Below are 143,824 nucleotides of genomic sequence, written 5' to 3' on the forward strand. Positions count from 1 at the left end.
TGAAAGATCCCGTTCTTGTATTCTCATCAACACTGAATATCATCCTTTGAAAAAAAAACGCCCATTTGACAAAGAGAAAGGGAAACATTATTTTAATGTTCATTTCTTCTATTATTAGTGAGATTTTATGGGTCTTCATAGTTTTGGCCTCTTCTACTTTGGGTCACACACTATCCCTCATTCTGTTTTAGAATGTATTTTTTACTGATTTGTAAAATTGTATTTAAAAAATTAACTTTCAGGCTGGGTGTTGTGGCTCATGCCTCTAATCCCATCACTTTGGGAGGCCAAGGTGGGTGGATCACCTGAGGTCAGGAGTTCGAGACCAGTCTGGCCAACATGGTAGAACCCCCATCTCTACTAAAAATAGAAAAATTAGCTGGGCATGGTGGCAGGCGCCTATACTTGCAGCTACTTGGGAGACTGAGGCAGGAGAATCACTTGAACCCGGGAGGTGGAGGTTGCAGTGAACCGAGATCACGTCATTGCACTCCAGCCTAAGCAACAGAGTGAAACTCCATCTCAAATAAATAAATAAATAACTTCCTCTATTACACATAATAAGTATGTTTCCTAGTTTATCTTGTTTTATTTAATAGTACATTTCAACATAAATAATCTGTTTATTCTTGGTGTGTAAATTCACACACACACACCAGAATTTGTTGTTAAATTTCCTCTAATATTTATCCTCCCTATTCTGTTGATGTGTTGACATCGGTAGGACTTGGAGTCAGAAGATCAGCACTAGCTACATGATTTAGGGCAAGCCACTTCTCTGAGCCTCCATTCTCCCCCATCTGCATCCCAGCTTTTGTCAGGATGAAACTTAGTCAGCACTATAATGGCAAGGACTTTGCTCTCTTCTTCACTGATAGATCCCGAGAGCCTAGAACAGAGCCTTGCATCCAGTAAGTACTCAATAAGTATTTGTTGAATGAATAAGCATCTGGATCGGCCCCCAGACCAGAGCTAGGGCTGTAAATGCTGGTTGAACCTCACTGTCATCCACAGCAAGCCCAGCAACCACTGCCCGTGAGCAGCCTTAAACAAGTCAACACTTTGGGAGGCCGAGGTGGGAGGATCGCTGGAGACTGGTAGTTCAACACTAGCCTGACTGACATGGAGAAACTCCTGTCTCTACTAAAAATACAAAACTAGCTGTCACAGTGTAGAGGATAGCTTTGCAGCAAACACACACACACACACACACACAAACTAGCCGGGCATGGTAGTGCATGCCTGTAATCCCAGCTACTCGGGAGCCTGAGGTAGGAGAATTGCTTGAACCCAGGATGCGGAAGTTACAGTGAGCCGAGATCATGCCATTGCACTCCAGCCTGGGCAGCAAGAGCAAAACTCCATCTCACAAAAAAATAATCAGAAGTTGTGTCTCCCAGTCATGTTGTTTACATTTTCCCCGTTCTTCCCCGGCACGGTGAAGTCTGTACTGAGTATGTACACCTAGTGGGCACCCCTAGTGGATATAAAAGAAGGCTGGTGAATGCACAGACTCTACCCTTCAGCCTAGTGACAGCCCTTGCAGAATTTCATTAAACACAAAGAATAATTGAAAAAGGAATGAGATAGGCCAAAATGTGGTCCAGGAATCTTCTAAATGTTGGGGCTCAGAATACAATATGCTAAAGTGTGGTGCCTTGACATGCTGAATACTTTGAACTAAAGGAAAGGAGCTCAGAAGTGTCTTTCTAATCTTCTTCTGCCCTTCTTTTTTTTTTTTTTTTTTTTTTTTTTTTTTTTTTTTTTTTTTTTGAGATGGAGTCTCACTCTGTTGCCCAGGCTGCAGTGGCATGATCTTGGCTCACTGCAACCTCTGCCTCCTGGGTTCAAGCAATTCTCCTGCCTCAGCCTCACGAGTAGCTGGGATTACAGGCACGCACCACCATCCCCAGCTATTTTTTGTATTTTTAGTAGAGACGGGGTTTCATCATGTTGGCCAGGCTGGTCTCAAACTCCTGACCTCATGATCTGCCCCCAGTGCTGGGATTACAGACTTGAACCACTGCACCTGGCCCTTCTTTCTTCTGCTCCCCTTTTTACCTAAAGGCAGGCCATAAAACTGAAATTGTGGCTGGGCATGGTGGCTCACGTCTGTAATCCTAGCATTTTGAGCCCAGGAGTTCGAGACCAGCCTGGGCAACCTGACAAAACGCCATGTCTACTAAAAATACAAAACAAAATTAGCCAGGCATGGTGGCACCGCCTGTAGTTCCTGCTGTACTCAGGAGGCTGAGGTGGGAGGCTCCCTTGAGCACTGGAGGCAGAGGTTGCAATGAGCCAAGATCATTGCACCACTACACTCCAGCCTAGGTGAGAGAGTAAGACTCTGTCAAAAAAAAAACAAAACTGGAATTCCTCTTCCCCAAGGTAAGTTATAGCAACTAGAACCCCTCTCTCCCGAAGCCAGCCATAAAACCCATAAATATTACTGGAAACTTTTCCCACTTCTCTGTGTAAGAAAAGGAAGTTCTCTGACCTACTCTGATTATAGTAGGTCTTAAGACCCTCATTCCAGAAGGTGTTCTACCCTATACCCTGGAGGAAGGAATGCTGCATAGGGAGGCCAAGAAGGATCTGGGCAGGCCTTGCAGGGTCTCCCCCTTCAGTCTGTTACCATGAGGTCTTACCCTTTGGGTCCAATCCCATTCCTACATGGCTGTCCATTCTTCATCTCATCAAAGCATAAAAATGGACAGTTTTCCCTGGGTCTCTGGCTTTTGTTTCTGAAGGCTCCCATGTCATGTAAAACTTTTTTTTTTTTTTTTTTTTTTTTTGAGACGGAGTTCCGCTCTTGTGGCCTTATCTCGACTCACTGCAACTTCTGCCTCCTGGGTTCAAGCGATTCTCCTGCCTCAGCCTCCAGAGTTAGCTGGGATTACAGGCACCCGCCATCTCGCCCAGCTATTTTTTTGTATTTTTTAGTAGAGACAGGGTTTCACCATGTTGGTCAGGCTGGTCTCCAACTCCTGACCTCAGGTGATCCACCTGCCTCTGCCCCACAATGTGCTGGGATTACAGGCGTGAGCCACAGCGCCTGGCCCATGTCATCTAAAACTTTAAAGAAATCTGTTATGCTTTTCTCCTGTCAACCTGTCTTTTCTTTCTTTCTTTTCTTGCCCTGCTTTATGGTGCTGATCCTGTTAACCTGTCTTTGTCAGTTTCACCAGACCCGGTCAGGAACCCTCGGAGGGTTGAGGAAACTTTTCCTCCCCTCCACTGAGGAATGCGATCAAGGAGGAAGATGCTGAGTCGGGGAAGGCTCGTTAGAGAAGAAGGGGCCCGCCAGGGGACATGAATGACAGCGACCCTCAGACGTGCAGAGAAGAGGAAGCTGGCAGGCCAGAATGGGGAAACTAATGAGCTAGGCTTATTTTTCCTCCCAAAATGTTGGCTTCATGTTCTACTTGACCACAAGACAATTATGTTTTATATTCATGATTTCCCTCACCCAGACTATTTTACTTGCTCATTGACACTTGTACCATATGCCAATGTATCGGTTTCAAGAAAAGCTCTCCTTTTATAGTCTTTACATATATAAGGGGAAGAATTGGAAATCCTAGGGAAAAAAATGTGAAATCCAGAACATGCAGCCAAGTCCAATTTTGCATTTCTGTTCTAAATAAGCCTCCTAAGTGGCTTATGCTCAGATTCACAACTGGTTCCTCACCTTTTTGGAGACTGAAAGGGCCATGTTCCCTCTGTCCAGTTGGTACATACAATTTTGCACATAAATTCGGGGGCTCTTAAAACCTCTGAAACCCACCCACGGACTCCGAAGATAGTTCAGTGAACTCCTTGCATGAGAGGTTCACTCTGAGGAGTATCCAATAAACCCGATTTCAAATTCTGTAATCACTATAATCTCTTTTGCCTGAGAAACATTTTCTTTCTGGCATTTTGCAACTGGTCACAAAAACTGGATGTTTCTGGTTCATTCAGTTGCTACCTGCTTGAGCTCCTAGCCGAGAGTGAGGACCCATAGCGTGTGTTAGTGTATAAGTTAGGGTAATACTAGCCGCTATAATAAATAAAGCCCATAATCTCAAAGGCTTAACACTAGAGACCTCTATGTGCTGCTTATCAGTCCAGTGCAAGTGTTTCTGGTCAGCAGATGAGCCTCCCACTGTGTAATCCAGGAATCCGGGTTCCTTCCTTGTCAAGGCTCTGCACAACAGTGTTTCTGTGCTCATCGGCAGTGATCCAATAGAAGGGAAAAAGACATGGAGGATCATGCCTGAGACGATGACATGGGCTAGGCCTAGAAATGGAATACATCACTTTCACTCACATTCCCTTGGTAGAACTCACATGGCCATCCCTAATTGCAAGGGTGACTGGAAATGCCCAAGGAGAAGAAAGCTTATTCTGCCTCTGCCAGAATGGTATGTACAGCTACGCGTATGTACAGCTACTCTCAGAAGTTCTGGGATAAGCTGCTCAGAGTCCCAGTGGAGCATCTTCCATCCTTCCTGGCAGCCTCTAAGAAGCTCTGTTACTACTAGGAAGGCAGATCTTTGCTCTGGCATCAGAGAGATGGGACTTTGATTCCAAGCTATGCCAATAAAACTAGCAATATGTTCCTGCAGGTTGTCTACACCTCAGTTTTCTCATCTGTAAAATGGGCTATAACAATAGCTCCAACCTCATCACACTGAATGGATTAGATGAGAAAGCACAAGTAAGGCTCTTAGCACAATGGCTGGCAAAGTGTAAGCACTCAAATATTAAGATAAGCATGCTACTGCTAATCATAATTTTAATTAAACTAGTACAATTATTAGTATAGGCTAGCCCAATTTTTTAAAAAGAATAAAAGAATCTAAGAGACAAGCACTAAACAGCATGTTTCTGACCATTATTTTGGATCTGAAAGAAATCAAGAATAAATAAAGGACTTAATGATACATTGGAAGAGGAGGGTCAAGGACCTACAGAGGCAGGTCCAGACCGCCACTGCGTGGCCCAGATCTCCATTTGGAAGGTCTCTGAAGGTCAGTAACATTCCTAGGCAAAATCTAGGAGAATCCATCTCCTTTTCCAGATTCCAGGCACAGAAACCTGAAGGATAGGAACAAATTGGAGATCTGCATTTCATTTCAACAAAGAAGAAATATTGCAGTGGTGAGCACGGCTCTCTCTCTGCCTGGGTTCCTTCTCACTGCATAAATCACTCTAACTTCTGTTCTAGCTGTCTTCCTTCCACTGACTGACCAAGGCCCTCCCTAAGGCCCAGTTCTGCCTCCTGCCCCACCCTGCTCCCAGTCAGTATGCTAATCGGATCTCCTTTCCCTCTTCTTCCAGCCTCAACACTCTAGGAGGGCAGAGAACATTTCCATGGAGATCCTGTGGCCCCTGATCCTAAGTGAGTTCTTCTTGCCAGACGGCCTGCCTTTCTCAATTGTCCCACTCCCATCAATAGACTGCCACAGGGGTCATGTGAGGAAATAGTCCAGGGAGCCTCCATGCTAGACATCTAGCCAGGAAGAGCTACAGTGCAGCCGAAGAAAAGTATCCTCCAAGCATGGAAATGGCCAACAGCTCCACGTCCAAAGTCAAGACAGGTATTCGAGAAATGTTTGGTCGGGCTATCAGCTTATTTCTCAGTTCATCTTCCAAAGCTGTAGAGCCAGTATCTTTTTTGGGGAAAAGCCTCAGTACAGAGAATGCCAGCACTGCTTTCCAGGGAAAGATGGGCCCCGACTACAGGCTCACTACCTGGAACACAAAGTTTGCATGCCAATTTGCATAGAGATAAGAGGGAGGACGTGGAAAGAAAGGAAGGAATATTCACAATTTACTAAAATGTGTGCACCAGCACCTCATTTTAAAAGAAAAGCAAAAAGAACATTGTAGAAGATTAATATTCCATTTTTATATTTCAAGGATCTGCCCGTTCTGCACGTTACATTGTAATAAACCAAATTAACTGTCTCTCACATGACTGCTATTATTTTATCACTCTAAGCCAGGAGTGGTGGCTCACACCTGTAATCCCAGCACTCTGGGAGGCCGAGGTGGGCTGATCATTTGAGGTTAGGAGTTCAAAACCAGCCTGGCCAACATAGTGAAACCCCATCTCTACTAAAAGTACAAAATATTAGCCAGGTGTGATGGTGCGCGCCTGTAATCGCAGCTACTCTGGAGGCTGAGGCAAGAGAATTTCTTGAACACAAGAGGTGGAGGTTGCAGTGAGCCAAGATCATGCCATTGCATTCCAGCCTGCGGCACCAGAGTGAGACTGTCTCAAAACAAAACAAACAGCAAAACAACAAAAGTGTGTGATCACTTTAGTTCAAAAGGTGCTTTTTAAAGTGTAAGGATTCTTTTAATTTTATTTACCTGGGTGCAGGTGGGCTAAGGCCGAAAAGGGCGTCAGCCTAAAGTGTAATAAGAATCTTAAAGTGGAAGTTGCAGCATTTTGCGGCCAACATGTTGGTAGTAGCCGGCACTTCCAAGTGTCGGGAGGAACAACTAGTTTCCTGCTATTCAGTTCCTCATTATAACTGTCCTTTGCAATTTTCTCAATTACATTTTAAACAGGTCTAAATAGGCACTGGTGTATCTAGTTCTTTTTACATTAAAATTTGTCTTTCGGAGCAAAGTCACAGCTGGGAATTGTGAAGAGATTACATGGCTCTATAAGAAAGAAAAGCAAGCTGGGAGCAATGACTCACAACCGTAATCCCAGAACTTTGGGAAGCTGAGGTGGGAGGACTGCCTGATCCCAGGAGTTTGAGACCAGCCTGGGCAACATGGAGAGACTCTTGTCTCTACATTAAGAAAAAAAAAAAAAATTAGCCAAGCATGGTGATGCAGCTACTCAGGAGGCTGAGACGGGAGAATTGTTTGAGCCTGGGAGGTTGAGGATGCAGGGAGCTATGATCGTGCACTGCACTCCAGCCTGTATGACAGAGCAAGGCCGTGTCTCAAAAAAATAAAGAAAAGAAAAAGAAGTACCCATGGAAGGATAAGATTCTGCGCCTTTTCCTTTGCCATATTTTATCTCTCAAGCCTAAATGTGAAATAATTTCAACAAACCTCATTTGAGGCAAAGAAAAGTGGTGAAAACAGCTATTTTAATTCAAATATGTGGCATTTCTTTCTACGGGAGTCTTGAAGAGCACACACATTTACAACAGATGGATTAGAGAGGAAGCAAGAAGTTCTGCCTGCTATCAGAATGTAGATAGAGCTATCTTAAGGCCTTTTTGTGGCTCATAATCCATAAAGCAAATGTCAATAACCTTCCTTTTTACCCAACCCCTCACTAAAAAGTGAAAATCATAAACTGCTCCACTTCCAATAAAATATCTCAAATCAGTCCTGAATATTACCCCAGGGAAAATACTTCAGGAATTCTTTGGATCTCTAAGTTAGGTGTGCACTTGGGTATATGGGCAATACAAACTTTCAGGAGAGAGCATATATGCAAAAGCCACAGAGCAAGAGGCTGTGTTTAAATAATACAACACTGCCACCTAGAGGCCTAACAGCAAAGACTTGGACACCACCACCAAAGAGGCTGAAAAGGTAGACAAGCTACCTCTGCTTAGCAGCACGGCTGGCTTAAATGAGCAGAGACATTGAGGAAATGTTAGAGTAGTTAAATATGCTTCCTGCTCACTATCTACAAAGGCAGGTGCTGAACTAGCCAATCAAGAAACCGGTTTGGTGATGGTTGTATTAAGATCCTTGGAAAACAGTGTAAAAAATTCATACTTCCGATCCAATGAAAACATTTCAATACAGTGAGTTTATTACACACTGATTGAATATTCATTTAACATATCAAATCTAGGAACATGGGATATAAGCCAAGATGAACAGCCTTCTTTACTGCAGGTCTTCTCAGAACCTTTCATATTTAACTGTATGTAGCAATCTCCAAAGAGGGACTACAGAATGCAAGTTTCTAAAACTTAACTATAGAATCCTTGTTTTGCAAAACACACCAGTGAGCAAACTCTCCCTCTCTACTAGGAAAGGAAGGTCGAGTGGTGGTTGTAGGTTATGGAATCAAACCGCATGTGTTCCAATTCTAACTCCACCACTTTACAATTGAGCTGCTGTGTCTATAAAATAGGAATATAGCACCTACTTCACAAGGAGTTGTGATTATTACAAGGTAATACATGTAAACCACCTAACATAGTAAGTGGTGGTTGGCTATTCCTTCATGTCCTTCTTGGATGTTATTTGTATCCAGTCTCCTAACGCTGGTGAAACACTTCAGGGAAGCTACTATGAACAAATAACACTCCAGTTATGTCCAACTGCTGACCACATTCCTTTTACAGATTATGTTCCTTTGGGACCCCTGAGAGGGACAGCGGGAGCACTTAAACTTATTAGCTTACTTACTAGCTTAGATGGAAAACAATAATGATAACTAATAATCTCTTCTGAATAACTGGAAGGGCTTTCAGCATTTGCAAAGCAAAGGATAGAGATCCTTACCAAAGTCCAAAATTCACACACACTGCTTTCTCCAACAATGCTCTATTTTATCTTTTAAATCATTTCTCCATACAGAACTCAAGATGTAGAAGGTAAATTAACAAAACTTTCAAATACCTCCAGCATTTTATATTGAGACATTGTATACATGCATATATGTATGTGTGTGTATATATGAACGTGAATGGGAAAGGTGGTGGTATGTGAAATAGCTAAAATACCTTGCTGCTTAAGACTTTAAGGTGTTGTGTTTTTTTTTTTTTTGTTTTTGTTTTTGTTTTTTTTTTAAACCATCTGTCCTAGTTCTTTTTGAAGTAGCCTGGTAAAGATCAACATCCATTGGATGCAAAACATTTCAGGCAAAACCTTGATCACTTTATCCTCCAGTTTCCTTCATCCTGAGTTGTCTCCTTTCCACCTTTACTTTCTATTTCACAATTAAGGATTTCTCCACGGACTGAATTTATAATTTTCAGTAACAGGAAAACATTTATTGGGCATCTATGTACCATATACATCTTGAAGAATTCTCTCCATTTAACCAATGGGAGTCTGAGGCTGAGGGCTGCAAGTAAAGGCACGCGACACGGCTGTCACATCTGGAGGCCAAGCCTTGCTTTGCCACTAACTAGATCGATGATGAGGCTGGCCACCCTTGGCGCACCCCAGACAGTGCCGGTTCACACCTGCTGCTCGGGCATCACGAGTAATGGCATCCTGAGTAATGGCATCTGTCCACTCTCAGTAGTACCTGGAATTTGCGTTATATAGTCCTCCTAGTTATGGCCTCAACAAGGCTCCTTATCCCTCTGCTCCTCAGTTTCCAAAATCTGAAAAAGGGGAGCAGATTAGATAGTATCGCGAGAGTTTTTTCAAGCTGTTTCTGTGATTTCCCCTTCAGAATTAAAACAGCTTCCAAAGTAGTCCAATTATGAAATTTAAAGATATTTCGATCTCTATCTTCCTCCCACTGATAAAACTTATATCTATTTTTCTCTGATTAGTTTAGACCCAACGTGTTTGTAGAGATGATTTAAGAGACTTTTAAGAGTCAAGGAGTATGTCAGCAACTGGAGGAAACAAAAAACAAGCTGACACTGGGACAATTTAAGTGTGTTCTACCTTCACTCATCTTACTCCTTCTTAGCTTGGATAAAATCATTCATGATGCCAGAACCAGGATATTCCCCACCATGCATGAGATGTGCTGATATGAAACACTCAACCAAAAATATGTTCACCTGAGCTTTGATTTACTACTCTAAAGCAGAAATGGTCAGGGAAGACACAGAGCCATGAAACTCCCACATTGGGATAGAACTTGAAATTCTGACACCTAAGAAATATTAACCACATGAAGCAGTAAAAGAAAAAGAAATGGGCCAAGCACGGTGGCTCACACCTATACTCCCAACACTTTGGGAGGCTGAGGCCTGCAGATCACCTGAGGTCAGGAGTTCAAGACCAGCCTCACCAACATGTAGCAACCCCAACTTTACTAAAAATACAAAATTAGCCAGGTGTGATGGTGCATGCCTGTAATCCCAGCTACTCAGGACGCTGACGCAAAATAGCTTGAACCCAGGAGGCGGAGGTTGCAGTAAGCCAAGATCGCGCCACTGTACTCCAGCCTGGGCAACAAGAGCAAAACTCCGTCTCAAAAAAAGAGAAAAAGAAAAAGAAATGGATGAGGAAACGGCAAAGTGAGACAACCCAATGTTCCACCACCACCCTCTCATACCTCAGGCAAGGAGAAAAACTGGTTTTGGAGTAAATACATTTATTGATACCCATTTCATATATAGTTCAATGAAATAATCTATAAATATAAAAAGCATTTTTCTTTTGGATATCACCATGGTCCATGTAAATACTCAACAGTCAGAATCATCTGCAGGAAGCACTCCAAGTCACACTGTTAGCTTTACAGACCTGAATATACATATTGCATTAAACAGTGGCACTTATGTACTCAAGTGGTCCAGTGGCTTTGGAATCTACGCCTACTGGGTATGTGGAACAGAAATAATGTGTTAGGTTTAAATCAATGGAAAGGGTATCAACCATCAACAAAAGCAACAATTATGAATTAATATCCTAGGCAAAGAAAGTACCACAGTTGACACTTGGTGTCAGAATACTGGAGACAAAGTATGTAAAACAATGCCTGTTGCAGCACCACGTGCTCACTCCAACTCCCAGTGGACAGTCCCCCAGTGCCTCAGGGTCACTCGTGGTCAACTAAATGCAATCAAGAAGCTCGGTAGCTTAGAATAAAAGGTATGTAGAGGCTGATATCAAGATTAAAGAAAAGTAAGCTCAACATTTCAGTGACATAACGAGTTTCTCCCCTAGAAGGGGATTGTGGGAAAAACTTATTTTTAATTCCCTTTGTTACACTGAGCATGATCATTTATCTAACGCAGAAGAAAGAACCCAGACATCTGGAACCCAGAACAAAGGTGCAAAACTTTTCTTCCATTTCAAAGTTTTTTCAACACTTCCGAGGGAACTAACGCAACCACTGTTGAGCCTTGCTCTCTACCTGATGCAGCATAAAATTTTCTCATTTCTTCAATATAGGAATGTCTTGCTGCAGACTGTCTTCCAAATTAGCAAGCAAATGCATTTAAAAGGTCTTAGTTGTGCAATGTCCAAAACTGAAATCTGAGAGGCAGTGTTAGAACCTAAGCAAGGCAGAATTTTTAGTCTACTCAAATGAACGCCTAAGTGAAGCATATAAAAATTCAGTCTTTTCTATTATTTTCAACTGGAATTGACGGCAACATTCCCTGGTAAGAATGGGTAACTGCTGTTATCTCCAGGTCCAAAATATCTCAGCTACTTAAAGTGGACCCAAAAGTGGAGAAACACACACTTGAGTTCTGTGGTCGCCAGAAATTTTTTTTTTTTTTTTTTTTTTTTTTTTTGCCATTTTTCAAAAAAGAAACAGTAGCTTCAGTTGTGCACCACCAGATGAAGGGGTTTTCATCCAAATGAGAAACTCTACCCCTTGTCTCTAGTGGGACAGGCACCAGATTCCCACAAGCGGCAGCTCCCATGTCCTGTAGCACATGGCATCTGACCCTGGAGTGAGGAGTAAGCTGGCACAGAGCCCCGATGCTGGGATTCAGACTAGATGGCGTTCCGTGGCGTGCCATTGTGTGTCAGCGCTTTCAGACTGGAGGCACTAGTCTGGTGACCACAGCTTCTGTGAGAAGTCACACCCACCTCAAAAACCTCATGAATAGCTTTTCGGAAACAGTGGAAGTTGTAGTCTATTAAACCTGCAGGAAGGAAAAAGAAAAGAATGCCTCCTGAATCGTCAATTGTGAAATTACCTATTTGGGTTTGCAGCCAAAAATAACTCTGATAAACACTGGTTGGAAATTCTTAAGCCTCCAAACTAGATAGCAACCTTTTCGATCCTAAGAACAGCTGGTCATCATATATATGCACCATCACAACGTTCTGGCAGACAACAAACGCGATTAGACCCCCACCTTGGCCAAATTAACACCTCTGGCATCCAAGCTTCAAATGACTCAATTCACATTCAAGAAAAGTAAAATATTAAAATACACTGTGTGGCCTGCTTGAACATAGTGTGATCTTTTAATAATTTATATTTGATTTGATCAAAGTCATTAAATACTTATTGAACAGCACGACAGAGGGTACAATATGTCAAAGGAAACAGCAGATATGGTCCATGCCTTCCAGAAAGGATATGCTAGCTGGGGCATAAAGCCAAAATACGAGAAACAAACTAAAACAATCTGGTGTCAAATTGACTACAAATGTAAAAGAAATCCAAAGAAAAAGCCAAGTGCAGGGCAAAGTAATCAATTGAAAACTTCAGGGACAAGAAAGAACTTTGGAAATATAGACACGATTTAATTAGGCAGAAAAGGGGAACAAAATCACAAGAAAACTGTAGAGAGCTGACAATGAGAATACAGCACAGGTGGAAGACGGGAAAGAAACGGTCTGACTGGAGAGCGGGGCATCAGAGAACTCCTGGTAGGAAATACTAGGAATCAGGTATACTGAATAAGTAGGTGGCCAAATTAAGGTGGTCCTTCAAACTCAGAAAAGAAACAAACTATAAAAGACAAGTTTTGATCAATTCAACTACATTAAAATTTACTTCTGTGCCAAATGTAAAATAAAACAAACAAGGAAATTTGAACACCGGCCAGATATTTGATGATACCATTAAATCGCTGCTAATTTTGTTGTTTATTGTTTTAAAAACCACTACCTTTTAGAGATACCTACTGAAATCTGTATAGACAAAATGATTTAATGTCAGGCATTTGCTTCAAAATAATCCAGTAGGGAAATTGGTATAAATATGAAACACGATTGGCTATAATTTTGATAACTGTTGAATCTGGGCAATAGATTAAAAGGCTTTTATTATACTATTTTCTCTACTTTTTCATACATTTGTCAGTTTCCACAACAAAATTAAAAAGATTAATAATCTATAATAACGGGGAAGCTCTCCAGGAAACATGATTGAAGTATGTGGAGATGAGGGCTGAACCTAGAAGCTGACAGCATGGAGATTCCTTGTGCTGCTCTACCTTTGTGTACATCTGAAAATTCCCATAAACAAATTTTTTTTTTCTTTTTTTAGAGACAGGGTCTCACTCTGATACCCAGGCTGGAGTGCAGTGGTGCAATCATAGCTCACTGCAACCCCAAACTCCTGTGCTCAAGTGATCCTCCTGCCTCAGCCTCCTGAGTAGACAGGACTACAGGTGCGAGCCACCACAGCCAGCTAATTTTCTAATTTTTTGGTAACAGGGTCTTGCTATCTCACCCAAACTGATCTTGCACTCCTGAGCTGAAGCATCCTCCTACCTCAGCCTTCCAAAGCACTGGGATTACAGGTATGAGCCATCACACCCAGCCTAAATAAACATTGTTTTAAGATTAAAATGGTTAGGAGCCAGGCACAAGTGATGTACACCTGTAATCCCAGCTACTTGAGAGCCTGAGGTGTGAAGACTCTTTGAGCTCAGGAGTTCAAGACCAGCCTGAGCAACACAGTAAGACTCCCATCTCAGAATAAAAACACAAATAAAAAAAAAAAATGGAGAAAAATAAGGAACTGCTAAGAATCAGTGCAAAACAAGATAAATATATGTCAACAGGTAAAATATGAAAGAAAAAATCTGAATAGCCATGAAAAGGTACTTGTCACGAAAAGATACTTGCTTTAACCAGTAACTAAATAAGTAAAAATGAGAATCAAATAAGATACCCTTTCACACCTACCAGATTGACAATAATTAAACAGTCTGACAATACCAAACATTATTAAGGATAAGAAGGGATAAGAACGTCAGATCAGTCCCAGCCAGGGGTAAAATGGTGAACTCACTTTGGAGAGTTGTTTGGCAATATCTTTGTTAGTCAAAGATATATGTACTCTGTAAATTCCACTCCTAAATGCATACCCTAGAGAAAGTCTCCACATGGGCAAAGGCAAACTTGTTCATGAGCATTTGTTGCAGAATTATTTGTAATTTTTAAAATAGTCCAAATATCCAGCAACAAGAAAATAAAATGTGGTATATTCAACCCATAGAATGCTATACGGCAGTAAAAAGGAACGAACTAGAACTATGTGTCATCAATCTGAATAAATCTCAAAAACCACCTGAATGAAAAGAATCAAGCAATTTGCAGAAGACTACTTATATTTTGATATCATTTATACAATACTCTATTATTTAGGGATAGACAAGAAGTTAAAAAATAGGAAAAATAAAATACATATAAACTCAAAGGAAGAGATTTCAATTGAGAAAAACATATAGAACACTTCAAATGGGTAGGCAGTTGGCTCTCATTTGTAATCCTGGCACTCTGGGAGGCTGAAGTAGGACAACTGCTTGAGGCCATGAGTTCAAGACCAGTCTGGGCAATACACAGCCTTATCTCTATGATGGTAGCATGAGCCTATAGACCCAGCTAGTCAGAAGACTGAGACAGGAGGATCTCTGGAGCCCAGGAGTTTGAGGCTACAGTGAATTATGATCATGTTGGAGCAACAGAGTGAGATTCTGTCTCAAAAACAAGACTTCAACTGTATTTGTCATTTTAGTTCTTAAGCTGAAAGGTAAAAATTCATGTTTTATTTTACCCCAAAATTTGTGAATATCTGAACTATTCCATCAAAAACTCAGGCACAAGAGGGAGGACTTGTAAATAACAGCGTTACTGTAGTTCCTTGAGTAGTTAAATAATATTAATTTTCTGAAAACAAGTCTGCCTTTGGGATAAAAGATGATATATACTATATCATCCACATATATGTCAACTGCATGAATATTACCAAGCTAGAGACTACTGCAGCAGCACTGGCCTGAAGCAATGAGAACCTGGAGTAGAATCACTGACAGTAAAAATGGAAAGAAAACCCAACAAACATTTCCAAAAAATGATCAGATTTGGTGAAAATTCAGTATAAACAACATAGTAGAAAAAGGAGGTCACGAAATCTCCTCTGTGAACCAGTCAGCAAGGGCCCCTTCAGCAATCACACCACATAATTACCTGACTACACGATAACTACAATAACTACGCTTGGACAGGAGAAACTAATGTAACTAGTAACAGAAGTACGGCAGCCAAGAGAATCATGAAAAAGGGGAAATACTCATCCTCCAATGATTGACACGATATTGATGGTAACAATCACATAATTAAGAGAAGACATCCTACTAATAGCTCCAAACATGGGATGGGAGCATGAGCCCAAGTCATAGCTGGAGATGTGAATTTTTCAATCACATAGAGAAGATTAACTGAAACCATGTATTGGATGAGCTGACCTAAAGAATAAACAAGCAGAGGCCGGGCGCAGTGGCTCATGCCTGTAATCCCAGCACTTTGGGTGGCCGAGATGGGTGAATCACCTGAGGTCAGGAGTTCGAGACCAGCCTGGCCAACATGGTGACACTCCACCTCTTAAAAAAAAAAGAATAAGCAAGCAGAAAGACAAGACCTGGCTCTGACAAACACTCAGGACTGGGGGTGGGGGGGGGGGTGTGAAAAAACCACCAGAAGAAACAGGAGAGGTGGTCAGGAAAACAAACACACAAAATATCCCAAGAATTCAGCTTCAGGGAAGCAAAGAGAGAAAAAAGCTTTGAGAAAGGAGTGACGGACAAGATCACATGCTCAGAAGGCTGCAGAGTAAGAAAAGGCCACTGAATGCAGCAAGAAGGTAACCTGGTAACTTCTAAAAGTCTAGTTTCTATCATCAGAGGGAACAGGAAACCTACAGAATGGGAGAAAATTTTTGCAATCTATCCATCTGACAAAGGGTTAATATCCAGAACCTACAAGGAACTTAAATAAATTTACAAGATAAAAACAAACCACCCCATCAGAAAGTGGGCAAAGAATATGAACAGACACTTAAAAGAAGACATTTATGCGACCAACAAACATATGAAAAAAAGCTCAACATCACTGGTCATTAGAGAAATGCAAATCAAAACCACAATGGGATACCACCTCACACCAGTTAAAATGTCCATCATTAAAAAGTCAGGAAACAGCAGATGTTGGAGAGGATGTAGAGAAACAGGAACACTTTTACACTGTTGATGAGAATGTAAATTCAACCACTGTGGAAGACAGTGTGGCGACTCCTCAAGGATCTGGAACCAAAAATACCATCTGACCCAGCAATCCAATCACCGGATATATACCCAAAGGATTATAAATCATTTTACTATAAAGACACATGTATACATATGTTTATTGCAGCACTATTCACAATAGCAAAGACTTGGAATCAACCCAAATGCCCATCAATGATAGACTGGATAAAGAAAATGTGGCACATATATACCATGGAATACTATATAGCCATAAAAAGAATGAGTTCATGTCCTTTGCAGGGACCTGGATGAAGCTGGAAACCATTATTCTCATCATTCTCATCATTACCTTTTCGTTCCAACAAAGGAACAGAAAACCAAACACTGCATGTTCTCACTCATAAGTGGGAACTGAACAATGAGAACACATGAACACAGGGAGCGGGGCATCACACACTGGGGCCTGTCAGGGAAGAGTGCTGGGGGAGGGAAAGCATTAGGAGAAATACCTAATGTAGATGACAGGTTGATGAGTGCAGCAAACCACTATGGCACGTGTATACCTAGGTAGCGAACCGGCGAGTTCTGCACATGAATCCCAGAATTTAAAGTATTAAATAAATAAATAAATAAAACAGACTTGCTCAGATGCAAGCCAAACTACAGGCAGTTAAACAGGTAATGAAAGCATCAGAAAGGCTAGTAAAACCTTGATTTAAAATGAAAGATCAAAAAAAGAAAGGAGAAAGTCTGGACTATGTATGAAAGGGAAGGGACAAAAGCAGTTTGAGTTTTTTTTTGTTTGTTTGTTTGTTTGTTTTGAAATAGTCTCACTCTGTCACCCAGGTTGGATTGCAATGGCACGATCTCGGCTCATTGCAACCTCCGCCTCCCAGGTTTAAGCGATTCTCCTGCCTCAGCCTCCAGAGTAGCTGGGACACAAGTGCATCATGCTGCCACGCCCAGCTAATTTTTGTATTTTTAGTAGAGGCAAGGTTTCACTATGTTGGCCAGGTTGGTCTCGAACTCCTGACCTCATGATCCACCCGCCTCGGCCTCCCAAAGTGCTGGGATTACAAGAGTGAGCCGGCACACCCGGCCTGAGCTTTGTTTTTCTAATAGCCATTTGCCTAACACTGCAATTATTATTTTCTCTTGTTTTCAAGAACCTGAGATGTTATGGCAAAGAAATTAATATAAAAACAGCTTTTTAAAATGCCATTACCTTTTCGTTCAAAGCTTTCTTCCCTAAGAATGCAGACCAGTGCCAAAAATTTAGTCACCTCCTTTAAATAAAGGACAGTTGTATTATTCAGCTTGATAATGGCCATAGATTCTTTGTCATAAGCACTTCCACTTCCATCTTCCTTTAACCTATTTTAAAAGAAAGTACTATTCATTACAGGTTTCACATCTAGGGATCCGCCACATTTAATTTGCACAATGATATCCCCCCAGTTTCCCGAATGTCTTTGGGAAAGAATACTGGCTTAAATAGAGACAGAGAGTGTGTTGTTAAGGTATAGTGTTCCTAAACACAGAAATCTCAGGGATTCCTATTAGAAACAACAAGATAATCAGACATTTGGAGAAAAGGGTGCAAACATATGTATATCTTAACCAGGAAAATGACAGCATTACCAACATCTCACCAGGTGGGGCTACTCACCCCCGAGACTGTGTTCTGTAAACCCAGCTGAGGTGTCTCCTCTCTTTACTGCCCTCAGATCACAGGGCCCCTCTGGGACCTGCCGCCTCACTTAGGTGAGCTCCTTCAAGGCATATTCTATATGCCAGGTCAATCACATTTTCACAGAAAACATATTTTTTGCTTCCTCACAAAAGCAAAAAAATATTTAGACTATACAAGAACAGTCTCTGGTAGAGATCAGTAGGGACTATGTTGAAATCAACAACTTTTAAAAAAATATGGATTCAGAGTCTTTTTCTGATATACTTGCCTATAAAAATCTAAAGGTTACCTAGCCATTGCTAGAAATTAAGAGTTGTCAAAAATGCTTTTAAAAAAGTATTTGCCTTCAAAAACAAAAAAGATGAGGGAAATATACTAGAAAAAAAAAAAAATGTTGGCTGGTCGCAACAGCGCACACCTGTAATCCCAGCACTTTGGGAGGTCGACGTGGGTGAACTGTCTGAGGTCAGGAGTTCGAGACCAGCCTGGCCAACATGAGAAACCCTGACTCTACTAAAAATACAAAAATAAAAAATTAGCCAGACATGGTGATACATGCCTGTAGTCCCAGCTACTCGGGAGGCTGAAGCAGGAGAATTGCTTGAACCAGGGAGGCAGAGGTTGCAGTGGGCCGAGACTGTGCCCCTGCACTCCAGCCTGGGCAACAGAGCAAGACTGTCTCAGGGAAAAAAAAGAAAGAAAATGAAAATGGTAGGAGTAATTGGTAATTCCTTTTGGTAGTAAAACAACGTACCTTTTTTCTCCTATTTTCATTTTTCTGTATTTTCCATGCAGTTTTTAATGAACTGGGGTCCGGCTTATTTTTCAAACTATTCCAAGGCTTACAATTTACTTTCTCTTATGGTAGCATGAGCCTGATCCTCATATTCCAAGCCTTACAATTTACGTTCTTGTATGGTAGCATGAGCATGAGCAAAAAAAGTTTTAGAACTTTGAGTTCTAAAAAAGTGAGCATGGTGGGTCGTGCCTGTAATCCCAGTACTTTGGGAGGCTTGAGGTGGGAGAAATGTTTGAGCTTTGGAGTTTGAGACCTGCCTCAACACGAGAAAACACACACACACATTTTAAGGTGACAGAAATAACACTAAAACAGTTGTTAGTGGTTGTCTTTGGTAGTGGCTCGTTACTACTGTTTTCATTTCTCTATATTTTCCTTCTGTATTTTTTTTTGTGAAGTGGGGGCTTATTTTTACAGTTTACCTTCTCATACATTTCTTTGATCCTCACAACAACCCTGAGGACACGAATAATTATTATTTAACCACAAAAGTCCTTTCTGCAACAAGCAAAAGTAAACTACACAAATACAAACAGAGGACGATGCTCATTGAAAACATACAGAGGCCAGGCACAGTGGTGCATGCCTATAATCTCAACACTTTGGGAGGCCAAGGAGAATCACTTTGGCCTAGGAGTTCAAAGCAGTCTGGGCAACAAAGTGAGACTCCATCTCTACAAAAATATCCAAAAGTTAGCCAGGTGTGGTAGCACACACCTGTGCTCCCGGCTACACAGAAGGCTGAAAAAGGACTGCTTGAGCCCAGGAGGTCGAGGCTGCAGTGAGCTGTGTTTGCACTACTGCACCCTAGCTTGGGCAACAGAGTGAGACCCTATCTCAAAAAAAAAAAAAAAGTAAGAACTGAAGTTCATTAAAAATGAAGTGATCTCCTGGCAAAGTCAGGTCTCAAACTTAAAGAGTTTTTAACTCAGTTCCATGCAGTTTTCAGTATCTTAACTAATATAAAGTTAATTTGGGAAGGCAGAGTGGTGGGGAAGTTGGTTTCATTTGCTTTTAAGAGTAAAAAAGAAAACTACTTCCTTCTAATTGGAGAAGAGGAAGTTATAAGTGCTATGTGTTTTCAGCTTATAGTTAAGATGCCCTATGTAGATCCTTTCCTGTACCACATGAAAAGTGAGAACAAGAACTAACTCTGACAAGAGGTTCGAACATAGACAACCCTGATGATGATTCCCTAACCAGCATCCACAGCCAGCAACTGTAAGAAACTATAAAGTTCCTAATGTCAACCCACTATATGATCTTGAATCACACACTAACATGAGAAAGAAATTAGAAATGCACATTTCTATTCACAGTCTGGAGATTAGAGTGACTTCATTTGGCTGTGATTAATAAAATTAAGAATAAAAATATGTTAATGACCTTAAAATGCTTGCTCCAAATCTGTAAGGCATAAGATCTGCTTTCTATGTTTATCTGTTTTAATGGTTTTTAGGACTATTAGGAAAATATGCTTATCCAAATCTTAGTCAAAATAATGCCAAGGCAGGCCAGGAGTGATGGCTCATGCCTATAATCCCAGCACTTTGGGAGATCAAGGCAGGGGTACTGCTTGAGAGTAGGAGTGTGTTACCAGCCTGGGCAACACAATGAGACTCTGTCTCTACAAAAAATTAAAACTAAAATAGGCCAGGTACAATGGTTCACACTTGTAATCCCAGTACTTTGGGAGACCAAGACAGGAGAATCACTTGAGTCCAGGAATTCAAGACCGGCCTGGGCAACACAGTGAGACCCCATCTCTATAGAAGTCAAAAATTGGCAGGCATGATGGCACATGCCTATAGTCAGGAAGATCACTTGAGCCTGGGAGGCTGAGGCTGCAATGAGCCATGATTGTGCCACTACGCTGCAGTCTGAGTGACAGACCACATCTCAAAAAAAAAGGAAAGAAAAAAAAGTTAGCTGCTGTGTGCCTGTAGTCCCAGCTACTCAGGAAGCTGAGATGGGAGGATCACTTGAGTCTAGGAGGTTGAGGCTGCAGTGAGCCGTGGCTAGAGTGCAGTGACACGATCATAGCTCACTGCAGCCTGGAACTCTTGGGATCAAGCAGTTCTCCTGCCTCATCCTCCTGCTTAATCCCCCAAGTAACTAGGACCACAGGTGCACACCACCACACCCAGCTAACATAATATACTTCATTATGTATAAGGTATTTAAAAATGTATCTAACAGTAAAAATAAATTTTACAGTTAAATTTGATTTTCATATTATAAAAAAGTTGGTTGATACAAATTTGATTTGTTTTAAAGAAAAAGCAAATGTTCTACTTATCCATTTTTTAAATTAGAAATGGGAAAATATGAAACTTTCCTAAAAAATATAATAAAACTGGGCCAGGCTCGGTGGCTCACACCTGTAATCCCAGCACTTTGGGATGCTAAGGAAGGTGGATCACGAGGTCAGGAGATCAGGACCATCCTGGCCAACATGGTGAAACCCTGTCTCTACTAAAATACAAAAAAAGAAAAACTTAGCTGAGAATGGTGGTGCACAGCTGTAGTCCCAGCTACTTGGGAGGCTGAGGCAGGAGAATAACCAGAACCCAGGAAGTGGAGGTTGCAGTGAGCCAAGATGGTGCCACTGCACTCCAGCCTAGTGACAGAGCAAAATTCTGCCTCAAAAAGTTAAAAAATAAATATATATATATTTATATTGTATATATCTATATATAAAATATATATATTAAACTGACAATGTCTCATTTTCATTATGTAAAGAATTAAAACAGGTCAGGCTTGATGGCTCATGCCTGTAATCCCAGCACTTTGGGAGGCCAAGGCAGTTGGATGACAAGGTCAGGAGTTCAAGACCAGCCTGGCCAACATGGTGAAACCCCATCTCTACCAAAAATATAAAAAGTTAACCAGGTATTGTGGCGAGTGCCTGTAATCCCAGCTACTCGGGAGGCTGAGGCAGTAGAATTGCTTGAACTCAAGAGGCACAGGTTGCAGTGAGCTGAGATCATACCACTGCACTCCAGCCCGGGTAGCAGAATGAGACTTCATCACTCCATCTCAAAAAAAGAAAAAAAAAGAAAAGAAAAGAGAGCATGTAATCACAGAGTAAAAGGAATAGACGAACAGATAAAGCATAGAAAAGACAAATGTACTCTCCTACTCAGAGGTAGCTGGGGAAAGACACTGAAAAATCGGGCAAAAAACCAAAGTGAAGAGAGTCAGAGGTGGAAAGACATTTAGACTAGATGGAGCAGAGAGAAAACACAGGTAGTAGATAATGCTAATGCATCTGAAAGCAACTTGAGAATGCTGCTGTTAGTATACCAGGGGAATCTAGGAAGTCAGAAGGTGCAGAGAATGTTATTATTAACCTTTTTTTTTTTTTTTTTTTTTTTTTGGTAAGGTTGCCCAGACTGGTCTCAAACTCCTGGCCTCAAGCAATCCTCTCACCTCAGCCTTCCAAATATCTGGGATTATGGGCGAAAGCCACTACAACCTGGCCATTATCAGCTTTTGAAAAGCCAGTAAATTCTCCAAAGTTTTCACTGTCCTCTGGCCTATTCTGCAAAATCACTTGCTGGCTGCCTTTCATAAATTTCTATATAGATTTGGGAAATTTACATAAAGGAAGAGCTCAAATTTTAGAGATTTTGGAAACTTGTATATATGGGTCAGATTTTTATATGTGTAAGTTCTTCCAACATCCACAATTCTAATTACCATCTTTGCTCTATGAAAGATTAAGAATCCCTAATTCCACAAAGCCTGAGATTAAATCAGGAATCAGAACTTACTTTGTTATTCAGACCATTTTAAATAAAGTAACTTAGTTTTTCAATCTAGCTAAGTCCCAGTAGTGACGAGATACTGTGCAACCCTCCCCCATTCTCACAACATCAGGAGAAACTTGCAGTGATAAACAAGTCCAGTTCTAGTCATGCTTTCCAACTTTTCTTAGCCATTCTCTGAAAGAGTGAGACCCAGCAGCACAGTTCCAGAGAAATCATGCTCCAAGTTAAAGCACTATGGTCAGAACAATCCCACTGCATGCAGTACTACTTGCCAGAGGCCTCAGAAATTAGTCTCCTGGACAAATCAAGCTAATAGTTTCCCATCTGTCTGAGATCTTGCAGGAATATGCATATAACTTACCCATATATACAAGACACATCAATTACAACATCGATCATGTCACAGCAAAGTTCATAAGATTGCATATCCACAGGGGAACTGTCTGTTGCAATGTAGATTTTGCTGACAACATCAAAGAGAAAAGCTTTTTCAATACCTGAATTCTTGGAAAAACAAATGGGAAACTGTTCAGTATTTTTTAAAAATCACCATTTACAACTTATCAAAAACCTTGAATTATTGGATATGCAAGAACATTTTAAATTATATAACCAGATACCAAAAAACAAATAGCAGTTGCTTGAGAGACTCTTCTATTACCCAAAGAATGAAAGTGGAATTCCTTCTCTACTCTGATTTCCTGACATAATTTCCCAAGTTAAATGTTCTTCTTCCTCTTTATTCAAATGAATTATTTTCTAAGATATCACCAAAAATTTAACAAAAAAAAACATTAAAAATCAAGCAATGCTACATTTTCAATAATCCTCTTATTAATATAATCAATCTCTGATTTGAATCACCTTGCTCTCAAGAAAGGCATTATGTGGCAATTTACAAAACATAAAAGAATTATATTTTGACATCAACACCTATTTAAGAATTCAGAAAATAACTCAAGCAATATTTTATGTTATCATTTATTTTACATGTTAAGCAGGTCATTAGTCTTTGTACTTGATTCAGATTAATTCAAGACATTTTTTGGAAAAGCTGAAAACAAAAATTGGTTCACAAAAATGTAATCAGAAACTACAGTCAATTAAATATAAATTTCTCACTTACTGATATAAAGATATTTAATAGGTTTTCCAAGGTCGGCAGTTGTGGAATAAGTTTCTGCACCACCTTACTAAAGGCTTCAAATATTGAATGGTCATAGATACTAGTCAAATAAAAGCTGAAAAACACAACATAGCTTGATTAATTTGAAAAATACCTTATGTTATGTGACAACTATTATAGTATACAAAACTTGAAGTTTCTTAACATTTGATTTCAGTGAGTTCAATAAAGCCTCTTTAACTTATCTACCATGACCATCACTCAAGATGGCAAATGCACTTTCCCACCTGGCTTGTAGCTATCCATCTCTTTACTGTATTGACACAAAGAGCAACTGAAGTAGTACCCAGAAAAGGATTTTCAGATACATAAACTCAAATATTCACCTTATGTCTTTGCAATCTGATCCAAAAAGCTTTTTTAAGCACATAACTGAGACCAAAAATAAGACCAAAAACCGAGGAAGCTAGATGAGTTATGTGACATTTATCAAATAAGAACATAATTCAGGTTTCTACTAAAATATTACCTCGAAAAGTTCTTTCCAGACCAGCCTACCTAAAATAGTACTCCTGTACCCAATGCTTTCAACCCCTTTCCCCTAATTTGTTTTTCTTCACAGCATTGGTAAGTACTTAAAACGATACCATACATTCATATCAGTGCTTTTGAGCTGTGTCACTGAGAATATAAGTTCCAGGGGAAAGAGACTTTGTCAGTCATGTTCCTAGCAGCAAGCCCACTCTCTTGAACAGTGCTCGTATTTGTTGAATAAACAAATGAATACAACTGGTATTAAGAATTTATGTAAAGAATGTATTAAAGAGGATGGGAGTCGGGGCTCTACAGAGAATGGACGAATCTGCAGGAGTCTGGAGGCCTAAAAGGACTTACAGTGGTGAAGTAATACATGTAGATTCAATAAAACATGTATTTGAGAGGGAAGCCTTTAACAATTTAAACACTGTCGACCATTCTATCTGCTTTATCACTCAGGGAGTATACTCTTCCTTACAGTCACATCCATCACACATTTATACATATATATATATGTATTACAACATCAGAGACATAGAACTGTGTATACTACTTTATAGGTAATTTAAAGATACTTTCAAGCAGCTAACCTGAGAACCTAATCTAGGCCATGCAAGGCTCTAATTGAGATGTAAGAGCACTGGAACAGGTAAGACCAAGAAGATCCTACAGGTACTAGGGAGAAAGAATTACTTTGGTGTTTCCTGTAGGCTGAAAGGTGAGCAAAGTAAGAACGAGGCTTGAGGTGAATAGGGACAGGGAGAACCTGTAAGACACAGTGCATTTTAGGAAGATAAGTTTATAGAAACTGAAATGAAATGGAGCTTCATCCACAGGGCTGCTAGTACTCAATAAAAGCTTTTTTTTTTTTTTTTTGAGACAGAGTCTTGCTCTGTTGCCCAGGCTGGAGTACAGTGGCACAATCCTGGTTCACTGCAACCTCCACCTCCTGAGTTCAAGCGATTCTGCCTCAGCTTTCCGAGTAGCTGGGACTATAGGTACACACCACCATGTCAGGCTAATCTTTTGTATTTTTAGTAGAGATGGGGTTTCACCACATTGGCCAGGCTGCTCTCAAACTCCTGGCCTCAAGTTACCCACTAGCCTCGACCTCCCAAAGTGCTGGGATTACAGGAATGAGCCACTGTGCACAGCATAAATAAATGCTTGATGCAAAATTCTACTGAGTTAACAAAGTCTAGGACCCTACATGGTACTGAGGAAGGGGATAGCAAGTGCCACTGGGGTGAGATGCCCTGGAAAGGGACACGGACGTGGAGTAAAGAGAATCAGAAGGATCCCCGTGGAGCACTGGGGAAAACAGGACAAGCATGGCTCAAAATCCAAGTAAAAACTATTAGCAGTGGATTCCCAAAATAAGAAGACTGAATTTTTATGGAGAGGTACTTTCATTTTCTCTTACAAACATTGCTGAATTTTTATTTTTTTAACCATGAATTACTTTCAAAATTTTTAGAAATTTTGAAAGTAGGTAATTTCCAAGCAAACTAGAGGTTAACAAGACTTTTCTTCATGGTTTCCCAGATGAATAACTAAAAGATCCTTGGAGCCTAAGGCCCAGGGAATATTAGGGGTAGGGACAGCAGTTAGCTTGAGCCCATAAAGAAGTCACAACAATAGAACAGAGACAGAGAAAGAACTTGCTGTCTCTCTCCCCTGCTCCCCCTTTAAGCTGCTTCTATCATCAAGAGAATATTTTCTTGGGTACTTTTTAATACTCATTTCTACCTATATCACCAAATAAAATAACCTGTACAAAAATATTCCTCATACACTTTTAGAATGCAAATACACAAATCAATCCTATCTAGGAGCTATTATTTAATAATAATTTCTTAATAATAGTTACAAACCAATAGTCCTCTAAAGTTAACAGCAGCCTTATACAAAAGTATAAGATAAACCCACCTAAGCCAAACTTTAGAGTTTCATAAAAGTATAAAGTGTTTTAAGGCTGGGCGCAGTGGCTCACGCCTATAAACCCAGCACTTTGGGAGGCCGAGGCGGGTGGATCAGTAGGTCAAGAGATCGAGACCATCTGGTCAACATGGTGAAACCCCATCTCTACTAAAAATACAAAAAAAAAAAAAAAAAATAGCTGGGCATGATGGCGCAGCCTGTAGTCCCAGCAACTCGGGAGGCTGAGGTAGGAGAACTGCCAAAACCCAGGAGGCAGAGGTTGCAGTGAGCCAAGATCGCGCCACTGCACTCCAGCCTGGGTAACAAGAGCGAAACTCCATCTCAAAAGAAAAAAAAGGTATAAAGTATTTTAAAAGGTAAGATATATTAGAGTCAGTCCAGGGGCAGGAGGTAGAAGGGAGCCAGCAGGAAAAATAAAGATGAAGAGTCAATCCGGATTTGAAAGTGTACTCTCTGTATAAGGCCATTCCTACTGAGAAAAATATTGTCTAAGACTCACGCTAAAGCTTTCTACAACAAATGTGACAAATTCACCTCACTGAGGCAAGGGGGTAGGGGGAGTAATGAAATCAAGAGGAAAGAGTCCCAAAGCAGATTTATACCATGAAGAAACAGCCTGACTCCAGTCTCGAGATGAATTTGGAAAAGCACCAATGGAAACACTTCACATGACTTCAATCTCCGGGAAAAGGCAAAAAGTAGGTAATTTCTCAACATCAGCCTCCCAGACAGCTTGGAATTCAACAAAGAGATCAAAAACATAAAAGACTTGGCAAAAGGCATACAGGTAGCAGAAAGCTATAGTGTTTGTAATGACAGAGATGGGAATACATATACACATTGTTCAGGGCTCTCGTATCAAACACACACGTTGTTACCTAAGATGGAGTTTTTCTAGCCCAGCATCGGCAAGGTCATCATTGGCCCTTTGATGAATGTCCCTCTGTGTTTCTATTTTGTGATCATCAGACAGACCATCAACTTTGTGAATAAAAACCTCAAAATTCATGTCTGGGTTAACTTTGTAGGCTTTAGAAACAGTAATGTGAAGTCTTGTTAAAGCCTCCATGTAGTCATCCTGTAAGTCAGAACAAAATACTTTTTAAAAATAAATCTCACAAGTCAAGTAATGAGTTAAGAAAGCCTCAAACCACCTTCTTCTCCAACCACAGAAAATATGCTATCCTAATTATCATCAATATTCAAACAGTCAAATATATTAACTATAGTACTAAATAACTCTTCAATTGTCTTGAGATGAAAAATTCAATTACCAGGTTAATGCTTGTAATTTTTAACACTAATGTAAGAAAGGTAAAAGGAAATAAAACATTTCTTCCCAATATAATTTTTTAAAGTAATCCCAGCTCTGCCATTTATTCGGTGTGTCACTTTAAGCAAGCTGCCTAAACTCTGATCCCAGTTTACTTATCTGTGAGGTCAGAATTACATTATCTACCTAACAATATTGTGAAGATTAAATTAATTAGATCCTGTATGTGAAGGCACCCTCTGCAGAGACTATCACTCAGAAAGCATTCTTAACTAATGCTTAAGCTTATAAAAAGTAAGCTTCTTAAAGGATAGGGACTTGTCCATTCATCTGACTGACTGCCACATGCTAGGCCCCCCACAAATGCTTATTGAGCTAAACTCAATTTGGACAACTAAGTAAACTATTTGCTCTAATATCCACTGACTCAGTTCCCATATTCCTCTTTATGTTATGGGATGGGATCTTTTCAGGGAATGACATTACTATCACTATAGAGTATAGCCACATCTACTAGTAACCAATCAAAATGGAAGGCCAATGTTAGCCGCTCATTAACTAGGACTCAAGAATGTAAGCCATGTCTCCTAATCATCTGATATTCTGTACTTGCATGGTGGCATGCCCGCTCCCAAAGCACCTCTGCCACTGCATCTCTTACACTGTTAGCAAATCCACTGCCTAAGAGATAAGCTACAAGCACATGACAAAGAAGATAAACAACTTTCCTTTGTTTCTACATCTTTTTCCCACCAGGAAAGAGGAGTAAACACATTCCTAACTACCTGTGCATCAATGACATATATCAATGCTCCTGTTCCCCTGAAGATCATCTCATAGTCAAAGGTTGGGTCAAAAAAGTCCATTTGCCCAGGAAAATCCCATATCTGGAAATTCACAAAGGAGCTATTGGAAATGTCATCCTTATAAATCTTGTTGGTACTTTCCAAAAACAGGGTCTCGTTGGGTGACATCTTATGAAACACCACCTGTTAAAAGAAAAACAGGCAACTTTATGAACATTAAACTTCAGAATTTAAATGTAAAGTTCCACCCTGGTTTAACATTTAAAAATTTGATCCCATAGCAAAAAAAATTTTTGAAAAGTAGAAACTGAATGGTGAATCCACTGGTATTCACTAACCCTTTATTTTTGACAAGACACCAAATTAATTTCCATTAAATCTATTTTGAAGCTAAATCTTTCCTATGTTTTCTGCATACTCATTACTAATAGTAGCAATCTCTATCACCTCCACTGGTTTTTCTGGGGGAGAGCTAATATTAATTCTGTCAAAATCTGCTTGAAGATTATAAAACCTTTATAGCTAAAGCTTAAGAACTCTGGTCTATTCAAAAATTACTCTAATGCCTACCTCAGGCTCTGAGGAGTAATTTTAAAAAGTGAAACAGACTGGACTCTGCCCTCACTGACTTTGTAATCTAGTGGAAGAAATAAAAAAGAAGGGGAGTAACTATACCAAGTAGAAAGTGAAAACACCTAGGAGGAGGCCACAGGGACTAACAAAGAAAGATAGCGTCCATGAGAAAAGAAATGTAAAGGCAACTGTTAAGAATCACAATAATCGGTAGCTCACACCTGCAATCCCAGCACTTTAGGAGGCCAAGGTGGACGGATCACTTGAGGTCAGGAGTTCGAGACCACCCTGACCAACATGGTGAAAACCCCATCTCCACTAAAAATACAAAAATTACTCGGGCGTGGTGGTGCACGCCTGTAGTCCCGGCTACTCGGGAAGGAGAATCACTTGAACCCAAAAGGCAGAGGTTGTAGTGAGTGGCGATTGAGCCACTGCCCTCCAGCCTGAGCGACAGAGCAAGACTCCATATCAAAAGAAAACAAAAAAAAGGAATCACAATATTCACAACCTACAAAATTCTAACATAAAACTAAATTCTAACATAAAACTTGCCTCTAACTTTCTAGACGAGAAAAATAATTACTCTCAAAGTTTTCTCAGTAACAAACGTGAACAACGAAAATTAGTCTGCTAAAAATCTACAGTCAATGTACCCAAATTTTGCTGGAAAGGTTAACTAGGACGCAAGGATGTAAGCCACATCTCCTAATCATCTGATATTCTGTACTTGCTGGAGAGGTGAAAATCAAGGTAAATAAAACACAGTACTCCAGCAAATCTGGAAGAAAGCTGCTTTTAAAAAAGATCCCATCTACAAAATACCAGAATCACAGATTTATTTTGGATAGACCTTTGCAACAGAGAGGTGAAAAGACCACGTGCCTGCTGATACTAGTTTTATTACCAGCTTACTCCGCGCGTAATGGGTTTGGCTGATGAAGGAAGTCAACTTTGCCTCTATTTCCCCCTTACTAAACAGTGTAAGCCGGTGTGGTGGCTCATGCCTGTAATCTCAGCACTTTGGGAGGCTGAGGCGGACCGATCACTTGAGGTCAGCAGTTCGAAACTAACCTGGCCAACCCGTCTCTATTAAAAATACAGTAATTATCTGCGCGTGGTGGCGCACGCCTGTAATCCCCAGCTACTCAGGAGGCTGAGGCGGGAGAACAGCTTGAACCCGGGAAGGGGAGGTTGCAGTGAGCTGAGATTGAGCCACTGCACTCTCCAGCCTGGGCGACAGAGCAAGACTCAGTCTCAAAAACAAAAACAAACAACAACAACAACAACAAAAAGAAAAAAAAAGAAAACGTGTACAGCCCTCCATTTGTTGATGAAAGCCCAAAAGTGAAAACAGACTAGGTCTGCAAAATATTCTCAAAGTCTCAGATTTTTATAAACACACACCTACAGGGTAAACATCACCAGTAATTACATTCACCAGGCCACAACTACTGAAATGGGTGCAACCTCACTACCCAATTCCCAGTAACGCTACAGCGAAGTCTCCTTCACACCAGTAGCGAAAGCAAGCATTACAACGCTCCGTGTCTTAGTCACAACTCTTTCTGACGCGGCTCCCTGGGGCTCTGCTGGGAATCCCTGCACACTCAGGTCACCTGAAGTGAGAAGAACAAATCAAAACGGATCGGGGGGTGGGAGGGGAGTCCACGAAGTTCTCCAAGTGAGAACTGGAGAGTGCGTCTCAGTTTCGTAAATGACACAGGGACTGGGTCCCAGCGGAGGTCTTGGGCGGTGCCACCGGGCACCTGCCTCCCTGCAGCCAGTTTCGCCTTCAACGCTCCACTTGGCCTCAGCTGACTTGGGCGTGGACGCAGAGGTCGGGATCCCAGCGCGGAGCCGCGCCTGTGCGCTCGCAAGAGTCGGAGAGAAAGTGCGGAGGGACGGAGCGCAGGAGGGCCCCGGCCGCCACCCTCCCGGGTGTCCCCGCCGCCAGGCACCTGAGCCCCGGGAAGGGGGCGGGGGGCCCGGCGCGGCCCCGCTCACCTTCTGGATGGAGGACTTGCCGCTACGCCGGAGCCCCATGAGCAGAATCCTCGGCTTGGAGCTGTCAGCGCCCCCCGGGCCACAGCCTCCGCCTGCCCCTGCCCCAACCCCGCCGCCCGCCGCCGCCGCCTCCTCTTCCTCCTCCTCCACGCCGTAGCCGAAGTCCTTTGGAAACGAATCGGCCGCGCCGTAACTGCCGGCGAGGGGCGTCTCCTCCGCCCCGTACTGCAGGGACATGGTGCTGGAGCCGCCGCCGCCCGCGCCCTGACAGGCCAGGCCAGGCCAAGCCAAGCCAGGCCGCCGCCTCCCCAGTCTGCCGCCGCCGCCGCCGCCGCCCCCGGCAGCCGCCACCGTCCGGCCCGCCCCCCAGAGCCCGGCTCTCATAGGCCCCGAGCCGAAGCGCAGACGCTCATTGGCCGCCCGAGCTGCCACTCGAGAGCAGCAGGGTAGGTGGTGCCCCGTCACGTGCCGTAATCACCTGACTCGCAGCCGCGGAGGGGGGAGGAGGAGTCACGAGGAGGGCGTCCTGGCCGCGCCTCCCGCCCGGACTCCGGCCCTCTGCCCTCCGCCCCGGCCCAGTAGCACCGCTGGCCGCACCGCTCCCCTGCCTTCTTCCGGGCTCCCAGAGCACAGCTATGGAGATGCCCTTCCGGAACTTGGGGGAAGAATTGATTGTCCTCATCCTACAACTGTACTTGCCCAACCAATATTTATTGACGCCTGCAGTGTCCTGGGTGCCTACCAAGGGGAACAGAACTGGATCAGACTCGGATCCTGCCTGCCCTCAGGTTGCTTGAAGATGAACAGAGAGATCGGACCTCTGTGTAAGTAACTTCGGTATGAAATATTACGTGGGAAGGTCACGGATAAATAATGCTCGGGAGTTGGATGACAACGCATCTGAGCAGATCTAGGTGGATGGATACGGTTGGGATGTGCAAAGGTATGGGGGAGCCAGCCAGACTAAGGGCAGACCTCAGCCAAGGCAGAGTCGTGGGTCACTGTGATAGTTTGTTCTAGCAGGTAGCTGGACCCTGATAGGAAAGCAGATGCAGCCAAGCTAGAACATCTTACCTCCTTCGCAGATAATGGAAACTGCTGCCACTTCAAACCGAACGGGACTCAATTTGCCCTCCTTCCCGCCTAGTCAAAGTCTACTTCTCCAGGAATTCCATCCCCCATAGATCACTGCCTCTTATATGACCTCGTTCAGATTAGAGACGAAAGTATTGAATAATGAAAGCAAACAAAAGCAAATCCTTGTCACCAAGTATGCCTGAGAAATCTAGAGGAGTTTTGTTTTATCTTTGACAATCAGATCCTCTTAAAAGCACAGCCCTATACAATTTTTAAGTACAGGAGTGGAGGTGGGGGGTGCTCCCAGCCCTCCAAGGAGACTGACTTCTTGATTATGAAGGAAAAATTCGCAGATGAGGGCAGGTCTGGGACTTTAGTTTTGTCTGAATCCAGAAGTTAGAGGTAGGATGCACCCTTAGAGGTCATTTAGCTCAACCTGCCACCTAAAACAAAGCAACTCTGTAGTGTCTAATAGACATGCAGAATGCACTTAGTAGTTCGAAGGGAAGAGAGCTCACCACCTCGAAAGGCAGCCAACTCTACTGTGGTAAACCTTTGTTTAAACATTTATCATTCAAGCCAAACTACACTCCCTGAAGCTTACAATAGAAGAAAATAGTCCTCATCTTTTTCACGACTGCACTTCAAATACCAGATTGCAGTATTCATTACCCACCAAGTCTTCCCCATTCCTTGCTAAACATCCTCAGTTCTTCCAACCATTCTATGGTGCTGTTCAATACAACCGATACACTTGATAGACATGTTCTTCACCTGCACTGTCAAACACGTAGCCACTAGTCATATGATGACTGAGCACTAGAAATGTTGATAGTGTAACTGAGGAACTTAAATTTTTAACTGCCACTTGTAGCTAGTTCCTTATTGGAGAGCCCTGCCTTATACATTCAGATCCTCTATTGGTCACTCCTTATATGCATTCAAGCTTGTCAATATCCACCAAAGATCTGACTCCTACAAAGCAATACTAAACAACTTTCAGAATATTTAGCACCTAGACAGTATTTCTATTCGTGCTTTTCAGAATGGAAATTTTTTTTTAAGTATCCATAGGGTGGTTCACGTTGATAATCACTGGAATTAACAGTTTGTCAGCTATCCCAGTGCCTAAGTGTATAAGTGCATTTTTTAACCTAAATGTAAGACTTGGTATTTCAACTTTTTGATTTAGGTCCAGCAGTTTGGGTACTCCAGGTGGTTAATCATTTTAAGGCTTGTTTCTATATAGTCTTCCAACCAGACTTTCCAATTTGTGTCACTTACAGATTTGGCACTACTACCATCTGGTCTGTATATAATTCTTTACGGTTTGCAAGGCACTTTTACATCCATTGTATTTAATTTGATTCTTACAACAACCTTGTGAGATAGGCAAGATATGAAGTTGATATTTTGTAGCAGGAGCTTAACTGATGGGATCCATTTTCTCTTCAATGGAGCATCTTGTATATTATATTGTCTTCATCCAAATCCTTGACAGAAATGTTGATGAGGACCTCTAGAGGCTAGGCTGATCCTGAATTCTTAAATAGCACTGACTGGTACAGCAGTTTAAGCAAGTCAGTTTCACTTAAAAGTGCGATTATCCAACCTACATGTTGCCATTCTGTTCAAAAAAGACAGTACAAAAGACAGTCACAGTCACCTACCTTACTGACACAAATATTAATACTAATCCAATGAGTAAAAAGCACATGAGGATTGGCTGCCACAAAAAAATTTTGGCCTGTGTATACCAAGAAACTGTCATACCAACTAAAGAAGCCAAGTCTCTCTTCCAAAACCCTCATGGGGCTATGTTTTATTATAATGGTTTGTCACAGGTCCTAACCCACACTCTATTTGATTATATAAATGTCTCAATTAAGTCATTCCTCTTTATCACACCCAGCACTTAATCCACTGCTGCCCATGTAGGAGGCACTCAAATTGGTAAAAAAGAAAATCTATTCAAGCAAATGTTCTTCTGGCTCCCCTCCAAAAACAAACTTGTGACTAGAAGAGGCACCAGCCATTGCCACATTCCTGCTAACATGACTGATTTAAATGCCCTTATAATTGGCTTAGTCATAGTTAGTTAAACCAGTTTTCAATGGATCATTTTGTTTTCTATGTATGTTTTGACCAAAAACAAAGATAGGTTCTCTAACAATAGGGAGGTCTATCAGTAAGGAAAATAAGTGATCAATAAAACAAAACATCTGACTGTAGGTCTACCCAAAGAAAGGAAAAAGGACTAACAAACAAGAATATAGTGCTTTACCATTTACAAATCTTTCACATACATTCTCATTTGACCCTCACAACAACCCTGTGAGGTAGGCATCACGGATATTCTTCTCATTAAACAGATGAAGACGGTAAATCTCAGAGCAGTTCACTGATATGCCCAAGGCTCTACAGTTAGTGAGTGATTTGTATTAATATCAGTCTTTGGCCTAAAAATTCAGCACCCAACTTCCCCTCATACTTGCCCCACCTACATCACAATAATAAAATGAATAATAAAATGAATCCAGGGCTAGAAAAATACTTTGAGGGGGAAAAAAGCACTGTATAATTATACCTACAAACTATGATTTTCCACAATATATGGCTCATTCCTCTTCTCATCCCAGCTCGTGTGAACCCAGAGTTGTATATTGCCTCTGTTCTGTGCTCAGTAAGCAGATATGGCAGGCAGGGGGTACAGTATGATCCTGTTTAAAGTTACATAAATTACAATGAGGGTAACTGCTATTATTAGGCAAATTGAAAAACAGCAGAAAGGCCAGTGTGCAACTAGGACCCACTAAAGCTCAGAGCAAACCAATCCAAGATTATCAGACAAGCCGTGATTGCATAGAAGGAAAATGTGGTGTCAGAGTTCAAACTGGCACACACACACAGTTTTCTAAGGCAAAGTGGTGGCAAAGAAGAGTTGTGTGTTCCATGTTACACAAACAAGAGCAGAAGACTCATGAGAACCCGTACAAAAGCATCTTGTGTCACACAGATCCCGTACAAAAGCATCTTGTGTCACACAGATCTCTCCAGCTGCCTATAGGGAATATACACAACACTGTCACCTTCAAAGAATGACTGTACCTGTGTTCATATCCTGAACTACACCAAGGAATAGCTCCATGCTAAACTGCCTTGGCTAAAATACAACCAGTGCCATCATTCCTAATCAGACTAATAAACAGAATGTCTTTTAAGGTAATGAGTTAGATGGCTGTGTTTAGGTTTTTTCAGGATTTACTTTGGATTCTCCTGCTTTAAGACCCAAAGAAAGTTATATTGAGTTTTTATTGATGATTCTATGTGTTTTTAACAGAATGTGACAGGTGAATTAAACATATTAAAAGAGTTCTATAGCATCTGTTCAGAAAAGATTATATACTATACAAACTATTCAAGTCATACAAAACCATTTTTCATTGTCTTTCAACTGAGAAGAATCCTATTCAGCACGCTTCTCCTCCTGAGGTGGTTCATACTGAGCAAGCTACGGGGCAAAGACAGAGGAATTTAGGTGAATTTTATTCTAAATTGGGTAAAAAATAGCAGTAAAATAAGGTAACTATTACATTCAACTTAGTTATTAAGTCAGTAAATTGTATTAATATCAGTTTCTATGACTATCCATTTTAAATCATTCAGTGATTCAAGATTTAATGCAATCAAATCTAATGAAAGCCCTTTTCATATCAACCTTTAAAATTACTTTGAAACTAAAATTTCATTCCAGTTCATGACTGTACTGTTCAAATACTTGATATGCAATAAACTGTATCTTCCCAAGATTCATTTGCTGATAAGCTTTCTTCCTCTCCACCAAAAGTTTACTGAAGATACCCACTGAAAAGTAGATCGTTACGTGATGTCTTAATCTAGACAGCCAATAAACAACAATTAATGACTGAGTTAAAAGGTTCAAAAGAGTTAACTAGCATTTACCCATTGTGGAATCTTGGATAATTCAAAATAACTGCATTTTCTTTTACGCTAAGTGTGGTTCCTTGCAAGAACACTAGGCTAACATTAGGGTTCTGCCAACAACCTGTTGGATTTGAGGAGCTTATCAGACTTCACTGTGCTTTCCCTTCCTCACCTACATGGCAGTCCGTGTACTTGTTGCACTTATCTCACAAAGTCGCTGAGAAGATAAAATACATTAGGAGAAATACTTAGAGTAATGTAAAACATTGTGTGATTAAGAATGTGGTAAAACCTCCAAGACTCAGAGTTGACTAATTTGAAGTTTCTGAAAATTCTCACAGGAGTTTGAAAAAAGAAAAAAACTGGCTGGATGCAGTGGCTCATGCCTATAATCCCAACACTTTGGGAGGCCAACCCAGGAGGAATGCTTGAGCCCAGGAGTTTGAGACCAGCCTGGGCAACATAGTGGGACCCCATTTCTACAAAAAATGTAAAAATTAGCCGAGCATGGTGGCAAATGCCTGCAGTCCCAGCTACTCAGGAGGCAGAGGTGGGGGGACTGCTTGAGCCTGGTCAAGTCAAGGCTGCAGTGAGACGTGACTGCACCACTGCACACCAGCCTGGGTAACAGAATGATACCCTGTCTCAAAAAAAAAAAGAAAGAAAAAACTTTAGCAATAGATAATTAAAATTAAGTGCAAACAAATTTACAGAGGGCCACCACATATGTATGGCCTTGCAGACTATGAACTGTACAAATTCTAAGAGGTGCACTTTATAAAGCAGTGGCCCCATACTGGCCTGCTTAAAATCAACTGCTTAAGAACCTCAGAACTGTCCGTTTACTTATAAACAGTATTAACCAATATTCTTATCTTTTTGTTGATGCAGATTCCTAAGAACTTTTTTTTTTTTTCTGTGACAGTGTTTTGCTCCTGTTGCCCAGGCTGGAGTGCAGTGGCACGGTCTTGATTCACTGCAACCTCCACCTCCTGGGTTCAAGCAATTCTCCTGCCTCAGCCTCCCAAGTAGCTGGGATTACAAGTGCCTGCCACCACTCCCAGCTAATTTTCATATTTTTAGTAGAGATGGTGTTTCACCATTTTGGCCAGGCTGGTCTCGAACCCCTGACCTCAGATGATCTGCCCACCTCGGCCTTCCAAAGTGCTGGGATTATAGGCATGAGCCACCATGCCTGGCCAGAACCTCTTCTTGATCACACTTTGCTTGTCCTACTTACAGGTTGTATTGTGGTTTTCTAGACAGGGCTTAAGTTTGGCCTTACATTATAATTAATTCGAATTGATATTCACCCACCTCCCTACCCACCTCTCCATTTTAGTGAGGTTTTCATTGTGTAATTATTAGAGGTAAAATTATTTTAATATGAATTCTTTCTAAAAATTTACCTTTGCTTTCAGTTTTTTATTTTCTTCTACAATAGCTTCGTATTTCTCTTTCATTTCAGCCAGTTCTAGGCGAAGCAGCTCTATTTCTGGATTTTCTGGGGTAGCAGCTCCTAAGTGATGCTTTAAAAAACTATTATCAATGTTAAGAACTTACTTCTTAGGCTTGAATGAAACTAATAAAATAGCATAGAGTAGTATCAATATCCCTGACCAGAGTCACCCACTTTACCACCAGTATCTACCCAGAGATCACCATCCAAAAACTCAAGTGAAAATAACTTTCTCAATATTCAGAAGTATTTTAAAGGTTTTTTTTCTTTCACCGCCACCCCGAGTCAGAGTCTTGCTCTGTCGCCCAGAGCCAGAATACAATGGCGCAATCTCAGCTCACCTGCAACCTCTGCCTCCTGGGTTGAACAATTTTCCTGCCTCAGCCTCCCAAGTAGCTGGAATTATGGGCGCATGCCACCATGCATGGCTAATTTTTTTATTTCTTTTTTTGTTTTTCGCCTCCTCAACCCAGCTTTTCCCGACTCCAGGAAGAACCGGAAAGAGAAGGCCAATTTTTGTATTTCTAGTACAGAAGGGGTTTTACCACGTTGGCCAGGCTGGTCTCAAACTCCTGACCTCCTGATCCACCCTCCTCGGCCTCTTCAAGTGCTGGGATTACAAGTGTAAGCCACTGCACCCAGCCTAAAGGTTATTATCTATCTAAAAAAATTAAGAGTTTCAAAATAAAGCCTTTTTCTGACTTGAAAGATGAAAGGATACTCCAAAGCACTGTTAGGTTTCTCTGGTTCTTCATATAAGGCTACCAACACTGCAAATTAAAAAGCAGAAAAAGCAACAAATGAAGTCTTAAATTGGAATGGCTGAAATTATATTCCATTACCCAGTAAATATTAGGTGCCAACTATATGCTGAGCACATTGCAAAGACTATACAATGCTGAAGAAGACAGACAAGGTCCCTGTTCTCAACAAATTTACGGTCAAGTGTAAAAGATACGCAAGGAACTAGACAGAGGGTATCAAGCAGGAATACTGGATAGTGGGTTATGGTGGCACACTGGAAGAACACCTAACTAAGCCTAGGACATCAGGGAATGCTTCCTAAAGGAGGGCAAAGACCTGATACCTAGGAGTTGAGTGTTTCCGATAAAATGGGAAGGTCCAGGAGCAGGAAACAATGTATTGAGGAACTGAAAATTCAAGTATGGCTGGATTTGTGAGTAATGTGGCAGAAAAGGAAACTGGTAAGGTGGTCATGGCCACACTATGGAGGGTAATGCAAATTTGGTTGGCATATAATTAAACAGTTTCAAGAAGGGAGTGACAGGACCCATTCTTAGACCAGCTGGAGTGGGACAAAGATAAAGGCAGGAAGAACAGTTAAAAGGCTGATGTGGTAATCCAGTTTAAAAAGACAGCAACCTGCAGTAAAGTGATGGGAGTGATAGAACAGTGAGAAGAAAGAAATTCAAGAATTCAGGAAAGAATCAACGGGACTATGGTAATTACAGAAGAAGCTCTGAATTCAAAAACGGTCTTCAAGAATGAAGTTTGTTTTGCTAAATAACCATCAACCAAAAACTTTACCAGTAGTCAACATGCTCAAATCGACATTAAAATAAGATATACTTGAGTGGTTTCATATCCAGTCGCTCATATGAGCACTGCTTTGCTCTTCATCTATGGAACAAATTCCTCCTAGAATTTACTAGATAAAAATCTCTAAATCAGTGTTTAGACTTTTTGTGCATGGAACCCTTTGAAAAATCTAATAAAAGAGAAGTAACCACACACAAAAAATTGATAGATATCTAGCCCCAAGTCCTGTTATAAACCAACTTACATACTTCCCTTTTGTTCTTTCAGAGCTTAAAAAAATTAACAAAATAATATACAGTATGAAAAAAAATCAAATAACTATTTTTAACAATTTACGCTGAGTTCCGATGGTTACCTTTCATCTAAATACACTTAAGAGCACTGTTTTTTGAGAAAGGGAGCACTACACACTGGGGTCTGTTGGGGGGAAATAGGGGAGGGATGGCGGGGGGTGGGGAGTTGGGGAGAAAGAGCATGGGGAGAAACGCCAGATATAGGTGATGGGGAGGAAGGCAGCAAATCACACTGCCACATGTGTACCTATGCAACAATCTTGTATGTTATTCACATATACCCCAAAACCTAAAATGCAATTAGAAGAGAGAGAGAAATTCATGTATTTATACCACCGCTACCCTCTCCTCTCATCTCTCAATATTTCACAGAACTCTTTATTCTTTATTATCTTTTAATTTAAATTATATGCTCAAACTTCTGCTGCTCCATTAATTTCCACTTATCCCTATTAAATCCTTATTATTTTTTTTTTTAAAGACAGAGATTCGCTCTTGTGCCCAGCATGGAGTTTATGGCGCAATCTCGGCTCACTGTAACCTCTCCCTCCTGGGTTCAAGCGATACTCCTGCCTCAGCCTCCTGAGTAGCTGGAATTACAGGCATGCACCACCACGCTCAGCTAATTTTGTATTTTTAGTAGAGATACGGTTTCTCCATGTTGGTCAGGCTGGTCTCGAACTCAGACCTCAGGTGATCCACGTGCCTCGGCCTCCCAAAGTGCTGGGATTACAGGCGAGAGCCACTGCGCCCAGCCAAATCCTAATTTTATGAGACATGAATACTAATACTCCTCCTCTTATCCCCCCACCCCATTTCCTTCGGCTTCTAATTTCTGTCACTGGTACTTACAACGTTGATAATTGCAGAACATAATGTAAATGCTAAGTTTCCTGTGCTTTTCTATAGATGAAATGCACTCCCCTTTAATCAGATCCTCCCATCTCAGGCCCCCAAGTAGGTAAGAACTCTATACCCAATCATGCTCCCCTTTTGCCTTCACACCCAAGATTTTTAGAGGTTGATAGAGTGCTCAAAACAGCTAAAACGCTTCCGCTTCCACATGATTGATCATCTTTATCTTTAGCCATCCTTTCACAGTGTTTTATGTTACAAAGTTTTAACTCCTCTTAGAAATAAGCTGTAAAAAATATAGGCTAGACACGGTGGCTCATGCCTGAAATCCCAACACTTTGAGAGGCCAAGGCAGGATTGCTTCAGTCAGGAGTTTGAGATTAACCTGAATAACACCAAAACTCTACCCAAAAAAAAAGAAAATTAAAAATTAGTCAGGCATGGTGGTTCATACCTACAGTCCCAGCTACTTGGGGGCCTGAGATGGGAGGACTGCTTGAACCTGGAAGCTTGAGACTGCAATAAGCTGTGACTGTGCGACAACACTCCAATATGGGGGACAGAGACCTTGTCTCGATAAATATATATATATGTAAATTAAATTTGTGAGGCTGGGCACAGTGGGTCATGCCTGTAATATCAACACTTGGAGGGGCCAAGGCAGGAGGATCACTTGAGGCCAGGCATTCCTGGGTGACAGACTGAGACTCTCTCTCTTAAAAAAAAGTAAAAACAAATAGAACTGTGTAAAACACCTATGTTTGAAGCTGAAGGTCAAATTTTTAATAAATCACATCAAAACTATGTTGTCTGATGTTATTTAGAAGCCTGGAAATCTAAGGAGATTGAGAGGTTAAATTCCAGTGGAGTCCGGGTGAGGTGGCCCACACCTGTAATCCCAGCACTTTGGGAGGCTGAGGCAGGCGGATCACCTAAGGTCAGGAGTTCAAGATCAGCATAGCCCACATGGTGAAACCCCGTTTCTACTAAAAATACCAAAAAGTAGCTGGGCATGGTAACACATGCCTGTAATCCCAGCTACCTGGGAGGCTGAGGCAGGAGAATTGCTTGAACCCAGAGGCTACAGGTGAGCTGAGATCATGCCACTGCACTCCAGCCTGGGCAGCATCTTCTATGTAATCAGTTACCACCTACAACTGTCATTTTTCTGCCTTTTACCATTCAGTCTTTCACTTGCTCCATCCAACCACTCTGGCCTCCTTATACTTCCTGAAACTCCTGACATATATTGTTTCTTTCAAGTTTTTGCTCAAGTTACAAAAGAAAGGCCTCCTCACCACCACACTATAAAAATAACACACACATCACCACCTGTCACTTTTTTTTTTTTGAGACAAGGTCTTACTCTGTTGCCCAGTGGCACAATCACAACCCACTGCAGCCTTGACCTCCTGGGCTCAGGTGATTCTCTCACCTCAGCCTCCAGAGTAGCTAGACTGCAGACAAGCACCATGCCAAGCAATTTTTTTTTTTTTTTTTTAAAGAGACGGGGTTTTGCCATGTTGCCCAGGCTGGTCTTAAACTCCTGAGCTCAAGAGATACACCCACCTCAGCCTCCCAAAGTGCTGAGATTACAGGCATGAGCAGTGCCTGGCCTCACCTGTTCCTCTTTATCCCCCTAACTCTTCTATATTTTTATCTGTAACACTTACCACTGGCTGACACTACAATTTATGTATTTGTCTCCCTCAACTGGGACATAAGCTTATGAGACCAGAGACTTTTATCGTCCCCTGCTGTATCTCCAGTGGGCAAAACAAAGGCCTGAGTAAAATGATTAAATAAAAGAAACGAACTTTGGAGTTTTTAGAGGGAATGACATTTAAAGCATCTGTGACACTTCCAGAGACAACACTGCACAGTGCTTTCACAGAGCAGTCCCTTAATATTTGTTGAAGTTTATTTGCAAACAGGTAACCTATTATCCGAATGTGGAATAGGTAGCAATTCAAAATTACTAGCCCATGGGAATTAAAAGACCGCCTTCTGCTAAGACCCAGGAGTTATGCTCCTAGAATTTTCCCCTAAACTTTGCTTCTGTCCAAAGAGCAGTTACCAATTTATTTCCCACACTTCCCAAACTTCCTAGGTCCTCATCCCTGCCAACAATTCCATACTACACCCTTGAAAATCCCAGAGTTGAGTGACACGTAGCAGACATTCAAATTACTGCTAGGCTAATGAAGTAAACGGTACCCTACTCCTTGGAATCCTGTTTCCAACACTTTACTCATCTACTTACTTAGATCTTGAAGCAACGATGGAAGATTCGGTAGTATTAACAGTAAGCTTTCATTTTTAAAAAGTGAAAACAATGTAACCATTTTGATGCGCCCTCGAGCTCTTTAAACTGTAATTCTCCTTTTGAAATATACACAAAATAAGAATGGACACAGACTAAGGAATGGGGGTTGAAAAGCCACAGCCAAATTAGCTATGAATCGCCTACTTTGGGGATTAGGTTCATTCAGCTACTTCATGGCCCACTTTCAAATTCGGTCATTTTTCCAGTTGCTCTTTGTTGGAGGGAAAATGTTTCTTAACAAGATTATGAGGACTCCACAAAAACCGTAAGGTGGGAGGAATTGGGATCTGAAGGTCTTTGGCAAGCACGTCCATGCGGCTGCTCGAGGCAAAGCAACGGAAGTTGGAGAGTTTGCAACAGCTGCAAGAGTTTCATTCCCGGTGCGGAGAAGGGTAGCGTGGCTAGGCTACCCACCCCCCGGGCGGCGTCCAGCAGCCAGGGCCCTGCCGAACCCCGAAGCCCACCTCGCTGGACCCTGGACGGCTCCCACCTGTTTCCCCTCCTTCCCCACGCTACGGCCCGCTGGGGAACGAGGCAGCGCCAGGGAGCCAGATGAGGGCACAAGGTACCATCTCCTAGCCCAGGCTCACCCTTGGTCAGCGTGTCCAGCACCCCAGACTTCTCCAAGTACCTCCGGAACTGCTCACGCTTCGAGTCGGCGGCCTGAGGAGACACCGGGGGTCAGTGGCCAGAGCCTGGGGGCCGAGCAGGAAGAAGGCGCTGGGAGTCCGGCAACCCCGCTACCTCCGGCCCACCCCGCACCCAAACCTGCGCGCGCGACCCCACTCCCACCCAGAGCCGACCAGCGGCTTGCTACCGCCCGCATTCCCCCAGCCACGCCGCGCCCCCCTCACTTTGTAATGGGCCATAGTGACAGCGGCAGCGGCGTAGCTGGCGCCGGAGACCGCGACTGGCGGGCTGGGAGCAGCACTGCTCATGCGCGGAAGGGGGCGCGCGCCTGCGCACTTGCGAACCACGGGCCGGGATCGCCGGGGTGTGGCCTGTTTTCATGGCTACCAGGACGCTCTGCATCCTCCGTAGCGGGCTGAGCCAAGGGAGGCTGCGTAAGCCCGCCCCTCTGGCTGTTGGAGCCGCAACTCTTCCTCTTCCGGTCGCCGCAGCTTTCCGTTTTCTTTGCGAAAGGCGAGGTTTTTGTATCTCTGTCCAGGTGATCGGCCTGGCGTCCGGAGGCGGTGCCCGGGAGCATTGGGACTGTTGCGGGAGGAAGGATATCCGCACGGTGGTAGCGAACGCATCTTTCTTATCTGGGACCTCGGAAGTCGTAGCGACCCATAGGTTCTGGGCTTCTTGGCTCTCGTCCTGAGAAAGTGCTCACAACTTTGCAATAGCTGAGGAAGGTGTTTAGAATCGTATATTTTGGCCCCAGCTTTTATCTTTAGAGTCACCTTGAGCTGTGGCTGACTTGATGCGGGCCTCTGAACAGTAACGAGCTGGCAGTAGTTAGTGAGCGTTTATTGTGTGCCAGGCACTGTAGAAAACACAGGTATTTTAAATGTTAATCCTCACAACACCCCTGTAGTGTGGGTACTGTTAATAAAGCGGAGAGGTTAGATGTCCAGTGAGTAGAGAGAGCCGAGTCCAATCCGGCAGTGAATCACGATGCTATCAACTGGTGAAAGCAAGCCACGGATCTTTTAAAGATTTTATTTACTAGGTAGCAACATATGATTATACTCAAGATACATCAGGATCCGATCTAGAAGGAAACTACATGATTGTGTTCTGAGGGCAAACAAAATTAACCCAGTGTTCAAAGATAAAGGATTCATAACTAAAAGGTGGAATTATATAGCTCAAGAGCCATTTCCTAAGGCTGTGGTCTCTTCAAAGAGAAAACCTGATCAAACCATTTAGCCTCAATTCTGAACATATGATTTTCCCAAAATCAGTTACACACATTCGAAAGGACATCATTAAAAAATCCGGATCTGGCAGCTTTATGTCTTTGAATTTAGAACTGTTTCGTCACGATCTAAAACCAGCTGTTTCTCCCTTGCTGAAATGAGTTTGCAGTTGTCTCTCTTAACAGCTGGTTTTTAGAGCGGCCCTTATCTATTTTGTCTGCCACCACTAGGCTAATTCTCTGATAATATATAAAATGTCTAAAAGCCAACTGCTGTTCAGATCTGAAGATCTGTGGGAACCCGCCTACTAATGAGATTGTTCCTTAGGGACACTACGTGATTTGGAGGACAAACAGTAGGATTATTACAGGTTCTGACCAACCCTGGCTCAAAGGACAGCTCTCCCAAAGCATCAGCAATATTTGGAATGTCAGTTGATTGAGACTCTCCTTGTGAAGGAGAAAGGGTTCTGACTGTGCCCTCTCTGAACTGGCCTTTGAGGTTACCTTTAGGAGGTGACCCCCGGTTTTCATCTTCTGTAGAAAAAGCCCATGTAGCCCTAAGCCACCGGGGTTTCCGGTCGCAGTTAGCTGGCAAGGAAAAAGCTGTTTGGGGTGACTGCCTCCTGTAGTTCTCTCCATCTATAGCAACACCTGGAATAGAACAGTGACCTCTAGAGTGGTGGCTCCTTTTGCTGTCTTTGCCTTCGGTTTCTCTTTTTTCCCTTAGCTGGTTACCATTAACAACTTTTCCAAATCTTTTATCAGTGTCTTTGTTATTATTTGAGCTGATGTGTTGAAAATGACTACAGCTAGTACTAAGTGTGCAAATCTCATTAGAAAGTATAGTTTCCTGTTCATCCAAAATGCATTTCTCATGATTTACACTGTGATTGTCAGGATTTGGCTGAAACACAGAAGATGAATTAAAACGAGGGTACACTGCAGCGTGTGTTTGCTTTTCCACTAACAGATCATGATCAGGGGCAGAAGGGAGTCGCTTCAGTGAATTTGCAGACGTGCTCTGATATTTGGCTACATTTTCTTTTGCCTTGTTTGCATAGAATTCATTATGTTCCTTCTTCAACTTGTATTTTCCCGAAAGCCCTCTTTTAATCTTTTTAAAACCTAGGTGGAAAATTTCTAGAACGTTTAAGAAAAGTGAAATAGTGGCTATAGATTGCATAAATAATAGGAATATTGTCTTTTCTGTTGGTCTTGAGACAAAACAATCGATTATATTTGGACACGGGTGGCCATGGCACTTAAATAGAGGCTCTAAGTGAAATCCATATAAAAGGTACTGTCCAATCATGAACCCAACCTCAACCACAGAGCGAGTGAAAATGTGTATCACGTAAGTGCAAAGCAAGGTTCCTCTGAGCGGAGCTTTATTTAGTTTCCTTTTCTCCAGCTGACAAAGCTCTTGCTCCAATCTTCTCCGATCCCTAGGCATTTCAAACTCCACCTCCTCCAGTTCTACTCTTAACTGAGCTTTCATCCTTTGCCTCTCCTTCTCTAGAACTCTCAGTCGGTACAATGCATGGCCCATGTATACCAGAGATGGTGAAGACACAAGTATCACCTGCAGAACCCAGTATCTAATGAGGGAGATAGGAAAGGCCTGGTCATAGCAGACATTTCTGCAGCCTGGTTGTTCTGTATTGCAGATGAAGCCAGACTGCTCATCATTCCAGACATCTTCAGCTGCTACACCCAGAACAAGCATTCGAAAGATGAACAGGACGGTGAGCCAGATCTTTCCAATCATAGTGGAGTGGATGTGAACTTCTTCCAGAGTATCTCCAAGGAGATTCCAGTCCCCCATGTTTATTTAGTTAGCCATTGTAGCTCTGATCCCTATCAAATGAGAGGCAGATAAATTCTTCCGTTCTGAAGGGAGCACTATTTCTTAAAGCAAACCTATGGTGAAAATATAACAGTGCATCACTTTTTCCATATGCTGGTTGCTTTGCTTCTTCCCTAGATAGCAGTAGAGTTTTTTGTTTGTTTGTTGAGATAGTCTCCCTGTGTTGCCCAGGCTGGAGTACAGTGTTGCAACCACAGCTCACTGCGGCCTCAACCTCCCAGGCTGAATCGATCCTCCCACCTCAGCCTCACGAATAGCTGGGACTATAGCTGTGTGCCACTACACCCAGATAATTTTTGTATTTTTTGTAGAGACAAGCTCTTACTATATTGCTGTGGCTAATCTTAAACTCCTAGACTCAAGTGATCCTCCTGCCTTGACCTCATGATCCTCCCGCCTCAGCCTCCCAAAGTGTGGGGATTACAGGTATGGGCCACCACACCTGGCCAAAGTGTTAATCTATTACCAATAATATATTTAGATGTCAGGAATTTAAAATTACATATATTTAGACATCACAATACAATGAAAAAAAAAATGATACCTGGAGAAGGAGTGTATATATTCTCTATTAAGAATATAGGCCGGGGCTGGGCACGGTGGCTCACGCCTGAAATCCCAGCACTTTGGGAGGCCGAGGTGGGTGGATCATGAGGTCAAGAGATCAAGACCATCCTGGCCAACATGGTGAAACTTCGTCTCTACTAAAAGTACAAAAATTAGCTGGGCGTGGTGCTGTTCACTTGTACTCCCAGCTACTCAGGAGGCTGAGGCACGAGAATCGCTCGAACCCAGCAGGCGGAGGTTGCAGTGAGCTGAGATTGCACCACTGCACTCCAGCCTGGCGACAGAGCAAGACTGTCCCCCAAAAAAAGAATATAATTTTAAGCTGTGCACATTGGCTCACGCTTGTAATCCCAACACTTTGGGAGGCGGAGGTGGGCAGATCATTTGAGATCAGGAGTTCAAGACCAGCCTGACCAATGTGGTGAAACCACACCTCTACTAAAAATACAAAAATTAGCTAGGAGTGGTGGTGGGTACCTGTAGTCCCAGCTACTCAGGAGGCTGAGGCAGGAGAATCACTTGAACCTGGGAAGCAGAGATTGCAGTCAGCTGAGATCACCCCGCTGCACTCCAGACTGGGCGACAGAGCAAGATACTGTCTCAAAAAAAAATAAATAAATATATATATATATATATATATATATATATATATACACACACACACACACATACATATATACACACATGTATATATAATATAATTGTAGGCCGTGTACATTGGCTCATGCCTGTAATCCCAGCACTTTGAGCCAATGTACAGATCATCTGAGGTCAGTAGTTCGAGACCAGCCTGGCCAACGTGGTGAAACCTCGTCTCTACCAAAAATACAAAAATTAGCCAGGTGTGGTGGCAGGTGCCTTTAATCCCAGCTACTCTCGAGGCTGAGGCAGGAGAATCACGTGAACCTGGGAGGCAGAGGTTGCAGTGAGCAGAGATTGTGCCACTGCACCCCAGCCTAGGCAAAAGAACAAGACCCGATCTCAAAAAATATATATATATATGTATAAGTATATATGTGTAAACATACACATACATATATATATAATTGTAGGCTGAGCACAGTGGCTCATGCCTGTGATCCTAGCATTTTGGGAGGCTGAGGTGAGAGAATTGCTTGAGGCTAAGAGTTCAGGATCAACCTGGTCAATATTATTGAGACCCCATCTCTTTAAAAAAAAAATTAAAATTAAAAAATATGTATAATTGTAGGATTCCTTATCAGAGAGAAGTCATCTTACTTAGCTGAAGTTTATTATTATTGTGGTTGTTTTGGGGCGTTTTTTTGTTTTGTTTTGTTTTTTGAGACGGAGTCTTGCCCTATCGCTTAGGCTGCAGTGCAGTGACACAATCTTGGCTCACTGCAACCTCTGCCTCCTGGATTCAAGCAGTTCTCCTGCCTCAGCCTCCCTGGTAGCTGGGATACAGGCATGTGCCAACACACCTAGCTAATTTTTGTATTTTTAGTAGAGATGAGGTTTCACCATGTTGGCCAGGCTGGTCTCTAACTCCTTACCTCAGGTGATCCACCTGCCTCAGCCTCCCAAAGTGCTGGGATTACGGGCACAAGCCACGCCTGGCCTATTGTTTTTTAACTGAGAACTTTTGGAATGGTTTCTAAAACTGCTGACTTGATCTTAACCTTATTTATTAAGATTATTTGATATAAAAGTTATAAGCAAAGTCAATGACTTTTTTTTCAGATAGAGTCTCACTCTGTCACCCAGGCTGGAATGCAGTGGCGCAATCTTGGCTCACTGCAACTTCTGCCTCCCAGGTTCAAGCAATTCTCCTGCCTCAGCGTCCCCAGTAGCTGGGATTACAGGCATGGCCACCACGCCTGACTAATTTTTGTATTTTTAGTAGAGACAGGGTTTCACCACGTTGGCCAGGTTGGTCTCGATCTCCTGACCTCATGATCCGCCTGCCTCCCAAAGTGCAGGGATTACAGATGTGAGCCACGGTGCCCGGCCAAAAAGTGAGTGATTTTTAAATCTCATTTATACACACAGGGAAATGAATATGCTTCACTTGATAATTCAGTAAGATACAGCATTTAATGAAACCAGAGGAAATCGATCTGGCTCTCATAGGAATTTAGATTAGTTTTTTCATCCAAATTGAGAGGAATTTTGTTTCTTCCTGGCAGTTGATGAGCAGTTTCAGAACTTCATCTCAGTAATATCTATGAATATGTATAAAGTTCTTATTGTGCTTTTGCTATGACAAATTTTTATAATTATTTTTAAGACAGTCTCACTCTGTTGCCCAGACTGGAGTGCAGTGGCAGAATCTTGACTGGCTGCAACCTCTGCCTCCCAGGTTCAAGCTATTCTCTTGCCTCAGCCTCCTGAGTAGCTGGTACTACAGGCACATGCCACCATGCTCAGCTTATTTTTGTATTGTTAGTAGAGACAGGTTTCACCGTGTTGGCCAGGCTGGTCTTGAACTCCTGACCTCAGGGGATCCACCCGCCTCAGCCTCCCAAAGTGCTGGGATTACAGGCATGAGCCACTACGCCCAACCTGGAGTTCATTTTAACATGACAACAATTTACAAAATTTGGGCTGCAAGTGGTGGCTCACACCTGTAATCCCAGCACTTTGGGAGGCTGAGGCGGGTGGATCACCTGAGGTCAGGAGTTCAAGACAAGTCTGGTCAACATGGTGAAATCCCTCTACTAAAAATACAAAAATTATCCAGGTGTGGTGGTGGACACCTGTAGTCCCAGCTACTCAGGAGGCCAAGACAGGAGAATAGCCTGAACACGGGAGGTGGAGGTTGCAGTGAGCCAAGATTTCACCTTTGCACTCCAGCCTGGGTAACAGAGCAAGACTATCTTGAATAATATAATAATAGCATACTCTGACCCAGCAACCCAAAGCACTTTAAAATGTAAGCAAGTATCATTTATGGTTCATAAGTAATAATAATACATGTAAGCAAAGATGTAATTCATGTTGTTGTCATAAGCTAAAAACATAAATATCAATACAAGAAAAACTGGTTAAATAATGGAATACATCCACAATGTGCAACCAGTAGAAATGATAAGCATACACAAAAAGACATTTGATACTTCATTTCAGTGAAATTGATGTTATAAAATAGAATAATATGGCCCCATGATTATAAATTTAGTTATATTTACAGATGTATACAAAAAAGTCTAGAAGGATATTCATGAAAATATTAACTGTTATTAGTTCTGGATGTTGGGATTACAAATTCCTTAATGTGTTGTAATTGTATGTATTTTAATTTTTTACTATGAACATTTTACTTTTATAATTAGAAAAAGAAATAAAAGATTTTTTTCGTAAAGGACAACACCATAGCATTTCCTGACTGGAGTAGTATTATTTAGCTACAAATTAAAGCTTTCATAGCAAATGACATAAACACTAGTATACATAGATAAAGTACCATAGAATTCAAAAGCAAAAGATAAAAACATTTCAAACAACTCTTAATAAGCTAAAACAGAGAGATTAACACAAACCTGTCTTAGTTTAGGTAAATCTGAGAAGCAAACCATGTTTAGAAGTTACAGCATGGCCGTCTTCAATTTATTTTCTGAGTTTGTTCCTTTGCAGGTATAGAACAGATTCAGTTCAGTTCAGTGTAGTGAGTTAGTCATCCATCAACTAAAATCCCTTTCCCTTTCTGCTCCTCCTTGCTTCTGAAACAGCACTGTCCAATAGAACTTTCTGCAACAATGGAAATATTCTATCTGTGCTGTCCAATCAGGTAGCCAATAGCCACATGTAGCTATTGAACACTTGAAATACGGTTTGTGTATCAGAGCAATTGAAGTTTTAATTTTAAATAATTTTAATAAAAACTTAAAGAGCTACACTTTCCTAGTGGCTGCTTTATTGGACAGCACAGATGAAGAATGCTTCTAATATTCCTAATAACACATTGTAGTCTAGAAGACTAAAGTTATAAGCCCCAAATTAAGCTGAGTGAATGATTCCTCTATATTGCAGAGATGTCAAATTTAAAATGACAGGAGGTATTTGGGTACTGTTTGTACTGTGACTTTTGCCATTGGGGAAATCCAATAAACTGTCATTGTTTTTGTGTAATAAGCCATGTTTCTAGAACCAAAAAAGTCTTTCTTATTAGATAATAGCTTCTTGGTCATCTGCCTTAATAAATGGGTCATGTCCAATTTCATAGATAAATCCTGATTCTCATGTTCTGTTAACAATTACATTGTATTTTAGGTCATTAAAGCTCTCTTCAGAGCTAGTGATCTGGCGGGTATGTATTATCTGAATTACATATTATGTGTAACACATAAATTATTAATAAACTTGAAAATTTCTCAACCTTGTAGTCAGAGAATACATATTTAAGTGAAATATTACTTTTTAACTATCAAAATGCAAAAATTTCAAGATTTATAATACCTTCTTTTGGCAAAGTAGGAAGACACCGTTATTCTCATATCCTGTAGGTAAGAATATAAATGGATACAGCTATTTAAAAGGCAGTTGAAGCATATCAAAATTAGTCTAGCATTTCTGCTTGTGGATACTTGAAACATTCATTCAACATACGCACTCAGAGACACACTGCATGTGCTAGGATGTTCACATAGCACTGTTGGTAATTATACAAAATCAGCAACAATTTGAGTGTTCAACAGAGGAATGGTTAACTATAGTACATCTATATTATTCAGAGAATAAAGAGCACTATGAACTAATAGAGAAAGCTCCCTAGGTCATGTTGTAAAGCAGGATTTTACCCTGTTAAAATCTACATTTGATCAAAATATCTAATTAAAAATACTCAGACTGGGTGTGGAGGATCACATCTGTAATCCTAGCACTTTGGGAGGCCGAGACAACGTGGATCACCTGAAGTCAGGAGTTCAAGATCAGCCTGGCCAGCATGGTGAAACCTGTCTCTATTAAAAATACCAAAAATTAGCTGAGCATGGTGACACATGCCTGTAATCCCAACTACCCTGGAGGCTAAGGCAGGAGAATCGCTTGAACCTAGGAGGCAGAGGTTGCAGTGAGCCAAGATAGCACCACTGCACTCCGGCCTGCATGACAGAGTGAGATCCTGTCTCAAGAAAAAAAAATAAAAAATATATATATATATATACTTTTATATATATACATGTGTTTATATATACTTATATATATACATAATGTGTATATATATACTTATATATATACATAATGTGTGTATATATATATACACACACATATATATATATATATATATATATATATACACACACATATATAAAGCTAAAATAGATTAACACAAACTTTTCCTAGTTTCAATAAATCTGAGAAGCAAATCATGCTTAGGGGAAGTTATACCATGAACACCTCTAATTTGTTCTTTGAATTTGTCCCTTTGGGGATTCAGTAGAGCAGATTCAGTGCAGTTCAAAACAGTGGATGAATTGGCCATCAACTATTTCCCTTTTCTGCTCATCCTATATAGAAAAAGGTCTGCAAGGATACACACCATACTGTTGTGACCACTGATGATGGTCATCACTAGGGGAAAACAGGAGGTTTGATGTGAGAAGGTAAAAGGAGATTTTTTTTTTAAGGCGGGGTCTCACTCTGTCACCCAGGCTGGAGGGCAGTGGCATGATCATAGCTCACTGTAACCTTAAACTCCTGGGTTCCAGTGATCCTCCCACCTCAGCCTCTGGAGTAGCTAGAACTACAGGCAAGCACCACCACACCTGGCTATTTTTTACTTTTTACGGAGATCTTGAATGTTACCCAGGCTGTTCTCAAACTCTTAGGCTCAAGCAGTCCTTCCATCTTGGCCTCCCAAAGTGCTGAGATTATAGGCATGAGTTACTGCACCTGGCTGAGATTTTCTTTTAACTTCTTGTTTGAATCTTTCTTTAACCAAGAACACACTCATAAGGCCAGGCAGGCATGGTGGCTCACACCTGTAATCCCCACACTTTGGGAGGCCGAGGTGGGCGGATCACTTGAGGTCAGGAGTCCAAGACCATCCTGGCCAAATGGTGAAACACCGTCTCTACAAAAAATATAAAAATTAGCCAAGCTTGGTGGTGGGCACCTGTTATCCCAGCTACTCAGGAGGCTCAGACAGGAGAATTGCTTGAACCTGGCAGGTGGAGGTTGCAGTGAACCAAGATCGTGCCACTGCACTCCAGCCTGGGCAACAGAGCAAGACTTCATGTAAAAAGAATATATACATATGGCCAGGTTTGGTGGTGGCATGCATCTGTAATCCCAGCTACTGGAGAGGCTTATGTAGGAGAATCCCTTGAACTCAGGAGGCAAAGATTGCAATAAGCCAAGATCGGGCCACTGCACTCTAGCCTGGGAGACAGAGCAAGACTCCATCTCAATAAATAAATAAATAACACTCATATTTCCACGTTCATACTTAACTTTTTAAACAAATTTCTGATCAGTTTTTCTAAAAATAAGTAGTAAATTTTCTCACCATATCTAAGTGTATATGCCCCTTTCAGAATACAGTAATGTGTTTAGATGGATGTTTAATAAATATGTTGATGATAAAAGAAAAAATTATATTTCCTGTGTTCAGATGACTTAACACTACCATTTCTAAAGCATAATAAACCACAGTCTGAATTCTATAGAGGAAAAGGACACAGGCTTCTCAGCTTTCAGGTATGACATTTTAGCTTTTGCAAATAAATTCCTACACACTCTTAGAGGAACCATGAGCCACACGAAGGATGACAGTCTGATCACAGGTGAGAATCTGAAGTCTTGGTATATAGTGTGCCCCAGAAAGCCAGTGCCAGGTTCCCTGGGATCTTAGATACAGTATCAGAATCTTAAACTAGCAGTCCAGAAAATCTGCAGTCTTCTTCTGTGAGGTATTTCCACCGTTCATGATGTACCCCACATAGGTATTTGTTCCTGGACTCCTATGATGCTCTTATTTTTCAGTATTTGTGGGGCACAGCATTGTGGGACCTATAGGGAAGACTACAGGTTTCCAAATCATTTTCTATGTTTAAATTCTGCCCCTCTCAGACAAGTACTTAATTCTTTAAGGGTTTCTTTAAGGGATTCTTTAAGATTACTCTAAGACGCAGAGTAATATCTACCTTTCTGGGTGGTTGACAACATTATCAATAAAGTATGTAAAACACCTCAAACAGTAGTGATCTATCTCCTCAAACAGTGACCTATTTTAAAGTGATTATCAGGAGTCTGACAGGTATAAAAAAGTTTTTATTATCAGCATTGTACAGTTTTCATAGATTTTATCAAGCGTTCTCCAAAATATATCTCCAAGAGAGTAAGTCTGTTTTATAGGATACCATATGCCTGAGGAAGACCCAATCTCTAGGGCGTTTTTTTGTTTTGTTTTTGTTTTTTTGAGACGGAGTGTCGCTGTGTCACCCAGGCTGAAGTGCAGTGATGTGATCTCAGCTCACTGCAACCTTTGCCTCCCGGGTTCAAGCAATTCTTCTGCCTCAGCCTCCCAAGTAGCTGGAACTACAGGCACATGCCATCACGCCCAGCTAACTTTTGTATTTTTTTATATTTATTTATTCATTCATTTTTGAGACAAAGTTTTACCCTGTTGCCCAGGCTGGAGTGCAATGGGGCAATCTCAGCTCACCGCAAACTCTGCCTCCCAGGTTCAAGCGATTCTCCTGCCTCGGCCTCCCAAGTAGCTGGGATTATAGACACGTGCCACCATGCCCGGCTAATTTTGTATTTTTAGTAGAGATGGGGGTTTCTCCATGTTGGTCAGGCTAGTCTTGAACTCCCAACCTCAGGTGATCCGCCCACCTCGGCCTCCCAAAGTGCTGGGATTAAAGGTGTGAGCCACCGCGGCTGGCCCCCATCTCTAGTTTTTACTACCCTTCTTTTCTCTCTTCTTCCCTTTCTACATTCAGAAGCCCCTTCCTTAAATCCTAAGATCCTTTTGTAGGCAGTCCTTGAAACTGATTAATTTAATGCTGTTTTGTCCTCTATATAAAATTGTTAGCCTTTGCTGAGACTTCTCTGTTTCTTCACAGGGTTTTCCCTTTTTTTTCTTCCTCCAGATGGCTCTTTTTATTAGTTGGCTTATAATAGGGGCAGGTCAGTTTGCTGGAGATAGAAAAACGTTGAAAAACACAGCAAACAAGACACAAGCTAAATAAGCAGCGATTGCTATCCAAAACCTTGGATCTTTCAGCAGTGCTTTATCAAAGCAGCTAAACACCGTGTAGCCGATGGACATTCCAGCAAATCCACCTGCAATGTGAGCTGCAAAAGACACCTTTGGAGATAAGGGAGGGAAATGGAAATAAGTGAAGACAATGCTAATTGTGTATTTCAGTTGCATCTTTCTTATTCAAACACAAATACCATCACAGTCAAACAAGGGTCTTAAAGGTCTAGAGAACTAGGGGGTAAGGCAAAAGAGACACAAAACTTCATATGCACAGAGAGAAGGAGATACTCGGAAACATACAAAGCTTAAAAATGTCGTTTTTCACCCATTCTCTGAGTACAAAAGACAGAGAAATTGCTTCTCATTCTTCATCATCATTGCATTTAAAATAATTCTACATAATGCCAACTAAGAGAACAGTTGCGTTTCCATGAAGCATCTCTGTAGCAGCATAATCTGATCCCACATACATGGGATGTCATAATTAAAACAAAAGTAATAATATACACACAAACACCCAAACAGAAACTACTCAATTCAAAGACAAATCCTGGCAAAGCTGGAAATTTTTGTCAATTTTCTTTATTATGCATTTAATTTCCCAAATTTTCATCGCTGTTTTCCAATCTGCTTGTTTGTTTTGTTTTGTTTTTTGAAATGAGGTCTCCACTCTGTCACCCACACTGGAGTGCAGTGGCATGATCACAGCTCACTACAGACTCGACCTCTGGGACTCAAGCAATCCTCCCATCTCAGCTCCCCAAGTAACTGGGACTACAGGCACACACCATCATGCCTGGCTAAACCAATCTGCTTTTTATTCTAAGTGGACAGGAAAATCCAATCTCTCCTTTTTTGGAATAGCTACCAACATGGCAGGTGCGGTGAAGAAGAACCAGTGATCAGGGCTATGAGAGAGTTAAGCTGAAGGACAATTCAAAAGTCTGATTTCCTTAAAAATTATCTTCACTTCCAAATGGAAATTTGGCTGTCCTAAATCACAGCGTTGTAACCCCTATTTGGTAACCCTTTTTGACAATAAGCACATTTCTATTTTTAAAAAGAAAGAAACTGAACTCACCGGAGGCCCATTTTCAGGAACAAAGCACCTTCTATAGAGAGCAAATCCCATGTCCGACACAACTAGAAGGAAAAACACCCTGATAAAGGCTCTGAATCTCCACAATAGTACACCAAATGTTTTTGGTTCCCCTCTAATCGTAATAATACTAGGTATCATTTATTGAGACTTACTCTGCCCCATGTGCTGTTCTAAAAGCTCTTTTAAGTCATTAATCCTCATAACGACCTTATGAAGTAGGAACCATCATTATTCCATTTTACAGATTTATTCATCCAACAAGCATTCATTGTCCTCTATGTGTCAGGCATATTCTAGGTGGTAGAGAGGCAGCAATGGACAGATCTGACAGCCCTGCCTCATGGAGCTGACAGTAAAACAGTATGTCAAATGGTGCTAAGTGCTGTGGAGAAAATACAAAGAGAGGAAGAAGAACTGAGGTTGCCAGATGTTGCATGTGATTTTCAATAGGGGTGTCAAGGATGATCTCTCTGAGAATATGACACTGGACAGCGGTAAGGGTACAAGTCATGCTGCTATTCAACACAAGAGTGTTTCAGAGAGAGGGAAAAGTCCCGAAGCAGGAATGTGCCTGGTGTGTTTGAGAAATACCAAAGCAGTTAAGCTGGCTAGATCAGTGGTTTTCACAGTGGTTTTTACCAAGACCACCAGCATCAGCTTCACCTGGAAACTTACTAGAAATGAAAACTTAGACCCACCCCAGACCTATTGAACCAGAAACATTGAAGGTGGAACTCAGCTTTCTATGGAGTTAGGTCTTTGTTTTTGTTTTCAGAAGGTGAGTTGTACACTCCTTAGCAGATTCCAACTTCCGCGGCTGTGTTTTCCAACCACCAACTGTGGTCAAGTTGTTGTTTCCAACAACTTCTTTGTTTTTGTTTGTTTGTTTGTTTGTTTGTTTTGAGACGGAGTTTCACTCTTGTTGCCCAGGCTGGAGTGCAATGGCGCAATCTCGGCTCACCGCAACCTCCGCCTCCTGGGTTCAGGTAATTCTCCTGCCTCAGCCTCCTGAGTAGCTGGGATTACAGGCACGTGCCACCATGCCCAGCTAATTTTTTGTATTTTTTAGTAGAGACGGGGTTGCACCATGTTGACCAGGATGGTCTCGATCTCTTGACCTCATGATCCACCCGCCTTGGCCTCCCAAAGTGCTGGGATTACAGGCGTGAGCCACTGCGCCCGGCCCAACAACTTCTTTGTTTTAACAAGACCTCCAGGTGATTCTGGACTAGAGTTAGGAATAAGGTTGTGGGTGATGAGATTAGACAAGTAGCAGGGGACAGCTTATGTAGGGTCTGTATGGACCATTGTAAGGACTTCAACTTTTAATCTGAGTGACAGGAAGTCTTTGAAAGCTCTCGAGCACAGGAGTGACGTGATACATTTTCTTTGTTTTCTTGTTTGAGACAGTCTCAACTCTGTCGCCCAGGCCGGAGTGCAGTAGTATGATCTTGGCTCACTGCAACCTCTGCCTCCCAGGTTCAAGTGATTCTCAAGCCTCAGCCTCCTGATTAGCTGGAATTACAGGCATGCATCACCACACCTGGCTAACTTTTGTACTTTTTTTTTTTTTTTTTTTTGAGACGGAGCTGCAGTATAGGAAGCAGACTACAAGGAAGCAAGAACAGGAACTGGAAGAGCAGCTGGAAAAGTACTATTGTAGCAATCGAAGTGAAAAAGGATGGTGACATTTTACACATAAGGAAGCCAAGACAACAAGGCTCCGCTCTCAGCCACCACGCTAATTGCCTGTAATTACCATCAGGAATTGTGAAGGTGTCAGTCCATGAAAGGAAATGATTCCATATTCTCCAATAAAACTGTGAGAGCCAGAAGTTAGGTAGTCTTCAAGTAAGTCCGATCTGTGCTGCAAAAGGAGCTTCCAGTTCCTTGGTCTAGAAGAACTCTGCCCTATATGTTACTGCTTAGAAACATCTCTTACAGATATCACATTCCTCACCCATCGCCTAATTCCCTGTGCTCTACTTAGTGAGCCACTGTGTCCTAGGAGATGAAAAGACCTAGTCCTTGCCTTTGGGAAAATAGCATCAGGACATGTGTTCTGACTAGATTCCCTTTCAATACTGTATTGACTGATGTTGAAGTCACTGGACAGAAATTGAGGTCGAGAAAGTATTCAATATTCCTTTAATTGTAAATGACTATTACACAAAGTGCTAGATTAATGAGGCTATATCATATTTTCAATCATTATTTGCATTTCCTGGTCCACATAAAGAACATGCCCATGGGACTAGGAAAGTATTTTTAAAAAACACTGCCTTGGCTGGGCGCGGCAGCTCACACCTGTAATTCCAGCTTTTTGTGAGGTGGAGGCAGACGGATCACGAGGTCAGGGGTTCAAGACCAGCCTGGTCAACATGGTGAAACCCCATCTCTACTAAAAATACAAAAGTTAGCCAGGCGTGGTGGCGGGTACCTGCAATACCAGCTACTCAGGAGGCTGAGGCAGGAGAATCGCTTGAACACGGGTGGCAGAGGTTACGGTGAGCCAAGATCGCACCTTGCACTCCAGCCTGGGCCATAAGAATGAAACTCCAGCTCAAACAAACAAACAAAAACTGCCACATAACTGGAAACGTTTACTTTGGTTTAGTCTTCCACAATTGGAGACCTACTCTCAGAAAGTCTTTGTCACCATTAGTATGTTAATTTCTCCCACCAGTTTCTCTCCACCTTACCCCCTTCCTAGATCTGACTTTGGCTCTTTCCTCTTTCTGCTTCCTAGGGGACTTTTCTTCCAGGTTACTGCCCCCTCTAAACTGAGACATGTCTTCCCACCTGAAAAGCAGCCCTTATTCCAGGAAGCCAAACCACTGTCCTCATTAAAAATTTGACATTTACTTTAAAAGAGTTCCCTTCATATGGATTTTTTTCTTCTTTGTAAGACAACCTCACTCTGCCACCCAGACTAGAGTACAGTGGCTCACTGCAGCCTCAAGCTTCCAGGCTCAAGCAAATTCTTCCACCTCAGCCGCCTAAGTAGCTGGAGCCACAGGCCCACACCACAACACCTGGCCAATTTTTTTGTAGAGACAGAGTCTCCCTATGTTGCCCAGGCTGGTCTCAAACATAATGCTTGATGAAGGAATGTTTTTTAGGCCAATTGCCATTCACAATTAAAAAGAATATTTACCACTTGGCTGGGCGAGGTGGCTGACACCTGTAATCCCAGCACTTTGGGAGGCTGAGGCAAGTGGATCACCTGAGGTCAGGAGTTCGAGACCAGTCTGACCAATATGGTGAAACCCCATCTCTACTAAAAATACAAAAATGAGCCGGGCCTCATGACCTGTGCCTGTAGAAAGGAGAGCCTGAGACAGGAGAATTGCTTGAACCCGAGAGGCAGAGGTTGCAGTGAGCCGAAATTGCGCCACTGCACTCCAGCCTGGGTGACAGAGCAAGACTCAGTCTCAAAAAAAAAAAAAAAATGAATTATTTTATCTCAGAGTGAAATGTTAGTGTTCTTAGAATTAAATGGTCAATAAACTAAAGAGTCCCTTGTCAACAGACATAGTTGCCTCTGTTCCTGCAATGGAAATAATTGAACCCTTGATACAAATTGCAAAATCCTGTTTTCTTACTATATGGACAGCCAGCATCTTAGGCTTTATCAGGTATAACCTCTACCTTGGCTTTCAGGTCTGACCCCATGGTCTGTCATTCTTCTGCAGCCCTCCAAGTGGAGAAACTTCATCTGGAGCAGGTCCATCAACTCCAGTTACCACCCCCACCTTTGCTCTTGTTTCCGTCTACGCTCTACAGCCTGCTGTCATCTGGAATCCACCTTTATCTCAGACTCAGCTGCACTTCCATCCCCTCTCCAGACAGCATTCTTCCTAACCTCCCTTAGCATGTAATTCTAGAATTCTTGGAGATTTCAAAAGCCACATTAGTCACCCTCCTAGTCTGGGCTTCTTGAACGGTTACCCCCGCCACCCCCCAACTCTCTCTCTTTAATCCTCAACTGTCACTCAATACTTATATCCTGGATCTGTTTTGTTTTGTTCTGTTCTGTTTGTTTGTTTTTTGAGACGGAGTCTTGCTCTGTCACCAGGCTGGAGTACAGTGACACGATCTAGGCTCACTGCAACCTCCACCTCCTGCGTTCAAGCAATTCCCCTGCCACAGCCTCCCAAGTAACTGGGACTACCAGTGCGCACCACCACACCCGACTAGTTTTTGTATTTCAGTAGAGACTGGGTTTCACCGTATTGGCCAGGATGGTGTCAATATCCTGACCTCACGATCCACCCACCTGAGCCTCCCAAAAGTGCCGGGATTACAGGTGTGAGCCACCGCGCCCAGCCAGTTGTTTTTTGGTGTTTTTTTTTAATCTGAAAATTTAGAATTGAGGAAGAAAAAGATTGTATATGTGGTTTCCAAGTTTTTCCATTGCAGACAAAATCACGTACAGCTTCCAATATATGAAAAAGTCCAGTACATAAAACCTAAGTGAAGCTATCGCGGTTCCAGTAGCGGGGGTGCCTGAGGCTCTACCCTCTTGGCTTCCTCCACTCCGTAATGATACAAAAAGCAAAAATACACCACATAGGCATGTCTAAGAACCACCCATGAGAGTCTGTAGAACTCTTTTGTTTACTTCATTCTGCTTAGTCTGTGAAGCGGACAATTTTTTCTAACTGTAGGACAGCAGTCATTCTCCGTGTCAGTGTCTGGGAAAGGAGGAAAGGCCTTCTGAAGGCTAAACCAATAAAATTGTGAAAATATTTTGAAAGTTGATTATGCAAAATAGGTCATTCTTGTCATACCCAACTAAATCAGAGTCGAGGGGACAGGGGACAAAAGCACTCAGGCACATAGCACTGCTCCAACAATTGAATTCTCTATCAGCCCAGCTGCTGAAACTACCTGCTCTAACCATAAGACTAGTTTCACCTAATAGCTGCTGAAACAAATTGAGTCTAAGAATCAGGTCTAGGCCGGGCGCGGTGGCTCACGCCTGTAATCCCAGCACTTTGGGAGGCCGAGGCGGGTGGATCACGAGGTCAAGAGATCGAGACCATCCTGGTCAACGTGGTGAAACCCCGTCTCTACTAAAAATACAAAACATTAGCTGGGCATGGTGGCGCGTGCCTGTAATCCCAGCTACTCAGGAGGCTGAGGCAGGAGAATTGCCTGAGCCCAGGAGGCGGAGGTTGCGGTGAGCCGAGATCGTGCCATTGCACTCCAGCCTGGGTAACAAGAGCGAAACTCCATCTCAAAAAAAAAAAAAAAAAGAATCGGGTCTAAACAGCACAAGTCTAAGACTGGTTTTCCCCACCACCATCACTCACCAACCAGCTCCCAAAGGCGTCTCTAGTACCAATGAGCTCTCTTTCAAAATAACATTAACATTTTTCTTTCAAAGGAAACCCCCAGCCTTTTCTTTTGTTCTTCAGACATACCATGGACCTCCCAAGTCTGTGTGTTTGCCCCAAATTGCAATTCTGTGATTCCCAAATAAAGTGTTTAGACATTCGTCTCTGCGTTTCATTTAGACTTCGACAGTATGACGTGTTCACAAAACACTTACTGATAAGGATGATGATCAGCAGTCTGAAAATTCCGAAGGCAGGAATCATTTCTCGAAAATTCTTGCAAAGAGATAAATAATACTCATATAAGCTATCAGTGGGGTGAAACCTCAACTCTACTCTCTCTTCATCGGCTCTTCATTTGAAATAATCTTCCAGTGTCAAATATTTGCAAAACAAAGCATGAGTGTCACAGCTGAGTTTTCAAACGTATTTGGGAAGTACAATGCACTTTGGAGAATAAAATGCCAAGATATTTAATTTCATGATATAAATGTTGCAATTTTGCTAGCCAGAAATAATCTAAATAAAAGTAACATAAAATCAACACTTAACATGTCAATAAATAAATAGAGAAATATTGTTAAACTAAGTTTGATGAAATGTTCCTAAGATTTTCGGTCAATATTCATTTGATATTTCTTCATCCTCTTTCCCAGTAGTATTTAGCAAAGACTTACCTGAGATTTGAGTGTTATCTTGATTTTTTGAAGTAATTTTAAAAATACTGAAGATATTGGTCAAAAATTATTGAAGGGTTTTTTTGGAGGGAGGGTATGGGGAGGGTTCTGCAGGGGGAGGTAGAAGACAGGGTCTCACTGTGTTACCCAGGTTGGAGTGCAGTGACGCAATCTATAGTTCACTGCAGCCTCGAACTCCTGGGCTCAAACCCTCCTCCTATCTCAGACTCCTGAGTAGCTGGGACTACAGGTACACACCGGCACACCTGGCTCATTGCTGGAATTATAGCTTTGGGTCCCTTATGTGTCACTACAAACTGCTGAGTCAGACATTTCTACCATAATTTATTGAATTACTTGTCCCTTCCCTTTCAAATTAGTAACTCTCTTCCCAAGGAGTAAAGATGCTGAAATAGGCATGTTTATTCAAAATCAAATATTTTCAAACTCTTATGACCATGACCTACAGAAAGAAATAATTTCCATAACAAGCCAGTACATACATAAATCAAACAATAACACTGGCTTTTTTTTTCTTGGGTTTAATTTTTGGCCACAATTCCTTGAAGTTAGTCTACAACCACTAATGGGTTGCAATCCAAAAAAAACCACTTTTCTAAGTGATTTCTATATTTGGAACGGTTTTATAATTGCTTTACACTTTTCTTCCTAGAATTTTTTCTTTTTTTTTTTGAGACCGAGTCTCACTCTATCGCCAGGCTGGAGTGCAGTGGTGTGATCTCGGCTCACTGCAACCTCTACCTTTCGGATTCAAGCAATTCTCCTGTCTCAGCCTACTGAGTAGCTGGGATTATAGGTGTGTGCCACGACGCCCAGCTAATTTTTGTATTTTTAGTAGAGATGGTGTTTCACCATGTTGGCCAGGATGGTCTCAATCTCTTGACCTTGTGATCTGCCCACCTCAGCCTCCCAAAGTGCTGGGATTACAGGCATGAGCCACCTCACCTGGCCTCTTTCTAGAATTTTTTGTTCTGAGATGCAGTTTCACTCTAGTTGCCCAAGCTGGAGTACAATGGTGCAATCTTGGCTCACTACAACCTCAGCTCACTGCAACTTCTGCCTCCCAGGTTCAAGCAATTCTCCTGCCTCAGCCTCCCAAGTAACTGGCATTACGGGTGCACACCACCATGCTCAGCTAATTTTTTGTATTTTTAGTAGAAACAAGGTTTCACCATGTTAGCCAGGCTGGGCTCAAACTCCTGACCTCAGGTGATTCACCCACCTCGGCCTCCCAAAGTGCTGGGATTACAGGCTTGAGCCACTGCACCTGGCCCCTAGAATATTTTTAAAGCATACCTATGGTTCCCAAGGGGGAAAAAAAAAAGCATACCTAAATGGCAAAAGGACTAACAACTAGTCAGGATTTTTAAACCTATTTTTAAAAGTGAGTGGCACTCTTACATATTACTATGAGAGTGCAAGACTATATGATAACTTTGGAAGGCAATTTGGCATGTACTTTTTTTTTTTTTTTTTTTTTTTTTTGAGACAGAGTCTCGCGTGTTACCCAGACTGGAGTGCAGTGGCTCAGTCTTGGCTCACTACAACCTCCGTCTCCTGGGTTCAAGCAATCCTCCTGCCTCAGCCTCCCAAGTAGCTGGGACTACAGGCATGTCCCACCACACCTGACTAATTTTTGTATTTTTAGTAGAGATGGGATTTCACCATGGTGGCCAGGATGGTGTCCATCTTTTGACCTCATGATCTGCCCGCCTTGGCCTCCCAAAGTGCTGAGATTACAGGCATGAGCCACGATGCCCAGCCTAGAAATTTATCCTACAAAAAGAAAATTACACAAATGCAAAAAGATAAATGTAAAAGAGCATTTCTTATAGCATTACTTCTAAACATGAAAAGCAGGAATCACCCCCGAATTTTTTCAATGAAAGATTCATTAAATAAATCATGGAGCATCTATGTAAACGATGCTAGGGAGCATCTGCTAAGCAGTGAGGATTTCTAAGTGATGGCATGGGTAGATGGTCAGGGTGCTCTATGATAAAATGCAGAACAATATAAGGGTGATGTCATTTTTATAATATTAACATTGGTAGGATTTTGAATACATGTTAGAAAAGGTTGGGGCTGCTCTGCCTATGAAGTAGCCCTTCTTTTATTCCTTTACTTTCTTAATAAACTTGCTTTCCTTTAAGAAAACAAAAGGTCTGAAAAAATATGTATATAAAACTGTCAACAACCTCTTTCAACACCCACCCATTAACAGATATATATTGAGGACCTTAACTTTCTATTTTTTTATTTAAAATGTTATGTAGTACTCATAACTTTTGAAATCAGAAAAAAAATGATAAAAATATGAAAGGAAGCTAGCTGCAGTGGCTCACGCCTGTAATCCCAGCACTTTGGGAGGCCAATGTGGGCAGATCACTTGAGCCCTGGAGTTCGAGACCAGCCTGGGCAACATGGCGAAACCCTGGCTCTACAAACAATACAAACATTAGTCAGGCATGGCAGCCCATGCCTGTAGTCTCAGCTATTCAGGAGGCTGAGGTGGGAGGATTACTTGAGCCCAGGAGGCAGAAGTGCAGTGACTCGGTATCACACCATTGCACTCCAGCCTGGGCAATGGTGCAATACTCTGTCTCGAAAAAAAAGAAAGAAAGAAAAGAAAGGGGCCAGGCACCGTGGCTCATGCCTGTAATCCCAACACTTTGGGAGGCTGAGGCAGGCAGATCATGAGGTCAGGAGTTGGAGTCCAGCCTGGCCAACATGGTGAAACTCTGTCTCTACTAAAAAATACAAAAATTAGCTGGGCATGGTGGCACACGCCTGTAGTCCCAGCTACTCGGGAGGCTGAGGCAGGAGAATCTCTTGAACGTGGGAGGCGGAGTTTGCAGTGAGCCGAGACTGCGCCACTGCACTCCAGCCTGGGTGACAGAGTAAGATTCCATAAAAAAAGAAAAGAAAAGGAAATAAAATGGCATTGCCATACAATTCTCAGAAAAATGAGTGTTCAGTAAATATTGATAAATGAAGATTCATTGAACCGAAGAACAGTTACTGTTTGCTGTTTTTTTAAGAGACCCATGGACTCCATCCCCCTGGTTCTTACCACCAGAACATTCATAAAATAGCCTCCCATCAGAGCATAGACTCCTCCTGAAGCTCCCACAAGGCATTTGAGGGGATCAAAGATGGAGCTGGCAAGGGACCCTAAAGAAATAAAACACAAAGATCAGACATGACTAGAGGGATCAGAAAAGATAAATCTTTCTAATCTAAGGTAGACGTTGGGGAAGTTTGGTCTATTATCATATTAGCAAGCAACAGATCTATTTTGCCCATTTCATATAGCTGTATATGCTAACTACCACAGTGTTTCTGAAAACATTGAATGTTCATTAGAACGGCTACATAACGGTGACAATGGCAGAATTGTCTGGAGCCGGAATTACCAGCAATATGACTTGAGGAAGTTACTTAACTCCTCTATGTCTCAGTTTCCCTACCTGCAAAATGGGGCTATTAATAGAACTTAATTCAATGGATTTTCAGGGTAAGTAAATGCATTGATGTGTGTTCGTGCTTAGAACACTGTCTGACATGTATTACATATTTGTTAGCTATCAGGCTGGTGCAAAAGTAATTGTGGTTTTGCCATTACTTTTAAGGGCAAAAACTGCAATTATTTTTGCATCAACCTAATATTACTATAAAATATCCTATGTTTAGTCAAAATACCTAAGACAATCCAATACTTTATTATCTAATGGCTGTCTTTCTCAATGAGCTATGTGGCCTCAGAATCCTTCTCAACACATCATCTATTCAGATTCCCCAAGTAAGATGAATCCTATTTCCTAACCTAATCCTAGATTTACTGGACCAAAACAAGGCTTTACAAACCACCTTACGCTAAGACTAAAATATTCTCTCTATATCACTTAGTTCTAGTACTTGGTCTATTCCTTTCAAGGCCCTCCTTCGTTTCCTTAGTGTATAATACAATACAATACCTACTTTGTGCAAGAAAAAGTCTCGTCCTTAGTAATTTTACAAAAAGATGAGCAAACAACTATTATAAATGCAGAATATAACTACTATGACAAAAATAAATTCATTGTAGAAGTACTTAGGAAGGAGTGATTTCTCAACAGAAGGGTGGAATCCTTGCTACTCTGAGGAGGAGGAGACAGCATTTTGATTAAACTTTGAAGAATCTTCAAGATTGGCCAGACATGGTGGCTCACTCCTGTAATCCCAGCACTTTCTGAGACTGAGGCAGGAGGATTGCTTGAGGCCAGGAAGCCAAGAGCCTGAGATCAACCTGGTCCACAGAGTGAGACTTGTCTCCAAAAATATAAGAAAAATATTAGCCAAGCATGGTGGTACATGTCTGTAGTCCTACCTGCTCAAGAGGGTGAGCTGGTAGGGTCACTTGAGCCCAGGAGTTTGAGGCTGCAGTGAGCTATGATCACGCCACTGCATTCCAGCCTGGGTGACAGAGCAAGACCTCTTCACCTCCTTTCCACCCCCACAAACAAAAGGATTGGATAAGAAAAACAAAAGAGAAGAAGGTATTCAGGACTTAGAGAACTGGAAGAGCAATGGCATGGAAAAAGGTATATGGATAACTGAAGATCAGTGAGAAGTAGTCCAGCAGGCTGAGCACAGTGGCTCATGCCTGTAATCGCAGCACTTTGGGAGGCCAAGGCAGGTGAAATGCCTGAGCTCAGGAGTTTAAGACCAGCCTGGGCAACATGTGAAACCCTGTCTCTACTAAAAATACAAAAATTAGCCAGGAATGGTGGCAGGCACCTGTAATCCCAGCTACTGGGGAGGCTGAGGCAGGAGAATCACTTGAACCCAGGAGGCAAAGGTTGCAGTGAGCTTAGATCATGCCACTACACTCCAGCCTGGGTGACAAGACTGAGACTCCATCTCAAAAACAATAAAAAAATACAAAATACAAAACATTAGCCAGGCGTGGTGGCGTGTGCCTATAATCCCAACTACTGGGGAAGCTGAGGCAGAAAAATCATTTGAACCCAGAAGGCAGAGATTGCAGTGAGCCAAGATTGTACCATTGCACTCCACCCAGGTGACAGAACGAGACTCTGTCTCAAAAGAAAAGAATTTGTCCAGAGCAACTTAGAGTATCAATTCTCAAATGCTGACCTATAGCCTAGGGCTGGGGTGATTGTATCATAATCATATGATAAATTTATTTTTAAAATAGATACAAATGTCTACTTCTGACTATGATAAAGTAACAAGAAAAGGATTTGCTGTCTCACACGAAAAAGCCAAAAGCACTGGACAATATATATGAAAGAATGGTCTTCGAGATACTAGACATCCAAAAACAAAACTAGTAAACCATTTAGGGACAGGGAATCAGTTATCAATAGAGTTATCAATGGAGTTATCTGACTGCCAACATACTACCTTGAGGGAGATTACAGAATACAATGCATGAAGCCGGAACCCAGGCAGGTCTCAGCAAACTTTAAGTTGATGAGTTGAAGTTTAGAGTCCAGCTAGATCTGGACCACTAGAGTTTATAAGACAGGGTACCAGAGAATAGATTGCTGCACACAGAACACTCCAGAAAGGAGCATGGGAGGAAATTACACAAGCCAAGGAGAGAACCACCAAAAACAATATGGGAAGACTGCCTGTTGCTTACACAGCACCAGAGAGCCTATGTAACATTCTGTTCTGGAAAACTCTTTTGTTTCCACACATCATAAGTCTGGGCATTTATTACACATAAGTTACACCTCAATCTTAAAATGTATCAGGACAAAACCACATACTGCAGAGGGGCAGGGCTCCACCACCACTTACTTTCCTTGAAACAAAAGCTCAGGTATGAAGTAGTCTTCTGTGACTAAGCTTATTTCCCCTCCTTTCTGACTTCTAGGAATGATCCTTGTTCTGAATGGGATTTGAGATAATGTAGGAAACTGCTCTCAATACATAGTTTTTATTTTTTATTTTTATTTTTTGAGACAGTCTTGCCCATGCTGGAGCACAATGCCGCTCAGCCTCCTGAGTAGCTGGGACTATCGATGCGTACCACCACGCCTGGCTAATTTTTTTTTTTTTTTTTTTTTTTTTTTTTTAGCAGAGATGGTGTTTCACCATATTAGCCAAGATGGTCTCAATCTCCTGACCTCGTGATCAGCCCACTTCAGCCTCTGAAAGTGCTGATCAGAGGCATGAGCCACTGCACCCAGCCTCAATACAGAATTTTTAAGTTGGTGAAGAAATTGGAAAGAAGGGAAATCACAGTAGGAAAATCAAGTGTGATCGGGATGAAGTTAGTAAGCAAAGGAAGTGCAGCAAGGCCCAGGCACCCCCAGAGAAAGAACTCAGACAGCAGACTCTGGCCCATCCATTTCTCCTTTGGATCTACCCCAGTCCTGCAAGCTCATGGCCAGAGTGATAATGACGAGGGAAACACCAGGGTCCTCACTGTCCTTCCTAGGGCAAGAGGACCCTAAAGACTGATAAGCCAAATCCAGGGCCATCCTCCACTGCTTATCTGCCCTGCGACTTTTCTCTAGGTCCTCTCCTCCAAGCAATGGTGGGAGTGTGTACTGGAAAACTCCGTAATTAATGGGGCATTGCTTCGAGTACACAAAAGGGTGCAGTTACAGGAATAATTAGCACCTTATCAAAAGGAATTAAACTGCTTTCAAGTAACATAACTAAGTTACAGAACAAATCTAAAAAGTATTCATGGCTGGGCATGGTGGCTCATGCCTGTAATCCCAGCACTTTGGAAAGCCAAGGCAGGCAAATCACTTGAGGTCAGGAGTTCGAGACCAGCCTGGCCAACATGGTGAAACCCTATCTCTACTAAAATACAAAAAATTAGCCAGGCATGGTGGCGCTCGCCTGTAATCCCAGCTGCCAGGAAGGCTGAGGCAGAATTGCTTGAAACCAGGTGGCGGGGGTTTCAGTGAGCCAACATCACACCATTGCACTCCAGCTTGGGTGACAGAGTGAGAATCTATCAAAAAAAAAAAAAAAAAGACTTAATATTTTGCCTAAAATTAAAGGAACAGGATCTTTTGGTGGAGACGTAAAATGGTATCACTTTGCTACCATATGACCTAACAATTCCATTCCTAGGTCTATACCAAAGAGAAATGAAACCATATATCCACACGAAATCTTGTAAACAAAAAAAATTTTTTTAAAAAGATCTTGTAAACAAATGTTCATACCTGTGTTATAAATAATAGCCAAAAAGCGGAAACAACCCAAATGTCCATCAACCGACAAACGGATTAAGAAAATGTCATCTATCCACCAAATGGAATATTGTCTAGCCATAAAAAGGAATAAAGTATGAAACATGCCACAATGTGGATGAACATTGAAAATATTATGCTAAGTGAAAAAAGCCAGTCACAAAAGACCACATTATGATTCCATTTACATGAACTGTCCAGACTGAGCAAATCTATGGAGACAGAGGTAGGTTAGGGGCTGCCTAGAACTGGAGCAGGGTTATAGGGTGTGGAATGGGAGATGACTGTTAATGGATTCATTGTTTCTCTGTCGGATAAAAATATCCTAAAATTAGATTGTGACAACGGGTGCACAACCTTGTAAATCAAGTAAAAAATTGAATTCTACACTTCAAATGGGTGCATTGTATATCTGATTATATCTCAGTGAAGCTGTCAGAAAAGTTTGTCCTCGTGATCCACCCGCCTCGGCCTCCCAAAGTGCTGGGATTATAGGCTTGAGCCACCCATCCTGGTCAACATAGTGAAACCCCGTCTCTACTAAAAATACAAAAAATTAGCTGGGCATGGTGGTGCGTGCCTGTAATCCCAGCTACTCAGGAGGCTGAGGCAGGAGAATTGCTTGAACTCGGGAGGCGGAGGTTGCGGTGAGCCGAGATGGCGCCATTGCACTCCAGCCTGCTGGGTAACAAGAGCGAAACTCCGTCTAAAAAAAAAAAAAGTTTGTCAGTTTCTTAAAAGCTAAACATACTCTAGCATTGGATCAAGCCATTCCATTGTTAGGTATTTTCCCAAGAGAAATGAAAACATTTGTCCACACAAGGACTTGTACACAAATGTTCATAGCAGCTTCATTTGTAACAGCCTCCAACTGGAAACAACCCAAATTTCTACCACTGGGAGAATGGATAAATACAATGTGGTATACCCCACAATCACAATCAAATACCACTCAGCTATTAAATGAATCAACTCTTGATACACATCACAACATGGATACCTCTCAAAATAACTATCCTGAGTGAAAGAAACCAGATAATAAAGAGTACATACTCTACTTATATAAAATTCTGGAAAATACAAACTAATCTATAATGACAGAAAATAGATCGATAGTTGACGGGGGAAGGTTGTGGAGGGTAGGAGATGGAGGGATTCCAAAGGGTCACAAGGAAACTTTTTTGGGGGTCAAGGATTATGATGTTACAATTTCATGGTTATATGCACATATCAAAACTTATCAAATTGTGTACTTAAAATGTGTACATTTTATTATACATCTACAGTTTAGTGTACATACGTCATTAAACAAAAAAAATACAGTTTCCAAGGCCATATCACCTGAGATTCTGATTCAGTAGATCAGGGTGGGATCTGATAGCAATAGCTGTGCAATGGTCTCCAGGAGATTCTGACCATCAGTCAGATTGGGGAACAGTGGGCTGGAGTATAGACCAGCATACCTCAATCTTTCATGTGCATTCAAGTCACCTGTGCATTTGCTAAAACGGCAAATTCTGATTAGTAGGTTGGGTGTGGAATCCAATATTCTGCATTTTAACATACTCTCAGGTAATACCAGGGCTGCTAATCAGTAGACCACACTTTGCCAGAAGCAAGATTGAGAAAATCAGAATTATATATGAAGGAATCTAGAAAAAAAGCAAAGGCCGGGCACAGTGGCTCATGCCTGTAATCCCAGCAGTTTGGGAGGCCACGGTGGGCAGATCACCTGAGGTCAGGAGTTCAAGACCAGCCTGACCAACATGGTGAAACCCCATCTCTACTAAAAAAACAAAAGTAGCCAGATGTGGTAGCATATGCAGTAATCCCAGCTACTCGAGAGGCCAAGAGGCAGGATCACTTGAACCCGGGAGGCGGAGGTTGCTGTGAGCTGAGATTGTGCCATTGCATTCCACCCTGGGAGACAGAGTGAAACTCTATCTCAAAAAAGAAAAAAAAGAAAAGCAAGAAAAGCAATGAGGTCAGGTAATAGAGGGTAATGAAGAGCATCTTTGGATATTTTGCATTTTTTTCTCCATTGTAAACTTTTTAGGTGTTTCAGGAAGGTGACCCAGGCAGCAGTGTGAAGGCAAGGGGATACCTGCCAAGAAGCTGCTGCAAAAATAGGTAGAGGATGCGAACAGATTGTTCACGTTCTCGCTTTGCTCTGTGCTCTGAAACTGGGGCAGGGCTAAATACCACAGGTTGAAATCAAGCTGTGGGGGAATCAGGGGAGTAGATGCTGGAGCTAGGCAAGGCCTGGCCATTGAAAAGTCTTTCAAGGGCAGAAAAAACTGTGTGCAAAAATAGACGAAGATGGAAAACCAGGATCCAAATAAGCAGGAGGGAAGTAAGATGGGAAGCTACTTCACTAAGACTTGCCAGTTCTATCTGTTTAACATGTCTCATGACTGTGTCTTGCTCTCGATCCCCATTGCCACTGTTCCCTGCAAGATCACAGGCCCTCACTGGGACCCTCAGTTCTAGAAGGATGACAAGTGTTTGATCAGTAAAATAATTTTGGGCCGGGCGCGGTGGCTCAAGCCTGTAATCCCAGCACTTTGGGAGGCCGAGGCAGGTGGATCACGAGGTCGAGAGATCAAGACCATCCTGGTCAACATGGTGAAACCCCGTCTCTACTAAAAATACAAAACATTAGCTGGGCATGGTGGCGTGTACCTGTAATCCCAGCTACTCAGGAGGCTGAGGCAGGAGAATTGCTTGAACCCAGGAGGCAGAGGTTGCGGTGAGCCGAGATCGTGCCATTGCACTCCAGCCTGGGTAACAAGAGCGAAACTCTGTCTCAAAAAATATATAAATAAATAAATAAACAAATAAATAATTTGGGGGATTGTTTTATATCCCACTATAATGGGTTGAATTATGTCCCCTCAAAAGATATGTTAGAATCTTTAAAGGATGAGACATACTGATTAAATAATATTTTTTTATTTTTTAGTTTTTAGATACAGAGTCTCATTCTGTTGCCCAGGCTGGAATGCAATGACACGATCTTGGCTCACTGCAACCCCGCCTCCCAGGTTCAAGTAATTCTCCTGTTTCAGTCTCTGAGTAGTTGGGATTATAGGTGCCCACCACCATGTCCCCATATCCAGCTAATTTTTGTATTTTTAGTAGAGGTGGGGATTCACCATGATGGCCAGGCTGGTTCCAAACTCCTGACCTCAGGTGATCCACCCACCTCAGCCTCCCAAAGTGCTGGGATTACAGGCATAAGCCACTGAGTCTGGCCTGATTAAATAATATTTTTAATTATTTTTACTTTATTCATGGTATAAAAAATATTTTAATGAGTAGTATCATTAAATAAACTTCATTATTTTTAAAAATCTTTGTTAAATATTATGACACAGAAATACAAAGATGTAAGCCAAGCACTGTGGCATGTGCCTCTAGTCCCAGCTATTTGGGAGGCTGAGGCAGGAGGGCTGCTTGAGCCCAGGAGTTAGAGACCAGCCTGGGAAACATAGGAAGACCCCATCTCTATAAATTAATTAATTAATATAAAATGCGGAGATGTAATTTTAAAATCAGTTTTGGGGGCTTTTTTTTTTTTTTCTTGAGACAAAATCTCACTCTGTTGCCCAGGCTGGACTGCAGTGGCACTGTCTTGGCTCACTACAACATCCACCTCCCAGGCTCAAGCAATTCTCATGCCTCAGCCTCCCAAATAGCTGGGATTACAGGTGCATACCACCACACCCAGCTAATATTTGTATTTTTTGCAGACACAAAAATGGGGTTTCACTACATTGGCCAGGATAGTCTGAAACTCCTGGCCTCAAGTGATCCACCAATGTTGGCCTCCCAAAGTGCTAAGATTACAGGAATGAGTTATTGCACCCAGCCAAACTCAGTTATTTTCTATAGAAAATTTGCTCCTAGGCTGGGCATGGTGGCTCACCCCTGTAATTCCAGCACTTTGGGAAGCCAAGACAGGTGGATCACCTGAGGTCAGGAGTTTGAGACCAGCCTGGCCAAGGTGAAACCCCGTCTCTACTAAAAATACAAAAAAACTAGATGGACATGTTGGCATGTGCCTGTAATCCCAGCTACTTGGGAGGCTGAGGCTAGAGAATTTCTTGAACCTGAGAAGAGGCTGCAGTGAGCCAAGTATGCACCATTGCACTCCAGCGTAGGCAGCTGAGAGAGACTCCATCTCAAAAAAAAGAAAGAAAGAAAATTTACTTCTAGGCTGGGCGCGGTGGCTCACACCTGTAATCCCAGGATTTTGGGAGGCCAAGGCAGGTGGATCATGAAGTCAGGAGATTGAGACCATCCTGGCCAACATGGTGAAACCCTGTCTCTACTAAACATACAAAAATTAGCCAGTCATGGTGACATGTGCCTATAGTCTCAGCTACTCAGGAGGCTGAGGCAGGAGAATTGCTTGAACCTGGGACGTGGAGGTTACAATGAGCCAAGATCACACCACTGCACCCCAGCCTGGGCAACAGAGTAAGACTCTGTCTCAAAAAAGAAAAACAAAAGAAAGAAAAGAAAAGAAAATTTGCTCCTAGGGTCTGCCATAGCCAAAATATTAACTTTTAAAACTATGTATAGTTTCAAATGCACCAAATGAAGAATTGTATCATTGCCTGGGCTTATGCCAATGATAGAAATATTTTTGTGTAATTTGGCTATGAATTCTTGCCTTCCCCAATGTCAACCATTAGCTATTGCAAACTAATCAGGAAGTACTACAATAAAGTTTAAAACCCACTACAACTTTTCACTGAGAAGTTCTAACACAGATTGGGAAATTATTTCTCAGATTTTTTTTTTTTTTCAAGATGGAGTTTCACTCTTGCTGCCCAGGCTGGAGTGCAATGGTGTGATCTCGGCTCACGAGCACCTCTGCCTCCCAGGTTTAAGCAATTCTCTTGCCTCAGCCTCCCAAGTAGCTAGGATTACAGGCATGTGCCACCACGCCCAGCTAATTTTGTATTTTTAGTAGAGATGGGGTTTCTCCATGTTGGTCAGGCGGGTCTTGAACTCCCAAATTCAGGTGATCCACCTGCCTCTGCCTCCAAAGTGCTGGGATTACAGACATGAGCCACCACACCCAGCCTATTTCCCAGCTTTTTAAGTGTGAACGTCTATAAGAGATGTTGCATCATTTTGTTGCAGCAAAATCATATGATGGTGGAATAATTTCCAATTATTAATTTTCAACATGCTCTTTTCACAGCATGAATATTTTTGGAAAAGCAGTTATTTTCTCACTCATTGAGAGAAAAATGCTATCATGTCCTCAAAGGGTCATATTTTGTGCTTGTTTTTTCAACCACATCTGTTAGGTAGCATTACTACTAGAAAAACTTTTGTTATTACAGAAAAAAATTCGGGAAATTCTTTTTTAAAAATAAAAATGCATAAGCTAATGTAAGTCGACAACTCTTCTAAGTAATTTGCCAAAAAATAATCAACAAATCTCTAGGAGATACAAAAGATTTTTATAACAAATCCTTAACTCAGATGTCCTTTACTCCTTGGAAAGATTACCCCGTTTACACAGATTGCAGTAAATCTTACAGCACAAAAGGGAACAAGCCAATGAGGGCTTTCAGTTCCTTTGTGTGGTAGAACTCCCAAACTACCCCCAACAAACTGCATATATAAAATATATATGTGTGTCTATATATATTTCTTTTTGTTTGTTTGTTTTTTTGAGATGGAGTTTTACTCTGTCTCACCCAGGCTCCAGGCTGGAGTGCAGCAGCGTGATCTTGGCTCACTGCAGCCTCCACACCCCATAAGATTCAAGTGATTTTCCTGCCTCAGCCTCCTGAGTAGGTGGGATTACAGGCATGCGCCACCACACCTGGCTAATTTTGTATTTTTAGTAGAGACGGGGTTTCTCCATGTTGGCCAAGCTGGTCTTGAACTCCTGACCCCGGATGATCCACCCATCTCAGCCTCCCAAAGTGCTGGGATTACAGGCTTGAGCCACCATGCCCAGCTGAAACTACACATATTTAAGTGACACATAAATACCAAAGGGAGTCTTTTGTCAATCTGTGTATTAAATATTAGTTAGGCACTCATTCCCCTGTTGCCCTGAGAAGAGGTGCCTTCCCGCATGATTATAAGTTTCCTGAGGCCTCCCAGCCATGAAGAACTATTTGAGCCAGTTCTTGAAAACTGTGATGCTGCTTTAAATTTTCTTATAATGCGCAGAGTTACTGTTCTTAAAATGTTTCTCATCTTCAGAAAATCAAGCCAAAGCAAAGTGTGGAAAACAAAATTGCCAGTGCCTGGAAATTATCTATGTCATTTACGAAGGTAAAATACTTAGATAGATGTCCCTCAGGCCTGTGGAATCTAAATTCAGGTGCTGATGACACGAGCCATGATAAGACCTCCTAATGAAACGAGACAGACCACCGTTTTTACCACACGGTGACACGGTGGATAAAGCTTCACCTAGTTAGGTGAGCTCCAGTGAAGAAAAAATTCAGTGGTAGCATTGTTCAAGAACACCTGTAACCAACATCTAGAAATCACTATCAAAATGAAGACTAAACAGAAATATACTAATCTCCATATAAAACTTGTTATATTTTAAAAAAAAAAGATTTGTCTAAGCTTGGTTATCAATTTCAAAAAGTGATAAAAGTTTTAAAATATGTTTTCATAATAAATGCCTTGTTCACGTTTAAAAAAAACTAATTAGGCTTGGCTTTTGTTCACTTTTCTTTTCCTTTTCTTTTCTCTCTCTTTTTTTTTTTTTTTTTTTTTTTTTTAGACAGGATTTCTCTGTTGCCCAGGCTCGAGTACAGTGGCGTGATCACAGCTCACTACAGCCTCCATCTCCTGGGCCCAAGCAAACCTCCCACCCAGTCTCCCAAGTGGCTGAGGCTACTGCCATGCACCACTGAGCTCTGCTAATTTTTGTAATTTAAAAAAATTTATTTATTTATATTTTTATATTAAAAATAGACATATATTTTTATATTAAAAAATAGATATATTTTTAATACATATATATTATTGAGACGGAGTATTGCTCTTGTTACCCAGGACTGGAGTGCAATGGCACGATCTCAGCTCACCACAACCTCCCACTCCCGGGTTCAAGCAATTCTCCTGCCTCAGCCTCCCGAGTTGCTGGGACTACAGGCGCGCGCCACCATACCCAGTTAATTTTGGTATTTTTAGTAGAGACGGGGTTTCACCATGTTGACAAGGATGGTCTCGATCTCTTGATCTCATGATCCACCTGCCTCGGCCTCCCAAAGTGCTGGGATTATAGGCGTGAGCCACTGCGCCCAGCTAAAAAATATACATATATTTTTGAGACAGAGTCCCACTCTGTCACCCAGGCTAGAGTACAGTGGTGCAATCTCAGCTCACTGCAACCACTGCCTCCTGGGTTCAAGGGATTCTTGTGCCTCAGCCTCCTGAGTCGCTAGGATTACAGGTACACACCACCATGCCCGGCTATTTTTTATATTTTCAGTAGAAACCCAGTTTCGCCATATTGGTCAGACTGGTCTCAAACTCCTGATCTCAAATGATCTGCCCACCTCGGCCTCCCAAAGTGCTGGGATTATAAGCATGAGCCACTGTATCCAGACTAATTTATTTTTTGGTAGAGACAGAGTTTTATTATGTTGCCCAGACTAGTCTCAAACTACTGAACTCAAGTAATCTTCCTGCCTCAGCCTCCCAAAGTGCTGGGATTATAGGCATGAGCCACTGTGCCTAGTCTTATTTTTCTTTTTAACCTCCATAGGACTTTGCTCGATAGATTTCTTGCTCATTTTTTTAGAAAGAAATGGATTGGTAAAGAGCACCTACAAAAAACTTACAGTTGGCTGGGTGTGGTGGCTCATGCCTGTAATCCCAGCACTTTGGGAGGCCAAGGTAGGCAGATCACTTAAGGCCAGGAGTTTGAGACCAGCCTGGCCAACATGGTGAAACTGTGTCTCTATTAAAAAAACAACAACAACAAAAATTAGCTGGGTGTGGTGCTACATGCCTGTAATCCCGACTACTCAAAACTACTCAGAGGCTGAGGCACATGAATTGCCTGAAACTGGGAGGTGGAGGTTGCAGTGAGCAAAAATTATATCACTTCACTCCAGCCTGAGTAACAGTGACTCTGTGTCAAGAAAAAAAAAAAAAAAAACTTACAGCTAACATTACACTTTGTGGCAAAAGACTAATTGCTTTCTGCCTAAGATTGGAAACAAGGCAAGAACATCTGTTCTCTTCACTCCTATTTAACACAGTGCTCGAAGTGCTAGCCAGCACAATAAGGCAAGAAAAAGAAACAAAAGACATACAGATTCGAAAGGAAGAAATAAATTGTCTCTATTTATAGATGACTTGATGATTTGCAGATGACATGGAAAATCCCAAGGAATCGACAACAAAACAAGACAAAATCCCTACAACTAATAAGTGAGTTTGGCAAGGTCACAGGGTATAAGAACAACATGCAAAAATCAGTTGCGTTTCTATATTCTAGCAATGAACACATGGGCACTGAAATTTAAAATACCATTTAGGAGATATAAATAAGAGACACTGTTGATAGATCAAAAGACTTACTATAGAAATGATATCAGTTCTCCCCAAATTGATGTACAGATTTAAGACAACTCCTATCAAGATCTCAGCAAGAATTTCTATAGCTATAAACAGAATTATTCTAACACTTATATGGAAAGGGAAAGGAATTAGAACAGCTAAATTTTGAAAATGAATAAAGTGAGAGGAATCATTCTGATTTCAAGACTTACTATATAGCGACAGTAATCAAGCCTATGTATTGGTGGAGGAATACACACAGAAATTGATGGAATAAAAAGAACCCAGAATAGCCCCCACATAACTACAGGCAAATGATTTTTTCTAATAGTGCAAAAGCAGTTCATTGAAGGAGGAAAAAGTGTTGAATGAATTGTTCTAGCATATCGCCCAGGCTGGAGTGCAGTGGCATGATCTCAGCTCACTGCAACCTCTGCCTCCCAGGTTCAAGTAATTCTCGTGCCTCAGCCTCCCCATAGCTGGGATTACAGGCACACGCCACCATGCCCAGCTAATTTTCGTAGTTTTAGTAGAAAGAGGGTTTCACTGTGTTGGCCAGGCTGGTCTCAAACTCCTGACCTCATGATCCACCTGCGTCGGCCTCTCAAAGTGCTGGGATTATAGGCGTGAGCCACTGAGGCTGGCCTACTATAACTGGATATCTTTAGGCCAAACAAACGAAAAGAATCTCAAACTCAAAATGGGTTGTATATTTGAAAGTAAAGGCTGGGCGAGGTGGCTCACATCTATAATCCAAAGTACTTTGGGAGGCCAAGGTGGGCAGATCACCTGAGGTCAGGAGTTCAAGACTAGCCTAGCCAACATGGCAAAACCCTATCTCAACTAAAAATACAAAAATTAGCTGGGCATGGTGGTGGGTGCCTGTAATTCCAGCTACTCAGGAGGCTGAGACCAGATAATCACTTGAACCTGGGAAGCAGAGGTTGCAGTGAGCCAAGATCACACCACTGCACTCCAGCCTGGGTGACAAGAGCAGAACACCATCTCAAAAAAATAAATAAATAAAGTTAAAAAGTAAAAAAGTAAAGCATAGGGCTTGGAGCAGTGGCTCAGGCCTATAATCCCAACACTTTAGGAGGCCAAAGCCAGAGGTTCACTTGAGCACAGGAGTTCGAGGCTGCAGGCCACAGTAAGCTATGATTGCGCCACTGCACTCCAGCCTAGGCAACAAAGTGAGACCCTGTCTCTAAAAATAAACAAACAAACAAATAAATATAAAGCATTAAACTATAACTTTTAGAAGATAACATTGGAAAACCTCCTCAGGACCTAAGGTTCAGTGAAAAGTTTTTAAGACATAACCCCAAAAGCACAATTCATAAATGGAAAAATTGGTAAATTAGACTTCACCAAAATTTAGAATTCATGTTCTGTGAAAGATCTTGGCAAGAAGATAAAAAGACAAGCTACAGACTGGGTGAAAATATTTATAAACTACATATTCAGTTAAGGGCTAGCATCTAGAACAGGCGTCCCCAAACTTTTTACATAGGGGGCCAGTTCACTGTCCCTCAGACCGCTGGAGGGCCGCCACATACTGTGCTCCTCTCACTGACCACCAATGAAAGAGGTACCCCTTCCTGAAGTGCGGCGGGGGGCCAGATAAATGGCCTCAGGGGGCCGCATGCAGCCCGTGAACTGTAGTTTGGGGATGCCTGATCTAGAATACATAAAGAATTCTCAAAATTCAACAGTTAAAAAGTTAGCAAATGGGCAAAAAACATGAAGAGGCATTTCACTAAAGAAGATAGAAGGCAGATAAGCACATAAAAAGATACTCAAGAATACATCTCAGAACGTCCCTCCAAATTCGGAAAAAAAAAAAAAAAAAAAAGATATTCAACATCATTGCCCATTAGAAAAATGCAAATTAAAACCGTGATCAGATATCAGTACCCACTTAGGAGTGAAATGGGGAAAAGCTCCCTTGCCCTCTCACAGGACTTGTGATGGGGGTGTGGCTGGCTTCTTCAGTGCCCCACTGCTCAAACCTCTAGGGGAGCATACAGATGGGCAGGCTGCAGGGCTCTGACCCCACGGCAGCGTCTACGGGTGAATTTACAGCGGAAGCACCAGTGGGCATGTGTTATAGGGTACTTTTTTAGTTTAGCCCTTCCATAGGTGACTTCTGCTACTCAGCTCAATTAGACTTCTGCCTTCTTTCAAGGTCAGAGAGCTTTCTGTATCCCAGGGTTCTTGCCTTGGTGTACCGGAAGAATTAGATCACATGGGGGCTTGGAGAAAGAGTGTAAGGTTTTTTGTTTGTTTGTTTTTGAGACAAAGTCTCGCTCTGTCACCAGGCTAGAGTACAGTGGCACGATCTCAGCTCACTGTAACCTCTGCCTCCCGGGTTCAAGCAATTCTCCTGCCTCAGCCACCCCAGTAGCTGGGACTATAGGCGTACACCACCACACCCAGCTAACTTTTGTATTTTTAGTAGAGATGGGGTTTCACCATGTTGGATCAAGACCAGGATGGTTTCCATCTCTTGACCTCATGATCTGCCTGCCTCGACCTCCCAAAGTGCTGGGATTACAGGCATAAGCCACCATGCCCAGCCGAGTGCAAGGTTTTATCAAATGGAAGTAGCTCTCAGCAGCAGATGGGTTAGCCAGAAGGGTGATCGTTTTTCCCTGGAGTAGGGCCACTCGGCAGCCCAGGCTCTCCTCCAACTGCCCCAGCCAAACTCCGCATCCTTCTGCTGCTGGTCAGTGGCCTGCTGGCATGCTGGCTCCTGTCCTGTCATCTGCCAGTGTGTTCCTCCTGACATCCAGCTGCTTTCATGTCTGCCAGCCAGGGTCTCAAAGTTTTTATAGGCCCAGATGGGGCGTGGCAGGCCAGGGTAGTATTGGGAAATGCACCATTTGGGCAGGAAAACAAAAATGTCTTGTCCTCACCTAAGTCCGTGAGCACAGGCTAGGGTGGGAGTGCGGGGGTAGAGCCCTAGCCAGGAACCATGCCCTCCTCTAACCAGCACTTCCCTTCCCTGCTTCCACATCACAAGCACAGGTAAAGTAAAAAATCAGGCAACACCAAACAGTGAATCTGAATCATTTATATTGCCAGGGTGAATATAAAATGGGAGAGACATTCTAGAAAACATTCTTTAAATGTTTCATATTTAAAGAATTTTCTTTAAAAATTCACCTGTAATCCCAGCAAGGCCAAGGTGGGCAGATCATGAGGTCAAGAGTTCGAGACCAGCTCCCTCTGTCACCCAGGCTGGAGTGCCATGGTATGATCTCGGCTCACTGTCAACATGGTGAAACCCCGTCTCTACTAAAAATACAAATATTAGCTGGGCGTGGTGACAGGCACCCGTAATCCTAGCTACTTGGGAGGCTGAGGCAGGAGAATCACTTGAACCCAGGAGGCAGAAGTTGCAGTGAGCCCAGATCATACCATTGTACTCAAGCTGAGATGACAGGGCGAGACTCCATCTCAAAAGAAATTAACTAATTAATTAAATTTTTAAAAATGCCTCTATCATATGATCCAACAACTTTGCCTTTGGACATTTATCCTAGAGAACTGAAAACTGTGTTCACAAAGCCCCATACTGACGTTCATAAAAACTCATACACAAGTGTTTAGAGTGTTGTTATTCCTAATAGCCAAAAACTGAGAACAACTCAGATGTCCTTCAATGAGTGAATGGTTAAACAAGTGATGCTATATCCATTTTATGGAATAAATACTGGGCAATAAAAAGGAATAAACTACTGACACATGCAACGACCTAGATGAATCCCCAGAGAATTATGCTGGGTGAAGAAAATCAATCCCACAAGGCTATCTACTGGATTATTCCATTTATATAATATTCTTCAAATGACAACATTATAGAAATAGAGAACAGATCACTAGTTGCCAGGGGTAAAGGAGGGTGGGAGGGAAGGCAGTATAGCTATAAAAAGGCAACATGGGGGATCCATATGGCTTGAAAATGTTTTGTGCCCTGACTGTTACCAACGTGGATATCCTAGTTGTAATACAGTACTAATGTTTTGTAAGATGCCATCATTGAGGGTAGCTGGTTTAAAGGGTACATGAGACCTCTAGGAATCATTTTTAACAACTGCATATAAATCTACAATTATCTCAGAATTAAAAGTTTAATTTTAAAAAAAATGTTTCCAATAAGTAAACAAATGGATGGATGGGAATTCAAATATTTTCTTCCCATGCCATAACAGATCACCTTAGACGCACCCAGTTTTAGAGATCGCTGCCATATGCTGCTTGTACCTACTCAGTCTTTGGGCCCAGTAAGTTATTCTCTACATTCCCTTAATGTCTTCTTTCTTAAATGCAAATCTGAGCATGTTACCTCTCAAAATCATTAGTCTGCAGTTTTCTTTATTCCTTTTTTTTTAAGACAGAGTCTCGCTCTATTGCCCAGGCTGGAGTGTGAGGTACAGTGGCATGATCTTGTCTCACTGCAATCTCCGCCTCCTGGGTTCAAGCAATTCTGGTGCCTCAGCTCCCTGAGTAGCTAGGATGACAGGGGTGTGCCCCCATTCCAAGCTAATTTTTGTATTTTTAATAGGACAGGGTTTCACCATATTGGCCAGGCTGGTCTCGAACTCCTGGCCTCAAGTGGCCCCAACTCGGCCTCCCAAAGTACTGGGATTACAGGTGAGAGAGCCTGGCATACTTGCATTTTCAGTTATGCAAAACCCTGTCTTGAGTGTGAGCTACCTGAGGATAGGCACAATGACTAGTCCTTATGTGCGATATTATCTCTAATTAAATGACCTCTAAGGCTTAGTGTTCCCTAGCACATATTAGGAGTACAATAAATCAACTTCAAGAAGGCTACTGTAAGTGTATATTTCCTTTGCTTTTAATCCTAAGAGCCCAGAGGTATTGATTCTGTGTTACCTTAGAACACTGACCTGCAATCACTCCTGCCAGGTACACCAGCGCCACACGGAGGCCTTTGTGGACCATTTCCAAGGGAATACCCAAAACAAGCTGCATACAAAGATTCCCCAAGATGTGCTGAACTCTGCAACGACAAACAATAGTTGTCAAATATTATGACTAAACCAAGCAGTTATTTCCCAGGGAGACAAACTTTCATGTGTTTTTTCTAGTTAAGGATTTGCTTAACTAGAATTCCATTTTCTATTTTTTTTTTAAGCAGAAAACTTTTTTCTTTTTTATCATGCGTGTGTGTGCATGTGTATGTGTCAGTCTTTTTCATGTGTATGTGTGCGTGTGTGTGTGAGCAGAGATTGCACCACAACCTCCACCTCACGGTTCAAGCGACTCTCATGCCTCAGCCTCTCAATTAGCTGGGACTACAGCTAATTTTTAGTAGAAATGGGGTTTCACCACGTTAGACTGGTCTCGAATTCCTGACCTCAGTGATCCACCCATCTCAGCTTTCCAAAGTGCTGGGATTACAGGTGTGAGCCACCACGCCCAGCCAATTTTTCTATTTTTAGTAGAGACAGGGTTTCATCATGTTGACCAAATTGGTCTTGAACTCCCAACCTCAGGTGATCCACCCGCCTCGGCCTGGCAAAGTGCCTGGATTACAGGTATAAGCCACCATTCCTGGACCCTCTGGACATTAAAGGGAAAATATTAACTTCTCTTTAAGGCCCTGTTAGATATTTTTGTTACTTGCATCCAAAACATTCCTAATTTATATAACCCCACACATGATATATCCTACACAGCCTTGCAAATTTTTTTTTTTTTTTTTTTTTTTTTTGAGATGGAGTCTTGCTCTTGTCCCCCAGGCTGGAGTGCAATGGCACAATCTCAGCCCATTGCAACCTCCACCTCCCAGGTTCAAGCAATTCTCCTGCCTCAGACCCCTGGGACCATAGGTATGTGCCACCATGCCTGGCTAATTTTTTTATTTTTAGTAAAGATGGGGTTTCACCATATCAGCCAGGCTGGTCTCGAACTCCTGAACTCAAGTGATCTGCCTGCCTTGGCCTCTGTGACTACATCTAAGCCTCAGACATAAAACAGCAGGAGTAATACCTACTACCCCTCAGGGTTGCTGTGAAGATCAAACAAGATTATGTACATGAAAGTGCCTCATCAATAATAAAGTACCTAATAAACGTTAGAGGATATAATCACCTCTGATACCAGGGGCTTCAATGTCATTGCTTACCCAGCATGTACCAGCATGTATGAGATAAACCTCCACGCTTCTTCCCTCTTCTCAGGACTGTAGATAAAGGGACTTTCCAAGATGCCTGTGTCCAAGGTGATCCACTGTTTCTGAGGCTTCCACACAGCATAGTAAATAAACACTGCCAGCTGACGGAGGGAACAGACATTTGTGTTAACCATACCTTCTCCAGAGAGGGGCCCCATTCAAGCCCGTGGGCAGTAACTGTTTCGGATGATTCAGCCCTCAAGTGGGCCACACCGTAGTGCCAGAAGATGACATGAAATATACTTCTCCACCACTGTGGAAGTATATCCCACTGTGATGGTTCCCACCATACCCGACTTCCTCTGATGGTTGGGAGCAGTGCTAGCTCACATTGTAAGGCCCTGCTCTTGGACACTCTGCTCTCTGACACCATGTTCTCTATCACCCTCTCCCTCTTAAATACCCAGTGCCTTCATCATCACACCAACTGATCTTTCATTTACAACTTGCTATGAAAATAGATCAATGGCTGGGCGCAGTGGCTCACACCTGTAACCCCAGCACTTTGGGAGGCCAAGGCTGGCAGATCACAAGCTCAGGAGTTCAAGACCAGGCTGACCAACATGGTGAAACCCCGTCTTTACTAAAAATACAAAAATTAGCCGAGCATGGTGGCGTGCGCCTGTAATCCCAGCTATTCAGGAAGCTGGGGCAGGATAATCGGTTGAACATGGGAGGCAGAGGTTGCAGTGAACCAAGATCATACCACTGCACTCCAGCCTGGGCAGGACAGAGGGCTTTTTTGAGACGGAATTTTACTCTTGTTGCCCAGGCTGCAGTGCAATGGCACGATCTCATCTCACTGCAGCCTCCACCTCCCGGGTTCAAGCAATTCTCCTGCCTCAGCCTCCTGAGTAGCTGGGATTACAGGCACACACCACCATGCCACGCTAATTTTTGTATTTTTAGTAGAGATAGGATTTCACCCTATTGGCCAGGCTGGTTTCAAATTCCCAATCTCAGGTGATCTGCCTGCCTCAGTCTCCCAAAGGGCTGAGATTACAGGCATGAGCCACTACACCTGGCTTTTAAAATACATCTTAATCTCTCTTCCCCCAGCACACACACCTACTGATTCTGTTTTTCTGAAGAACTGTGACTAATACAGTTTCTGGGAAGGAAGCTGAGGCATCAGTGCATCAGTGGGAATTAAAAGGATTACATTAGGAACTTCCTAATGCCCGTGAATTCACACCCCACAGGCAGCCATGATTGGCTAGCTCCTTCGCAGGACATCAAGTGTGGGTGAAAACACTAGGTGCCATGAGGTAGAGGGGAGCCTCATCCTGGCCCCGTGTCTATGATGTGACCTTGGGAGCCAGCCCACCTCTCTGAGCCTTGCAGTCTTTTCTGGAAAACAAGAGGACTGTCTAGATCAGAGCTTGACAACACACCACGTGCTGCCTTAAGTAGACGTTGTTAAAGGATCCCATTTTTTTCCTACTGAAATTCAGAAACAGCCTATCATACTTCTAAACCTGGGGCCCCAGAAAGGCCTTACCAACTAGTCTAAATTGGTTCATGAGAGAAAACCCACGTGCAACCCCAGGATGATCTGGTTCCTAAAAACATCACGGTTAAAACGAAAAGCCACTGAAAATGCAGCCACAGCTGGGCAGATTTGTCTGACAAATGAAACTCTGCCCTGGGTTGGCAGTGAACCAGAATGTAAGGAAAGCCCCCAAAGGCAGCTCTGGGGAGGGAGGAGGCAGAGGTTAGGTGTGTGCTGTCCCCACCCCGCCAAGCTCTGTCACATGTTCCCAGTCCCTTCTCTAGATCTACAGCTGACCCCTAGTTTGTTTGCAACTCCTCCGTGCCACTTACTCCGGTACCCACCCCGCTCCCCATTCACCTCGGCCAGGCTGATGGAGATGATGAACACGGGGGGTGGGAAGCAGTTAGCTCTCTCCAAATATGTTCCTCGGGCCTTTTCGGGAAGCATCCATTTTGAGACGATCCTATGGACCTTTTTCTTCTTGGCACGATCTTTCCCTGCTCCATCCTCTCTCATTTTCTCCTCTTCCTCCAGCTCTTCCTTCATCTCTCTCTCCAGATTCAGATTCATGCTCTCCATCTCCAGATCATGAGCAGCAGCCATTGTCCCGGGTCCTTCCTCCACCCCAGAGGGACATGAATGCCAGGGAACAGCAGGTGGCCCCAGGTCTTCAGGCTTCGGCTCTTTCCTGGGCTGTCTGGTGCAACCACTGCTTTCCAAGGCCTTTCCTGTGTGTGAAGAAAAGGCAGCTGAAGATGATCAAAATGATCAAAACCTCCTAAATGGCCCAAAGTAAAGTTTTCTCTGCATTGTTTTAAAGAGCATGAGCCAAAAAGCCAGGTGACTGAGATTAAAACACAGTTGTACCATGTATCATCTGTAAGTTAACATCAGATAAATCACTTAATTAAATTCTCTGAGTCAGCTCACTGCAACCTCCGCCTCCTGGGTTCAAGCAATTCTTCTGCCTCGGCCTCCAGAGTAGCTGAGATTACAGGTGCGCACCATCACACCTGGCTAATTTTTGTATTTTTGGTAGAGAAGGGGTTTCACCATGTTGGCAAGGCTGGTCTTAAACTCCTGACCTCAAGTGATTTACCCACCTCGGCCTCCCAAAGTTCTGGGATTACAGGCACTGCCACTGAACCTGGCCCTGTTTTTAGCCATTTAAAGTGTACAATTCAATGAATTGAGTACATTTGCAATGTTGTGCAACTATCACCACTAGTTCCAAAACTTTCTCATCACAAAAACCTGATACCCATACCCATTAAGCCGTTAATTCCTATTGCCCTCTTGCCATAGTCCTTGGCAATGACGAATCTGCTTTCTGTGTCTATGGATTTACCTATTCCGGATATTTCATACACAGGTAAATGAAATCATACAATATGTATGTACCATAGAGTGCATGGCCTTCTGTGCTTGGCTTCCTTCCCATAATGTTTTCAAGGGGCATGCATGTTGTAGCAAGGGTCAGAATTTCCTGTTTGTTTTTTTGGGGGATGGGGAGCAGGCAGAGTCTTGCTTTGTTGCCCAGGCTGGAATGCAGTGGTATGATCTCGGCTCTCTGCAACCTCCACCTCCCAGGTTCAAGTGATTCTCCAGGCTCAGCCTCCCAGGTAGCTGGAATTGCAGGCACCTGCCACCATGCCTAACTAATATTTTGTATTTTTAATAGATATGGGGTTTCACCATATTGGCCAGGCTGGTCTCAAACTTCTGACCCCAAGTGATCCGCCCACCTTGGCCTCCCAAAGTGCTGGGATTACAGGCGTGAGCCATTGCCCCCAGTAGAATTTCCTTTTTTTACGGCTGAATGCTACTGTGTTGTACAGACATGCCACATTTTGTTTATTCACTCATCTGTTTATGGCCATTTGGGTTGTTTCCGCCTTTTGGCTATTGCGAATGAACATCCCTGTAAAGTTGTGTTTAAACATCTGTTTCTAGTTTGAGTGGGGGTGTATACCTATGAGTGGAATTGCTGGGTCATATAATAATTAATTCTATGTTTAACTTATTGGGAAACCTTCAGATTCACATTTTAAACTCAGGATAATGATAGCACTTGCCTCGTAACATTGCTGGGAAGATTACTTGAGATCATGCACGTGAAGCACTTAGAACAGTAAGCTCTTGGAGGCCAAGGTGGGCGGATCACTTGAGGTCAGGAGTTTCAGAGCAGACTGGCCAACATGGTGAAACCTCGTCTCTACTAAAAATACAAAAATTAGCTGGGCATAGTGGCACTGTAATTCCAGCTATTTGGGAAGCTGAGGCACGAGAATCACTTGAACCTGGGAGGTGTATTTAGGCCAGACTTGTGCCACTGCACTCCAGACTGGGTGACAGAGCAAGACTCTGTCTCAAAAAAAAAAAAAAAAGAACAGTATCTGGCACATAGTAAACACCCTATAATTATTAGTTGTTATCGGCTATGGACGGATGGATGGGTTTTAGATGGATGGATGGATAGATGGAAGGGATGGAGCTGAGCCTGGGGCCTGTTCTTACACTGCATGTTACTGGGAATCAGATCAAGTTCAATTGATTTTCAAATAAAACTCATTAGGCAAGTTTTCACATTACAATAGGTTATATTCAATACATTTAAGAAGAGACATTTTTCTTTTCCCCAACAACTTTTCTGAAATAAAGTCTTTTTCTCTCCACTGCATTTTTTACCCACCCCTCACCCACCTCCATAGATATAACTATATTTTATTAATTTCCCTTGAATATTGATGATTTTTTCTAGTTTTTGCCACGTCTCATAATTGACGAAATACAATGTGGATTTAAGATCAGCAGCTTTTAACTACAAATATTAAAGTATTTCAGTTCAATTAGGGACAGCTCTCATTGTATAAATCAGCCTTATTGTAAATCTAAATATCATACATAATCATTTTATGAGGAAATGAAATTCCATATTGTTTTGTTTTGTTTTGTTTTGAGACGGAGTTTTGCTCTTGTTACCCAGGCTGGAGTGCAATGGCGCGATCTCGGCTCACTGCAACCTCCGCCTCCTGGGTTCAGGCAATTCTCCTGCCTCAGCCTCCTGAGTAGCTGGGATTACAGGCACACGCCACCATGCCCAGCTAATTTTTTTTTTTTTTTTTTTTTTTTGTATTTTTAGTAAAGACAGGGTTTCACCATGTTGACCAGGATGGTCTCGATCTCTTGACCTCGTGATCCACCCGCCTTGGCCTCCCAAAGTGCTGGGATTACAGGCATGAGCCACCGCACCCGGCCAATTTTTTGTATTTTTAGTAGAGACGGGGTTTCACCATGTTGACCAGGATGGTCTCGATCTCTTGACCTCGTGATCCACCCGCCTCGGCCTCTCAAAGTGCTGGGATTACAGGCTTGAGCCACCGCGCCTGGCCAAAATTCCATATTGTTAACGACTTTGTAAAAGGAGCTACAAAATAAGGATTACATTTGCCCTTATCTTGGAATTTCAACAGTTCCAGAATTTTACAACTTTGCGACCACCATTTTAAGTGTGTTAGTGCCTAAGCATATTTCCTGCGCTGCAAAATAGTTGACCCCATCGGTTTAGCCAAAACTCACTGCATGTCTGCTTTCTGCCTTGCCTTGTACCATAAAGCAGACAGGTACTTCTAGCTACTTTAGGCTCCAGCACCAAATGAGCACATTGGTAGCAGTTTGAAGCATTTGGGGTTTTCTTATTTATTTACTTATTTTGAGACGGAGTCTGGCTCTGTGGCCCAGGCTGGAGTACAGTGGCACGATCTCAGCTCATTGAAACCTCCACCTCCTGGGTTCAAGTGACTCTCCTGCCTCAGCCTCCCAAGTAGCTTGAATTACAGGTGCCCACCACCATGCCAGCTAATTTTTGTATTTTTAGTAGAGATGGGTTTTCACCATGTCGGCCAGGCTGGTCTTGAACTCTTGGCCTCCCAAAGTGCTGGGATTACAGGTGTGAGCCACAGCACCCGGCCTATTTTAATTTTTTTGAGACAAGATCTCTCTCTGTCACCCAGGCTGGAATGCAGTGGCAGGATCACAGCTCACTGCAGCCTCTACTTCCCAGGCTTCAGCGAGCCTCCCACCTCAGCCTCCCAAGTAGCTGGGACTGCAAGCATACACGCCACCATGCCCAGCTATTTTTTTTCTCTGTTGAGATGGTGTCTTCCTGTGTTATCCAGGCAGGTCTCAAACTCCTGGGCTCCAGTGATCCTCCTGCCTCAGCCTCCCAAAGTTCTGGGATTACAAGTGTGAGCACTGCAGCCAGTCAGTGTTTTGATTTTACCTCTCAGTCAATTACCATCATCCTCCAACTCCCTTACCTGTCCACCCTGTTTCCTGAGAATAGGTGCCACTCTCTGATTTAGCTGATCTCCAAAACCTGGTGCTGTAATACTCACAGGTGCTCCTTCCAGTCTCTGACATTTTCCCATCTCTCCTACTCATGTTTATCTCCTTTCTCGCTCCTGAATTTCTGAGGAAATATTACCTATCAGATTGGTAACAATGAAAAAGACTCAGGCTGGTGCGGTGGCTCACACCTGTAATCCCAGCACTTTGGGAGGCCGAGGTGGGTGGATCATCTGAGGTCAGGAGTTCAAGACCAGCCTGGCTAACATGGTGAAACCCCATCTCCACTAAAAATACAAAAATTAGCTGGGCATGGTGGCAGGAGCCTGTAATCCCAGCTACTCAGGAGGCTGAGGCAAAAGAATCACTTGAAACTGGAAGGCGGAGGTTTCAGCGAGCTGAAATTGTGCTGTTGCACTCAATCCTGGATGACGAGAGTGAAACTCCATCTTCAAAATCAAAAGAGAAAAAGAAAAAAAAAACTGATACTATCCCATATTTATGAGGCTATGTGGAATTGGGTGCAGTATATGAGGTATAAATTAATGCAGCCATTTGGAAGGCAACTGGCCAATGTCTATAAAACAGCATATACCTTTCAACAAAACCATCCAACTTCTAGAAATCTACCTTTAAAAGTATTTGAGCTCATACACAAAGCTATATTTATAAGCAATCTAGATGAATTTTAGTGGGGTTGCTGTATTTTGTAACAGTTCTAATTCTTAGGTAGTTCTTCCTTACCCTGCTGGAATCTACTCACCATCTCCCGGGTCCAAGGTTTCCTTCCCTAGGGCCTCACGAAGCAAATCTAATCAAAGGTCATGTCATTAATTTTGTCCTTCCTTGGGCGTGGCCTGTATATAAACTCCATGGGCTCTACAGGTCAACCTTGGGATACGATGTCCAGAAACACACTTCAGGTTACCAGAATTTTTGGAAGCCCAATTGAATGGAGCAGGAGTCTCAAAACAAAACAATGATTACAACACATTATAGTCTCAAAGAAATACAACAGCATCAACAGCTGTCCATTCATTTACTTGGCACTTGACCAGTCATTCTTCGGCTGTCATTCACTGGGTGGATATTTACTGCACTGACTCTGCTTTCTTACTCACTAAGCAAACCTCTTGCCTCTTATCTGCAGCAAGTTGCTGCCCACTCTTTTTTGAAAGGCCTCACATACACAGATCCATACTGGGTGGCGCTGCTGGGAAAAGTTCACATCCTACAGGTAGGGACCTGGGTAGATTGTTAGAATGTCTCTAGCCTTCTGGTTTAAAATGGAAATGTCCCTTATGCACACTGAGAACCAAAACCCTTTCACAGGTTCCTAGGATTGAGGAGGGAGAAGAAGAACCAAAACGCTTTCCTTTGTGGTTGGCAAGTATTCTTTTTTAAAAATATTTTTAACTGTATTATTACTTTCTTTTTTTTGAGATGGTGGCCTCCCTATGTTGTCCAGCCTGGTCTCAAATCCTTGAATTCAAGGGATCCTCCCCACTTGACCTCTCAAAGCACTGGGATTCCAGGCGTCAGACAGTTTGTAATCCACAAGTATTCTCAAGAGAAAACATAGAAAGATCCCACCTGGCCACAAGTACTCTTTTTTTTTTTTTTTTTTTTTTTTTTGAGATGGCGTCTCGCTCTGTCACCCAGGTTGGAGTGCAGTAGTGAAACCTCAGCTCACTGCAACCTCCCCATCCGGGGTTCAAGCAATTCTGCTGCCTCAGCCTCCTGAGTAGCTCGGATTATAGGCACACACCACCACGCCCAGCTAATTTTTGTATTTTTAGTAGAGACGAGGTTTCACCATGTTGGTCAGGCTGGTCTTGAACTCCTGAGCTTGTGATCCGCCCACCTCGGCCTCCCAAAGTGCTGGGATTACAGGTGTAAGCCGCCATGCCCAGCCCACAAGTACTCTTAAAAGGAAACACAGAAGGAATTTTCCTAATTCCTGACTTTGCCTGGAATAAGCATTACTTATTATCAATCACAGAGCCAGAGTATTGGCCAAAGACTTGAAAGGGCACTGTGCTCATTTACCCAGGACAATTGACTACTTTAAAAATATATATATCTGTAGAAAAGAGATTTCTTTTTTGTTCCTTTCTTTTCTTTTTCTTTTCTTTTCTTTTCTTTTTTTTTTTTCTGAGACCGAGTTTTGCTCTTGTTGCCCAGGCTAGAGTGCAATAGTGCCATCTCAGCTCACTGCAACCTCCGTTTCCCAGGTTGAAACGATTCTCCTGCCACACCCTCCCAAGTAGCTGGGATTATAGGCACCCACCACCACGCCTGGCTAATTTTGTATTTTTAGTAGAGACAAGGTTTCACCATGTTTGTCAGGCTGATCTCAAACTCCTGACCTCAAGTGATCCACCTGCCTAGGCCTCCCAAAGTGCTAGAATTACAGGGGTGAGCCACCGTGCCTGGCCAAAAAGAGATTTCTATAAAGAGATTTACATAGGAGACTCCTAACATTTGCAAGAGATTTTTCCAGACCTTTCAGATGCCCTAATCCACTACATACCACCTTGTGTCTCCCAAAATTACACTGTAATGTGTCCAGGCCGGACACAGTAACTCACACCTGTAATCCCAGCACTTTGGGAGGCTGAGGCGGTCAGATCACTTAAGGTCAGGAGTTCGAGACTAGCCTGGCCAACATGGAGAAACCCTGCCTCTACTAAAAATACAAAAATTAGCCAGGCATGGTGGCATGCACCTGTAATCCCAGCTACTAGGGATACTGAGGCAGGAGAATCAGAGTTGAATCTCTTCTTATCTTTTAGTAAAGATTAAACTCTCTCTTGATGAGCAGTTTTGGCACTGGCTGATGCACTCACTAAACAACTTTTCCTTGTATCTCAGTGACACACATGTTGATCTAATGCTATCAGGGATCTCAGACACCACTGAACTTGACATGCCATGCCAATTTATCCAAAAATTCTATTTGTAGCCAAAAAAACAAAGTCACTTTCTTATACCTCCTCACTTTCTCTCTGTTTGTATCACTGGCACTATTGAGTGATTTATTTAATGAATCTTTTCTACTCTGCAAACAGGAAACAAATATTTTAATCACTGCATGCAAACTACATAAAGGATAATAGTTCTGTGAGATGTCCAGGCAGAGTAGTAGGCCTGGCTCACTAATAGGCAAAGCCAGTCATTCAACTCATATTCATTCATAATGGGCCTTTGGGAGTAACTAACAAATTAACAAAATTGCAAGTGTTGAAACTGCAAATGTCAGGGACTTCCAGTGGATTCTCTTGACAACAGGTACGTAGCCATCATTTGTCAGTTCCCTTGGGGAATTTATCTTCTCTTGGTGGGCAGCAGGAAACGGCTTCCATCAGAGACACTAACCATGCCCAATATCCACTTTTCCGTGTCCCTAGGTAGCTAGAGTGATCTACACTTGACCAATCAGCTGCATTTGCTTAGGATTTCTGATGCTGGAGCTGGGGATGGGAAAAATTCTTTACAGTGATTGCAGCAGTGGCAGCAGTATCCAGTGTCCAGACAGGCTTGCCATTGGGTCAGCATGGCATCCAGCATCCATCGCCAGCCGTGGCTGTGATGAAGGCAGCAGCAGCTCTGAGGCTGTCCTCAGCAACTGGCTCTGTGATGGGATTTTGGTGTGATTCTAGGTGCCTGGTCTCTCTGTTTCTGCTTATTTTCCAAGCCTTGTTTCTACAGTCTTCCAGTGATTCTATAACTTACTCAATGTGCTTTCAACAAAATTCATTTCCCGATTTAATTAGTCAGAGTCAGTTCCCATCTTTTGCAATCAGAAACCTGACTAGGCCAGGCATGGTAGCTCATACCTGTAATCCTAGCACTATGGGAGGCCAAGGCGGGAGAACTGCTTGAGCCCAGAACTTCAAGACCAGCCTGGGCAACATAGTGAGACCCTCGTCTCTAAAAAAAATTAATACATTAGCTGGGCATAGTACTGTGTGGTTGTGGTCCCAACTACTTGGGAGGCTAAGGTGGGAGGATTGCTTGAGCCTGGGAGGTTGAGGCTACAGTGAGCTGTGATCATACCACTGCACTTTACCCTGGGCAATAGAAAGAGACTTAAAAAATAAATAAATAAAAGAATTTGACTAATACACCTGAATAGCCAAGAAATTCTTCTTAACTCTACCTGGAGTGTTCTTGTTGCAAGTTAAATTCAGTTCTTGGCTGGGCGCGGTGGTTCACACCTGTAATCCCAGCATTTTGGGAGGCTGAGGTGTGTGGATCACCTGAGGTCAGGCGTTCGAGACAAGCCTGGCTAACATGGCAAAACCCCATCTCTACTAAAATTACGAAAAAAAAAAAAATTAACCAGGTGAGGTGGCGGATGCCTTTAATCCCAGCTACTGGGAAGGCCGAGGTAGGAGAATCATCTGAACCCAGGAGACAGAGGTTGCAGTCAGCCAAGATCGCTCCACTACACTCCAGCCTGGGCAACAGAGATAGACTCCACCTCAAAAAAAAAAAAAAAAATCAATAAAAATAAAATCAGTTCTTGTTCTGCGTTTGGGAGGCATAGTGCGAGGAGCATAGCATCAGGAGATGTGTTTTCTGGTCTACACTGCCACTTCCTGGCTGTGTGACCAGGGGCAAGTTCCTTCCTGGCTCTGAGCCATAATTCTCTCAGCTGCACAGTAAAATTTCCCAGACTGGCTTTGCCAAAAAATTTATCAAAAACTAACCGGGGCTGGGTACAATGGCTCACGCCTATAATCCCAGCACCTTGGCAGGCCAAGGTGGGTGGATCACCTGAGGTCACGAGTTAGAGACCAGCCTGGCCAACACAGTGAAACCCCATCTCTACTAAAATACAAAAAAGTTAGCCAGGCATGGTGATGCGTGCCTGTCATCCCGACTACTTTGGAGGCTGAGGCAGGAAAATCGCTTGAACCTGGGAGGTGGAGGTTGCAGTGAGCCAAGACTGTGCCACTACACTCCATCCTGGGTGGCAGACCAAGACCCAGTCTCAATCAGTCAATAAAAGAATGCTTGTGGTGCTCCCTTTGGCAGCACATATACTAAAACTGAAACAATACAGAGATTAGCATGGCCCCTGCACAAGGATGACACGAAAATTCATGAAGTGTTTCATACAAAATATCAGAGTTATTTAAAAATTTAAAAAAAAAAAAGAATCCTTGTGGAAAAAACAGGGAAAGACAGAGGAAGACAAAGAGAGGAGGGAAAAGGGGGAGGAGGAATTCTAACCACACATTGACTAAGCCTTTGTGTGACTTTGTGTTGAAAAAAGCCTGCTACCAACCCTTTTCTCTGCACGGCCGCACCCCTTCCATTCTCATTCTATCATTGGGTACCATCGCAGTGAAGCCACCATGTCATAATGGCTGCCAAAAAAAGGGCTTACCATCTGCCTTTGAAGAATACCCTACCTTGTGTTTGACACTGTAAAGACCTGAATTCTACTCCCAGCATCCACATTTAGTTTTTCACTGGGCCGGAGTTTCCTCAGCTGTAAAACAGCTCAGCCGGGCACGGTGGCTCACACCTGTAATCCCAGCACTTTGGGAGGCAAAGGCAGGTGGATCACCTGAGGTCAGGAGTTCAAGACCAGCCTGACAAACATGGAAAAACCCCATCTCTACCAAAAATACAAAATTAGGCCAAGCACGGTGGCTCATGCCTATAATCCCAGCACTGACGGAGATTGAGGTGGGCAGATCACAAGGTGAGGAGTTCGAGACCAACCTGGACAATACGGTGAAACCCTGTCTCTACTAAAAATATGACAAAATTAGCTGCGGGTGGTGGTGAGTGCCTGTAATCCCAGTTACTCAGGAGGCTGAGGCAGGAGAATTGCTTGAACCCAGGAGCCAGAGGTTGCAGTGGGCCAAGATTGTGCCACTACACTCCAGCTTGGGCAATAGAGGGAGACTCTGTCTCAAATAAATAAATAAATAAATAAATAAATAAATAAAAATAAATAAATAAATAAATAAGCCTGGCATGGTGGCGCATTCCTGTAATCCCAGCTACTCAGGAGGCTGAGGCAGGAGAATCGCTTGAACACTGGAGGCAAAGGTTTCGGTGAGCCAAGATCGCGCCATTTCACTCCAGTCTGGGCAACAAGAGCGAAACTTCGTCTCAAAAAAAAAGCAAACAGAGTTCACCTCTGCCCTGAATATCTTACAGAATTGTTGTAAGGATCAAATAAAAGAATAAAGAGTTACTGGAATAATAAACTTATTGTGTGCTGGCTCCCAGGCTAATTATGAGCATTCCCTTAATTTTTACAACTTTGTAAGGTAGGGTAATAACATTCCCATTTTAAGGATAAAGAAACCCAGGCTCCCAAAGTAACTTACTTAAGGTCTCCCAGCTAAGGATGGGAGGGCTGGGAGAAGAGTCTCAGGCGCCTCACTCCAAAGCCCCCACCATGTTCCACTGCCCCTGTGATTTACACTTACCAAGTGTTATAGAAAGATGCTTCTTCATCTGTCATGGGATTAGGGTTAAAAATAAAAATTGCCGGGCACGGTGGCTCACGCCTGTAATCCCAGCACTTTGGGAGGCCGAGGCGGGTGGCTCACGAGGTCAAGAGATCGAGACCATCCTGGTCAACATGGTGAAACCCCGTCTCTACTAAAAATACAAAAAATTAGCTGGGCATGGTGGCGCGTGCCTGTAGTTCCAGCTACTCGGGAGGCTGAGGCAGGAGAATTGCTTGAACCCAGGAGGTTGCGGTGACCCGAGATCGTGCCATTGCACTCCAGCCTGGGTAACAAGAGTGAAACTCCGTCTCAAAAAAAATATAATAAAATAAAATAAAATAAAATAAAATAAAAATTTACTCCAGCCTTGGCAACAGAGCAAGACCCTGTCTCAAAAATAAATAAATTTAAGATAAAATTTAAATTTTTTTTTTTATAATAAATTTTAAAAATTATTTTTTATTTATTATAAAAAATATATTTATAATAGTGCAATGGAGTGCAATGACGTGATCTTGGCTCATTGAAACATCTACCTCCCAAGTTCAAGTGATTCTCTTGCCTCAGCTTCCCAAGTAGCTGGGATTACAGGCATGTGCCGCCACACCTGGCTAATTTTCTATTTTTGGTAGAGACAAGGTGTTGGCATTTCTAGTAGAGACAGGGTGTTGGTCGTGTTCTCCATGTTGGTTGGGCTGGTCTCGAACTCCCAACCTCAGGTGATCCGCCCACCTCTGCCTCCCAAAGTGCTGGAGGCATGAGCCACCATGCACCCAGCCACATAAAATTTTTTTTAAATAAACAATAATGTGCCAGGCACAGTGGCTCATATCTGTAATCTTAGCACTTTGAGAGACCAAGGCAGGAGGATTGCTTGAGGCCAGGAGTTTGAGACCAGCCTGGGCAATACAGTGAAAATCCTTCTTTACAAAAAAAAAAAAAAAATTCTTAATTTATTATTTTTTTAAGACGGAGTTTCACCATGTTGGTCAGGCTGGTCTTGAACTCCTGACCTCAGGTGATCTGCCTGCCTCGGCCTCCCAGAATGCTGGGATTACAGGCATGAGCCACTGCACCTAGCCAAAAAATTTTTTAAAATTAAAGTTTGCCAGGAGCAGTGGTGTGCACACCTGCACTTCCAGCTACTAGGGAGGCTAAGGCGGGAGGATCACTTGAACCAGGAAGTTCAAGATTGCAGTGAGCTACAATGGTGCCACTTGGACTCTAGCCTAGGTGACAGAGTGAAACCCTGTCTCCAAAAACTAAATTTAAAAAAAAATTTAAAGAAAAGAAGTGTGAATCTTCTTTTTGGTTTTCATCCCGCCTTCCTGTTCTGTTATCTCCCTCCTTTTCCTCCAGCTGCCTAGACAGTCCCAGACCAGACCCTGGGAATTCCCAAACGGAAGCTGTAGAGGATGTGGCAGGTCATGACCCCTGGGGGAAGATGGATCTGGGAATTCCCACCATCCCCATTGCTACCACAAGGACTCTGGGTGGACACAGCATCCAGGATGGGGAAAGGATTTGCCCATTTGAGAAGAGGACTAAATCAGGCTCACCTTCCCTTCTTCACCTCACCCAGGAGGGTACTGGCAAGGCCAACACCCTTACGATAACTCCTTTTCCATGGCAGACACTTTTAGTGGTAAGCTTGTGCTGCTTTCCCAGCTGCATTCAAACAGGGAGCTTTTTAATATCTGAATTGTTTTTTCTAAACAGCTGGCCCCACCCACTCATTGGTACCAGGTGGGTTCCTGCCGGGGCTGAGACCAGCCTTGATGTGGCGAGGGTGGGGTGGGTGGGGGGAGCTCAAGAGGCTGGGCAGCAGGCTGTGCTGGGTGTAGCCAATTGCTGCCCAGCTGGGCCTGGCGGGGAGGCTTTTGGTGGTGTTGCTAGGCACCTGGGTAATTGGAGAGGCTGGGATTAGGCTTCGGCCACAGAGCTTGACAGCCTCCTTCATCACACTGCAAACTGTCATTATGCCAGAGGCCTGCAGCAATCTCTCTGTGGTTATAGCCTGAAAGGATGCTTTTTTAGCTACAGAAATTAAGAACTGGCTTTTCAATATTATGGGTCTGTGATTGTGGTTGCTTTTCTTTTGGCTACATTTCTGAGGCTACGCTTGGAATAAACAGGCAAAAGATTTAGAAACAAAAAATACCTTCACAAACCCCCGTTTCCAAAAGCTTTGCTTCTTCCTGAAGCAAAGCACACTTGACGTCAGTAGTAAGGGCAGCGAAGGTGGGGAACTCCGCTTCCTGAGCTCTCGCCATGGTTCACTCTGGGTTAAAAGCTTCTTCCTTGAAACTTCGCAGGTGGGCTATGGTTCAGGGTCAGGGGTCCAGAGCTCCGGTCATGTGCAGGACCTCTCAGCGGAATAACGTCAAGTCCATTCAAAGACAATCATAACACCCCAGCCCTCAGTCTCTAGAACCACTTTTGCTTATACTATTTTTTGGACTCTCCCATCTGTTCTATGACGAAGACATCTCTATTATTCCCAGTTTACAGGTGAACAACTAAGGTGAAAAAGAGGCATCCGTGATGGCGTACCTAACGACAGCAAAGCTGGGGCACAAACCCAGGAATCTCGACCCAGAGTCTGAGCCACCCCACAGCTATTTAACATATTACATATATTTGTGTACCCTATCATAGTACTTGTGGTGTTTTTTTGTTTTTGTTTTTGTTTTGAGATGGAGTCTCCCTCTGTCACCAGGCTGGAGTGCAATGTTGCAATCACGGTTCACTGCAACCTCCACCTCCCAGGTTCAAGCGATTCTCCTGCCTCAGCCTCCGGAGTAGCACCACCACGCCCAGCTAATTTTTGTATTTTTAGTAGAGACAAGGTTTCATCATGTTGGCCAGGATCGTCTCAAACTCCTGACCTCGTGATCTCTCTGCCTTGGCCTCCCAAAGTGCTGAGATTACAAGCGTGAGCCACCATCCCCAGCCTATGGTATTTGTAATAGTAAAAATAATACACATCGGTGTAGAAGGCATAGGAATTTCATCCTGTATCTTGTCTTATCCTAAACACATCATCTTTGTTGATTGTAAATGGGCTTTCAACGCTGTGGTGTGTGCACTAAGGGATATAATCTGAAAGAATTCCCGAAGACAGACACACTATTTATGTGAGTTAACAGACCTAGCACAGCAGAGCACAGGGCTGAAGGAAAACGCTGACCCTGAGCCACTTCCTCCTTCATTCAAGGACAGTTGGCTCAGGCCCTTAAGTAAGGAGACAAAATCATGGCTTTCAGTAGATATTTGTAGGCATTTTTCAAAAAAGGCTTTCACTGACTCATCTAGAATTTTTTTTCAATAGTGGTCCGTTGATAATGACCAGCTGTCTGGCTTACCCAGGACTAGGAGTTTCTTGGGATGTGAAACTTTTAGTTCTGAAATCAGGACAAGCCAAGGGTGTTGGTCACCTTGTCACAGAACCACCTGCATCAGAATCATCTGGGGAGGTTAGCAGAGATGGCTGGTTCTAATCCTAGGGCAGTAGTTCTTCACCCTGGCCTCACATCAGAATCATTTGAGGAGACTTCACTGTGTCTGAGCTCACCCCAGAGCAGTGGAAACTGGGTGTCTGGGGTGAAGGCCTGGCACTCGTATCTTTTCATGAGCAGCCAAGACTGAAAACTTCTCCCCTAGAGATTTGGATTCAGAGGGTCTGGGCTCAGGTCTTGTTCAGAAATCTGCTTGCATTTCTAACAGCTCCCAGGGGATTCTTATATTTACCATGTTTTGACAACCAGTGAACGCTTATGTGACGAGTGCATCCGAGGGTAAGCATGCACTGAATGCCTTGGATGTGTTAGGCTCTGGAAATACATAGGAGAAAAAAAAGAAAAACAAACCACCTCCTGCTCTCCAGGCCCTCTCTATTCAGTGGGGGATAAAGACCTCTAAATCGTTCCAACGTAGTGTGTACTGTGGTTTAGATTTAAAAGTGGGCCAGCACCATCAGCATGGTTAGGTCTATTCAGTGTCCACAAGCCAAGTACGGTAGACTAAAGACAGAGCATATAATTTGCCATTCCTCCCACTGAGAGATATGGTTTGGGTTTCTTTCTTCTCTCCTTAAGTCTGGGCCAGCCCTGTGACTGGTTTTGACCAATACTACGTGGCAGAAGCTATGCTGGGTACTTAGGGCCAGGCTTTAACAGCTATGTGGCCTGCCCTTTGCTCCTTTGGGGATGCTTCCTCTTTGAAGCCTAATACCATGTAAGAAGGTTGACTACCTGGGGGCCACCATGGTATGAGGAAGCCCAAGGTACCCACATGAAGAGAGAGGCCATGCAGAAGAGCACAAAGAGCCTGCTTTGGCTCCGAAGATGGCCTAATTTAAAAAAAAAGAAGAAGAAAAAAAGAAAAAGAAATGTGAAAATAAAATATAGGGCCGGGCACGATGGCTCATGCCTGTAATCCCAGCACTTTGGGAGACCGAGGCAGGTGGATCACAAGGTCAGGAGTTCAAGACCATCCTGATGAAACCCCATCTCTACCAGAAAAATACAAAAATTAGCTGGGCATGGTGGTAGGCACCTGCAATCTTAGCTACTAGGGAGGCTGAGGCAGGAGAATCACTTGAACCCGGGAGGGGAAGGTTGCAGTGAACTGAGATCACACTACTACACTCCAGCCTGGGCAATAAGAATCAAACTCCATCTCCAAAAAAAAAAGCACCAAGGTGCCAGACCTATGAATGCAACCCGGCTCATCCACCAGCTGAATACAGTTGTGAATGACCCTAGCTGATGACTGCATGGAGCAGAACTGCTCAGCCAAACCCTGCCCAAATCCCGGGCTTGCAGAATTACGACAAAATAAAAGAGCTCTTGGTTTTTTCGGTATTTCTTTGTTTTGAGACAAGGTCTGGCTCTGTCACCCAGGCTGAAGTGCAGAGGCATGAACTAGGCTCCGTGTAAGCTTTGTCTCCTGGGTTCAAGTAATTCTTTTGCCTCAGCCTCCCAAGCAGCTGGGACTACAGGCAAGCACCACCACACCCCGCTAATTTTTGTATTTTTGTAGAAAAGGGATTTCGCCATGGTGTCGAAGCTGGTCTTGAACTCCTGAGCTCAGGTGATCCACTCACGTTGGCCTCTCAAAGTGCTGGAATTACAGGCGTGAGCCACCGCTCCTATTCTTGTTTTAAGTCACTAAATTTTGGAATGATCTGTTACACAGTGATAGCTACCAGCATGCCTCATCAGAACCAGAAGACAGAATGTCATCTCATACCATTCTGCCTTTCTTTCCATTCACATTATTCATCTTCGTATTCTTCCGTTGAGTAGATTACTGATGTCTGACCAGAAAATGCCCTTCCAAATTAGTCTTCACTCTGTTTCCACTCCTGCCTCCCTCCAACATGAAACAAAACAAAACCGTAAATCAGAGTGTATCAACTCTCAGCTTAAAATACGTCAGTGGTTTCCCATTGTCTTCGGGATAAATATAGGATCCCAATGGCAAATGATAAGACCCTGTATGACCTAGCTCATACAGTGAAATTCACTTTCTCCTACTTTCTCCCAACGGCTCAGTGCTACAGCCACAGGGACGTCTTTCTGTTCCTGGAACACACCAAACCCTCTCCTGCCTCAAGGTCTTTGTACTTACTGTTCCTTCTACCTAGCCCACCCCCTTCCCTGAAACATACACAAAAGTTGGTCTTGTCCCCCATAACCCATAGCTCGTCCCCAGGAAGTCTCCCCTGCCCATGCCTTCCCCCACCCCTATATACTCTATTGCATTTCCCCGCTTATATGCTCCCAGCACTTATCATTATTTTAAAATATCTAGTTTATTTATTGTCTGTCTCTTTCTGCTAGAATATGAGCTCCAGAAAAGTAGAAAATTTTATTTTATATTCAATTTGTATCCCAGTGTCTATAATGGTGCGTACTGCAACTCATCAAGTATTTGCTAAATTAACAATCACATGAATGGAGAAGGAAGGAAAAGGGAAATTAAATGGAAAGAGCTCTGACTTTGCAGGAGTCAGGAAATCCTGGTCCCTGCTCCAATTCTGCCCCAGCTTACCTATGGATAAACCACTGCCCCTCACCTAACCAGAAACCTCACCCTCGCCAACAAACACGTGGCCGGCGATGTTTATTGCTGTCATACACCACAGGTCTTCACAAAAAAAATGTGTTTTAAGACAAAGTCTTGGTCTGTCCAGGATGGAGTGCAGTGGCACGATCTCGGCTCACTGCAACCTCTGCCTCCCAGGTTCAAGCGATTCTCCTCTCTAGATTCCTGAGTAGCTGGGATTACAAGTATGCACCACCACGTCCGACTAATTTTTGTATTTTTAGTAGAGGCAGGGTTTTGCCATGTTGCCCAGGCTGGTCTCAAACTCCTGACCTCAAGCAATCTACCCGCCTCGGCCTCCCAAAATGCTGGGATTATAGGAATGAGCCACCGCACCTAGCCCACAGGTCTTCACAATTTTTTGTTCATAAATCCCCATAAAATTTTCGAAGAAGTTCAGGTATGGTGACTTATGCCTATAATCTCAGCACTTTGGGAGGCCAAGGCTGTTGGATCACTTGCCAGGAGTTTGAGACCAGCCTGCCAACATGGCAAAATCCCGTCTCTATGAAAAATACAAAAAATTAGCCAGGAATTGTGGCGGGTGCCAGTAGTCCCAGCTACTCAGGCGGCTGAGGCAAGAGAATCGTTTGAACTTGGGAGGCAGACATTGCAGTGAGTTGAGATTGTGCCACTGCCCAGCCTGGATGACAGAGCAAGACTCAGTCTCCAAAAAAAAATTTTTTTTAGGAAGCTCTGTTTTCTCTCATACATTTTAAAGTTAATAACTACAATTAATTTTTTACAAGTTAAAATCAGCTCCAAGATTAAATTTTCTATCATAGTCTTTGTTAGAGGCATATTTTAAATATATTTTCATCCAAACCTTAGAGCTACAAATTTCACTTGTTCAGTTTTTATGGAAAATGTCTACTACATAATCCAGTTGGCAAACCCAGTCCTTACTGTCAAACCAATCAGCCAAATCCAGCGGATTTTCTGTCCATAAGAAAATCTACCTTCATTTTTAAAAGGTTCCATAAATGCATTAATTTGCATTCCCATGACAACTGGCTCATGTCTCATTTCTAATTTTATAATACATAAATAAAGAGCCAAAGCACTTATGTTTAATATAGAATAATGGCTAAAAATCACAGATTCTAGAGGAATTCGAAGGTGTCTGAATCCAAATTCTGATTTCACCACTTAATACCTCTGCGACCTTGGGCAACTTATTAAACCTCTTTGTGCCTTGGGAACATCTTCTGTGAAAGGAGGATGGTAAGTATCTACTTTACAGATTCTGTATGAGTACTGAATCAGTTTATTATCTTTAAAACCTTTAAACAGTGTCTGGCACATAATTAGCATTGAGCAAATTTTTTGTTTTGTTTTGTTTTAAGACAAGGTCTCACTCTGCTACCCAGGCTGGAATACAGTGGCATGATCCCAGCTCACTGCAACCTCTGCCTCCCAGGTTCAAGCGATCTTCCCACCTCAGCCTCCCAAGCAGTTGGCACTACAGGCATGCACCATCACACCTGGGTAACTTTTGTATTTTTTGGTAGAGACAGGGTTTAGCCACATCACCCATGCTGGTCTCGAACTCCTGAGCTCAAGTAATCCACCCACCTCAGCCTCCTGAAGTATTGAGATTACAGGTGTGAGCCACCACACCTGGCCCTATTTGGGTTTTTTTGAGACAGGGTCTTGCTTTGTCACCCAGGCTGGAGTGCAGTGATGCAAACACAGCTCACTACAGCCTTAACATCTTGGTCTCAAGATATCCTCCCACCTCAGCCTCCCAAATAACTAGGACCATAGGACCACAGGCACATGCCACTGTGTCCAGCAAATCTTGTAGAGGTGAGGTCTTGTCACATTACCCAGGCTGGTCTCAAACTCCTGGGCTCAAGTGATCCTCTCGCTTCAGTCTCCCTAAGTGCTGGGATTGCAGGCATGAGCCACTGTGCCCAGCCTAAACAAGTATTTCTATTTCTTTATTTTTATTTTATTTTTTATTTTCTGGCTTTATTTAATCAGCTATCTCAGGTTGAATAAACAAGTATTCATTTTTGTTTGTTTTTTTTGGGAGTTTTCTTGAGATGAAGTCTCACTGTGTCACCCAGGCTGGAGTACAGTGACACAATCTTGGCTCACTCCAATCTCCACCTCTTGGGTTCAAGAGATTCTCCTGCCTCAGCCTCCAGAGTGGCTGGGATTACAGGCACATGCCATCACTCCTGGCTAATTTTTGTAATTTTAGTAGAGACAAGGTTTCACCATTTTGGCCAGGCTAGTCTTGAACTACTGACCCTCAAGTGATCCACCCTACTTGGCCTCCCAAAGTGCTGGGATTAAAAGCATGAGCCACCACAACCGGCCAAGAAGTTTTTTTGTTTTTTGCTTTTTGTGTTTTTTTTTTTGACAGAGTTTCGCTCTTGTTGCCCAGGCTGGAGTGTAATGGCACAATCTGAGCTCACCGAAACCTCCGCCTCCTAGGTTCAAGCGATTCTCCTGCCTCAGCCTCCTGAGTAGCTGGCATTACGAGAATGTGCCACCGTGCCTGGCTAATTTTGTATTTTTAGTAAAGACGGTGTTTCTCCATGTTGCTCAGACTGGTCTCAAACTCACGACCTCAGGTGATCTGCCGGCCTCAGCCTCCCAAAGTGCTGGGATTACAGGCGTGAGCCACTGCACCCAGCCCCAACAAGTATTCTTAAATAAAATAAATACTACGAGTCTATAGTAGAGGCACAGCACCCTTTAGTTTCTCCTGCCTAATCTCTCTTTACTTGCTATCTCAGGAACAGAGCATTCTCTAATTGCCCTTTTGAATAATGGACCTTGTTCAATGGATTTGGGATGGACAGAGGTGTAACTTTCTTATAAAGCCAAAGAAGAGAAACAGTAGAAACAGAGTTGATCTGCAGCCAATTAAGCTGGCTGAGTTCCCTTCCTCATGGGGGCCCCATGTGCAATGGCTGCAAACAGCAGCTTCCTTGGTAGTGTAATGCAGCCTGTTTCTTGTATGGGTTGCTCTAAGGGACCTTGAGACAGGCCTTTCAGATGAGTGTTCATGTCTCTGACCTTGCACTACCCTCGTGTAGGCTCCAAAGAGGCATGGGAGGTGCCTTTGGGAAAGCCCCAGGGCACAGTGGCCAGGATTCACACTGGCCGAGTGATCATGTTCATCCGCACCAAACTGCAGAATAAGGAGCATGTGATGGAGGCCCTGAGCAAGTCCAAGTTCCCTGGCCACCAGAAGATCCACATCTCAAAGAAGTGGGACTTCACTAAGTTCCATGCCGATGAATTTGAAGACACAGTGGCTGAGAAGTGGCTCGTCCCAGATGTCTATGGAGTTAAGTACATCCCCAGTCGTGGCCCTCTGGACAAGTGATGGGCCCTGCACTCATGAGGGTTTCCTCTGTGCTGCTCCTTCTTAATACTCACCAATAAATTCTACTTCCTGTCCACCAAAAACAAAGAGAAAGAAAGAAGGAGAGAGAAGGAAGGAAGGAAGAAGCAGAGAAGGAAGGAAGGAAGAAAGGAAGAGAGGGAGGGAGGGAGGGAGGGAAAGAAAAACGGTGTTGGAAAAGATAACTTAAAAGAATCCAGACAAGCAGGTGGCTTTTAGCCAAGAGTCCCTTCGAAAGCTGAGAACCTGGAAATTGATTCCTTTAATGTTATCTGTGCCCCTGCACCCCCAGTTCCATGACCACTGGCCAGTTTGACACACCCTCCCTGGGCACATTCAGAGTTAGGTATAATTCCTGGAAATCCTTCTCTAACTCCATCTTTATCTCTCTGGCATAATAAAGCACAAGGTATTGTTAAGTAATATCCTTGAACTTATTCTAAATTATACAAAAGTAAAGTATTCATAAATTCAAAACTTTTAAAGGAGGAACAGATTCGCTGTGACCCAGTATACAGCTCAGGGCAATGTACCAGTCCTCAGGAACAGGCCAACTCAAGAGACCCTTCATCAACAAACCATGATGAAATCCTAAAAAGAAGACTAATTTCCGTAGATAGGTGGGGATCCATCAGGCCTGAATACCTTGGCGTCATCATCTCCTGGGCCCCCACACATCAGCATTACTTCTGAAAGGCAAATCAGGAGGTGTCACTCCCATTGCTAAATCCTTTCAGTGGGTACCAGTGTCCTTGGTTTAAAGCCTAGATTCCTTAACAAGGCACAGAAAGGCCTCATGACCTGAATCCTGCCTATTTATTCACACTTATTTCTTTCCATTTCCCCAAATACACCCTACGCCCCAGCCACACTGAGCCCCTAGCAGTTCCAGCTCCCACTCTCTACGACGTCTTTTCATGAGCTCCTCCCTCTGCTAGAACACCTTCCCCTCACCCCAGTGGGTGATCATGTGATACTCTATCCCTTACTATCACATTTGGGAATCAGTTAAAGAAAAGAAAAAAAAAAAGGCTGGGCATAGTGGCTCATGCCTGTAATCCCAAAAATTTGGGAGGCTGAGGTGGGTGGATCATGAGGTCAAGAGATGGAGACCACCCTGGCCAACATGGTGAAACCCTGTCTCTACTAAAAAATGCAAAAATTAGCTGGGTGTGGCGGCACATACCTGTAGTCCCAGCTACTGGGGAGGCTGAGGCAGGAGAATCGCTTGAACCCAGGAGGCGGAGGTTGCCGAGATTGCGCCACTGCACTCCAGCCTGGCAACAGAGTGAGACTCCATCTCAAAAAAAGAAAAAGAAAAAGAGAAAAACATTTTAATTAAAAAAAACAAAAAGACTCTGTCCTTTCCAACTCCTCTGCAAAGCCTTATTGAGTGTCTACCACGTGCGTAGCATTGTGTTAGGCACTGAGGATGCAAAGGAGAGCACAGCGGACAGGGGAAAATTAAATGCCCTTCCTAGTTCCGTCAGCAACCTCTGCTGTGTCTAGCATATCATTGTCTTCTTTGCATTATAAGTACCTCTTCTACAAGGCTGTGAGCATTCTGAGGATAGGGCTTCTGTGTTATTCATCTTTGAAGCCCTACTACCTAGTCTATGGAATGCATCAGTAGATACTTGTCAAATTCATTGACTCACAAAGGATTCATTGAAAATTTTTCTATCAGGGAGGAATGAGGTGCTGGTTACAAAACTGAACCAATAGGATCATGGCTATGATCCCTGCCCTCTTGAAACCTTGTAGTCTAGGGATAAACAGAGTACTTGATTTGATGAATGATGTAGGAATCAGTGAATGGGTTAACGAATCAGGGAAGGAGTCTGGATGCAGCAGCCCAGAGCAGGAGATCTACAGGAAGTGAAAGGTCAGTGTCTAGGGAGGTAGTTGGGGAATTCTGATGCCCTTTGGTCTTTCTTTTTTCTTTTCCTTGAGAGAGGGTCTTGGTCTGTCACCCAGGCTAGAGTGCAGTGACCTGATCTCAGCTCACTGCAGTCTTGACGTCTCAGCCTCAAGTGATCCTCCCATCTCAGCCTCCAAAGTAGTTGAGACAGACCGGGCTTGGTGGCTCATGCCTGTAATCCCTGCACTTTGGGAGGCCAAGGCAGGTGGATAACTTGAGTCCAGGAGTTTGAGACCATCCTGGGCAACATGATGAAACCTTGTCTCTGCCAAAAATATAACAACGACAACAACAAAAGTTAGCTGGGCATGACAGTATGTGCCTATAGTCCCAGCCACTCAGGAGGCTGAGGTGGGAGAATCACCTGAGTTGGGGAGGGTGCCACTGCACTCCAGCCTGGGCCACAAAGTGAGACTCTGTCTCAAAAAAACAAAGTAGGCACACACCAACATGCCAGGCTAATTTTGTTTATTTTTTTAGAGAAGAGGTCTCACTATGTTGCCCAGACCAGTCTCAAACTCCTGGACTCAAGCAATTCTCCTGCCTAGGCCATCCTGAAGTGCTGGGATTACAGGCGTGAGCCACATGCCCGGCCTTCTTTTTTTGAGACAGGGTCTCGCTTGTTGCCCAGGCTGGTTTTGAACTCCTGGCTTCAAGGAATCCTCCTACTTCAGCCTCCCAAAATGTTGGGACTATAGGCACGAGCCACCGCCCCAGCCTGGTCTTCTAATACAGAGAAACTTGAAAGACAGCAAGTAGCAGAGCAGAAGCATGGAGTTTAGAGTCTGACCTAGGCTTGAATTCTGGATCCATCACTTATCAGCTATGTGACCTTAGGCAAATCCCTTAACATGTTAGTATCATCATTTCCCCATCTATAAAATGGGGTTGATAATAATGTCATAAGAGGATTATGATTAAATGAGAGAATGCATTTAAAAGCCCTTACCGCCGGGCGCGGTGGCTCAAGCCTGTAATCCCAGCACTTTGGGAGGCCGAGGCGGGTGGATCACAAGGTCAAGAGTTCGAGACCATCCTGGTCAACATGGTGAAACCCCGTCTCTACTAAAAATACAAAAAATTAGCTGGGCATGATGGTGCGTGCCTGTAATCCCAGCTACTCAGGAGGCTGAGGCAGAAGAATTGCCTGAACCCAGGAGGCGGAGGTTGCGGTGAGCCGAGATCGCGCCATTGCACTCCAGCCTGGGCAACAAGAGCGAAACTCCGTCTCAAAAAAAAAAAAAAAAAAAAAAAAAGCCCTTACCCTGTGCCCATAGTTTAGGAATTGGTGGTTCCCATCACTTGCTCAGTGTTGGACACGCAAATTCAGAAACACAGAATGTCTGGACTCAGCCCTGGCCTGGTGTTTTTCCCACAAACCAGAAGCTGACACCTTCCCTACTCCCATGACTGTGTGGCTCTCCCTTCTTTATTTTTTATTTTATTTTATTTTTTAAACAAGGCCTCACTTTGTTGCCCAGGCTGGTCTTGAACTCCTGGACTCAAGCAATCCTCCTATCTTGGCCTCCCAAAGTGCTGGGATTACAGGCATGAGCCATGGAGCCCAGCCTTCTCTTCCTTCACCACTCCCCCATCACTGGCCAGTTCTGTTTACACACTGCCTAAGTGTTTTCAAGGCCAGGGGTTGTCTAGCATATCCTTACAAGTCTAAGGTGAGGGAGGTGCTGGTTAGGGAGAGGCATGGCAAGAAGGCAGTCAAAGAGGAAGGGCAAAGCACAGGTGTTTAAGAAGGCCCCACAATCAGCCTGGCACCCAGCTTGGTGCTCAACATGCATTGTCTCCTGTCATCTTGATAAAAATCTCATTTTAAGCTGGCCCCCAAGCCTCATGCCTATAGTCTCCCAGTTAATGGGAAGCTGAAGCAAGAGGATTGCTTGAGCACAGTAATTGGAAGTTGTAGTAAGCTATGATCAGGCACTGGACTCCAGCCTGTCTCTTTAAAAAAAAAAATTGAGGCCGGTCGCGGTGGCTCACACCTATAATCCCAGCACTTTGGGAGGCCGAGGTAGGTAGATCACGAGGTCAGGAGTTCAAGACCAGCCTGGCCAAGATGGTGAAACCCTGTCTCTACTAAAACCACTAAAACTACAAAAATTAGCCAGGCTTAGTGACAAGTGCCTGTAATCCCAGCTTAGGAGGCTGAGGCAGGAGAACCGCTTGAACCCCCAGGAGGGGGCGGGGAGGAAGTTGCAGTGAGCCGAGATCCCACCACTACCCTCCAGCCTGAGCAACAGAGTTAAGAGTCTGTCTCAAAAGAAAAAAAAATTATAGCTGAGGAAAGTGAGGCTCAGGAGGTAAACAGGAGATATGGGATATAAAGCCAAGTCTCTCTGTGACTCTGAAATAGTTTTCTCCTCTGCCATGCTGCTCACTAGCTTGTAGATGATCGTCAAATGTTTGAGAAATAAATTTTTCTCATTCCCAAGAAGAACAGAAATTGTACAGCCCTCTTTCCAGAGAATCCAGGTACATGCTCAAACGGTGATAAATAAACAAATGAACACTAATGAATAAATGAAAGATTGAGTGAAATCCCTCTGATACCCGCACCAGGAAGAAGGAAACAAATAACGCTAGAGGAGCCGCCTTGCAGGAAGAAGTGGAGACTGTCTCCCAGGCCATGATCTCCAGTGTCCAGGTCAGCCAAGGGCAAGGAACTGACTTGGTTGGAGTTAGAAAAACTTAGGAGGGTCAGGGGTGCTGGGGAGAACGTGATGACTGGAGAGAAAGCCAGTGACTGAAGGGCAGGAAGGGGAATGAAATTACCCCATGCCCACGTTCAGCCCTTCCCTGCCATTTCACTTGAGGAGATAGACCCTGACGCCTGGCCTGACATGCTACTAACTTTTAAAATGAAAGTTGCACGATCCAAAGCGGCCACACCAGGAGGTCACTGCAGAAGGGGGGTTACGAAGGGAGCACCCCACACCTCCCCCCTCCTTCCTGCACCAGCCCCCCATGCCCCCACCCTGCACTTCCTGCCACCGCCCCCTCGTCCTGACATGGGAACTCCCTCCCAGCTCCCACATCTTACCCTGAGAGACAAGGTAGGGGTGTCCCAGGCCGCACCGCCAGCTGGTCCTCGAGTTCCAGGCTTTTTGGGCCAGGGGGTTGCCTGCTGCCCTGAAGCTCCCGCTCTACCAGGCGCTCCTCAGTCCCTCCCCAAACGAAAAACCTCCAGACAGGTTCCAAAGCCGCCCAGCCCAGGAGGAGGGAGCCTGGGGAAATCCCCTCCCAGCCGGGCTGGGCTGGCCTGCTTGGCAGTCTTGCTCCTGGGCTGGCCCTGGATGAATGAGTCCTCCCCCTCGCCTGCTTGGGTCTGAGCCAGGGAGCCAGTGGCAGCCTCTGCTCTTTCTCCAGGGCACTGGGCTCCATTCCACCTCCAAGTCCTGCCCTCCTGCTTCATGCCTGGGTCCCCTGCCCTTCCCTCTCAGCTCTCTGACACCTCGACAGGATGGTCTCTATCAACCGAGTAGTCCCTATTGCTCTGCATTTTGTTGTTCTCCAGTGGGAAGCCAGGCCGGGTACTGAGCACCAAGGCGGGTGACTTGATGACCCTCAGCAGAGGTTTAGTCCATGGAAGGACTGGTGACACCATGGCTCCTGGTGAAATAGCTTTGTCGGCTCTGATTATTCATTCAAAGCGTTTTGAGAATAACTGGCCTCGTGCGAGGCCCTGAGGATGAAGAGGTAGATGAACGCACTCCCTGTCCTCCTACTCCACTAGGAAGACAAAGAATGAAGCTCTAAGTAGATGCTGCTCAAGATTCAGCCAGAAGGGGGCTGGGCACAGTGGCTCACACCTTTAATCTCAGCACTCGGGGAGGCCAAGGCGGCGGATGACCTGAGGTTGGGAGTTCAAGACCAGCCTGACCAACATGAAGAAACCCCGTCTCTACTAAAAATACAATATTAGCTGGGCGTGGCGGCGCGTGCCTGTAATCCCAGCTACTCAGAAGGCTGAGGCAGGAGAATTGCTTGAACCCAGGAGGCGGAGGTTGCAGTGAGCCGAGATCGCGCCATTGCACTCCAGCCTGGGCAACAAGAGTGAAACTCCGTCTCAAAAAAAAAAAAAAAAAGAAAAATTCAGGCAGAAGGGACCAGGGAGGACTCCCGTGTGTGGAAGTGTTCTGGAAAAACCCTTAGACAACAGGACATACAAGATGGGTTTTGAAGGATGAGCAGGGGTTTTCCAGAATTGTGAGGAGGGAGAGGGAGCACAGGCTGACAGAAGAGGCCATGAGAAGGGACGAATTCAGCAGGAACCACTTGAAGTTTTGAGCAGGTCGTGTCAGATCAGAAAGGGCCTTGTGTGCCTTGATAAACGGCTTGGACTGTGTTCTGTAGGTTCTGGGGCGTCAGAAAAAGGTGTATGCGTGTTTGTTTGTTTGTTTGTTTGTTTGAATACAGGGTGTCTCTGGGAGGCAGAGGTTATAGTGAGCTGAGATTGGGCCACTGCACTCCAGCCTAGGTGACAGAACGAGACTCTGTCAGTCTGTCTCAAAAAAATATGGGGTTTCTCTCAGTTACCCAGGCTAGAATGCAGTGGTGCAGTCATGGCTTGAAGCAGCCTTGAACTCCTGGGCTCAAGTCTCACGTGATCCTCCCACCTTAGCTTCCCGTGTAGCTGGGACTACGGGCACGCACCACCGTGGCCAACCGGTTTTTCAATTTTTTTTTTTTTTTTTTTTTTTTTTTTTTTTTGAGATGGAGTCTCACTCTGTCGCCAGGCTGGAGTGCAGTATCCCCATCTCGGCTCACTGCAACCTCTGCCTCCTGGGTTCAAGCAATTGTCGTGCCTCAGCCTACTGAGTAGCTGGGATTACAGGCACACACCACCATGCCTGGCTAATTTTTGTATTTTTAGTAGAGAGAGGGTTTCACCATATTGGTCAGGCCGGTCTCAAATTCCTGACTTCATGATCCACCCACCTCGGCCTTGCAAAGTGTTGGGATTTCAGACATGGGCTACCGCACCTGGCCCAGTTTTTAAATTTTTTGTAGAGATGGGATTTCACTATGTTGCCCAGGGTAATCAGGAACTGCTAACCTCAAGAGATCCTCCTGCCCCGGCCTCCCAAAGTGCTGGGGTTACAGGCGCCACGCCACACCTTGCTAGCTCACAGATAGGCTTTAAACCAGGGACACAAACTATCAGATTGCATTCAAAATAGATCACTGGGGCCAGGTGTGGTGGCTCACACCTGTAATCCCAGCACTTTGGGAGGTCAAGGCTGGAGGATGGCTTTAAGCCCTAGAGTTCAAGACCAGCCTGAGCAACATCGTGACACCTGTCTCTACAAAAAAAAAAAAAAAAATTTTCATTATCTGGACATGATGGTGTGCACATGTAATCCCAGCTACTCCAGAGGCTGAGGTGAGAGGATAGCTGGAGCTCAAGAGGTTGAGGCTGCTATAATCGCACAACAGCACTCTAGCCTGGGTGACAGAGTGAGACACTATCTCAAAAAAAAAAAAAAAAAAAAAAAAAGACAGCCATTGCAGTACATTGAGCTCCATAGAGATATTGCCAGGGCAAGTGAGAGCCAGACCGGGCACGGGGTGACTCTGTGCCTCGCTGAGGAAAAACAACTAAACATGGGCAAAGCAGATCCTAAGAATTCGAAAGACAAAATGTCATCATATGCGTTTTTCATGCAAACTTGTCGGGAGGACCATAAGAAGGACCCAGATGCTTCAGTCAGCTTCTTAGCGTTTTCTAGGAGGTGCTCAGAGAGGTGAAAGACCGTGTCGGCTGAAGAGAAAGGACAATTTGAAGATGTGGCAAAGGCGGACAAGGCCCGTTATGAGAGAGAAACGAAAACCCATACTCCTCCTCAAGGGGAGACAGAAAAGAAGTTCAAGGATCCCAATGCACCCAAGAGGCCTCCTTCAGCCTTTTACCTGTTCCGCTCTGAGTATCGCCCAAAAGTCAAAGGAGAACATCCTGGCCTGTCCATGGGTGATGTCGCGAAGAAACTGGGAGAGACGTGGAGTGACACTGCTGCAGGTGACAAGCAGCCTTATGAAAAGAAGGCTGTGAAGCTGAAGGAAACATACAAAAAGGATATTACGGCATATCGAGCTAAAGGAAAGCCTGATGCAGCAAAAAAAAAAAAGGGAGTCATCAAGGCTGAAAAAGCAAGAAAAAGAAGAGGAGGAAGGTGAGGAAGATGAAGAGAATGAGGAGGAAAAGGAATATGAAGAAGATGAAGACAATGATGAGTAAGTTGGTTCTAGTGCAGTTTTGTTTTTTTTTTTGAGACGGAGTTTCGCTCTTGTTACCCAGGCTGGAGTGCAATGGCGCTATCTCGGCTCACCGCAACCTCCACCTCCTGGGTTCAGGCGATTCTCCTGCCTCAGCCTCCTGAGTAGCTGAGACTACAGGCACGCGCCACCATGCCCAGCTAATTTTTTGTATTTTTAGTAGAGACGGGGGTTTCACCATGTTGACCAGGATGGTCTCGATCTCTTGACCTCGTGATCCACCAGCCTCGGCCTCCCAAAGTGCTGGGATTACAGGCTTGAGCCACCGCGCCCGGCCCAGTTTTTTTTTTTTTTTTTCTTGTCTATAAAGCATTTAACCCCTCTGTATACAACACACTCCTTTTAAAGAAAAAAATCGAAATGAAAACAAAATAAAAGGAAAAGATCACTGGGACCGGCAATGTAAAGAAGGGTTTGAAGCAGGCAAGACTGGAGGCAAGAAGACCAGCCAGGCTTGCGTGAGTCAAAGCAAGTGGTAAGTAGGCCTGAGCAAGGCACTGGCTAGGCAGTGAGGGTGGGAGTAAGAGAAAGGAACAGATTCAAGAGATGCTCAGGGAGTAGCATTGATGGGACTTAACAACGAGTAAGGGAGGAGCCTAGGATGAAGCTAAGATTTCCAAATGGAATAACTACTGAGGTTGATAGTGGTGCCCACAAATAAGATGGAGAAATCTGGAAGAATGGCCAGGCACAGTGGCTCAAGCTTGTAATCTCAATGCTTTGGGAAGCTGAGGTGGGTGGATCACCTGAGGTCAGGAGTTCAAGACCAGCCTGGCCAACATGGTGAAACCCTGTCTCTACTAAAAATACAAAAATTAGCTGGGCACGTTGGTGCAAGCCTATAATCCAGCTACTTGGGAGGCTGAGGCAGGAGAATCACTTGAACCCAGGAGGTAGAGGTTGCAATGATGCGAGATCACGCCACTGCACTCCAATGTGGGCTATAGAGCGAGACTATGTTTCAGAAAAAAAAGACAAAAAGTTGGGCGCAGTGGCTTATGCCTGTAATCCCAGCACTTTGGAAGGCCGCGGTGGGCAGATCACGAGGTCAGGAGTTCAAGACCAGCCTGGCCAATGTGGTGAAACCCCATCTCTACTAAAACTACAAAAATTAGCTGAGTGTGGTGGCGCATGTCTGTAGTCCCAGCTACTCGGGAGGCTGAGGCAGGAGAATCGATTGAACCCTGGAGGCGGAGGTTGCAGTGAGCTGAGATCTCACCACTGCACTCCAGCCTGGGCAACAAAATGAGACTCTGTCTCAAAAAAAAAAAAAAAAAAAAAAAAAATCAGGATCAGGAACAAAAGCAATTTGGGGGGGAAATGAATTCTGTTCCGGACTTGTTGAGTCAGGGGCACCTACAGAGATGTTCAGGGAGCAGTTGCTCCAGGGATAAACAGGAGTTATGTATCAGTCAGGGCACCAGCAGGAAGGAGAAGGCATCTTCAGCTAGATTTGAAGGTCCGGGAAGGGTAAGGGAAGCCATTAAGAGATGTTGAATATCCAGGAATGAACAACAGTGGGAAGCCATGCAGTGTTCACTGAGTCCAGCGAGAGCTGGAGCCGTGGACCAGGGCCCCGGCAGAGTGCAGTTGCGCAGGAAGGCAGCCCCCACTGGAGCAGAATGGAAACAGAAGCCGGAATATGCCAATCACCTTAGGCTCTGCCTTCCTATTCCAGAGTCTTCTCATTAGCTAAACTCAACCAGAAGCCAGAGGGCAAGGTACCCCAAGGCACAGAACAAGGAAGAGAATGGATGGGGTTGGGAGGAATCAGCAAACAGCTGGAGAAAAAGAGATTTAGGAGTTACACAGAGATGGCCACTCAGGCCGTGGGAACCGGTGAGGTCACTCGGGGAGAGAAATTAGAGAGGAAGAAGAGGATCTAAGACAAGACTCAGGGAATGCTGTAGGGCCAGAAAGGGTGAGCTCTTCCCTCCCCATTACAGAGGGTCACAGAGGAAAGTATAAGAGATTCATTACATGCATGCCTGTGCAAGGGAGTCATACAAGATATTAATTCAAAGGAGGGCCAGATAGTTGATTGCTTAAATATCCTCTTCACTGGGGAAAAGATGGATTGGGGGCTGGTTGTGGGAGTCAGTCATTTTCAGGATAAATGAATAAGCCCAAAGACCAAGTTTCTCCAGGCCCTGAGGGAGGTGGCCACACAGGTTAATGGGAGAGTGAAAGAAGAAAGCATGCCGAGAAAAGTTTGTCTTATTCTGCAGATGAAAATATATTAGGTCAACAAGGTGCGGTGGCTCACACCTGTAATCCCAGCAATTTGGGAGGCCGAGGTGGGTGAATTGCCTGAGCTCAGGAGTTCAAGACCAGCCTGGGCAACATGGTGAGACTCCGTTTCTACCAAAAATACAAAAAAAGTTAGCCGGGCATGGTGGCACGTGCCTGTAGTCCCAGCTACTCAGGAGGCTGAGACACAAGAATTGCTTGAATCTGAGAGGCAGAGGTTGCAGTGAGCTGAGATGGCGCCGCTGCACTCCAGCCTGGGTGACAGAGCAAGATTCTGTCTAAAAAAAAAAAGAAAGAAAGAAAGAAAGAAAATATCTTAAATATCTTAGGTCATCTCAGAAAGAATAGATGGCAGCCTGTGGTTGAGTTAGTCTTTCTTAGATCTGGGGCAGGGAAGTGGGGCTCAGAGAAAGCCTGGCTGTGTATTTCACAAATGTGGCTTTTTCTCTACAGATGTAAATCTCCTCCACAAAAAGCAGCTTTTCAGGACTATTCCTGTCTGCAGGCCCTCTGAATAGCCATCTCAAAATAAGTCAAAGAAGTATATTTTGGGGTGAAATATTTTTGGTTTCTTTTCACACCAACAAGGGCCATGCAGAGTATAGAGCAAGGGAAAATAAGAGGAAAGGCCAGAACTGAGAGCCAAGCCCACTGCCCACCAGAGGGACAGAGTGGGGAGAAAGGACTCAGATGGCACAAAAGCAGCCAAGCACTGGAGCGGACAGAGTCGTAGAAGGAGGAACCTGGGAGACACCTGGGGACTCCTGTCGGACACCGAGGCTTTCTGTAGGGAGCTTATACCTACATATGTATAAGGAAGTTGCACCTCACCCGCATTTTCTAGCTAAAGTAGGTGGCAAGGTTACCTGCTAGGAGTTAGGAAGAGAGAGACTGGGTGGAAGATTGAAGGAAATTGACAACTGCTTGAAACAACAGCTAAGAGAAGAGAAAAGTGACCAACAAGGTAGAAGCTCACAGAGGGAATGTTAAGGATCGAATCAGAATGGCCCAGATCAACACACAGGCAAGAATGAGGGACCCTCAAGGAGTGAGAAATTGGGGAAACCAGGTCCTGCCCTGAGTAATATGTTAGTAAGATCAATGCAGCATGAGTGAGAGCCGGGTGACTCCCACCAGCAATCCTTCAGCACCCAGGGCTGAGACAGCTTTCACATAAGATGAAAAGTGTCAGCCGGGTACAGTGGCTCACGCCTGTAATCCCAGCACTTTGGGAGGCCGAGGCAGGAGGATCATGAAGTCAGGAGATCGAGATCACACTGGCTAACACGATGAAACCTACTCAAAATTTCTCTACTAAAAATACAAAAAATTAGCCAGGTGTGGTGATATGTGCCTGTAGTCCCAGCTACTCAGGAGGTTGAGGCAGGAAAATCACTTGAACCCAGGAGGCAGAGATTGCAGTGAACTGAGATCATGCCACTGCACTCCAGCCTGGGTGACAGAGCAAGACTCTGTCTCAAAAAGGAAACAAGAAGGCCGGGTGCGGTGGCTCAAGTCTGTAATCCCAGCACTTTGGGAGGCCGAGGCAGGTGGATCACAAGGTCAAGAGATCGAGACCATCTTGGTCAACAAGGTGAAACCCCGTCTCTACTAAAAATACAAAAAATTAGCTGGACATGGTGGTGCGCGCCTGTAATCCCAGCTACTCAGGAGGCTGAGGCAGGAGAATTGCCTGAACCCGGGAGGCGGAGGTTGCGGTGAGCCGAGACCGCGCCATTGCACTCCAGCCTGGGTAACAAGAGCGAAACTCCGTCTCAAAAAAAAAAAAGGAAACAAGAAAAAAGAAAAATGTCTGCAGAAAAAAAGGTCCTGCTCAGCTATGGAAGTGCAAAGAGCATCAGGAGGCAGTGCTTGCTCACAGACCTGTACCTGGGTTGTGGCTGGGCCACCTCAACTCTAATATCCAGTTATCCCTGGCCATCAAAGACACTACTGACTGTTCCAGCCTGCCAGGTAAACTCTCTTGTGATTCGATGCTCGACAAGCTGCTTTCTATGCTGTGTGATTTCAGAGAGAAAAGGTGTCTGCCCACACTCAGTGCACACACAAGTTAGGGAGCTCTCGGAAAATAAAGGCTTGTGATCTACTCAGAAATAGGAAACTATAAAAGAAAACAAAGTCAGTATTTTATTTATCTCTGTATCTCCAGCACCCATAACAGGGATTGGCATTAAGGTTGGTTCAAAAAGTATCTGGAGGAGGCTGATATACTCTTAAATATTTGTAAATTAATAAATTTTCATTTAGAATTTGTATACCAGTTTCATGTAAATTTCATTAATCTGAATTAGTATCTTCGAATTGTATCAGTTCTGAGATATTGACAAGTTCACATTTCTTTTTTTGAGATGGAGTCTCACTCTGTCACTCAGGCTGGAGTGCAGTGGCACAATCTTGGCTCACTGCAACCTCTGCCTTCCAGGTTCAAGTGATTCTCCTGCCTCAGCCTCCCGAGTAGCTAGGATTACAGGCACCCGCCATCACACCTGGCTAATTTTTGTATTTTCAGTAAAGACGAAGTTTCGCCATGTTGGCCTGGCTGGTCTCAAACTCCTGACCTCAGGTGATCCACCCCCCTTAGCCTCCCAAAGTGCTGGGATTATAGGCATGGGCCACCTCGCCCAGCCACATGTTCACATTTCTAAGCATGCAGAATTCGGAGTTTGACCCTGAACTGTGGCAAATTCACCAAGATCATGACTCTTTGGAGCCAGAGCACCAGTCTTCTCCTTTTTTTTTTTTTTTTTTAAGACGTAGTCTCACTCTGTCACCCAGGCTGGAGTGCAGTGGTATGATCTCAGCTTATTGCAACCTCCGCCTCCCAAGTTCAAGCAATTCTCCAGTCTCAGCCTCCCGAGTAGCTGAGATTACAGGCAAGTACTACCACATCTGGCTAATTTTTTTTTTTGTTTTTTTTTTTGGTATTTTTAGTAAAGATGGAGTTTTACCATGTTGGTCAGGCTGATCTCAAACTCCTGACCTCAAATGATTTGCCTGCCTCAGCCTCCCAAAGGGCTGGGACTTCAGGGGTGAGCCACTGCACCCAGCCTGCAATTCCTCTGTCTTGATAAATCAGCTCTATCTGGCTAGTAGGCAAGATGAACTCATTGGGCAGTTATAGTTCCTTGCATGTAGATGCAAAGTCAGCTCATTTTCATTGCACTCTGAGTTCACCACCACCGTAACATCTACCACAATGTATTTAAATTATCTATGCCTGTGTCTTTCTCTTTCTTTGCTGAAGGACATGCCCTGAGATTATGAGCTCCTCAAGAGCAGTAACTTTCTCTGTTTCATATTTGTATCTGTGCAGTTGTGGCTAAAATCTGACATGAAGTATGAAACAATACAAGTTTGTTACAGCTGGGCACAGTGGCTTATGCCTGTAATCCCAGCACTTTGGGAGACCAGGGTGGGCAGATCACCTAAGGTCAGGAATTCAAGACCAGCCTGGCCAACATGCTGAAATCCCATCTCTACTAAAAATACAAAAATTAGCTGGTCATGATGGTGGGCGCTTGTAATCCCAGCTACTCAGGAGGCTAATGCAGAAGAATCACTTGAACCCAGAAAGCAGAGGGTGCAGTGAGCCGAGATTGCACCACTGCACTCCAGCCTGGGGAACAGAGCAAGACTCCATCTCAAAAATAAAAATAAAAATAAAAATAAAATAAATACATAAATGTTGGTTGAACTTTCAAACTGAGGAGCATAGAATGGTTATAATCCCAAGGGTCCCACCTTCAGCAGGGTGAAGTCTCCCCCAGGCACCAGCAGATGTTAGGACATTTCTCTGTGGCTTCTGGCCACCCCCCTCCTTGTCTGAATCCTGATCCATAGTGGATGGCAAAACTACAGGTGAGTCCCTGGATGTGTGCAGGATGACCACCTGAGAGAGCTCCAAGGTCTCAGGGTGTCAGGCCACACTACAAGAAGTAAGATAAGCTACTGGCTGCACAGAAGTTACTTATTGTATTCTTCCAGATTTCTTGTGAGGCAAGAGAATAGGGTCTGAAGGCAGGGAACCTAAGGCCAGACATGTGATGACTTCCTAGAATGGAATCAAATGGAAAACCCCACCTCTCCACACCCAAGTAACAAAATCAACAAAGGCTATGCCCTTTGCAACCCACCCACTTTTGCACTGAATGGCAGATGAAAACTGGAAAGTACTTCTTTTTTTCTTCTTCTTTTTATTTTGAGACAGAGTCTTGCTCTGTCACCAGGCTGGAGTGCAGTGGCACAATCTTGGCTCACTGCAACCTCCACCTCCTGGGTTCAAACAGTTCTCCTGCCTCAGTCTCCCTAATAGCTGGGACTACAGGTGCACACCACCATGACCAGTTAATTTTTGCATTTTTAGTAGAGACAGGGTTTCACCGTGATGGCCAGGTTGGTTTTGATTTTTTGACCTCACAATCTACCCACCTCGGCTTCCCAAACAACGTTCTGAGATTACAGGCATGAGCCACCTTGCCCAGCTTTTTTTTTTTTTTAGATGGAGTCTCACTCTATTGCCCAGGCTGGAGTGCAGTGACTCAATCTCAGCTCACTGCAACCTCTGCTGCCTGGATTCAAGCAATTCTCCTGCCTCAGCTTCATGAGTAGCTAGCTGGGATTACAGGCACTGCCACCATGCCCAGCTAATTTTTGTATTTTTTTTTTTTTTTTTTTTTAGTAGAGACAGGGTTTCACTATCTTGGCCAGGCTGGTCTTGAACTTCTGACCTCATGATCTGCCTGTCTCGGCCTCCCAAAGTGCTGGGATTACAAGCATGAGCCACTGCCCCTGGAAGGAAAGTACTTCTGATTGGTTGCAGGGCTGTCAATTGGTGCCGAAGGCACACTTCAGCCTCCCAAAGTCCTGGGATTACAGGCATGAGCCACCGTGCCTGGCCTCCTGAGAACTTTCTTTTTTTATTATTATTTATTATTTTTATTTTATTTTGTTTTTTTCTTCCCGAGAATTTTCTACCCCATACATCAACTCATATACATTTAGGTACAGACATAATCATGTCACCTGTGTGGCCCCAAATATTACAAGATGAACAATTAAAATATTCCTGGATTGGCAGTGCCTATAGGCGCCTGGCAAAAACAAGCCTAAGCATGCAGAAAAATGCCATTAAATAGAGGTCTCAAAGATTTCCCATAAAGTTTCAAGTAACATAGCTCAATAAGAAAAATGTATATCTCATATGTACAACTCTGATATATCAAAAAATACAAAAAAAAAAAAAAAAGTCTCACTATACCAGGAAACAAACTCCTACAAACAGAAACAACCAACTATAGAAACATATCCATAAAGATCAGACATGGTTATTATATATAGGATATATGATGTCTGTTTAATATCTTGAAATAAATCAGAGGGAATTAGAAGGTAAAAATACAACCAAGAAAAAAGTTATCAAAGTTAATCAAGCAGATTTCACAAAGAATCAAATGTAACTTCTAGAAAGAAAAAAATGTAATAATTAATATAAAAAATCCATTGCGTGGGTTAAATCCCAGATTAAAAGGAAGAATTAGAGTCCATTGTGAAGATATTGCACGCAGTGCAACACAGAAATAAAAACATAGAAAATATAAAACATAGGTTTAAAAGACACAGAAGCCAGATTCAGGCTGAGATGGGAGGATTGCTTCAGACTAGGAGTTCCAGGCTGTAGTGTGTCATGATTATACCTATGAGTGGCCACTGCACTCCAGCCTGGGCAACATAGCAAGATCCCATCTAAAAGAAAAAAAAAAACACAGAAGAGATAGTTAAGAAGGTGTAATGTATGTCTAATTAGAATTCCAGAGGAAGATAATAAAGAGAGCGATCTCCACCCACTGCAACCTTTGCCTCCTGGGTTCTCTTGCCTCAGTCTCCCATGTAGTCTTGGGAAGAAGAGGGAAGCAACTAGAGGGAATGACAAATAGACAGGCGGCTGACTTCTCAATGCAACACTGGAATTCAGAAGTCGGTGGAATGACTTCCAAGTGTTGAGAGGAAATAATTGTAAATTTTATTTTATTTTTAAATTTTATTTATTTATTTGAGATAGAGTCTCACTCTGACACCCAGGCTGGAGTGCAGTGGCACAAACGTAGTTCACTACATCCCTGAACTCTTAGGCTCAAGTGATCCTCCCACCTTGGCACCCAAAACCACTGGAATTAGATTACAAGCATGAGCCACCAAACGGGGCTGCAAAAGACATTTTATAATAAAGAGAATACCAACAGCCAACTGGGAGCGGTGGCTGATGCCTGTAACCGCAGCACTTTGGGAGGCTAAGGCAGACGGATCACCTGAGGTCAGGAGTTCGAGACCAGAGTGACCAACATGGAGAAACTCATCTCTACTAATAATACAAAAATTAGCCAGGTCTGGTGGTACATGCCTGTAATCCCAGCTACTCAGAAGGCTGAGGCATGAGAATTGCTTAAACCCAGGAGGCGGAGGTTGCGGTGAGCTGAGATCGTGTTATTGCACTCCAGTCTGGGCAAAAAGAGTGAAATTTTGTCTCAAAAAAAAAAAAAAAATAGCCAATAAACATATAGACTGGGTGTAGTGACTCATGCCTATAATGCCAGTGTTTTGGGAGGCAGAGGTGAGCAGATTGCTTGAGCCCAGGAGTTCAAAACCAGCTTAGGGCAACAGAATAAGACCCCTATCTCTACAAAAAAATCAAAAACTGGCTGGGTTCAGTGGCTCACGCCTGTAGTCCCAGCACTTTGGGAGGCTGAGGCGGGAGGATCATGAGGTCAGGAGATCAAGATCATCCTGGCCAACATGATGAAATCCCGTCTCTACTAAAAATACAAAAAAAAAAAAAAATTGCTGGGCATGGTGGCACACACAGCTGTAGTCCCAGCTACTCAGGAGGCTGAGGCAGGAGAATTGCATGAACCCAGGAGGTGGAGATGGCAGTGAGCTAAGGTCATGCCACTGCACTCCAGCCTGGAGGACAGTGCAAGACTCTACGTTAAAAAAAATCAAAAATTACCCAGTTATGTGCCACAAGTATGAGCCAGGGAGGTCAAAGCTACAAGTGAACAATGATCATTCACTCCAGCCTGAGTGACAGAGCAAGACCCTGTCTCAAAAATGAAAAAATAAAAAGAAGCCAGGCACAGTGGCTCAGGACTGTAATCCCAGCCCTTTGGGAGGCCAAGGTGGGCAGATCATTTGAGGTCAGGAGTTTGAGACCAGCCTGACCAACATGGTGAAACCCAGTCTCTGCAAAAAATACAAAAAATTTGCCAGGCATGGTGGCGGACGCCTGTAGTTCCAGCTACTACTTTGGAGGCTGAGACAGAAGAATCGCTTGAACCCAGGAGGTGGAGGTTGCAGTGAGCCAAGATTGTGCCACTGCACTCCAGCCTGGGCAACAGAGTCTTACTTTGTCTCAAAAAAATAAAAATTAAAAGTTAAAAATAAATAAACATACAGAAAGGTGCTCAACCTCATCATTTCTCAGGAAGAAGTAAACTAAAGCCATAATGAGATACTATTCATTTTATATCCACTATATTGAAAACAATTTAAAGCTCTGACTACATTAAGTGCTAGGGAACATGCAGAGCAATTGGAACTTTCATCTGCTATGGTAAGAGTGTAAATTGTCTCAATCACTTGGCAAAACAGTGTGATACTACTTAATAAAGTTGGGCATAAGAGTGTAAATTGTCTCAATTGCTTTGTAAAACAGTGTGATATTACTTAATAAAGTTGGGCATGTGCATACCCTAGATCCCAGCAATTTAACTCTAAGTCTACATCCTAGAGAAACCCACGTACTGTACATAAAGAGACATGTTCAAGAATTTATATTGCAACAGACAAATCGATACAGAAAATGTGGTAGGCCAGGAGTGGTGGCTCACACCTGTAATCCAAGCACTTTGGAGGCCAAGGTGGGCGGATCACCTGAGGCTGGGAGTTCAAGATAAGCCTGACCAATATGGTGAAACCTCGTCTTTATTTAAAAAAAAAAAAAAAAAGGAAAGAAAGAAAATGTGGTACATATGCCCAACAGAATATATTCTATTCAGCCATAAATAAAATGAGAGCCTGTCATTTGCATGGTGGAACTGAAGGACATCATGTTAAGTGAAATAAGCCAGGCACAGAAAGACAAACTTCACATGTGCTTATTCATTTACAGGAGCTAAAAATTAAAACAATTGAACTCATGAAGATAGCATGGAGAATGATAATTACTAGAAGCTAGGATGGGTAGTGGGGCTGTGAGGAATTGTTAGTGGGTACAAAAATGTACTTAGGTAGAATGAATAAGACTTGGGTTTTTTTGTTGTTTCTGTGTTTTTGTCTTTTTGTTTTTATTTTTATTATTTTGTTTTGTTTTCTTGGGTTTTTTTGTTTATTTGTTTTTTTTGAGACGGAGTTTCGCTGTTGTTACCCGGGCTGGAGTGCAATGGCGCGATCTCGGCTCACCGCAACCTCCGCCTCCCGGGTTCAGGCAATTCTCCTGCCTCAGCCTCCTGAGTAGCTGGGACTACAGGCACGCGCCACCATGCCCAGCTAATTTTTTGTATTTTTAGTAGAGACGGGGTTTCACCATGTTGACCAGGATGGTCTCGATCTCTTGACCTTGTGATCCACCCGCCTCGGCCTCCCAAAGTGCTGGGATTACAGGCTTGAGCCACCGCGCCCGGCCTGTTTTTTTGTTTTTAGACAGAGTCTCATCCTGTTGCCCAGGCTGAAGTGTAATGGTGCGATCTTGGCTCACTGAACCCTCCGCCTCCCAGGTTCAAATGATTCTCCTGCCTCAGCCTCCTGAGTAGCTGGGATTACAGGTGTGCACCACCATGCCCAGCTAATTTTTTTTTGTATCTTTCATAGAGACGGGGTTTCACCATGTTGGCCAGGCTGGTCTTGAACTTCTGACCTCATGAAGATCTAGTATTTGATAGCACAACAGGATGATTACAGTCAACTCTAATTTATAGTACACTTTAAAATAGCTAATAGAGGCTGGGTGCAGTGGCTCACGCCTGTAATCCTAGCACTTTGGGAGGCCGAGATGGGTGGATTACCTGAGATCAGGAGTTCAAGACCAGCCTGGCCATCATGGTGAAGCCTCATCTTTATAAAAATAAATAAATAAATAAATAAATAAATAAAAATAGCTAAATGAGTAAATTGGAACATTCGTAACACAGAGAAATGATACATGCTGGAGGCAATGGATACCCCACTTACTCTGATATAGCTATTACACACTGTATGTCTGTATCAAGATATCTCATTTACTCCATGAATATATACACTTATGATACGCCCATAACAATTAAAAATCAAATTTTTTTTAAAACAATAGAATTTTTCTTGCAACACTACTACTATTTTTCATAATAGCAAAAAATCAGTGGCTTGCACCTGTAATCTCAGCACTTTGGGAGGCTGAGGCAGGCGGATCACTTGAACCCAGGTGTTTGAGACCAGCCTGGATAACATGGCAAAACTGTATCTCTACAAAAAATGCAAAAATTAGCCAGGTGTGGTGGTGCATGCCTGTAGACCCAGCTACTCAAGAGGCTGAGATGGGAGGATGGCTTCAGCCTGGAAGGTCAAGGCTGCAGTGAGCCATGATCAGGCCACTGGACTCTAGCCTTGACAACAGAGCAAGATCCTGTCTCCAAAAAGAAAAAAAGTAAAAGAACTGGAAACAACCTGAAAATGAATAAATTGTTGGGTATCTATACAATCAGACGCTAAACACGAGTGAAAGTGACTGAACTTCAGCTATGTCGTATGAAATATCTAAACAAGATACTTGGGCATAAGCAAGTTGCAAAAGAACACATAGGGTATGATTCCATTATATAACATTCGAGAAAAACTACATACTATGCTACATATATATTCCAGATTTTCATCCACAGCTCCTGGCTCATAACTCCCATAGCCCTTGCTACCTTGTTACAGTCTTTTGTTATAATGTTGGAGGTGCTTTAGGCCTTAGGAATCAGAATCCTCTCTGCCCTCCTGTCCTCCTTTTTCTTGGGTGAAGGCAGGACTCTCACCTGACTGCGGGTCAAAGAGTCTCATTCCAGAAAGGATCCTGTCCCATACTCTGGAGGAAGGAATGCTGCTGCACAGAAAGGCCAGGAAGAATCTGGGCAGGCCTTGTGCGAGATCATACTCTTTATCCAATCTTTTTCTTTTTTGTGTGTGCCACGGAGTCTGGCTTTGTTGCCTGGAGTGCAGTGGTGTGATCTCAGCTCACTGCAACCTCCGCCTCCCGGGTTCCAGCAATTCTCCTGCTGCAGCCTTCCAAGTAGCTGGGATTACAGGCATGTGCCACCATGCTTGGCTAATTTTTTTGTATTTTTAGTAGAGTCAGGATTTCACCCTGTCAGTCAGGCTGGTCTCAAACTCCTGACCTCAGGTGATCCACTCGCCTCAGCCTCCCAAAGTGCTGGGATTACAGGCATGAACCACCACACTTGGACCTCTTGGTCCAATCATTTCTACACAGTTATCAATCATGCCTATGTAATGAACTCATTTTAAAAACCTGAAAGGACAAGGTTCACGGAGCTTCCAGATAGCTGAACATGTGGAAGCCCCTGGAGGGTGGTGCAGTAAAGGAGCGCATGGAAGGTCTGCGCCCCTTCCCCAATACCTTGCCTTACGCACCTCTCCATCTTTATCGTTTATAACATCCTTCATAATAAACTGGCAAACTAAGTGTTTCCCTGAGTTCTGTGAATCGCTCCAGCAAATTAATTGAACCCAAAGTGGGAGTCTTGGGAACCAGAACTTGAAGCCAATCTGTCAGAAGTTCCGGAGGCCCGGACTTTCAACTGGTGTCAGGGCCGTGTGGGGGCAGTCTCGGGGACTGAGCCCTCAACTCGTGGAATCTGACACTGTCTCCAGGTAGACAGTGTTGGAACTGAATTGGAGGATGCCCAGCTGGTGACTGTTGCAGCTTGCTTGCTGGTGGGAAGAAATCTCCACATACTTCAGGATCATAGAAGCCTTGTTTATTGATTACTATTGTGTTGGTGTGAGAGCAGAGAAAAAACACTGTTTGAGAGAGTTTTTCCCTAATATATATACTTATATACATATAAAGTTGAAGGTGTGCATACCTTAGATCCCAGCAATTTAGCTCTAGGTAACACCCTAGAGAAACCATGTACCTGTATATCAAGAGACATATATAGGCTGGGCATGGTGGCTCACACCTGTAATCCCAGCACTTTGGGAGGCCAAGGCAGGCAGATCAAGATCTCAGGAGTTCGAGACCAGCCTGGCCAACATGGTGAAATCTCATCTCTCCTAAAAATACATAAATTAGCCGGGCGTAGTGATGTGCATCTGTAATCTCAGCTACTTAGGAAGCTGAGGTAGGAGAATTGCTTGAATATAGGAGGCAGAAGTTGCAGTGAGCTGAGATCATGCCATTGCACTCCAGCCTGAGCCACAGAGCAAGACTCCGTATTAAAAAAAAAAAAAAAAAAAAAAAAAAAAAAAAAAAATTAGCCAGGCATGGTGGCACACACCTGTAATCCCAGCTACCTGGGACACTGAGGCAGGAGAATCGCTGGAATGTGGGAGGTAGAGTTTGCAGTGAGCTGAGATAGCACCACTGCACTCCAGCCTGGGCAACAGAGTGAGATTCTAGCTCAAATAAATAAATAAAATTTTTTCTTTTCTTTTCTTTTTCTTTTTCTTTTCTTTTTTTTTTTTTTAAGAGATGGGATCTCCCTTTGTTGCCCAGGCTGGTCTCAAACTCCTGACTTCAAGGAATCCTCCCCTCTTGGCCTCTCAAAGTGCTGGGATTACAGGTGCAAGCCACCTCGCCTTGCCTCATCGAATTTTAACTTACATTTCTCTGACTAATGTGAGAGTTTGAACACTTCCTCAAATGGTTGCAAGCCATTACAAGTTTTTTACGATTTTATGTTTATACCTGCCTTTAATTTACAATTTGATTTTTAAAATCGATGTAAGGCTAGTCAAGGGAAACAGTGGGAGTGGAGAAGGAACAAAGAAATCTAGAACTGGTTGTGATCAATTTGTTGTAAGCACCACTGCACTCAGACCAGCCTCAATTTGATCAAATTTTTTATTCTGTTTGCTCTAAGTGGGGAGCATTGATTATTATCACTGAGTGATAAGACTGATGGGTTACTAGGGAATTCATCTGCACTGGGAAAATTTTACTCCATGGGTCATTTCTCTTAGTTCGAGTAGACCACGTATATTTCACAAGTTCTAGTCTCATTAGCTAATCTTTGAAAACAAGGTTCTTGTTTGAGTAAGTATAGAAAATGTTGTATATCAAAACCCTACCTTATAAAATCCCAGCACGTGTCAGCATCATGAGGCCTCTAAGCTTCTAAGAAATCCTTCAACAAACAAGTCTGTTCAACTTTGCTTCACCTAGCACTTCCCAAACTTGTCTGACTTCTTTCATGTACACTTGCTGTAATGCCTGATGACTGGTTCATCCCACAAAATTAGGAGTGCCTTCTCGCAATAGCTTTGTAAACTAAACAGGATATTTCTTGCCAAATTTACTTTAAAAATAAATGTACTGTTGTTTAAGAAAATCATACTAGATAGGCTAGCCATGGTGGCGTACATATGTAAAATAACAGCACTTTGGTAGGACAAAACAGGAGGACAATCTGAAGCCAGGAGTTTGAGACCCCACTGGGCAACAGAGTGAGACCCCATCTCTATTTTAAAAAAACTTAAAAATTAGCGTGGCGTGGTGGCACATGCCTGTAGTCTTAGCTAATCAAGAGGCTAAGGTAGGAGAATTGCTTGAGCCCAGGAGTTTGAGGCTGCAGCAAGTTATGATCACACCACTTCACTCCAGCCTAGGCAACAGAGAGAGAGCCTGTATCTAAAAAAAAAAAAAAATTTTAAATAGGCCGGGTGCAGTGGCTTACGCCTGTAATGTCAACACTTTGGGAGGCTGAGGCAAGCGGATCATCTGAGGTCAGGAGTTCGAGATCAGCCTGGCCAACTTGGCAAAACCCCATCTCTGCTAAAAATACAAAAAATTAGCTAGTATGGTGGCAGGCGCCTGTAATCCCAGCTACTCAGGAGGCTAAGGCAGGAGAATCACTTGAACCTGGGAGGCAGAGGTTGCAGTGAGCAGAGAGGGTGCCACTGCACTCTCCAGCCTGGGTGACAGAGCAAGACTCTTGTCTCAATAAATAAATAAATATTTTAAAAAAAACTTACCAGCTAAATTTGGAAAAGGCCATTTTGTTACAATAATATAGGCCATATTACAGTTAGCCTTTCTTGTTACCATTTTTTTTTTTTTTTTTTTGGACAGAATCTCGCTGTGTCATTCAGGCTGTAGTGCAGTGGTACAATCTCAGCTCACTGCAACCTCCACCTTCTGGGTTCAAGCAATTCTCCCTGCCTCAGCCTCCCAAGTAGCTGGGATTACAGGCACCCACCAACACGTCCAGCTAATTTTTGTATTTTTAGTAGAGACAGAGTTTCACCATGTTGGCCAGGGTGGTCTTGAAGCCCTGACCTCAGGTGATCTGCCAGCCTTGACCTCCCAAAGTGCTGGGATTACAGGCATGAGCCACTGCACCCATCCACTATTATTCTTAAAAATAGAAAAATATGGAGACATCCAAGATGGCTGATCACTAGCAGCTCAGGATTGTAGCTCCCAGTGAAAGTGCAAAGAACGAGAGGACGCCACACCTTCACATGAATTCTTGTTGCTCACGAACCAGGAGATTCCCAGCAGAGGAGCCCCACGGGTCGCCAGCGCGACTCGTGACCGACGAGGTGGTTTTGCCGGCACCTCAGAGTGGCAGTTCTTGGTGCAGAATCAGAAAAGCACCATCAATCTTAACGCCGCTGATTTAGTCGGCGCAGTGGGTTGCTCAGATTTCGGCGCTGAGAATCAACAAGTTGGACGTCCACTCAGAAACCCAATTACAAAGACGGTAAATACAAAGACCACAGATGGATAAATCTACAACGAAGGGAAGAACACAGTCAAAACAGGCTGAGAATACCCAAGATCAGAACACCTCTCCCTCAGCAGGGGATCACAGTTCCTCATCAGCAATGAAACAAGGCCTGATGGAGAACGAGTGTGTTCCAATTACAGAAGCAGGCTTCAAAATGTGGATAATGAGAAACTTCTGTGAATTAAAAGAACTTGTTCTAACTCAATCTAAAGAAACAACTTTAAAAAAAGGTTTGACGAAATGTTAACAAGAATACACAATTTAGAGAGGAATATAAGTGAATTGATGGAGCTGAAAAACACAATAAGAGAACTACGTGAAGTATGCACAAGTTTTAACAGCCGAATTGATCAAGCAGAAGAAAGGATATCAGAGGTCGAAGACCAACTCAATGAAATAAAACTAGAAGACAAGATTAGAGAAAAAAGGATAAAAACGAACGAGCAAAGTCTCCAAGAATTATGGGACTATGTGAAAAGACCTAATCTACGCTTGATAGGTGTACCTGAATGTGACGAAAAGAATGAATCCAAGCTGGAAAATATGCTTCAGGATATTATTCAGGAAAATTTTCCCAACCTAGTAAGGCAAGATAATATTCAACTCCAGGTAATACAGAGAACACCACAAAGATATTCCTCAAGAAGAGCAACTCCAAGGCACGTAATCGTCAGATTCACCAGGGTTGAAATGAAGGAGAAAATACTAAGAGCAGCCAGAGAGAAAGGTCAGGTTACCCACAAAGGGAAGCCTATCAGACTTACAGCAGATCTCTCAGCAGAAACCCTACATGCCAGAAGAGATTGGGGACCAATATTCAACATCCTTAAAGAAAAGAACTTTCAACCAAGAATTTCACATCCAGCCAAACTAAGCTTCATAAGTGAAGGAAAAATAAAGTTTTTTCTGAATAAACAAGCACTCGGAGATTTCATCACCACCAGACCTGCTTTATAAGAGCTTCTGAAAGAACCACTACACATAGAAAGGAATAAACAGTATCAGCCTTTCTAAAAAATACTAAAAAGATCATCAATAAAATGAAGAATTTACATCAACTAATGGGCAAAATAGCCAGCTAATATTAAATGGCAGTATTAAACTCACATATATCATTATTAATTCTAAATTTAAATCGACTAAATCCCCCAATCCAAAGACAGACAGCCAATTTGAATAAAAAACTAAAACTCATCAGTATGCTGCATCCAGACCCATCTCACATTTAAGGATACACAAAGACTCAGAACAAGGGATGGAGAAAGATTTACCAACCAACCAGAGAGCTAAAATAAATAAATAAAAAGCAGAAGTTACAATTTTTGCTTCTGATAAAATAGTCGTTAAAGCAACAAAGATCAAAAGAAGCAAAGAAGGACATTATACAATGATAAAAGGATCAATGCAACAACAAGAAGAGCTAAAGATACTAAATATATATGCACCCAATACAGGAATACCCAGACATACAAGACTAATAAAGGGACTTAGACTCTCACACAATAAGAGTGGGAGACTTCAACATTAATATTAGACAGATCAATGAGACAGAAAATTAACAACGATATCCAGGACTTGAACTCAGATCTGGAACAAGTAAATGTAATTAACATTTATAGAACTCTCCACTTTAAATACACAAAATATACACTCTTATCATTACCACATCATATCAACTTAGAAGTTTAAACAAAATGTTGGTTGGCTCCTTGTTTGTTATTCTCTTCCCTCATTTTCTTTTATGTCTCCATTATAGGACAATTATAGGCATACCCATATTTAGATTGCATTCTAGCCCGGGCAATAAAGCAATACCCCCATCCTCTCTCCCTCTTCCTCTTTCTCTTTCTTCCTCTTCTTTATTCTTTTTCTTATTAAAAAAAAAAAAAAGAAGAAAGAAAGAAATAAAAGAAAAATATTCTAGGGAAGATCCAAGATGGCCATTTAGGAACAGCTCAGGATTGCCACTCCTAGTGAAAGCGCAGAGGGTGAGTGGATGCTGAATTTCCAGATGGATTTTTATTGCCCACAGACCAGGAGATTCCCAGGCGGAGGAGCCCCGGGGGTCGCCAGCATGGCTGTTTTGGCTGCCGCGGCTGTTTTTGTCAGTGTGGCTGCTTTGCCAGTGCTCCGGCGCAGCAGTTCTCCGTACAAAATACACTGGTCCGGGTACCCTTTCAGCTGGCGATTGGAGCCCCGGGAAGGCACAGTCACCCATTTGTCTGTTTAAAAAGGGGACTGAAACAGGGAACCAGGCCAGGAGATTCCTGGGCAAAAAAAAGCGCCAGGAATCTCAGTGCCACTGTTTCAGCCAGTGCAGTGAGTCGCCGCAGGGGAAATCACACAGATCCCGGTGCCTTTTGAATAGGTGACTAGAACACCTGGGAGAGAGTCGACCATTCAACTTTAAAAAAAAAACCGCACTGAGGCAGGGATCCAGGTGATCAGACTTAGCTGGTTCCACCCCCACACACACAAAAAAAGCAATTGGAAACGCTCTGGGTTGAGAGTTTCACAGCAAGCACAGTTGAACCCAGGATGGTCCCGCTGTGTGGGGAAGGGGCATCCACCATTACCAAGGCACTCCACCACTACAGAGGTAGTTGGCCATTGCTGAGGCAGCCTGCCATTGCCAAGGCAACCTGCCATTACAGAGAGAGTCCACCATTACAGAGGTGGGCCATCATTGCCGAGGCAGTTCTAACTACACCCATATAAACAGGACTGCAGGGAAGTTCACACAGCAGCTGGGTGGAGCCCACAGCAGCCCAGCAAAGCCTCTGCAGGTGGAGAGTGACTAGGCTGCCTCCTTGCTGGGCAGGGCAGCCCTGAAAAAAGGCAGCAGCACAACAGAAACTCATAAATGAAGCCCTAACTCCCTGGGACAAAGCATCTGGGAAAAAAAGGGGGGTTATGAGTTCTGCTGCAGCAGACCTCAACGTACCTACCCAGCAGCTCTGAATGAACAACGGAGCTCATAGCTCAGCACTTGAGCTCCTATAAAGGACAGACTGTCTTCTCAAGCAGCTCCCTGACCCCCATATATCTAAAGAGTCACCTCATAAAGGAGAGATCAGATTGACATTTGGCAGGTATCCTTCTGGGACAAAGATAGTAGAAGAAGAAACTGGCAGCAACCCTTACTGTTCTGCAGCTGCTGCAGGTGATCCCCAGGCAAACAGGGCCTGGAGTGGACCTCAGCAGTCCTACAACAGAGGGGCCAGACTGGTAGAAGGAAAACTAAGAAACAGAAATAACTTCATCATCAACAAACTGGACATCCACTCAGAGACCAAATCTGAAAGTCAGCAACTACAAAGATGACAGGTGGATAAATCCACAAAGATGGGAAGAAACCAGTGCAAAAAGGATGAAAACACCCGAAACCAGAACACCTCTCCTCCTACAAGGGAACACAACTCCTCACCAGCAAGGGAAGAAAGCTGGATGGAGAATGAGTGTGATGAAATGACAGAATCAGGTTTCAGAAGGTGGGTAATAAGAAACTTCTGTGAACTAAAAGAACATGTTCTAACCCAGGTGTCCCCAAACTTTTTACACAGGGGGCCAGTTCACTGTCCCTCAGACCGTTGGAGGGCCACCACATACTGTGCTCCTCTCACTGACCACCAATGAAAGAGGTGCCCCTTCCTGAAGTGTGGCAGGGGGCTGGATAAATGGCCTCAGGGGGTTGCATGCGGCCCACAGGCCGTAGTTTGGGGACGCCTGTTCTAACCCAATGCAAAGAAACTAAGAATATTGAAAAAGATTTGATGAAATGCTAACGAGAATGGACAACTTAGAGAGGAATATAAGTGAATTGATGGAGCTGAAAAACACAACACGAGAACTTTGCGAAGCATGCACAAGTTTCAACAGCTGAATTGACCAAGCAGAAGAAAGAATATCAGAGGTCGAAGATCAACTTAATGTAATAAAACGAGAAGGCAAGATTAGAAAAAAAAAAAGCAGACCTCCTTGCATGGGCACTACATTGCCCTTGTAGAACTAGTATTAGCCACAACATTAGAAATACGGTTTAGGAGTCATGCAGTTGGAGGCTACAAGATTCTGACCCTCCCTAAACTGCTCCTAAGATCAGGGCTTGAAATATTTTGCAGACCCTGCAATTGATGGATCAGCTGGCACCACCCAGATCACTAAACTGGTTCATCTGATCTTGTGCGCCCCCGCCACCCAGGAACTGACTCAACACAAGAAGAGAGCTTCGACTCTCTATGAATTCATTCCTGACCAATTAGTGCTCCTGGCTCACTGGCTTCCCCCAACCTGCCAAGTTATCCTTAAAAACTCTGTTCCCCAAATGCTAGGGGAGACTGATTTTAATAATGATAAAAGTCTGGTCTCCCTCACAACCGGCTTTGCATGAATTACTCTTTCTCTATGGCAATACCCCTGTCTTGATGAGTGGGCACTATCTAGGCAGCACGCAAGGTGAACCCCTTGGGTAGTTTGGTTCACATTTCCCAAAGTGTTAAAATTACAGGCATAAGCCACGGTGCTTGGTCTCTAAAAATTTGTTGAAGATCTGTCTTTTCGTTGTTGTTAATAACTTTTTTGTTTTTTTTGAGACAGAGTTTCGCTCTTGTTACCCAGGCTGGAGTGCAATGGCACAATCTCGGCTCACCGCAACCTCGCCTCCTGGGTTCAGGCAATTCTCCTGCCTCAGCCTCCTGAGTAGCTGGGATTACAGGCATGCACCACCATGCCCAGCTAATTTTTTGTATTTTTAGTAGAGACGGGGTTTCACCATGTTGACCAGGATGGTCTCAATCTCTTGACCTCGTGATCCACCCGCCTCTGCCTTTCAAAGTGCTGGGATTACAGGCATGATTCACCACGCCCGGCCAACATTTTTATTTAATAAGAGAAGGATAAAGATTTTCATGGATGAAAGTTAAGCAAATGAACGTAAAAAAAAAAAAAGAGAGAGAGACAGAGAGAGAGAGAAGGAGTCTTGCTATGTTAGCTGGGCTGGTCTCAAACTCCTTGCCTCAAGCAATCCTCCCAAAGTGCTGGGATTGGAGGTGTGAGCACTATACCCAGCCCGAAACTCTGTCTTGATTATATCTTGAAAGAAGACACGGCTGGGTGAGGTGGCTCAGGTCTGTAATCACAGCACCTTAGGAGACGGAGGAGGGCAAATTACGAGGTCAGGAGATCAAGACCATCCTGGCTGACATGGCAAAACCCCATCTCTACTAAAACTACAAAAATTAGCGGGGCTTGGTGGCATGCGCCTGTAGTCCCAGCTACTCAAGAGGTTAAGGCAGGAGAACCACTTGAACCTAGGTGGCAGAGGTTGCAGTGAGCCAAGATGGCGCCACTGCACTCCAGCCCGGTGACAAATCGAGACTCCGTCTCAAAAAAATTAATTAATTAATTAAATGAGTTCTATTCTATATTTGGGCAAGTTTAAACTATTTTTCAAGCTTGTGGTTGAAGAAGCAAAATAAATAAATATATAAACCAAAACAACCACAAAAAGGAACTCTACTATAAAGTCTTTGCATGCAAGTTACATGCAAAACGGAACACAAAAGAAGCTCCAGTAATCCCAGCACTGGGAGGCTGAGATAGGAGAATTGCCTGAGCCTAGGAGTTCAAGATCAGTCTGGGCAATGGTGAGACCCTATCTGCATAAAAAATAACAAAGTTGGGGCACAGTGGCTCATGCCTGTAATCCCAGCACTTTGGGAGGCCAAGGCAGGTGGATCATGAGGTCAGGAGATCAAGACCAACCTGGCTAACATGGTGAAACCTTGTCTCTACTAAAAGTACAAAAAAATCAGCCGGGCATGGTGGCACACACATGTAGTCCCAGCTACTCAGGAGGCTGAGGCAGGAGAATCACTTGAACCCAAGAGGCGGAGGTTGCAGTGAGCTGAGATTGCACCATTGCACTCCAGCCCTTTCTCAAGAACAAATAAGGCCCAGCGCGGTGGCTCAGGCCTGTAATCCCAACACTTTGGGAGGTCGAGGTGGGTGGATCACTTGAGGCCAGGAGTTCGAGACCAGCTTGGCCAACATGGTGAAACCTCATCTCTACAAAAAAAATAAATAAAAGAAAAAAAAACCCAAATAATAATAATTTTTAAAATAGCTGGGCACAGTGGCTCATGCCTGTAATCCCAGCACTTTGGGAGGCCAAGGTGGGTGGATCATGAGATCAGGAGATCAAGACCATCCTGGCCAACATGATGAAACCCCATTTCTACTAAAAATACAAAAATTAGCTGGGAGTGGTGGCGTGTGCCTGTAGTCCCAGCTACCCAGGAAGCTGAGGCAGAATTGTTTGAACCCGGGAAGCGGAGGTTACAGTGAGCCAAGATTGTGCCACTGTACTCCGGCCTGGTGTCTGGTGACAGAGTGAGACTCTGTCTCAAACACACAAACAAACAACTCCTACACCACCACCCTCTGTCGACTCTTTTTGGACTCAGCCCATACCCAGGTGAATAAACTGCCATGTTGCTCACACAAAGCCTGTTTGGGGCGGGGCGGGGCGGGGCGGGGAGGTCTTTTCATTCAGAGCGCACATTTAACAGTCAGCATCTTAGCGTCCTCAAATAAATTAAACCTAATAATCTTTCCTTGCATGAGATTGTGGGCTTGTGCGCTTTTTTAAAAATGAGTGTATGTCAAGCTTAATTGCAATTATTTTATTTTATTTATTTTTTGAGATAAAGTCTTGCTCTGTCTCCCACCTCAGCCTCCTGGGTAGCTGGAACCTCATGTGCACACCACCATACACTTAGCTAATTTTTTTTTTTTTTTTTTTTTTTTTTTGAGAGACAGGGCCTCCCTGTGTCGCCCAGCCTGGTCTAGAACTCCTGGGCTCAAGCAATCCTTCTGCCTCAGCCTCCCCAAGTGCTAGGATTACAGGCCGTGAGCCACCATGCCTGGCCTTATTTTATTTTTCATTTATTGTAAAGGCGGGGTCTTACTATGTTGCTTACGCTGGACTCAAACTCCTGGGCTCAAGGGATCCTTCTGCCTCATCCTCCTGATTAGCTGGGACCACAGGCATGTGTCACCACACTCAGCTAAATTGCAATGATTTTTGTTAACTGGTAACTCTATATTCTCTCAGGAAGAGCTTGATAATATTTTTTCATTTGTTTAAACATTTTAATTAATGAACTAAGGACCATTTAGCTGCAGAACATTCATACTGTTGTGCCTGATGCACTGTCATTCTTGCCCACCTATTCACTTTAATTCCGTAGATAGTCTCTCATCAGAATGAACTTGAAATTTAATCTATGTCACCTTCAAAAAGAGAAGCTTCTTTTTCCAGACCATAGACCTGCTTATCTGATATTTTTTCTACCTAAAGGTCATTTAGGTTCCTCCTTAACCATAGCAAACACTAGGCCAGGATAATTTCTGCCATTTAAGCCACCCAGTCTATAACACTTTGTTATGGTAGGCCCAGCAAACTAATACAGATGTCAATTAAAACTCTCATTTAGGCTGGGTGCAGTGGCTCATGCCTGTAATTCCAGCACTTTCGGAGGCTGAGGCAGGTGATCACCTAAGGTCAGGAGTTCAAGACCAACCTGGCCAACATGGTGAAACCCCTCTTTACAAAAATACAAAAATTAGCCAGGCATAATGGCGGTGCCTGCAATCCCAGCTACTCAGGAGGCTGAGGCAAGAGAATCACTTAAATCCAGGAGGCGGAGGTTGCAGTGAACTGAAATCACACCACTGCACTCCAGCCTGGGTGGCAGAGCAAGACTTTGTCTCAAAAAAAAAAAAAAGCAAGGACTCAGACAGTTATATACTTTGTGTCAGTGGCTATACCAAGTATTTTACATATATTAATTTATGAATCCTATCATATAGAGGGACTAAGTAATTCTAGCAGAGCTTGGCTTTGAACTCAAGTAATCTGGCACCAAATTCTGCCTCTTCTCTCTGTCGCCCAGGCTAGAGTGCAGTAGCATGATCTCGGCTCCCTGCAACCTCCACCTCCCGGGCTCAAGGGATCTTCCCACATAGCCTCCCGAGTATCTGGGACTGCAGGCGCGAGCCACCACATGGCTAATTTTTGTACTTTTTTTAGAGACTGAGTTTCACCATGCTGCCCAGGCTGGCTACAACTTTCTTGCCATTGTTCTCATTGAGAGATGAATGTATTTCCCCTCCCCTTGAATCTGGGCTGGCCTAGTTACTTGCTTTGACTGAAAGAACGTGGGGAGATTGATATGTTAACTTTTATGCTGGGCCTTAAGCGATCTGCAACATCCTCTTCATGTACCTAGAACACTCCCTCTTGGAACCCAACTGCCCTGCTCTGAAGAACACACCATGTGAAGGGGTCAAGTGAAGGATTACAGAAACACTGTGGTCAACAACCTCAGCTGAGCTCCCAGCCAACTGCTAGCCAGGTGCATGAGCCATCTTTGGATATTCCAGTCCATTCAAGCCTAGAATTATTGAAACCCCAGCCAGTGCCATGAAGGGGAGCACAGCCCAGTTGAGCAGGTAACCTGAATAATTGTGAGAGATAGTAAATAGCTCTGGTGGTTGTTTTAAGTCACTAAGTTTTAGGAGCATTCATTATGCAGCCATAGATAACCAAAACAGTAGTTGTTAACCCAAAATGAAGTTAAAAAGCAGTCAACTGCCGGGCGCGGTGGCTCAAGCCTATAATCCCAGCACTTTGGGAGGCCGAGATGGGCGGATCACAAGGTCAAGAGATTGAGACCATCCTGGTCAACATGGTGAAACCTCTTCTCTACTAAAAATACAAAAAATTAGCTGGGCATGGTGGCGCGTGCCTGGAATCCCAGCTACTCAGGAGGCTGAGGCAGGAGAATTGCCTGAACCCAGTAGGCGGAGATTGCAGTGAGCCAGGATCGCGCCATTGCACTCCAGCCTGGGTAACAAGAGCAAAACGCCGTCTCAAAAAAAAAAAAAAAAAAAAGCAGCCAACTAAACCTTAAAAAAATTGTTGACTAGGGCTGGGCACGATAGCTCATGCCTGTAATCCCAGCACTTTGGGAGGCTGAGGTGAGCGGATCACAAGATCAGGAGTTCGAGACCAGCCTGGCCAATATGGTGAAGCCCTGTCTCTACTAAAAATACAAAAATTAGCCAGGTGTGGTGGCAAGTGCCTGTAATCCAAGCTACTTGGGAGGCTGAGGCAGGAGAATCACTTGAACCTGGGAGGTGGAGGTTGCAGTGAGCTGAGATAGTGCCATTGCACTCCAGTCTGGATGACAGAGAGAAACTCCATCTCAAAAAAAAAAAAAAAATTGTTGACCAGGAAGAAAAATGCAGGGGCTCTTGATTGTGCAACCCCTCAGGCCATCACCAATCTCCAATACCTCACCAATAGAATGAGTGATGCTAACACAAAACAGCTCGCTAAGAAGGAATCCTCTCCAATCCTCCTCTCAAGGAGTACCTCTAAGGCAGCAGTCCCCAACTTTTTGGCACCAGGGACTGGCTTCATGGAAGACAGTGTTTCCACAGACAGTAGCTGGGGATGGTAGTTTCTGGATAACTCAAGCTCATGATATTTGCAATGCATTTCATTTCTATTATTACTACATTGTATCATGTAATAAAATAATTATACAACTTACCCTAATGTAGAATCAGTGGGAGCCCTGGGCTTGTTTCCCTGCAACTAGATAATCCCATCTGGGGGTGATGGGAGACAGTGACAGATCATCAGGCATCAGATTCTCTTTTTTTTTTTTTTTTAACTTTTTTTTTTTTTTAAGACAGGGTTTCACCATGTTAGTCAGGCTAGTCTTGAACTCCAGACCTCAGGTGTTCCGCCCACCTTGGCCTCCAAAGTGCTTGGATTACAGGCGTGAGCCACCACACCTGGCTAGATTCTCATAAGGAGAATTTTGTACTTTTAGTAGTTTACAACAGGGTTTGCACTCCTATGAGAATCTAATGCCGCTGGTGATCTGACAGGAGATGGAGCTCAGACAGTAACGTGAATGAAGGCGAGTGGCTGTATATATAGATAATGGTTCACTGGCTTGCCCACTACTCACCTCCTGCTGTGTGGCCTGGTTCTTAATAGGCCACAGACTGGAACCAGGCCGTGGCCTGGGGGCTGGGGACCCCTGCTCTAAGAGACCCTGGTCAAGGAAAGTCATAACCCAGGATGACCAGATTCTGTAACCAAGGAATTTACCCACTGGATGGAACTGACTGGCATATGGGGCTACAAAGGTAATTCAGTGCATGACTGCAGGAGGCCCTGTTTACATAGACTATCATGTGAATGCTGCCTGTGGAGCTCTAAGTGTGGAGACCTTGCTCAAAAAAAAAAATGCGTTAATGAATGATCTCCAAGAAATTTGCCAAATTACTGTATTCTTCTTAACCAACAGGGTATGGGGTCTATACCCTGGAGTGCAATGGTGCAATCTCAGCTCACTTCCACCTCCACCTCCAGGGTTCAAGCAATTCTCCTGCCTCAGTCTCCCGAGTAGCTGGGATTACAGGCATGTGCCACCATGCCTGGCTAATTTTGTATTTTTAGTAGAGATGGGGTTTCTTCATGTTGGTCAGGCTGGTCTCGAACTTCCCACCTCAGGTGATCTGCCCACCTCGGCCTCCCAAAGTGCTGGGATTACAGGCATGAGCCACTGCACCCGGCCTAAATGAGAGTTTTAATTGACGTCTGTATTAGTTTGCTAGGCCTACCATAACAAAACGTTACAGACTGGGTGGCTTAAATGGCAGAAATTAATTTCTCACCATTCTGGAAGCTAGAAATCCAAGACCAAGGTATTGGCAGGAGTGTTTTCTTCTGCGTCTTCCTTCCCTTGTAGATGGTCATTTTTCCCCAATATTTCCCCTCTGAGTATGTCTGTGTCTAAATTTGCTTTTCTTTTCTTCTTTTTTCTTTTTCTTTTTTTTAAAACTGAGACAGGATCTCATTCTGTCACCCAGGCTGGAGTGCAGTGATGTGATCACGGCTCATGGCAGCCTCAACCTGCCTGGCTCAAGCAATCCTCCCACCTCAGCCTCCAGAGTAGTTGGGACTACAGGTGCGTGCTACCATGCACAGCTAAATTTTTGTAGAAATGAAGATCTCACCATGTGGCCTAGGCTGGTTCTCTTTTTTTTCTTTTTTTTTTTTTTTTTTTTTTTTTTTTGAGACAGAGTTTTGCTCTTGTTGTCTAGGTGAAATCTTGGCTCACTACAACCTCCACCTCACAGGTTCAAGTGATTCTCCTGCCTCAGCCTCCCAAGTAGCTGGAATTACAGGCACCAACCACCATACCTGGCTAATTTTTGTATTTTTACTAGAGATGGGGTTTTGCCATGTTGACCAGGCTGGTCTTGAACTCCTAACCTCAGGTGATCTGCCCACGTTGGCCTCCTAAAGTGCTGGGATGACAAGTGTGAGCCCCTGAGCCTGGCCTGTTCCTCTTTTTATAAAGACCCCAGTCAAAGCTGGGCATGGTGGCTCATGCCTGTAATCCCAGCACTTTGGGAAGCCGAGGCAGGTGGATCACGAGGTCAGGAGTTCAAGACCAGTCTGGTCAACATGGTGAAACTGCATCTCTACTAAAAATACAAAATTTAGCTGGGCATGGTGGCGGGTGCCTGTAATTCCAGCTACTTGGGGGCAAAAGCAGGAGAATCGGTTGAATTCAGGAGGCGGAGTTTGCAGTGAGCTGAGATCGCGCCACTGCACTCCAGCCTGGGTGACAAAGCTAGACTACTTCTCAAAAAAAAAAGATACTAGTCATATCGAGCTATGGCTCACCCTAATGAGCTCATTTTTCCTTAATTACCCCCTTAAAGGCCATACATCCAAATGTAGTCACATTCTGAGACTGTAAGGGTTAGGATTTGGACATAGAAATTTTGGAGGAACACAAGCCCATGAAAAGATCATCCTCCAAAGATCAAAAGAAGCAAAGAAGGACATTATGTAATGATAAAAGGATCAATGCAACAAGAAGAGCTAATGATCCTAAATATATACGCACCCAATACACAAATACCCAGATATATAAGACTTACAAAGAGACTCGGACTCCCACACAATGATAGTGGGAGACTTCAACATTAATATTAGACAGATCAATGAGACAGAAAATTAACAACGATATCCAGGACTTGAACTCAGATCTAGAGCAAGTAAACTTAATTAACATTTGTAGAACTCTCCATTTTAAATACACAAAATATACACTCTTATCAGTACCACATCATACCTACTTACAGGTTTAAATGAAATATTGGTTGGCTGCTTATTTGTTATTTTCTTCCCTCATTTTCTTTTCATGTTTCCATTATTAAGCACAATTATAAGCATACCCATTTTTAGACTGTATTCTAGCCCGGGCAATAAAGCAACACCCCCGTCCTCTCTCCCTCATCCTCTTTCTTCCTCTTCTTTATTCTTTTTTTTAATTTTATTACTCTTTTTTTCTTCTTCTTTCTTTCTTTCTTTCTCTTTCTTTTTTTAAAAAAAAAGAAAAGAAAAGATCATCCTCTTTTCCTCTACTGTTGTACTTACCATACATGCTATGGTTTAAATATGTTCCCCAAAGAACATGTGTTGAAAACTTAATCCCCAGCGCAATAATTTTGGAAAATGGGGCCTAATAGAAGATGTTTATGTCATAAAGACTCCGCCCTCATGAATTGTTTAATGCCAGTTATGAAGGGACTTTTCTTTTTTGTCCGTGTGGCTCTTTTCAGTTTATTACATGAAGGACTTACAAGCTAAGAGCAGACTCCAAATGGTTACCTCATACACAATGTGAGGTGTTTAATTATGTGACAAAGACAGAGGGGCAATTCTGCTCATTGCAAGGAAATCCTCACTTGAGCTTCAGTGAGCCACAAACACTTAAAACCCATGAACCTTCAGCTGATTGTCCTTAGCCAGTGCAATCTCTGCAAGGAATCGATGTAGGTTCTTGCTCTGCTCACTCTGTAGCAGAATTAGTTCTCCATATTCTGAATGCTTGATTACAGGCAAATTTCTTCTTACGCGCTTTAACTAGTTTCTTTTTTCTTTTCTTTTCTTTTTTTTTGAAACAGTCTCACTTTGTCACCCAGGCTGGAGTGCCGTGGCACAATATCTCTGTTCACTGCAACCTCCATCTCCCAAGTTCAAGCAATTCTCCTGCCTCAGCCTCCCGAGTAGCTGGGACAACAGGCGTGCACTACCATGCCCAGCCAGTTTTTGTATTTTTACTAGAGACGGGGTTTCAGCATGTTGGCCAGGCTGATAACCAACTCCTGACCTCAGGCAATCCACCCACTTCGGCCTCCCAAAGTGCTGCGATTACAGGTATGAGCCACCACACCTGGCCTAGTTTCTTTTTATGGTGGTCATCAGCAATTCCTTGGACAGTAGTAAGAGTTCTTCCTACCATTTCTCTGTTAAATTCTTTAATTTTTATTTTAATTTTTTTATTTATTTATTTTTGAGACAGCGTTTCGCTCTTGTTACCCAAGCTGGAGTACAATGGTGTAATCTCAGCTCACCACAACCTCCGCCTCCTGGGTTCAAGCAATTCTCCTGCCTCAGCCTCCCGAGTAGCTGGGACTACAGGCACGTGCCACCATGCCCAGCTAATTTTTGTATTTTAGTAGAGACGGGGTTTCACCTTGTTGACCAGGATGGTCTCCATCTCTTGACCTCGTGATCCACCCGCCTCGGCCTCCCAAAGTGCTGGGATTATAGGCGTGAGCCACCGCGCCCGGCCCTGTCAAATTCTTATATGGTTATAATCCTCAGTGCCAGCGGGAAGCAGGTCATCACCCCTAGT

At 43.5% G+C, this 143,824-nt stretch overlaps 4 protein-coding genes, 2 non-coding genes and 2 pseudogenes across 7 annotated transcripts; 3 read left to right on the plus strand and 5 right to left on the minus strand.

Annotated features, from left to right (window-relative positions):
* Window positions 1-10,244: 10,244 nt before the first annotated feature.
* RRAGC (Ras related GTP binding C) lies at window positions 10,245-30,996 on the minus strand. The gene is made up of 7 exons (XM_003937032.4): window positions 30,641-30,996; window positions 28,040-28,243; window positions 26,860-27,059; window positions 23,504-23,618; window positions 22,739-22,881; window positions 17,335-17,483; window positions 10,245-11,768 (listed from the first exon to the last, which is right to left on the minus strand). The coding sequence occupies exons 1-7, from the start codon at window positions 30,875-30,877 to the stop codon at window positions 11,617-11,619; spliced, it is 1,200 nt and encodes a 399-aa protein (XP_003937081.4). The 5' UTR covers window positions 30,878-30,996; the 3' UTR covers window positions 10,245-11,616.
* A 4,014-nt stretch (window positions 30,997-35,010) lies between these two features.
* On the minus strand, window positions 35,011-43,088 carry MYCBP (MYC binding protein). Its single transcript, XM_010347571.3, has 5 exons — window positions 43,010-43,088; window positions 42,746-42,818; window positions 37,843-37,891; window positions 37,072-37,201; window positions 35,011-35,228 (listed from the first exon to the last, which is right to left on the minus strand). The coding sequence occupies exons 1-5, from the start codon at window positions 43,022-43,024 to the stop codon at window positions 35,184-35,186; spliced, it is 312 nt and encodes a 103-aa protein (XP_010345873.2). The 5' UTR covers window positions 43,025-43,088; the 3' UTR covers window positions 35,011-35,183.
* A 503-nt stretch (window positions 43,089-43,591) lies between these two features.
* GJA9 (gap junction protein alpha 9) lies at window positions 43,592-55,745 on the minus strand. Its single transcript, XM_074380557.1, has 3 exons — window positions 55,705-55,745; window positions 50,873-50,913; window positions 43,592-45,879 (listed from the first exon to the last, which is right to left on the minus strand). The coding sequence occupies exon 3, from the start codon at window positions 45,845-45,847 to the stop codon at window positions 44,297-44,299; it is 1,551 nt and encodes a 516-aa protein (XP_074236658.1). The 5' UTR covers window positions 45,848-45,879; window positions 50,873-50,913; window positions 55,705-55,745; the 3' UTR covers window positions 43,592-44,296.
* On the minus strand, window positions 51,759-110,630 carry RHBDL2 (rhomboid like 2). Of its 2 annotated transcripts, none has more exons than XM_010347568.2 (8): window positions 110,537-110,630; window positions 85,614-85,984; window positions 83,714-83,862; window positions 82,473-82,585; window positions 64,839-64,939; window positions 61,283-61,343; window positions 55,705-55,766; window positions 51,759-54,728 (listed from the first exon to the last, which is right to left on the minus strand). In XM_010347568.2, the coding sequence occupies exons 2-8, from the start codon at window positions 85,857-85,859 to the stop codon at window positions 54,549-54,551; spliced, it is 912 nt and encodes a 303-aa protein (XP_010345870.1). In that variant the 5' UTR covers window positions 85,860-85,984; window positions 110,537-110,630; the 3' UTR covers window positions 51,759-54,548. The 2 variants fall into 2 exon arrangements, with proteins under 2 accessions (XP_010345870.1, XP_074236659.1); XM_074380558.1 differs by lacking the exon at window positions 110,537-110,630 and adding an exon at window positions 90,367-92,791.
* On the plus strand, window positions 94,631-94,734 carry LOC120366155 (U6 spliceosomal RNA). Its single transcript, XR_005580903.1, has one exon. It is a non-coding gene; the product is annotated as a U6 spliceosomal RNA (small nuclear RNA).
* LOC120366213 (small nucleolar RNA SNORA70) lies at window positions 105,067-105,201 on the plus strand. The gene has a single exon (XR_005580948.1). It is a non-coding gene; the product is annotated as a small nucleolar RNA SNORA70 (small nucleolar RNA).
* A 2,470-nt stretch (window positions 110,631-113,100) lies between the features above and the next one.
* LOC101034665 (high mobility group protein B1 pseudogene) lies at window positions 113,101-113,731 on the plus strand (annotated as a pseudogene).
* Window positions 113,732-142,896: 29,165 nt separating this feature from the next.
* LOC120366058 (eukaryotic translation initiation factor 1-like) overlaps window positions 142,897-143,824 on the minus strand; it is a 977-nt pseudogene continuing 49 nt past the window's right edge.

Source organism: Saimiri boliviensis, chromosome 11 (assembly GCF_048565385.1).
Source record: "Saimiri boliviensis isolate mSaiBol1 chromosome 11, mSaiBol1.pri, whole genome shotgun sequence".
Classification (NCBI taxonomy): domain Eukaryota; kingdom Metazoa; phylum Chordata; class Mammalia; order Primates; family Cebidae; genus Saimiri; species Saimiri boliviensis.

What these genes read in the sequence shown, in the direction of transcription:
- RRAGC (XM_003937032.4), bottom strand. Translation starts at nt 30,877, where the DNA reads ATGTCCCTGCAGTACGGGGCGGAGGAGACGCCCCTCGCCGGCAGTTAC. An exon ending in TATATGTCATTGATGCACAG is followed by an intron (nt 27,060 to 28,039) that starts GTAGTTAGGAAT and finishes TCTGACTTACAG; the next exon opens with GATGACTACATGGAGGCTTT. An exon ending in GATGTGTCTTGTATATATGG is followed by an intron (nt 17,484 to 22,738) that starts GTAAGTTATATG and finishes CTTTTAAAATAG; the next exon opens with GTTAAAGGAAGATGGAAGTG.
- MYCBP (XM_010347571.3), bottom strand. An exon ending in AAACCTAACAGTGCTTTGGA is followed by an intron (nt 37,202 to 37,842) that starts GTATCCTTTCAT and finishes CATTGATAATAG; the next exon opens with TTTTTTAAAGCATCACTTAG. An exon ending in ATAAAAAACTGAAAGCAAAG is followed by an intron (nt 35,229 to 37,071) that starts GTAAATTTTTAG and finishes TTTGCCCCGTAG; the next exon opens with CTTGCTCAGTATGAACCACC.
- GJA9 (XM_074380557.1), bottom strand. Translation starts at nt 45,847, where the DNA reads ATGGGGGACTGGAATCTCCTTGGAGATACTCTGGAAGAAGTTCACATC.
- RHBDL2 (XM_010347568.2), bottom strand. Translation starts at nt 85,859, where the DNA reads ATGGCTGCTGCTCATGATCTGGAGATGGAGAGCATGAATCTGAATCTG. An exon ending in TACATGCTGGTACATGCTGG is followed by an intron (nt 82,586 to 83,713) that starts GTAAGCAATGAC and finishes TTGTCGTTGCAG; the next exon opens with AGTTCAGCACATCTTGGGGA. An exon ending in ATTTTATGAATGTTCTGGTG is followed by an intron (nt 61,344 to 64,838) that starts GTAAGAACCAGG and finishes TCTCTTTGCAAG; the next exon opens with AATTTTCGAGAAATGATTCC.